The sequence below is a fragment of the Staurois parvus genome, unplaced genomic scaffold (assembly GCF_062004578.1).
Source record: "Staurois parvus isolate SC_StPar_1 unplaced genomic scaffold, SC_StPar_1.0 ptg000019l, whole genome shotgun sequence".
In the NCBI taxonomy this organism is placed as follows: domain Eukaryota; kingdom Metazoa; phylum Chordata; class Amphibia; order Anura; family Ranidae; genus Staurois; species Staurois parvus.
The window spans coordinates 16,034,038-16,135,697 of record NW_028317815.1 but is presented as its reverse complement, the minus strand read 5'-3'; the positions used below and the strand labels follow the sequence as shown (position 1 = coordinate 16,135,697).

The window sequence follows — 101,660 nt, the reverse complement described above, 5'->3', positions numbered from 1 at the left end:
CAGTGAAATCATTGATGTGTTAAAGAAAATTGTATTTTGATTTGCATTGCTTGTCTTTCAAAGGCTGATATATTCTTACTGTTATCTATACATTTCTACAGCCATATTTCCTTGTTAGGCAGCCTTATAGATGTATATATAATTACATAGGAATTCAAGGAAATGAGTTATGACCATTCATCCATTGATACCATATGAATAATTGCTTTTGCTTCAGTCATGAGCAGGGATAAAAATGTGAGCAAACAATATCCAATACAATGTAGAATCAACTGATATCCTAATACAAAGGTGTTCCTAAGCAACCAGCAAATCCATGCAAACAGTACTTCTGCAGTACTACTAGACTTCTGTAGTAACAACCTGTTTGTGTTAATTGAATATACTTGCCCTACAGTGGATCTACCCCCCCTTCCTGACCAGGCCATTTTTTGTGTTACGGCACTGCGTTACTTTAACTGACAATTGCACGGTCATGCAACACTGAACCCAAATTAAATTTATGTCCCTTTTTCCCACAAATAGAGCTTTCTTTTGGTGGTATTTGATCGCCTGTGCGGTGTTTATTTTTTGCCCTATAAATGAAAAAAGTCCTACAATTTTGAGAAAAAAATTGTATTTTTGACTTTGTGCTATTAAACATGTCAAATAATAAAAAAAATCAAATTTCATCATTAATTTAGGGCACAATGTATTCAGCTACATGTCTTTGCTAAAAAAAAATCCCAATACGTGTAAATTAATTGGTTTATGTGAAAGTTACAGCGTTTACAAATGGAGTATATTTTATTTTATTGTTTACTAGTAATGGCAGCGATGAATGACTTATAGCAGGACTGCAGCAGGCATTCTGACACTGGGGGGGAACTGACTTGGTGTCACTGACATCCCCAGTGACACCAATACAGTGATCAGTGCTAATAAAAAGCGCTGACACTGTAGCAATGGCACTCGGCAGGACGGGTTTAACATATGGGGCGATCAAAGGGTTAACTGTGTGCTGTGTTTTACTATGGTGCTGTGTCTGTGCTTTCCACTGTAAGCACACTGGTTTGTATGGCTCTGCTATGCTATGCAGAGCCATACAAAGCAGTGTGCTGGAGCTGACAGGGGAGAGAACTGTATTGTTTACATACAGTTCTCTCCCCCGTTGGTAATACTCGGCGATTACAGCGTGCCGGCAAGTAATCACCGGTAATTGACAGCCGAGGCCACGTGTGGCCTACTCGGAAATGCAAAATCACGTGTATATATACATGAATTTGCGCACCCCTGTTGTCATTTTTTTATTATTTAAATCTTCTATTAAATTTTTTTTTCCATTACAAAAACACAGCAAAGTATCATTTACATCCAAAATACAAACATTCCCCTAAGTTTTGCAATCCAACCTCCCCCCCTCACCCATACCCCAAATTTACCTCGATCCATATAACTCATGCCTTCTCTTTCCAACTTTCCATTCTATACCTGTGATCTTTCTCCTCAATCCTCACTTCTCACTCTTCCTTTTTTTTTTTTTTTTTTTACTATTTTTTCTTTCCTTCCAACCTTTCTTTTCCTTTCCCCTACTCCTGCTACTGCTTTACAAAGCATTCCCTTTATTCTCCTACCTCAAATCAGATCCCTGGGCCTCCCACTACTTCCATATATTTTCTAGATACCTTGAAATCAGACCATTTTCCCCATTCCTTTCTAAATTTACCCATATTACCTTCATCTATATGGTATAACTCCTCCATCTTATTTATATATTCCACCCTGTCTAACCAGTCCCTCATTGTTGGAGGCTTCCGTACCTTCCACAATTTAGAAATAAGCCCTTTAGCTGCACTAATGAGATGGTATAACACACTGTTTTATACTGCTTCACTGGTACTTCTGTCCTATAAAACAAACACACCCACGGATCCTTCTGTATAGTTGTCCCCAATATCTCTTGTATAAACTGGATTACATCTTGCCAAAACCCCTGTATTTTTGGACAATCCCACCATATATGTGCCATTGTTCCCTTCGATATACCACCTCGTTAAACCTTTATAATTCATTTCAACTGTGTTCATGTTAACCGCCCCATGTGCTAATTTAAACATTTTATTTTTCTGTGATTCATTCATTTTTGTTCCCAGTTCCCTTTCCCATTTCTCTAAGAACAGCGGAGGACCTAACCCCCCCCATTCAACAAGAATCTTATATATCCCAGAAGTAACATGTTTTGGCGCCATACTGGAACCCAACATCTTTTCTAACAGGAGCATGTCCTCCGTATCTCAATTCATCTAATGACACAAATAACTCTTTTTTACTCTTTAAGTCTTGAAATGTACCCAACTTTCCATTGACTACTATATCCCCCAAACGTGCATCTACATCTTTAAACCGTTTCCCCGAAACGTTGTTGTCAGGGGCCGAGTGTTCTGCTGCGATACGCCGGGTGGCGCATGCGCAGAACACTGACATGCTCTAGCCAGCGGGCAGAGGGACCTGGGCAATCACGACGGCTGCGCATTCGCGATCGCGGACACGGGCCTGGCACCAATGACAGCGCAGGGCGCACTATTTAAATGGGGCAGGAGGTATGTCAATTGCCGTTTGGTCTTATTGTCCTGTTCCTGTTATCTGATCCTGTGAAGCTTCCTGTTGCCGACCTCTGCATTGATCCTGACCCTGCTGATTGTCTCCTGCTTGACCCCTGGCTTGACCTGACCATTCTTCTGCCTGATCCCCTGTACCATGCTGCCCGTTAGTTGCTGAACCCGGCTTGTGACCCTGACCATTCTCAGCCTGCTCCTCCGGTATCTCGCTGCCCACACGTTGCGACCTGGCCTGCCTGAGTACTCCTTATGTTACCCTGACGATCCATCCATCCATCCCATACGGATCTGTCCCTGTTACCAGGCCTGCCAGCCTCTTCACGTCAGGCTCCATTTCCCCTGATGGTGCTCTCTACCACTGCCAGACGTACTCAGGGGTCGCGACCTGCTCTCAGTCTGCTCCAAGTCCATCCCCACCATCAGGAGCCCTGGTGAATAAGCAGATTGGGACTTAGACCCCGCGCCCTGAGGAACCCCACGCTGTGGGTTGCTAGAGACTCCGCCAGGCGGTGCTTGACAGTACCAAATGGCCAAATGTCGGAGCCTGGAAGAGGACCATCCCTGTTGGAGGACATATGCCAGCACTTGGCGGCACTGACCCAGGCAGTAAAGACGCTGCAGGAGGGGTATACCCATTTGGAAGGACGGATCCAGACGTTAACTACGTCCACCCCTGCATCCCAGGACTCGGGTCCCTCATCGTCGGCCGGAAGTTCCCCGGGAGCGCCTGCCGGAGCAGTGGCCTCTATGCCTTTACTGGAACCTCGTGTGCCGATACCGGAACGGTTCAATGGGGAACGCACTAAATTCAGGGCCTGCCGCAATGCCTGCCAGCTATATTTCAGTTTGCAGCCATGGACATTTTCCACGGAATAAGTGAAGGTGGGATTCGTTATTTCGCTGCTGCAGGACGAACCCCAGGCCTGGGCCCACCGTTTACTGGAGACCCGCCAACCACAGTTGGAGTCGGTATTGACCTTCTTTGAAGCTATGGCGCTTCTCTATGACGACCCACAACAGACAGCATCGGCTGAATCGGCCCTACAAACACTCCGACAGGGTCGCAGGGCAGCTGAAGAATATGCTGCGAAGTTCAGACGCTGGATGGGGGATACGCAGTGGAACGATGCGGCCCTGGGCCACCAGTTCCGCATAGGTTTCTCCTAGCCATTGAAGGATGAATTAGGCAGAGTGGGCATACCAGCCACATTGGAGGACCTCATCACTCTGGCTATCCAGATTGACCGACGGTTGCGGGAACGCAGGATAGAAAGGTCCGGCCAGGGTCAGAGACCTACGTGGGTGTCACCCCGCGTCCCAGTGCAGGCCACTCTGCCGACTGGGAATCGATACCCGGAGACAGCAGACGTGCCTGAACCCATGCAATTGGGGTTAACTCGTCCCTCATTGACATTCGAGGAATGCCAGAGGCGCCGGCTCAACAATCTTTGCCTGTACTGTGGGGAAGCGGGCCATGTGGTACATTCCTGCCCAGCGAAACTGGGTAAGTGTGCATCTGTGTTTTCTGCCGCATCTTCCACTTACGTTAATAATTCTAACTACTTAGCAGTACCTATCTCTTTCCAGCTTCCCGGAAGGACTGTATCAGAGATGGCAATCGTTGATTCCGGAGCCTGTAGCTGCTTTGTAGACCTAGGTTTTGCAGCACAGCATCAGATCCCCCTACAAACCAAAGAATGTGAATTGGACATCTTTTTGGTCGATGAGTCCCGAATCAAGTCAGGGGTGGTAGACCGGGAGACCCCACCCCTCTGTACTACGGTGGCTGGTCACCATCAAGAGTTACTTTGTTTAGATGCCATCGCATCCCCTCTGTTTCCAATTATTCTGGGGCTTCCTTGGCTATGGGCACACGACCCCCAGATTAATTGGAGAACCGGTACCCTTCAGTTCAGCTCCCCATACTGTCAGGAGCATTGCTGTCCTCAGGCTCCTTTAGCTCCACGCTCTCTGTTATGCTTGGACACTGACGCAAATCATTCCCCCGGCCTACCACAGCTACCTCGACGTGTTCAGTAAACGAGGAGCGGACAACCTTTCCCCACATAGGACCTATGACTGCCCCATTGACCTGCTTCCAGGATCCGAGGTGCCCTTCGGGTGAATTTTTCCCCTATTGGAACGAGAGTAATGGGTACTTAAGGAATATATAGATGAGAGTCTCCAGAAGGGGTTCATTTGCCCTTCTACATCTCCGGCCGAATTTTCTTTGTTGAGAAGAAGGATAAATCCCTAAGGCCCTGTGTGGACTACAGGGAACTAAATAAGATCACGATAAAGAACCGTTACCCACTTCCCTTGGTACCAGAATTATTTCAGAGGCTCAGGACAGCATCCATTTTTACAAAATTAGATCTAAGAGGGGCTTACAATTTGGTCCGTATTCGGGAGGGAGATGAGTGGAAGATAGCCTTCCATACCAGGTTTGGGCATTTCGAGTATTTGGTCATGCTCTTCGGTCTGTGCAATGCCCCAGCCACCTTTCAACACTTCATCAATGTTGTGTTCAGAGATTTTTTGGACGTTTTTGTGGTCATCTATTTAGATGACATCCTGATTTTCTCTGCGTCCCTGGAGGAGCATAGAGGTCATGTTATAAAGCGTGTTAGGACGGCTCCGTCAACATGGGCTGTACGCAAAGCCAGAGAAATGCAGCTTTGAACAATGCAGCATCTCCTTCCTGGGACTAATCATCTCTGCTATGGGAGTAGCCACGGACCCCCAAAAGATCTCTGCTATTTTGAAATGGCCGATGCCGGCTGACAAGAAGGGTGTGCAGCGATTCATTGGCTTCACCAATTTTTATAGAAAGTTTATCAAGAACTTTTCAGGCCTCGTGTCCCCCATCACCCAACTCACCAGACAAGGGGTGCGTTTTAGGTGGACACCTGAGGCACAGATGGCCTACGAGTCCCTGAAGAGGCTGTTCACCGAGGCCCACATACTAAGCCACCCGGATTCCTCGTTACCCTACATTCTGGAAGTAGACGCGTCTGAGAACGCGGTAGGGGCTGTGCTTTCCCAGAGGAAGGGCATCAAGGAACTCATGTTCCTTGATGTTGTGGCCTTCTTCTCCAGAAAACTCTCGTCTGCGGAGAGGAATTATGATATTGAGGACCGGGAACTTCTGGCCATCAAGGCAGCAATAGAAGAGTGGAGGTACCTACTGGAAGGAGCAACATACCCAATCCTGATCTTCACTGACCACAAGAATCTGGAGTATCTGAGGACGGCGAAGCGCTTGAGGCCACATCAGGCTAGATGGGCACTCTTTTTCTCAAGGTTTGTGTTCCATATCACATACAGGCCAGGATCAAAGAACACAAAACCCGACGCACTCTCGCATATGTTTGAAGACTTGGAAGAAACCCACAAACCGGACACCAGCCTGTCTACAGACCGAGCTATGGTCCCAACTACAGGCTGCGTCCGTAGGGATGCCAAGTCTACCCGGGGTTTCTTTACAAAATAAGGAAGGACTTTTGTGGAAGGAGGGACGGATCATGGTGCCCGAAGAAACCCGTCTTGGGCCACTGCTATGATCACCCTCTGGCTGGCCACTTCAGGGTATGGAAGACCTTGGAACTGCTGCAATGTTTGTTCTGGTAGCCAAGCATGACTAAAGATTGTGAAGCATACGTGAAGACCTGTGCGATCTGCCAGAGGAACAAGCCCACCAGGAGCAAGGCCTGGGGTCTGCTACGACCCTTACCAATACCTAACAGGCCATGGGAGATGATTTCCATCGACTTCATCGTGGAGCTTCCACCATCCCAAGATCACACTGCCTTTTTTGTGGTTGTGGACCGCCTGTCCAAGATGGCCCACTTCCTGCTCCTGAGAAACACGCTATCGGTTGCGGAGACAGCACAAGTCTTCGTGAGGGAAGTGGTGAGACTTCATGGGGTCCCAAAGGACATTGTCTCAGATAGAGGTGTCCAGTTCACTTCTAAATTCTGGAGAGCACTGTGCAAGACCCTGGGAATCAAGCTGTCGTTATCATCAGCATATCATCCACAGACCAACGGGCAGACGGAATGCACAAACCAGTCTCTGGAGCAGTATCTCAGGTGCTACATCTCCTTCCTTCAGGATGATTGACTGAATCTCCTGCCACTGGCCGAATTCGCATACAACAATGCGAATCACTCTGCTACCCAACAATCTCCGTTCTTCACCAATTACGGATTCCATCCCACATTTCTACCCGACACGATTCCGGAAAGTCCAGTGCCAGCTACACAGGATATGCTACAGTTTTGTCTCAGCAAACAACAAGGTCTTACAAGAAGCTATCACAAAGGCCCAAGAAGATAATAAAAAGGCCTTCAACAAGAGGAGGAGAGGCGAACTCGTTCTGCACCCTGGGGACCAGGTCTGGCTAGCCACAACAAATCTGAAAATGTCTTGCCCATCAAGAAAATTAGGACCAAAATTCATGAGTCCATTCAGGGTGAAACGAATGATTAACGAGGTGGCATACGAACTCGTACTTCCCGAATCCTTTAGAATACACCCGGTCTTTCACGTATCCTTATTGAAACCCGCAGCACCAGATCCATTCCCGGACCGGAGATCTAGACCTCCGGAGGCCATAAACATTGATGAGGAGGAGGAATTTGAGGTCGAAGCAATTCTAGATTGTAGGAAGAGGAGAGGCCAGACCCAATTCCTCATTAAATGGAAAGGTTACGGCCCGGAGGAAAACTCATGGGAACCAGCACAGAAGATCCATGCCTCTAGACTAATTCGGGAATTTTTCAGTAGTCACCTGTCAGGAATGGATTCACCACTGGTGGTGGGACTCACCTGCCGTGTGGGCTGCAGTACCAGGGCTGGCCAGTGGGTGCTCTCAGCAGCCAGAAGCTCACTCCTGCAATCAAGCCATCACCTGAGGCTGATTGCAGGAGGTGTATTTAAGGAATGGCCAGGCCTGCAGTCAGGGCCTTGGTGTATTATTCCCATGAGCCCCTGTACCTGCATCCTGTCTGCTTCCTGCCTGATCCTGACTTTGCTTTGATCCTGACTCTGCACGAACTCTGCCTGTACCGACCTCGGCTATTCCTGACCACTCTTCCGCCTGCTCCTTGTACCTTGTCTGCCCATTTGCTACCGACCCGGCCCACCTGACTACGTTTGGTGTTGTACATATTGTTATCTGTTGGAGGTTTGGTTTGTTTGCACTGTGTTATGTTTACCTTGCACTGCATTTGTGTTGTTTAGTCTTTAATAAATTGTCTTGTTTACTCTATACCTGAAGCCTGCATTTCCCTGTGTCAGTCCACACACCTCTGGTCATACCCGAAGCCCTGACATCACCCATGCAGGAGAGAACAATTGGGCATCCGGCGGCTGCCCGTAGGGGGGGGGCAATGTCAGGGGCCGAGTGTTCTGCCGCGATACGCCGGGCGGCACATGCGCAGAACACTGACACGCTCTAGCCAGCGGGCAGAAAGACCTGGGCGATCGCGACGGCCGCGCATTCGCGATCACGGACAAGCGCTTGGCACCAATGACAGCGCAGGGCGCACTATTTAAACGGGACAGGAGGTATGTCAATTGCCGCTTGGTCTTATTGTCCTGTTCCTGTATTCTGATCCTGTGAAGCTTCCTGTTGCCGACCTCTGCATTGATCCTGACCCTGCTGATTGTCTCCTGCTTGACCCCTGGCTTGACCTGACCATTCTTCTGCCTGATCCCCTGTGCACGTTAGTTGCTGAACCCGGCTCGTGACCCTGACCATTCTCTGCCTGCTCCTCCGGTACCTCGCTGCCCGCACGTTGCTGACCTGGCCTGCCTGACTACTCCTTACGTTACCCTGACAATCCATTCATCCTGTACGGATCTGTCCCTGTTACCAAGCCTGCCAGCCTCTTCACGTCAGGCTCCATTTCCCGCACACCCCTGACGGTGCTCTCTACCACTGCCGGATGTACTCAGGGGTCGCGACTTGGTCTCAGTCTGCTCCAAGTCCATCCCCACCATCAGGGGCCCTGGTGAACAAGCAGATTGGAACTTAGACCCCGCGCCCTGAGGAACCCCGCCCTGTGTGTTGCTAGAGACTCCGCCAGGCGGTGCTTGACAGTTGTCCTTCCCCGGCGGGAAAAACTCAGTACCCACCAGGGGAATCAACAGTGAATTATACTTCCAATCCACTTGATTGTGCATTCTAGCCCATACTCTTAATACCTCCTGTGTCAATGTACTACTAGTCTCATCTCATCTACGAGCAGGGCCCTCTGTTTCCTCTTGTACCAAATTGTATTGTAACTGTAATGTCTACCTTCATTTTGTAAAGCACTGCACAAACTGTTGGTGCTATATAAATTCTGTATTATAATAATAATAATATTTAAGTATTAGTTTTTTTATTATCCCAAAGAAGGATCATTGGATATGGACTGGGAGCATGTGAAATTTAGATTTTTTGAAGATTTTTGGGACTATCACCAACGTAACCAAATTTATACGACCAATCCAAGAGACCCTTCCCCTTGAGAGTCTTTCTAGCTCATCCTTTATTTCATTTATTAATGGAATGTGGTTTACCCGGTATATATTATTTATAGGAGGAGTCAACTTTACGCCTAGGTAACCTAATTCCTTCTCCCTCCATGAAAATGGGAAGCCTTTTGTAAAGTCTGCATCACATTCTTTGAAACATTGATATTCAAGATCTCTGGTTTTGAAGGGTTTATTTTCAAATTTGAAAGCTCTCCGTACCCTTTTAGTAAACCCATTAGGTTAGGCAAATTAACCTGGGATTCACAATATAAAAAAATATATCTGCATATGCCACTACCTTATGCTCTGTCTCACCTATCTTGATCCCTCTTATATCTACGCTCTTCCTTACCATCGCCAGCAAAGGTTCCAGGGATATTACAAATACTAACGGGGATAAGGGGCATCCCTGCCTTGTACTGTTGTACATCTTAAAAAACCTTGAGAGGGACCCATTTACCTTCACTTCCACAGACGGGCGATTATAGAGCTCCTTTATCCAACTTATCATCTTTGTCCCTATTCCCAAGGCCTCTAGGGTATTTATCATAAACCCCCAGTCTACCCTGTCAAAAGCTTTCTCGGCATCAATTGACAATGAAATTGTTGGTAACTTTTCTCTCTTTGCCTTCTTTAAAAGAAGCAATGTTCTCAAACCATATGAATGTAAACCACACCACCCCAATACAATGCGTATACAATAATAATAGTAGTGCACCCCTGGTCGTCAAGATAACCCTTCCACCCAGGAAGACAAAACGAAAATATGGTCTATAGCGTCCAACAAAGTCTCAATTTATCACCATGCAAACTTATTAATTCTTCATGCTTCTTAATAGCTTTCATCAATCTTCAAAGGAAAAATTTCTCCTCTTCCTCTTTATACCACAAAAAATATAAACTACACATAGTGTATTACCCTTATCACATAACTGACTAAAAACTAAAGTGCACTCTCACAATAGTGTTCAAAACATGCCCAAAAATAACCAAGTGTCATTCCAGTGTCCGTAATTCCTACTCTTACCTTCCGTGAATAGATAGCATGCTTTAAATGAATTCTTGACTCAGTGAAGTCCTCCTTCAGAATTCTTCCCAATATAAAATCAGACCCTCCAAAAGATGTAAATCAAAATATAGTGTAATATTGTCAACACATAATCATCATATCATGCAGATCAGTGCTCTAACATTCCACATCAGTGATCACCAATAAAGTGAAACAGCTGAGTGATCCATCACATGTCAACCCATGCACCTTACCAGAATGACAAGGAACAGAAGCTTTATTCAAATAAACTCCGCTCTAGGCAATGTTGCTCTCAATGCTCCAACCACAATGGTAGTATATGCCAGAAATAGACTAAACAACCATCGCGTAACAACTCCAAAAACTCTGGTTTATTACTGTTAAAAAGCGCTTACATATGCAGAGTAAACATCAGCATTGTGTGTTCCTTAGACCGGACCTCCTCAGCATTGTGTGTTCTTAGACCGGACCTCATCCTTAATGGCCACCGCTACACTTTCGGCAATGTCTGACGTCACTTGCTGACGTGTTTTGCTCATTACAACTTTATCAAAGGATGCGTCCGTCAGACTGCGGCTGGCTTATATACACTGTTCATCCTCCCTCTTAGTGATGCAGTCACCATTATATAAGAGGGAAAACGCCCAACCTAAACTTTCCCACATCCTGTAATCGATCTAAGCTAACCAATGATAAAGGTAAGATGGACTATGGATGAGCTCCTAAATAATGGCATTAAATAAAGGTCATAGATCCACATGTTCCATAATGCTGACATCTAGTGGCGAGATAATAAATCTCACTCAACTGAATGTACAAACGACATACCATTAAAATATAAATTTAAAATAGATAAAATAAAGTAAATAAAATAAAGGAATAATACAAATAAATTAAAATGATAAATATCAAAGGAAAAAAAGACTCAGAAATCGACTAATAGAATATTGCTATTAAATCTTTTCCTACACACACCAGTATTGAAGATACCTTAGACTTAATGCCTAATATGGGGTTAGTGTCTTCCCCCCTTTCCTGTTACACGATAAATGGAGGTTGGGATTTGGTATGGCCACTGAGTAGAATTACACATTTTCTTTGGGTATATTTAGAGGCCCTTTAGTATTTGGCAAATGTTAGTATTATTGGTCGATTTCTTGGTCTTTGTTTTCTTTGATATTTATCATTTTAATTAATTTGTATTATTCCTTTATTTTATTTCCTTTATTTTATCTATTTAAAATTTATATTTTAATGGTATATAGTTTGTACATCAATTGGGTGAGATTTGATATCTTGCCACTAGATGTCAGCATTGTAAAACATGTAGATCTATGACCTTTATGTAGTGCCATTATTTAGGAGCTCATCCATAGTCTATCTTACATTTATCATCGGTTAGCTTAGACCGATTAAAGGATGTGGGAAAGTTAAGGTTGGGCGTTTTCCCTCTTATAAAATGGTGATTGCATGTGTTGACAATATTCCACTATATTTTGATTTGCATTGCTTGGAGGGTCTGATTTTATATTGGGAAGAATTTCCAAAGGAGGAATTCACTGAGTCAAGAATTAATTTAAAGTAAGCTATCTATTCATGGAGGGTAAGAGTAGGAATTACGGACACTGGAATGACACTTGGTTATTTTTGGGCATGTTTTGAACACTATTGTGAGAGTGCACTTTAGTTTTTAGTCAGTTATGTGATAAGGGTAATACACTATGTGTAGTTTATATTTTTTGCGGTATAATGAGGAAGAGGAGAAATTTTACCTTTGAAGACTGATGAAAGCTATTAAGAAGCATTAAAAAGTAATAGTTTTGCATGGCATGATGATAAATTGAGACTTTGTTGGACGCTATAGAACATATTTTGATTTTAATGTTCTCAAACCGTTATCCCTCCCTTCCCTTCCCGGAACAAAACCCACCTGATCCAAATGTATCCATTCCAGCATCAGCTCTTTTAACCTCATAGCTAGAACCTTTGCAAACAGTTTTGTATCTGTATTTAGTAGTGATATAGGTCTATAGCTATCGCATTGTGAACTATCCTTTCCTTCTTTTAGGAGGATCGTTATAAACGCTTGCAGCGATTCTGCTCTTATTCCCATTCCCTCTCCTAAGGCGTTCATATGTGTACAAAATTTAGGGATCAATAAGTCTCCAAATCTCCCCATCAGGTCCTGGACTTTTCCCTCCTGCTGTATTCTTCAGGGCCGTATTAATATCCTCCTGGGAGATCGCTAGTTCTAACGATATCAATTTTTCTTTTGATATTTTTGGCAGGTCTGCTGCCTTTAGAAATTCCTGCCGTTTCCCCCTTTTTTCTTCTTGTGAAGCTTTCGGGTTCCTAGGTTTTACATCATATAACCTACTATAAAAATTTTGGAACGTTTCAGCAATATCAGTGGTGGAGTATACCAGTTCCCCTTTTTCATCTTTAATTTTTTCAAAATAATTTTTAGATTTCTTTTTTTCATCAAATATTTTCCTGGCGTATTCCCCCCCCCCTGATAGCTGTCCTTTGAGACTCTATTGAAGATCTATGATTCCTGGTCTTTCAACTCTTTTCTTTTAAGTATGATCTTCAAATGGACTTCTGTATCCTGTCTCTTTGTATGTGCCTGTTCTAACCTATATAACTCCTCCGTCACCTCCTTTATTTTTCTCTCCCGATCTTTCTTTTTTTAGTTTATTAAAATATCCTGCCAAGACCAGAGTCCCCCTCTTAAACTCAGTAATTTTCCCCAACACTCCATACAGAAAGACTTCTGGATTTTGATTAATATAAATATAAATATAAATATTAACCAAAGTATAGCTTTGTCCCCACATTTTCCCTCTGAAACATAGAAACCGTCCCCCAGCTGTCCTGTAGCAGTATTTCTGCTATACGGCGGCGGTAAAGCTGTTAATGTCTACTTTTGAAATTATTTTATTGCAACATGCATGATTGGATCAAGTCTGTTTTGTTTAAAATATCTTTTCATTCAAAACTAATATTTCCATTGTAGGTATATGCTGGGGGATAAATTCAATTGAAATTGTCTTATAACCTTCAGACCCTCTGAAATTTATAAGCTTGAGTTACTGGGTCTACATATCTGCTGTGGACATTATGAGTAGTTTTCAAACTCCCTGTTGGATTTTCAATTTATGCTGTATTATGGAGAATACAGCAGAAGGTGCAAGAACATGCAGAGGTGGACGGGAACTCCCAAAAGTCCCAAGTGCTCAGGAATAGAGTTGGGAACTACAGCAGACAAATCTCATTGATTGGGCATCCAAAACATATAGGAGCCTCGGGGATGACTCATCTTTCCGGGCTCTACTTGTATCTGAAATATCACTTTGGGATGGACTGGTCTTTTTACTAAGCATCCTAAATTTGAAGACAGAGGTCAATCAGGCAAGATGTCAACTGAAAACTGAAGTTAGAATCAGAAAACAGGGTTGTTAAAGATGGTGGTCAGAATAAATCCAGTGTCAGTCCCTCTTATTATAAAGTGGGCTTCCAGATTCCAATAGGTCCTCCTGCTAAAAAAAACCCACATCCTCTTGGCAACCAGATATGAACACAGGGACAAGGTGCCTTGCAAGATGGCAAAGCTTTGCCCCTACATTTGCAAGGTACCCTCCCTATATTATACCAAGCATGTTGCATGGTATTCTTTAGGAAAGGGAAAGTCACATGATCCCTGCCCTGCTGTTCCCGGTCACACAGGCTGCGTGTCTGGATAAGCGTCTGGTTTTATTTTTAAGGAGGACCTCACACATTTTCTTTTAAGAGACAGTATACATTAAAAAAATGGAAAAAATTGCAATATACATTTTGAAGAAATCATAAGGTTTGAGGTAAATTAACTTAAATCAAACTAAAGATTAGGATTAAACATTTAAAAAATATACCTTTTCATATTAAATAATGTTTTCGCTTTTACTTAAAAGGATTCTGCCAGGATAGGAATATAAAAGAGAGCATTGCTGACTTGTTTCTGAAAGTGCGAGCTTCACAGCACAATTTTGCAGTGATAGTAATGGAAGAACAAAAGTGATAACCATAGAGTATAAATATTCAAAGGCAATTATTTCTTGTAGCAATGTGAAAGGGAATACCAAGTAGTGATGGCCTGGATGTTCAAGTTGACCGTTTGCCTGCCGCACCTCACAATGCACTGCGCTTTCACAGTGCATTTTGGGTGGCCAAAGCAATGCACCTGACCACAGGCCAGGTGCAATGCTTTGGCCAATCACAGCACAATAGGGTGCAGCTAGCGGTGATGTCACCGCTAGCTCCGACCAATTGTTTACATCTGACCGGGAAATGTCAGGTTACAGCAAGTTTTCAGCAGGTGCAAACAGGTCGGCGGGCATCTGGGTTTTTTATTTTGGTGACACCATGATTGACGGTGGATTACAACAATAGAACCTTTTTTTTTTTTTTTTTTTTTTAAATAAAGGATTTTGTGGGTTGTGGGGAAGAGACCCTTGCCACATCGGTATGGGGACGCTGTCCCCCGAGGGCACATGGCCTAGTAAACTACAGGGAGAGGGGGCACTAGTTTCATGACCCCTTTCCTGTCCTGCCAGGCCTGTTATTGTATCAAGAGTCTGGTAGGAATTTAGGGGGACCCCACACTTTCCCCCATTTTTGGGTGGTGGGGTTCCCCTTAAAAGTACTACCAGGCCTAAAGGGTCTGGAATGGCTTTTAGGGGGAACCCCATGTACTTAAAAAAAATGTTTACTGTGGGGTCCCTCCTAACCTTCCTACCAGACCTAAAGGACCTGGTATGGATGGGGGGGACCCCACGCTTTTTTCTTTTTTTAAATGTCAGTCGTGCTGCAGCAGGTTTTGTACAGATGTGCAACTTTGCAGGTAGTTTAAGGAGACCCCCCTAGGCATGATAATTAAAAGATTCTTTTTAATACTTTAAGCAATGAAAAATGACTGCTCCTTTAAAAATGGTACTTTTGAAATGTGTTTTTCATTGATTCATGTTAATCAGGGCAGTACCCGAGTCCCCATACCTCTTTTATGGCCAGTAACTTGCATATATGCCTTCAAAATGGGCACTTTTGGGTTGTGGTCGAACATTCAATACCTATGTATGTTCGGCCCATCACCCATACCAAGTAGTAATAAAACATAGGACAAGATGGCTAGGGATGGGCTAAGCAGTTAAATTCCTATAGCAGTGTGAAATTTTATCATTTTCTGTCACTTTTTGTTTACATGTAACAATCATTATTTTTCGTTAAAAAAATTTCTTAGAACCTCCAAACATTATCTTTTTTTTTTCTAAAGCAGAGGCCCTAGAGAATAAATTTGTGGATTTTGCAATTTTTATCTCACAGGGTATTTGAATAGCATTTTACAATTTTAATGCAAAAAAAAAACACAATACATATCTAAATTTTTTGGTAAAATATATACCAAACATGTCACACTTTACAACGGGAACAAACATAAATTTTACTATCCATAGGAGAGGCTTTAAAACCCTTTACAGTTTTGGTGCTAAAATGACTGCCCATGATCTGATGTTTATGGTGATACCTCACAGGGGTGATCACTGTTTGTGTTTGTTTACAAATGGTAGGCAAATATGCGTCCGCTTGCCGTCAAGGTCCAGCCACCGAAAGCCCACATATGTGCGTATTGTATGCGTGAAGCGGTTAATACAGCTTTTAATCCACACATTTCTGTATTTCATCAGTCCCACCACCATTTGTCAGCAATTTGGTGATCCTGGAACATAATTGCTTCTGATGCTGGAACTTGTTTGTGTTAAAAGTATATTCCTGACATCAGATAGCCATCATCCATATAAGCGGAATTTGTTTTCTAAAGAATCTCTCTAATGAAAAAGTTTGGAAATGGAGAAGGGAGGAGGAGAGCTATAGGCCTCTGCTGTCTATGAGGAAAAATTAGTGATTGGACAGGAAAATCTTTCCCAGACATTTTTTTTTCAAAAGTAGACTAGGTTTAGTTAGAGGATTTTGGTTAGATTTGTATAGGGATCAACAAGCATACAAGCTTTCTCAGATCCAACCATAAATTGCCAGATTGGGTGAATGGTCCTTAGAGCGGAATTCCACTCACCCTGTGAAAAAATAAAAGTCAGCAGCTACAAACACTGTAGGTGCTGACTTTTAAAAAACAGCCACTTACCTGTCCCTCGGTCCCGCGGTGTCCTACCCGCAGCCCGTTTCACCGGCCGTCCTGTATTCCAGGAGGCCAGCATCTTCAGTGTAGGCACCCCCGGCTGTGATAGCTTGTGGCTTCACAGCCGGGTACCCACTGCGCATGCGTGAGTAGCGTTGCGCTTCATGAATGGCCCTGTAGTCTTCTGGAACCTGTCATGTGTCCCAAAAGACTACAGGGAGGGAGGACACCTTCCACTTGCAATCGGACCGGAAGTGGGAGCGGGTACCTGTCAAATTCAGGTACCCGCTCCGCCCCGCCCACCAAAGGTGCCAATCCTTAATGGGGAGCGGGGGAGCAGTCCTTAAAGCGGAACTTCCCCTCTTGGGTGCGCTCCGCTTTAACGCCTGTAGGAACTTCACCCCCGTCTGTGCTTTTTTTTCCTAATCTCCTTTATGTTATGCAGGATTCTCATCAGAAAACATGGCCATCTTTCCTTCCTTAGCCATCAGAAGCTGTCTGTATCTTCAGGGTTCTTACAGCTGACCCTCAAAGGTGAGCTGCCACCTCCACCCTCCAGCTGCTGTGTGTCCCTGCTCCGGTACCCCCAGGGATAAGTGGGATTAGAGTGAAAAAAAAAATTAAACAACAAAAATGCTTTTATATAGTGTGGGGGTTGGGGATTTCAGGGAGAAAAAGTTAAACTTTGTAGTTTGTAGCAGTTTGTTTGTTGTTTGTTTAAGGCAGGGGTGGGCAACCTGTGGCCCTCCAGCTGTTTCAAAACTACAAGTCCCATCATACCTCTGCCTCTGGGAGTCAGTCAGTCTTGCAATGCCTCATGGGACATGTAGAATCATGCTTGTAACTGCCATTCTTGTAATGTCTTATGGGGAATGTAGACTACCTACCTCATGCACCAACAATATACTATTGTGGTTTGGAAAACAAAGAAACAGTTGTTTGCAGGAAGGAAGGAGCTATAAGAAGACTCCATCAAAGGAAGGCCCAAGTTAAGTAGATATTTAGTATACTTATTCTATGCATTGTACATGCTTATTTGTTAGGAATGATGAATAGCTTGTGCATGTTATAGTCAGATTTTAATATATCTGTCGGTCTTGCACTATACTCCTTTACTTGTAATTGATTGTATGTACAACATTTGTTTAGTAAAGGTACATTAATACACTACAGAGGTTTCTAAGCTTCCTTGCATTATTGCAAAGTCACAAGGCATTGAAGTCACAAGCAAGTTGCAATGCAATGTCCCACTGGAAATATAATGAATAAATCAGAATTTTCTGAAATAGCTTCCAAAAATACGAATCAATTTGAACAATGAATTAACTAAATAAATCCGAAAGTAGAAAACAAATTCTGGAAACAAATCATTCTAACCTAACAAATATGACAAAACAAAATGATTGACTTAACAAATAAATTTGAAATGATACAATTTTTTTTCGTTATGCTTCTCTCTAACAAATATAGTTTTTTATAGCCATTTGTGTAATCAATAAACATTAAAATAAAGTAGGTTTGATCATGATGGGTAAAATGATTCAGCGCTGGTCTAATAATAATTCTATTTTAACAATATGATGTATGACTCATTGGTGTAACCATGTACATATGAAGGCCAAAAGGAAGTACAGTTCTCTTTTTGGGTTTACATACACTTTAATGCTGCCACTTATTTTTTTTTTCCAAAAAAAACGTTTATTGAAAAAGTGCACAATAATACAAAAGAAAAGCAAATGATGGTCATATACAACATTTGGCAGTGCATGTCAAGAGAAAGTAGGAATATTCTTACAAAGAACCACATAAGGAGCATGGATGTGCCAATCCACGACGGGGTAAGTCTGTAATACTCAGGCAGTCTAGTAGTGCGCATGGGAATGTTATCGCATCGGACCTTCTTAGTATGTAATTATCATTATAGCGCCGCAGAAGGAGGCAGGGTAGATGCAGCACAACCGTTGAGGATGAAGCTAGTGTTTTACTGGAGTGATGGTACCTGTAAGTAAGCTTAGATTGTCGTGAGGGTCGCTAATGTAAGCAAGGTAAATATGACAATGGCATGCCTAATGTTCTCTAAAGAAGAACCCAGTGGTTAACTGGGCGAGTAACAAGAAGGTAAGAAGAAAGAAAAGGAGAACAAGAAAAGATAGAAGATAAAAAAAAAAAAAAAAAAAAAAAAAAAAACCAACAAAAAAAACAAAAAATACAAAACGGGGGGGGGGGGGGAAGGGGGGGGGAGCTGGGTTTGTATTGTCGTCAACACCAAGGGTCTTTTATGGGTGGATTTGAGCAAAAGTCTATTAACCGGGGCCGGTAGGTGGAGATGGAGCCCTGAAAGTGGGGAAGTCGCCTACCGTATGATCTAGAGTGTGGAGTAACATACAATGGAGATTAGTAATCAATCAGGCGTGTTGGTTGGACAGTTCATAAAGGACCGGTACGTAGAAGTAGTTTTAAAGTGATTCCAGCAGGCCCAAACATGGGAGAATTTAGTGGGGGAATCGAGTGCGGTCGCAATCAGTTCTTCCATTTCCGCAATTTTACCCACACGGATCAGCCAATCGCGTATGGAGGGAGGGCGGGTGGAGCCCCAAAGAGTGGGAAGACAGAGTCTGGCTGCGTTGACCATATGCATTGCTAAAGATTTGAGGTATTGTCCCCTGGGCAGAGAGGAGTGATGGAGAAGAAACTGCTCTGGAGAGAAAGCTAGGGACAAGGTGGTCACAGACACTACAAGCCGGTGGACCTCCTGCCAAAATGGTTGGATATTGGGACAAGACCACCAAATGTGGAGAAAGGATCCATCCGAGGTTCCACATCTCCAACAGCTGTTGGGGACGGAAGGATTAAAACGAGAGATTCTCGACGGAGTTCGGTACCATCTCGAAGCAATTTTATATCCATTTTCCTGCGTCGAGACATTGAGGGAGCATTTATGAGTATGCATAAATATTAGGTCCCAATCGGCGTCCAGAAAGCTGTTTCCCAAGTCTCTGTTCCAAGCACGGCAGGAGGGTAAAGAGTTATAATCCCTACTCTCAACAAGGAGAGGGTAAATCGCCGAAATCAAATGTTTGCGCGGTTCAGCTCTAGAGCATAGGGATTCAAAAGGAGTGAGGGGACGAGTCCAGTTATGGAACAGTTTGTGTGAGAGCAGGAAGTGTCTTATCTGCAGAAAGGCCCAAAAAGGAAAATCTCGACTATCTATGCTATCAAGCAGTTCGCGGAACGATATTACTTTTCCACCGCGGATAAAGTGTTTAACCAAGATCTGGTCATGTGGCCAATGCTCAGATAGGAATGACTTGTGCATGCCTGGGGGGAAGTCAGGATTGAGACGAATGGAGGTTAAGGAATTCGGTGACTCAGAGATAGATACCGTTTTACAGTTCAGGCGGAGAATATTTAAGCTGGGCCCCACTAAAGGGTGGGTGAGGAGCTCTTGAGGTGTATGCTTTGGCAGTAACCATGGAATCGATGTCAGGGGTGAGGGTGAGAAGGCATTTTCTAGGCAGACCCAGTCTTTAGAGGTAGAATGAACATGCCAGTCCACTATGCGTGTAAGGTGGCATGCCCAGTAGTACCGGTGAAGGTCAGGGAGCCCAATTCCACCTCTAAGTTTGGGGAGAGTCAGTTGAGAAAAAGCAATACGTGGACGCTTATGATTCCACAGGAATTGTGTGCAGAATTTTTTACAAGATGTAAAAAAAGCAGCAGGTATGTGGATTGGCAGCGTTTGAAAAAGATAGAGAAGGCGTGGGAGTATGTTCATTTTGATTATAGCTGCCCTTCCAAACCAAGAGAAACAAGGACGATGCCATTTGTGGAGGTCCTCTTGGAGAGAACGTAGAGCGGGAAGGAAGTTTTTTGCATAGAGGTCATCGAGGTTGCGGGTAAGTCGGACGCCGAGATATGGAAGGGAATCCTTTTCCCAACGAAACGGGAAATGAGCTTCACAGAAAGAGACGAGTTCTGGAGGCAGGGATATGTTAAGGGCAAAAGATTTGGAGAAGTTGATTTTAAAGTTTGACAAGAATCGAAAGAGGGCAAATTCCTTTAACAGATTAGGCAAAGTGGTGTGTGGATCAGCAAGAAAGAGAAGGATGTCGTCTGCGTAAGCAGCGAGCTTGTATTCCTTGTCCAATACCCTGATCCCTTTGATGTCAGAGTTCGAGCGGATTTTGCGCAATAGGGGCTCGAGGGATAGGACAAACAAGAGTGGGGAAAGGGGGCAACCCTGACGTGTTCCGTTTCCTAAGTTAAACGAGTCGGACAGATGTCCATTGACCCGGACTCGAGCGGTGGGGCCTGTGTACAGGGTCATGATGAAGTTGAGCATCTTCTCACCCAAACCCAGTGACACCAGAGACGCTTGCAGATAGTCCCATGCAATTCTATCAAAGGCCTTCTCTGCATCCAGGGAAAGGAAAAAACCAGAAGTGTTAGATTTGCACAACCAATGGTGAAGGTTAAGGGCCTTAATGGTATTGTCCCTTGCTTCCCTTCCCGGTATGAATCCAACCTGATCTAAATTGATCAAGGAGGGAAGCAGGGGGAGAAGTCTATTAGCCAGGATCTTCGCAAATAACTTAATGTCTACATTCAGCAGGGAGATGGGTCTGTAGTTGGATACCTGCGTGTTATCTTTATCACCCTTGGGGATAACCGTTATGTGGGCTTCCAAAAGACGATGTTGAGGCAGGGGGGATTTGGAGAAAGTATTAAACGCCAAAAGAAGGGGGGTACCTAAGATATCCAAGAAGGATTTATAATAGGCTGCGGAGAAGCCGTCGGGACCCGGACTCTTACCAGGTTTTGTCTGTTTCAAAGCACACTGCAGCTCATTCAGGGTCAGATCCGCTTCCAGAGAGTTGACCAAGTCTTCCGAGAGAGCCGACGGACCGTGGAGCTGGAGAAATTCAGAAATCAAAGAGGCCCTGGATTCGACAGTAAGCGGCGGTGGGCGTTCAGGAGGAAGGTTATATAAGGATCTATAAAAATGTTCAAAATGGGCAGCAATATCAGGATTAGATGTGGCCATGGTGCCATCGGGACCTCTAATTTTATGTACCGTCATACTGGATCGTTTTTCGCGGAGAGCTCTAGCTAGGAACTTTCCGCTCTTGTTAGCAAATTCATAGTATAGTTTTTGAGAGAGAATGAACCGTTTCTTAACCACCTTCCCCAATTCTGTAAGAAGCTGTGAACGTGTACACGTAAGTTCGGATAGGGTCGACGCAGCCAGAGACCGCTTATGTGCTCTCTCTAATGAATGGATCTTAGCTGTGAGGCGTCTCAAACGCTCTTGTCTATCTTTTTTACGCTTCGAAGCAGCTGCTATGAGGACGCCCCGAATGACACACTTATGAGCCTCCCACTGCGTGAGTGGGGAGGTATCAGGGGAGCAATTGAAGGAAAAGTATTCAACCAGATTGGTGCGGATCTCTCGTTCGATAGCAGTGTCAGCAAGAAGGGAGGCGTCTAGGCGCCAATATTTCGAGCGTGTGTAGGTATCTGGGAACCGTAAAGTCATGGTAATGGGATGGTGGTCGGAAAGAACCATCGGTTCTATAGAAGCGGCATGGAGTAGCGGGAGATCTGATTGTGACAGAAAAAGATAGTCTATCCTGGAGTACTTATTATGTGGTGCGGAATAAAATGTGTAATCTTTTACCGTGGGGTAGAGAGTTCTCCATGAATCGTGCAGTTGTAAGTGTTGTAATTGTATGTTTATTTGTTTGAGGGCCTTAAACGGTAAAAAGGAGCTTCCGGAGGAGGAGTCTAGCAGAGGATATAGTGGGACATTCAAATCACCCCCTAAGATCAGAACACCTGAATGGAAAGCAGATAGGGTGGTAGTTATTGAGCGTGTGAAAGAGACCTGCTTGGTATTAGGGGCGTATACATTAGCAAATGTGACGGGTCTATTGGCGAATGAACCCTTTATGAATAAGTATCTGCCTTCAGGATCAGCAAGGGAGTCTGACATAGTAAAGGGAAGATGTCTAGCGAGTAAAATAGCTACCCCTTTCGACTTGGCCAGAGGGTTAGTGGCATGGTGGACTATGGGAAAGTGAAAATTGAAAAGCTTGGGAATAGAGTCCTGACGAAAGTGCGTCTCTTGAAGGAAGACAACATCCGCCTTTTGTTTATGCAGATAGGAGAGCAACATGGAGCGCTTTTCGGGTGTGTTCAGACCCCTGGTGTTGAGTGAGAGGATTTTCAGGGACCTTGGTCTCGAAACAGAGGTGAGGGACGGCATGTTTACCAATCAGTGTTTCGAGTGTCCAAAGATGCAGCGCCCCGGGGGGGCAGGGTTGAAGGGAAAGAGAGAGAGAGAGAAAACAAAAAAAAACAAAAAAAAAACAAACAAACAAAAACAAAAAAGGAAAAAAAAAAAAAAAAAAAAAAAAAAAAAGGGGGGGGGCGAAAAGATAGTAAGAGTAAACGGCTAGAGGAAGAGACCTGCTATTCCACGTGAGAGAGGACAAAACACCTGAAAGGAAATAGACAGAAAGAGAGAAAGAGAAAAGAGGAGGAGTACGTATAAGAGAAGGAGACGAACAGTATGAGGCAAGTAAAGAGAAAAAAGGGGAAAATCGAGATAGTGAAGATAGCCGTAAAAATATTCAGTAATAGCTCGCAGAGCCTACTGTGTTGGGAACGAGGTAGACGACGAAACGAGAGTAGAACCACCGCCGGTCGGAAACCACCATGAAATGTGTAAAAATTTGTTTAAAGGAGTGGGATTTGAAGAAGGAGGAGTCTACAAAGACCCATATTGCAGAAGAAGCCTGAGGTACGATATGCAGCGCAGGGTCCCAGCCCTCACTGTAAAGTAGCAGGGCACATATCAGGGTTTAGAGGCCATAACCATTTGTGAGCCAACAGGTAATTGTGAGACATTTGGCAGGCAAACAAGGGGGAAAAGGCAATATGCGGAATTGTAGGAGGCCAAATGAGTAATACAAGCATCCCCTTACATAAAACATAATATCAACAGGACAACATATGCAATAACAGTTGAAGCAATGCAAAAACAGAAAAAACAGTGTTGAGTCCCAAGCATCGCGCAAAAATGTCTGGGCTACCCCAGGGTCAACGCCAATCATGTCCCATAGAGTAGAAAGGCTAAGTGTCAAAAATCAAAGCAAGGATAAACCATCTACAGCCTCTACGGTGACAACAAGAACGAGCATCACCTCTCACGCACTAGGGAAATCGGGGGAAGTCGCAGTGGTATGGGGGAAGCAGGTCCCGTGGAAGCATTGACAGTGCGGGCAACCCCTGAATCGTACCCTCTTCCGGATCAAGAGACGGGGACCGGCCAGTAAGCAGAGGCACGTCCAGATGGGACAGATGGGACAGCTTAGTAGGAGGCGAGGAGAGGTGATGTTCGCTCGCGAAGACAAAAAAACAAAAGAAAAAAAAAAAACAAAAAACAACACAAAAAAAAAAAAAAAAAAAAAAAAAAAACAACATCTGTGGAAACCCCTATAAGTCCCACCCTCCTCCCCGCAACCAGCCCCCCCTCCCTCCCATGCCCCCAACACACCTCCAATTGAATCATATACTGTACTAAGTCTGTCAGGGTCTTCTTTGAGGACACCGATTAAGCAGAGTGTGACGGGACGGGCAGCAGAGAAGCAGAGGTCATCTGGATACTTCCACGGAGAAATAGATCTTCTTACAGTATAGCAAGAGGAGGCTCTGGGGGAACAAAAAGGGCAGGGACAAAGGAATACAGACGACTCAGAGGTCCACATGAGATCGGAGTACGTGTGGGTCTAGCTCAGAGGGCAAGTCAGTGCGAGGTCTGTTGACTGAAACCGGGATGCTGAATGTCGAAAGAGAGGAGAGAGCTGAAGAATAGGTCATCTGTCCAGGAGGAGGAGCCATTCGTATCATGTATAGATCTCTTCTGACCATGGCGTAGAGATGATCAATAGGGGGCTCACAGAAGTCCACCATTCGTTAGTTGCGGAGCAGACCTCTGGGGCATTGCGTTCCCTTTAGGATGTCAGATATTGAAATGGAAGTAATGAAGGTCCACTAATCAGTGCGTGAGAGATCGAAGAATCGCCGGGACTCGTGAAGAAATGGTATAGAAACATGAGGATAACAGTAAAACTGCAGGCACCTGTGAGAAAATGCGCTTGAGTGGCAGGAGTAGATGAGGATTAGGTAGGATTAAGTCTCGTGCCGTGACTTTCTATGCGCAGGCGAAGCCGTAGGGCTAGGGGCCGCAGCAGTGCCCCCTGTGGGGTGTCTTGGAGGAGTCGACGGGACTGTCCGACGTCTCCGATGGGAATGTCCTTGCCAATCCATTGCGTTTTCTGTAGATCCTGCATCCAGGACCGGCTGCAGTCCCAAGAGTCCGCACCATTCTGGCAGGGCTATCGGTGGGATGTTCAAGGAGGAACAGAAAGACGGTAGATCTTCGGGGTTTCTCAAGTTAAAGGTGTGACCACCATCCTGTACTGAAAGGCAGAAGGGAAATCTCCACCTATAGGACAGATTTCGGGAGCGAAGCGCGTCTAGTAATGGACGTAAGGCTCGTCTTTGGCGTAAGGTCATGCTGGATAGGTCCTGGTACAATTGTATTTCCGCCCCTTTGTACATTAGCTGTCTTCTGTCCCTAGCACATCTGAGAACATCCTCCTTGAGCGGGAAGCTGACAATGCAGCATACCACATCCCTGGGTGGGTCTGTGTCACCCCCCCTAGGCCGGATGGCCCTATGTACACGCTCAATGTCAATTGGGGTGGCTGGCGGGCGGCCTAAGAGGTCATTAAAGATGGTAGTTACTGCCTTAGGAATGTCAGTGGCTTCCACGGATTCCGGCATGCCACGGATTCTGATATTGTGTCTACGGCCACGGTTGTCTAAATCCTCAATATGCTTGTAAAAATCCCGGATAGTCGAGGTGTGCGACTCTGACTGTCGCTGTAAATATACTATGGCAGTCTTATTTTGTCTAGCGGCCATCTCTACTTGATCCACTCTGGACCCCATAGCGCGGATATCCTCGCGCAGGTCGTTAAGGGCAGTGGTCAGTGTAGTGGTTAATGTGACTTTAATGTCAGCAGCCACAGCTTGTAAGTCCCTTAATGAGAGGGACTGTGTGGCAGAGGAGATATCATGATGTGGCACTGTGTCCTGGCCAGCGTGTGTCTCAGTGCAGGGAGAGCAGCCTGTGTCCTTGGCTGCAGAGGGAGGGGGAGAGGGGGACTGAGAGAGAGAGGGAGAAGGCTGCGGCCCTGCTCTCTGCTGGTGGGAGCTGAACAGCTCCTTTATGTGCCTCCCAGTGGTGCTAGGGCCCCTCGGGGACCGGGACCGCGCGCCGGAGGACACCCTGTCGGGTTTCCCCATAGTGAAGGGGCACTGTCTCACCCGACTCCTCTGTGCGGCGTGGTGGATCGATCCGGCCGGCGGGAGCTCCGGATTCAAGCGGCCATGCTCGTTGGCGTCAAGCCACGCCCCGCTGCCACTTATGTGCAATATCACAACTATGTCTTTGAGGTTATCTACCTTTATTTGAGCATAATTAGGCCACTGTTCATCTTTTCATTTTAAAGGTTGAATCCCATATAAGTTATACCAGTTGGCTGGGTGGATATCAGTGAGCTGATTTTTTTCACAATGTCTTAGGTGCCTCTAGAACTATAATAAAAAGAGTTCTTTACAATTGTCTGTTTGCCCCCTCCCATGATGCTACAACAGAGATGTCACCGCTTGAATATATTTAATTATATGTGTATTATACATTATGGAGAAACCATCAGGGAGGAGAGACAACATCATTCATCTGGAATTCAAGTACAGACATTTAACCAAGAGATACAGTTGATACAAATTGCCAAAACAGGTAGTTTGTGTGGAACTGAATTATAAAGTATACCTATCATGATAGAAATATAGAGATTGCTGATCTCCTTTTGGAAATGCTAGTTCTCTGACTTCAATATATCTGAATCACTGACCTAGTGAGCAACAAATGAAAGTTGCTGAATAACTTAAATTCCTTAACTCTTGTCCCTTTGTATCTTTTTGTTCTGATATGATCTTTTGACTATTGGTTCTGGGTCAGGGGCTCAGATGTGAAAGCATCAGCATGACAGACAGGCAACCAATATTTTCAGTAGTAGTGGTCAACAATGGAAGAAGATAAACAATTAACATAGACATAATGGCCTTTTTCAAAATAACCTATGTTTTTAAAATCTGCAACAAAGAAAAACCACCATTAATCAATCAAAATGCAGAGGTCTAAAAAAAAATAAAAGCTTGGTAAATTTTACCCTAGATACAGCCCTTTGCAAATATGTTTGGGTATCCAAAGATACTCTTTGGCCTTGTTTACATTTAAAATGGTGGTGGCATGCCTAACTTCCAGCATGTGAGCAGCTCTTTCTTTCAGCTCTGTGCCTGCTAAGGATCCTGAACCTGATCCTGCTCAGCCATCGATACATCAGCTGCCTATTGCTCCTCTGTTACCGCCTGTGACCCCTGCTATCCCACCGGACATGGTGAAGATTGGCAGAGAATGCTTTAAAACCCCAGGGGAAAGACTGGCATGCTTTGATCATGAGGTGGACAGGGCACTTTGGCCAGTGGCCTCTATCAAGGAGAAGAGGATCCAGTCTGGGCAGAGGGTGGATTGGAGTGGTCAAACCTGGCTGCAGCAGACTCTACACCATTGATTCTGCTGAATGGACAGCCGAGCGCTTCGAGAGGCCAGGTAAAAGAGCAAATTATGGCCACCATTAAGCAATGTCATGCCTCACTCACAACTCAGGTGGAAAAACTTAAAGTAGACTACTCACTGCTTAAAGATGATGTTCACAAAATAAGACACGGGGTTTCCAATGCTGAACAGCGCATTAGCACCTTAGAAGATGATTTACACCCATTATCTGTGTCCTTCAGAGATATCTCTGCTGAGCATAATTCTCAGGTAGCAAAACTCGGGTACTGAGAGGACTGACTATACCATAATAATTTGAGATTTCTGGACTTCCTGGAGGTTCAGAGGGTAAAAAATCCTGAGAACTTTCTGCTAGAGTGGTTGCAACAATTGCTGAGAGCATAGTAACCCTTCTGGGAGCGCCACCTAGACCTCTGCTTGCCCAAATCCTCTATTTCAAAGATAAAGAAGATGTTCTCAAGAAAGCCAGGACTATGCAAGATCTTAAGTGCAACAATAACACCATTAATGTCTTCCCTGATTTCTCTACTAGTATACAGAACCAGAGAGCAGACTTTCAGAAGACACACTTGAGGGATAGAAATCTTCTCTATAGCATGCTTTATCCTGCCAGGCTGCGAGTTGTGAATAATGGCAAGATGGCAATGGTTAGCTCGATTATTTTGGCAGATCAAGGAACTTCTGATTTGCCCTGCTACATGCCCTATCCACCAAGGACTTAGTGGTATGTGACAGTATTAGAACATCTCCGCCCCTTTTTTTGTTTTCTGTGACATGACTGTCTCCTAACAAGATTCTCTACTTTCACTAAGAAACAATATTTTCTGTATCCTTCTGTTTTATGGGATGTGCTGACCTTTCTCTTTGCTAATGTGTTGGATGCAGTTATCTGCAGAGTGTAACTTTAGCTATCCTTACATAAGTTTCTTCTCGTCCAGGTGGGTGTAGAAGAATGTTACTGCATTTAGGGATAAAGCTTGCAGTGTGTTTGAGCCTCCAAGCCAGTGGGATGGATGTTGTTGTTTTATGTTCTCAGTTCTTATTGATGGTTCATTCTCATTTTCTCACCTATTACCAATATGGTAATCTGCTACGATTCACTTTTAATACTGGCAATGGTATATGGTATGGAGGCATTCATCTTGCCCTGCATTGGGTCAGTTCTCATTATCTCCCTCCCCCCTTTAAATATCAGGTCTGTCTGTTATTATGCAAATGTTAAACGTTATTTCCTAGAATGTCAGGAGACTGAACACCAAAATTAAGAGATATCCAGTGTCTGAATTCCTCCAGAAATACAGTTGCAAGAAAAAGTATGTGAACCCCTTGGGATTACGTGGAGTTTTGCATGAATTGGGCATAAAATGTGCTCTGAACGTCATCTAAGTCACAACAATAGAAGAACACAGTCTGCTGAACATAATACTACACAAACATTAGATGTTGCCATGGTTTAATTGCACATAACACGTAAACATTCACAGTGCAGGGAGGAAAAACTATGTGAACCTTTGGACTTAATAACTGGTTGACCCTCCTTTGGCAGCAATAACCTCAACCAAACGTTTCCTGTAGTTGCAGGTCAGACCTGCACAACGATCTGGAGTAATTTTGGACCACTCCTCTTCACAAAACTGTTTCAGTGTTGCAATATTCTTGGGATGTCTGGTGTGAATCGCTCTCTTAAGGTCATGCCACAGCATTTCAATCGGGTTGAGGTCAGGACTCTGACTAGGCCACTCCAGAAGGCGTATTCTTTGCTTTTGCAGACATTGTTTTGTTGAATTACTTGTATGGTTGGGTCATTGTCCTGTTGCATCACCCATCCTCTGCGAAGCTTCAGTTGGCGGACAGATGGTCATACGTTTTCCTGCAAAATGTCTTGATAAACTCTGGAATTCATTTTCCCATCAATGACAACAATCCGTCCAGGCCCTGAGGCAGCAAAGCAGCCCCAAACCATGATACTCCCTACACAGTACGTGCCACATGAGATCCAGTTAGAGAATGTTACTAAATATTGTACATGTCTTGAGGATTTCTCATGTTCATCTGTATTGAGTATAAGCTTTTGTATTTGTGTTTTTCTTGCCTAATACAATTGGAAATGGTAATAAAAAAAGTGTTTGTAAACCCTTACATATTCCCAGTCAAGTGACTAGCTTCAAGTGACACACAAAGATGAAAAAAATCCTTCTACATAAACTGTATTCATTTATTTGCAGCCATTTCTTCTGTAGATTGTTCTAAAACAACACAGATCAAATCATTTTTCAGGGGCAGGGATCTGATGTCACACACTGCAGAGCTAGAGCACAGAGTTCCCTGATATCTGATGGCCTAATGGAGGGAAGAGACACACCCCACTCTATACAGGATTACAGATTCATAGAAAAACATACAGAGCTGAGACTATGACTCATATGACTCACCTACAGTGTGCTGGAGGGGGCGGCCATCGTCCTCAAGGCTGTTGTATTGCCTTAGAGATAGAGGGATCAGAAATTAGAGAGGAACCACACTGGGTGTATTGGAGTCAGGCTAACACACACTATAGAGGGATGTGCTTTGTTTATTTTTCACATCTGAACTTTATAACCACTTTAAAGCAACGGGGGTGGGGGGGTGAGTACATATGTTGTGGATGTGCCCCACGCACTCCCCAACTGCCCTGCAATCACATGCAATGCATGTGATTGCGGCATGATGGAGTAGGATTCAAAGAGTTAAAAATGGCAGTGAGGAGGCAATACAATGTCTACCCACTGACTGTCAAATGTACTCTGAAGAGCAATACAATGCAAATTGCTCTTCAGAGAGTATTGCATGTGTAAACAAGCCCATTGACTTAAACAGTGGTTCAGCTATCTCTTCAGTTTCATAAAGTATATTACAACAAGCCATGGAGGTCAAATACAAGGGACCAACAAAAAGCACATTGTGCAAATGTATTTGCTTATGAAAACTGTTTCATGAAAATGACTGTTCTTCCTTTTTCCTGAACCTTGTACAGTTAACAAATATCGTTACACATTTCCCAACGTCATTCAGAATTACTATATACTGATAAGCAATTAATCTAATAAAACAACTTTTAAACTTTACAGCTTGTTTTGTATACAGTTGTGACCAAAATTATTCAACCCCCAATGCTGTAAAGGGGTTTAGGGACTATAGTGTACATTTGGAATTGTATTCAGAATCAAATCCTACAAGGACGTTGTAACTACCCAAATGCAACTAAAATGACATCAATTGTTTATGTAATACAGTAGTAAATGGTTCTTATGTGGTTTCTTCATTGCCACAATTATTCAACCCCTTAAAGACTACCACTCTGAAGAACAGAGGTTCATACAGGTGCTTTCCATCAGGTATTGAAAACACCTGTGGATGTCACCGAGCAGCAATCAAGCATAATAAGCACCAATTAGGCAGCTTTAAAATGACTGTGATACTCAGCTCCTTCTAGACATTTACTGGTGTGGTTACAAACATGGTGAAGGCAAGAGAATGGTCCAGGAAGACAAGAGAAGAGGTGATTTCTCTTCACAGGAAGGGCAATGGCTATAAGAAGATTGCAAAGATGTTAAACATACCAAGAGACACCTTAGGAAGCATCATTCGCAAATTCAAGGCAAAGGGCACTGTTGAAACGCTACCTGGTCGTGGCAGAAAGAAGATGCTGACTTCGACTGCTGTGCGCTACCTGAAGCGTAGAGTGGAGAGAAGTCCCCGTGTGACTGCTGAGGAACTGAGAAAAGATTTGTCAGATGTGGGTACAGAAGTTTCAGCCCAGACAATAAGACGCACACTGCGTAATGAAGGCCTCCGTGCCAGAACTCCCAGGCGTACCCCCTTGCTGTCTCCAAAGAATAAGAAGAGTCGACTGCAGTATGCCAAAAGCCATGTGGACAAACCACAAAAGTTGTGGGATAGTGTTCTGTGGACTGATGAAACAAAATTAGAACTGTTTGGGCCCATGGATCAACGCTATGTTTGGAGGAGGAAGAACAAGGCCTATGATGAAAAGAACACCTTGCCTACTGTGAAGCATGGTGGAGGGTCAATCATGCTTTGGGGCTGTTTTGCTTCTGCAGGTACAGGGAAGCTTCAGCGTGTGCAAGGTACCATGAATTCTCTTCAGTACCAGGAGATATTGGATGGAAACGTGATGCAGTCCGTCACACACCTGAGGCTTGGGAGACGTTGGACCTTTCAACAGGACAATGATCCCAAGCATACCTCCAAGTCCACTAGAGCATGGTTGCAGAGGAAAGGCTGGAACATTTTGGAGTGGCCATCGCAGTCACCAGACTTAAATCCGATTGAGAACCTCTGGTGGGACTTAAAGAAAGCAGTTGCAGTGCGCAAGCCTAAGAATGTGACTGAACTGGAGGCCTTTGCCCATGAAGAATGGGCGAAGATACCCGTAGATCGCTGCAAGACACTTGTGTCAAGCTATGCTTCACGTTTAAAAGCTGTTATAACTGTAAAAGGATGCTGTACTAAGTACTAAGATTGAATGTCACTTGGGGGTTGAATAAAACTGATAATGCTGTGAGCACAGAAAAGACATTTGTGGTTATTTCATTATAACTGTTATGTTATATTTGTCTGACCTACAAGTGCCTCTTTAATGTAAATGTAAGCAAGATGACTGAATGATCAAAAGCAATGTCAAACTGGCCAAAACACTCAATTTCAGTGGGGGTTGAATAATTTTGGTCACAACTGTATATCATCTGCAATTGATTTTTTGCTGAAAATAACCTTTCGTACCTTTGGTTTCCAATCATAAAGCCCTGTGTTATATAAGTGTTATGCAGCTAGTATGGCTCAGCTATTGCTGTTTTGTAAAAACATATCAGGATTGGTTTACTAAAGGCAGTGCACTTTGCAGAAAATAATTTTCCCCAGAGCTTAGTGAAAGAGTTGAAGCTCTGCTGACTTCTTCCATCCAATCACGTGCAAAATGCAGTTTGTTTGTTTTTTTTAACCATTTTTGCTTTAGTAGTGGAAGTGAAAAACTGATGTAAAAACTGATTAAAACTTATGAATAACTGAATGCATTAAGGTAAAAAAAAAAGCTTTCACCTTTACAACCACTTTAGAATTGTGTACAGATTAATACACCTTGGAGGGTTTAAGCCCTCTAAATAATAATAAGATTATAATCTATTGCTGGTTAATATCATGGTGTGTGTGCAAAATATCAGTGGCCTATTAAATCAAGAAATTTGGATATCAACTCTGGAGCGTGAGCCTTCAAGAACAAGTCAGCACTGACAACTCCATACAGTAATTCTAACCTGAAAGGTTCTCTATAAAGACAAGTAAAACTGACATATATTCTGGTGCCAGAAAATGCAATACATTATTACTTAGCTGCTATGTATATTTTTTTGAAGATACCTTAAGTGAAACATTATTGCTATACTTAAATACACTATAACTAAACAATGATTAATAGAAAACATTTTTGCTAAAATTTAAAAATGTAGAAAACCTTGTGATATCATTGGTGTGTGCACATTTTGTTTTGTTTCCAATTACAAAATCAGTTAATCCTGTGATGAAACTCCCAGTATAATGTATAAATTAGAGATTTATAAAGACAAATACTGTATGTGACATTGGAGAATTGCCTTCAGATATCCAGCTGTGACACTCAAACAGAGTTAAATGATTTTTTGCTTTATTTTTATGGTAACATATATATATATATATATATATATATATATATATATATATATATATATATATATATATATACAGCGGGGATCGAAAGTTTGGGCACCCCAGCTAAAAATTTGTATTAATGTGCATAAAGAAGCCAAGGAAAGATGGAAAAATCTCCAAAAGGCATCAAATTACAGATTAGACATCCTTATAATATGTCAACAAAAGTTAGATTTTATTTCCATCATTTACACTTTCAAAATAACAGAAAACAAAAAATGGCGTCTGCAAAAGTTTGGGCACCCTGCAGAATTTATTGCATGCACTGCTCCCTTTGCAAAGCTGAGACCTGCCAGTGTCATGGATTGTTCTCAATCATCATCTGGGAAGACCAGGTGATGTCAATCTCAAAGGTTTTAAATGCCCAGACTCATCTGACCTTGCCCCAACAATCAGCACCATGGGTTCTTCTAAGCAGTTGTCTAGAAAACTGAAACTGAAAATAGTTGACGCTCACAAAGCTGGAGAAGGCTATAAGAAGATAGCAAAGCATTTTCAGATGTCAATATACAGATTAGACATCCTTATAATATGTCAACAAAAGTTAGATTTTATTTCCATCATTTACACTTTCAAAATAACAGAAAACAAAAAAATGGCGTCTGCAAAAGTTTGGGCACCCTGCAGAATTTATTGCATGCACTGCGCCCTTTGCAAAGCTGAGACCTGCCAGTGTCATGGATTGTTCTCAATCATCATCTGGGAAGACCAGGTGATGTCAATCTCAAAGGTTTTAAATGCCCAGACTCATCTGACCTTGCCCCAACAATCAGCACCATGGGTTCTTCTAAGCAGTTGTCTAGAAAACTGAAACTGAAAATAGTTGACGCTCACAAAGCTGGAGAAGGCTATAAGAAGATAGCAAAGCATTTTCAGATGTCAATATCCTCTGTTCGGAATGTAATTAAGAAATGGCAGTCATCAGGAAAAGTGAAAGTTAAAGCAAGATCTGGAAGACCAAGAAAAATATCAGACAGAACAGCTCGCAGGATTGTGAGAAAAACAATTCAAAACCCACGTTTGACTGCACGATCCCTCCAGAAAGATCTGGCAGACACTGGAGTTGTGGTACACTATTCCACTATAAAGAGATACTTGTACAAATATGGTCTTCATGGAAGAGTCATCAGAAGAAAACCTCTTCTACGTCCTCACCACAAAAATCATTGCCTGAACTTTGCAAATGAACATATAGACAAGCCTGATGCATTTTGGAAACAAGTTCTGTGGACCGATGAGGTTAAAACTGAACTTTTTGGCCGGAATGAGCAAAGGTACGTTTGGAGAAGAAGGGGCACAGAATTTAATGAAAGGAACCTCTGTCCAACTGTTAAGCATGAGGTTGGATCAATCATGCTTTGGGGTTGTGTTGCAGCCAGTGGCACAGGGAACATCTCACGAGTAGAAGGAAAAATGGATTCAATAAAATTTCAGCAAATTTTGGATGGTAACTTGATGCCATCTGTGAAAAAGCTGAAGTTAAAGAGAGGATGGCTTCTACAAATGGATAATGATCCTAAACACACCTCAAAATCCACGGGGGATTACATCAAGAGGCGTAAACTGAAGGTTTTGCCATGGCCTTCACAATCTCCTGTCCTCAACATAATTGAAAATCTATGGATAGACCTTAAAAGAGCAGTGCGTGACAGACAGCCCAGAAATCTCAAAGAACTGGAAGACTTTTGTAAGGAAGAATGGGCAAAGATACCTCAAACAAGAACTGAAAGACTCTTGGCTGGCTACAAAAAGCGTTTACAAGCTGTGATACTTGCCAAAGGGGGCAGTACAAGATATTAACTCAGCAGGGTGCCCAAACTTTTGCAGACGCCATTTTTTTGTTTCCTGTTATTTTGAAAGTGTAAATGATGGAAATAAAATCTAACTTTTGTTGACATATTATAAGAATGTCTAATCTGTAATTTGATGCCTTTTGGAGATTTTTCCATCTTTCCTTGGCTTCTTTATGCACATTAATACAAATTTTTAGCTGGGGTGCCCAAACTTTTGATCCCCGCGGAATATTTAGTAGCAAGGAAATTTCACAGATGGACTTATTGCACAGGTGGCAACCTATCACGGTACCACACTTGAATTCACTGAGCTCCTGAGAGTGACCCATTCTTCCACAAATGTTTGTAGAAGCAGTCTGCATGCCTAGGTGCTTGATTTTATACACCTATGGCCATGGAGGTGATTTCAACATCTGAATGCAATGATTTGGAGGGGTATATATATATATATATATATATACTGTATATATATATATATATATATATATATATATATATATTTGTAACACTGTACTATTTCTTCCTGGAAAATATTTAGCTAGGGTGAAGTTATGTTATTATAACATAGTATTTAAAACATGTTTATGATAGTCTGCAATTTGTTTTACAATGGGTTACAGAAAGGTAAACAGCTCCACAAGAGCTGATAAATAAGTTACTAAATTCAAAACAAGCCAAATAAAGTAAATGTCAAAGAAATATTTGCATTGGGAGGTACAAGACATAAAATGCACAGGTTTATTTTCTAGAATTAATTAAAAGTAAACTCCTGGCAAATATATAAAGTCATTTACTATTTTTATGTATTTATCAAATATAAATAACATTTTCTGTAATGCTGATACTCGGCACTAAAATTGAGAAAAGGATAGCCAGCAATGTGATTCAGCCAACACTTTGCTGCATAGTACTGTTGGTCTAACACTGAAGGCTTGCTTACATGGGAAGATAGCAAAAGAGTTTTGTTATTGTTTTTCCTTTTTTTTTTCAAGCCCTAGGTTATGCAGTATATGAATCAGAAGAGAAAATGGACTCTTGGCAGGTAAAATAGTTCATATACATTGTATGTATTTCAGCTGTGTAATGAGCTCTTTTTCCAGAGTCCAGATTTGGGTCAAAGGATAAGTTCACCTTTGAGAACATGTTACAGGTTCCACCCATTTTTAATGGGGAACATGTAACATGGTCCCATAGCCGCAGCTGTTGCCCTCTCCCTCTGACAGACAGTATGGGAAGAAGTCTCCGCGTACTTTCAAATTTGGAAACAGCGCGGCCGTGCAGGGGTCTGCCCACATGGCTGCATCATTTATTCAAGGACTTCCATGAATTAATGAACTGTAAGTCCCGGCAGCCTTAGCGGCTGTCAACTTGTAGTTTTCAATGAACTACCATGGGGCTGTGAAGCCCCGTAGTAGTTCATTAAAGCTTCCTGTCAGAATATCTGCTTGCTCGTACATCCCATACGGCAAGCAGATATTCTGACAGATCTGCAGGAAACCTGAATGGCATCAGCAATCTACTGATCACTGGTGCAATGCTTTCCAGGATTGTGTAGACAAAAATAATAAATGCACATTTTTTTTACCTGCAAAAAAATGTGCATTTATTATTTTTGTCTTAAAGGTGAACTTATCTTTTAAGGTAGGCCTATCCAGGAAAAGGGCTATTCATTGCTTAAAGCCCCCTGCACATGTATGTATAAAACTAACTTACTGTTACCTCGCTGCACTTTAGCATAGTACCCCATAAATGATAATAGACGTGAAAAAATCAAGTAAAGCTGAAAAGTGTCAGAAATACATTCCTTCACTTGAATGCTTGACTTTTTGTTCTTGCTTGAGGCAATAATTTGATTTGATCAAATGCAGAAGGACTGGTCACATGGTCTGAGGGTTTTTTTGTAGAATGGCATCTAGGCAGAGTATAGTGGTGTTTACTGTATACCAGAAAAAGCACAAAACTTGTTATTAGTATTTGGTTTATATAAGTGTATTGAGTTACAACAACAAGTTTTCGCTATTATCACCTTCAAGGAATTAGACACTTTTAGACACTTCTAGTATCAGTTAACAGTACACTGTAAGAAGTTCCAACTAGATACTGTTCATTGCCTTGCTCTGCAATGCCACGCTGCCATGCCCTGCCACTCGACTCTACCTCCTTTCCTACCACTCCACACTGCTCTATGTACTGCCACCCTATACTACCCATTGCCCTGTCACCCCATACTGCTCTGGCCTGCCACTCCATACTGCTGTGCCCTGTGCCTCCACACTACCTCCTGCCCTACTACTCCCCACTGCCCTGCACTGCCCCACCACACTGCCTCTTGCCCTGCCACACCCCACTGCCATGCCCTGCCACTCCATACTGCTTTGTCACTCCATGTTGCCCTGCCACTCCATGCTCCCTTCTGCCCTGCCACTCCACACTGCTCTGCCACTCCACACTGATCATTACCCTTCCCTGCTACTATATGCTGTTCTGTGTTATGCTACTGCATGCTAAGTGACACTCATTTCTCCAATGTGGAAATAGAAGAAGGAATAATTGAAGCATCTCTTTTACGAGTTCAGTTTGCAAGTTCTCCTAGATGCCAGATGTCAACTAACCTTTTTGTTCTTCACAGATGTGCTCTTTAACATTTTCCTTTCCAACACACCCAAATAATGGTGTGTTGGAAAGGAAGATGGTGTGTTGGCAAGAATTCAAATTATTTAGGCCTTTTAGAGATTATAGATGATTTTGTACTCCTGATCAGTTCATAATTGTCATTTTCTGCTCCAGGCCATGATGTTCAAACTAGCATCTAGGGCAAATGTAAGGAAGTGTTCTGACTGGTAAAATATGTTTTAATTTCCATATATTTTTTGCTTCAGGTCAGGGTATTCATCTTAGTATCTGGTGCAAAGCCAGAGATGTGTTCAGTGGTTAATCTGGGCTAATGTGTCTTCTGATGAATTGATAGTTAGATACATACAGATAGACAGGGGAGGCCTGGGAATCTGTGGTCTGGTAGGGGGAAGGGGGCACAAAAAATAGCCCTTCCATGGTAGTGATCAGATCTTTGTGAAATAAAGAAAGTGTAACTCACAATATGTGCCACATCGTTGCTTTAATAGGTGGTCATGGTGAAAGGTGAGTGCTACTAAAGGACAAGGTTTATTGTGAAACTCCATTCCTGCCTTGATGGTCCAAAGATGTCTGGTGTCAGGGGGAGGAGGGGGAGATAAAAATGCCCAATATTTGTTGGTCAGGGAAAAGAAATATCCAATATTTTTTACCATGTCATGGGCAGATCATTTGTGTTGTAGAAAAAGACCTCTGATCCAAGTGGCAACAGACAATCTGAATGTTCTGTACAAACAGATGGGCAGCACATACCCTTTTCTTCTGTATCAGAAAAAAGATTCATAATGCTTTTATGTATCTTCACATGGGCTGCACATTGCCCATGGAATCAGAAGATGTGAAGACAACTCTTTCTAACTTCTGTATCCTTCTTCCCAAGTACTGCTTTAACCCTAAAACTTAACCAAAACCCTTAAAGTAGAAGTTCTATATATCCTCCTACTCCCCCTCCCCCTTTATTTGGGGCTTTTTTTCTGGGAGTGGTACTTTTTTCTGATAGGTACCTGCTCCCGCTACTGCAATCCTCTCTTATTCACTACTTTATAAATGTAGGGGATCTTTGGACAGGCATTTGTAGGTGAGAAAGCAAGGACTTATTGATAGATCAATTATTCCCTACTTTATAATCATGCCACATTGTCTGTTAAATTAAGTTGGATAAAAAAATGAACCATCAATGCAATAAATATTTGTCTGTTTTAAAACATTTTCTTTATTAATACAAAATAATTAAAGCATATCGTTTTCCTAAAACAGAGCAAATGGAGGAAGGGGAAGAGGGGTAAAAACAGTGAACAATGACCAACGTTTTTTTTATAACATAGTGATACTCCATATGGCCAAAAGTATGCCAACACCTTCTATATTATTGGGTTCAGGTGTTTCCAGTAAACGGCAATGTTAATGCTAGCACAAACAACAAAATCTTTGACAATTTGTGGGCTTTCAACCTTGTGGCAACAGTTTGGGGAAGCATACCTGTGCCCCTGTGCACAAAGTCAGGTCTATAAAGACATGGAGTTTGATTTGGAAGAACACATTGCTTGCACAAAGCACTGACCACAACCCTACTGACCATCTTTAGGATAAATTTAAACTCTGACTGTAAGCTGGGTTTTCTCATTTAACATCAGTGTCTAACCTCACAAGTGCTCTACTGGTAAAATGAGCCCAATTTCCCACAAACAAAAAATGTAATGTTCAATACACTCATATAGATGTCTTTGTTGGGCATCACAGACTTTTGGCCACATATGATCAAATCCACTGACACAGACCAGTTTTCAGAGATACAAGAGAGTTTGTTACTTTAAAAAACAGGAAAATCTTCATTACAAAAAGTGTGGTGCTTTTTGAATTTTCAGGATTGATTCTTCATTTCAATTCCATCTCAGTATAGTTTGATCATTATATGTTTGTCTTGTCTGAAACGAAGTCTGGAATGAATATACTCAATAAAGAGTGACAAGATGTTATACTAATCCAGGAGTGAAAAAAGACATAGAATCCTGAATTTTGTTGTTTTTTTTGTATATGTGGCCTTTATTCAAAATTAAAATTGTGTTTCATGTAGCATCTGAAAACAATAGAAATTATATATTAACAAAAGTACCTTCATAATCTTTCAATAAATATAACATCCATGCAGAATAAAGTTGATTTACTAAATGAGCTGAGAATCTTCACTCACACTGTGTGACGATTAACTTCAATTATCCAATCATGAGAACTGCTAATTCTTGGATATTTCTTTTATCTGCACTTGACTGGGGATTCAAACTGAACAGGAATTAGCTTTTCTCATGACTGGATAACTGAACTGAATATTCACTCAACTTATAGTAAATCAGTATCTTTATTTTCTTGCTCAGTGTACTTATTCACACATAGCTAAAGGTGGAGTTCTATGCATATGCTAATAATCTAACATTCCCTAGTTGTGTGTTTCCCTTTTTTGGTCAAATTGCAGCCATAATTTTTGTTATGTTAAAGTGATTGTAAATTCATTTTTTTTAAATGATGAAACAGGTTTATACTTACCTGCTCTGTGCTCCTCTTCTCGAGTCCCCCTCCGGCACTCCTAGCTCCTTCTCTCCGGCAAGTACCCCCATAGAAAGCCACTTTCTTTGAGGGAACTTGTGCAGGCTCGCTGCTTAGCAATGCAGCATGTGTCTATAGACTCTTCATTAGCTTTGATTGACAGCAGCAGGAGCCAATGTGAGACCAGAAATTGAAGGGAGAAAAGAGCTACAGATGGGCACAGTTCAGAATCGAATGAGGGTTCCGGGAAGTAAAAGGGGGATGAGGGAACGATAGTGATGCCTAAACATTTTTTACTTTAACGCAACAAATGCATTAAAGGTAAAAAATGTTTACGCATTTTAACCACTTTAAATACAGTGTTGAAGGTCTGCTACCACTGTCAGGGATTTACTTCAGTATCTCCACAGGGGAGACTTTTCCTCACTTTCTGCCCTAATGACCATGCTAGTACTGAAGAGAATTCTTCATATAGGACACAAGCAACTATAAAAGCTGAAAGGGGTTTTATCTTATCCTCAGTCTGCTAATAAACTGTCCACTGGTCCAATAGCCAAGTGGAAAATTGTTGGACAGAAAGTGCCTGCATCCACTCATGTTTTATGTGTCTTACACTGGCATCAGTCTTTTTCTTATACTTACTCTTCCATTATTTAGACAGCTGATGGGGCTGGGTGTTAAAAATGCAATAGCAATATCAGGAGATTCATTCAGCCACGCTGTGTAGATTGGATGAAGGAATCTGTATGGCAGGGGCGGACTGACCATTTGGGAACTCGGGCACTGCCCGAGGACCGGGGGTCAATAGGGGGCCCCCTGAGATGTCCCTGGTACCTTTTTCATAGGCTTTATTGAGTTTGGGCAAGGGCACAGGGGCCCCATGATCCCCTATTGCCCGGGGGCCCCATGAATTGTCAGTCCGCCCCTTCTGTATGGCCAGCTTAATTGTAACCCTTCCGTACTTTACCTGAACTAAGAAAAGAGTTATGGCTAGATGTACTTTAAGTACCCTCCTTGTTTTATTTATATCATATGTTATATCATATATTTATTTTATTTATATAATTTTTAGATTATTTTCAAATATTTAACATTTTTTCCTTCTGAAGATGCCTTAGTAAAACTTTGTAAAAAAGAGAGCTTCCTAGTTATTGAACATGAAAATCATGATCAGATTGAGAACCCTTCCTCTAAGGCCAACCTCAATTTCAGACTAAATGTTAAGTTGTAAGCTAGTTACTTTCTTCTGTACAGTGTGGTATAGAGTTAACCAGTCTGGGTGAGAGAATAGATGACTTAGCTCCATGGGCAGAAAGTTAACAGCTTTGTGCGTTTCTTAAGCAAAAAAGATTTTTTACAAATGTAAACATCATTTACATGACAAAATCTTGTTATATATATTTTACTTACAGAATGGTCTCTACTGTGTATGTTTCCATGTAAGTATCCATTTTCACAATTGCCGAATCCTTTCTCCTGTTACCAGAGAATCGTTGGGTTTTACATTTCATTTTTTATACATACCTCAGGCACAATGAACCCAGAAATTACAGCATAGTAATTACCTGTACAGTTTTCTGATCATTGGAATAAGCCATGCCTCTTTTGGATAGTGCATACAGCACAGCATCATGGATTGTGGGGAACAATATAGCAGTCTGGACACTATCATCAAAGAAACTACAGTGGTTCAGTTTATCCAAGACCGTACCTGCAATAGAGTGAGAAAATTAAATATATATATATATATATATATATATATATATATATATATATATAATGTGTGTATTGCTATTGCAGTGGTGAATGAAAGTGTATGTTGTGACCATAGAACTCCTTTAAACCTCTGCCTCCCCAGCCTATTCCTCAGCCCACTAGTGTGAATGCTTTTAACCAACATGAATTGTAATGTCACTCACGAATTTGCCCTGTTCTGTGTATTCAAAGGAACTCTTCCAATTCAGTACTCTGGGTTTGTCTAAAATTGAATGCGTTTAATGCATTACCATATACACAATATTGAAGTCAAAGTAAAGAGCTACAGGGTTTGATTTACTAAAGGCAAAAAACTGTGCACTTTGCAAAGTGCAGTTGCACTCTGTAAGAGCAGTTGCTCCAGAGCTTAGTAAATGAACAGATGCTTTGCTGACTTCCATCATCCAATCATGTGCAAGCAAAAATGCTGTGATTTCTATTTTCCTTTCACGTCATTGGGTATTCTTTACAAAGTGAATCTTTACCTCATTTACTAAGCTCATTTACTAAGCTCTGGAGCTACTGCACTTGCCGGGTGCAGCTACACTTAGCAAAGTGCACAGTCTATTTGCCTTTTAATAAATCAACCCCACAGTATAATGAACTACAAACTTACTATCAATATTAGCAATGTATACATCCACTTCAATTGTCAAATAGTCCTTCAGAATCTGAAAACAGAAAAATAAGTATTGTCTTATATCCATCATCTGAAATTAATTTCCGAAATAAATACATATCTAGATTAATACATCAATCTTTACCATGACTGATCTCCCAGACTGCTTGAATCTGGATTTATATACATCACTCATTACAAAGGCTTGCTTCCAATTACTAGCATCTGGGTCAGATTCAAGAGATCTCTTGAGATTTCTGAACTGAACAATTTATCTCGAGTTTTCATCAAAATGTACAGTTGTGACCAAAATTATTCAACCCCCACTGAAATTGAGTGTTTTGGCCAGTTTGACATTGCTTTTGATCATTCAGTCATCTTGCTTACATTTACATTAAAGAGGCACTTGTAGGTCAGACAAATATAACATAACAGTTATAATGAAATAACCACAAATGTCTTTTCTGTGCTCACAGCATTATCAGTTTTATTCAACCCCCAAGTGACATTCAATCTTAGTACTTAGTACAGCATCCTTTTACAGTTATAACAGCTTTTAAACGTGAAGCATAGCTTGACACAAGTGTCTTGCAGCGATCTACGGGTATCTTCGCCCATTCTTCATGGGCAAAGGCCTCCAGTTCAGTCACATTCTTAGGCTTGCGCACTGCAACTGCTTTCTTTAAGTCCCACCAGAGGTTCTCAATCGGATTTAAGTCTGGTGACTGCGATGGCCACTCCAAAATGTTCCAGCCTTTCCTCTGCAACCATGCTCTAGTGGACTTGGAGGTATGCTTGGGATCATTGTCCTGTTGAAAGGTCCAACGTCTCCCAAGCCTCAGGTGTGTGACGGACTGCATCACGTTTCCATCCAATATCTCCTGGTACTGAAGAGAATTCATGGTACCTTGCACACGCTGAAGCTTCCCTGTACCTGCAGAAGCAAAACAGCCCCAAAGCATGATTGACCCTCCACCATGCTTCACAGTAGGCAAGGTGTTCTTTTCATCATAGGCCTTGTTCTTCCTCCTCCAAACATAGCGTTGATCCATGGGCCCAAACAGTTCTAATTTTGTTTCATCAGTCCACAGAACACTATCCCACAACTTTTGTGGTTTGTCCACATGGCTTTTGGCATACTGCAGTCGACTCTTCTTATTCTTTGGAGACAGCAAGGGGGTACGCCTGGGAGTTCTGGCACGGAGGCCTTCATTACGCAGTGTGCGTCTTATTGTCTGGGCTGAAACTTCTGTACCCACATCTGACAAATCTTTTCTCAGTTCCTCAGCAGTCACACGGGGACTTCTCTCCACTCTACGCTTCAGGTAGCGCACAGCAGTCGAAGTCAGCATCTTCTTTCTGCCACGACCAGGTAGCGTTTCAACAGTGCCCTTTGCCTTGAATTTGCGAATGATGCTTCCTAAGGTGTCTCTTGGTATGTTTAACATCTTTGCAATCTTCTTATAGCCATTGCCCTTCCTGTGAAGAGAAATCACCTCTTCTCTTGTCTTCCTGGACCATTCTCTTGCCTTCACCATGTTTGTAACCACACCAGTAAATGTCTAGAAGGAGCTGAGTATCACAGTCATTTTAAAGCTGCCTAATTGGTGCTTATTATGCTTGATTGCTGCTCGGTGACATCCACAGGTGTTTTCAATACCTGATGGAAAGCACCTGTATGAACCTCTGTTCTTCAGAGTGGTAGTCTTTAAGGGGTTGAATAATTGTGGCAATGAAGAAACCACATAAGAACCATTTACTACTGTATTACATAAACAATTGATGTCATTTTAGTTGCATTTGGGTAGTTACAACGTCCTTGTAGGATTTGATTCTGAATACAATTCCAAATGTACACTATAGTCCCTAAACCCCTTTACAGCATTGGGGGTTGAATAATTTTGGTCACAACTGTAACTCATATGCAATGTATGATCAGACATAAAAAAAGAAAAAAGGAATATGCAGCCAAAAATAGATAAGAACAAAATGTTCCAAACCTTAGTTTCTTTTTATATTAGGAAGCATGTTTTTGTCAAGGTTTCCAAAAAGCACCAAAGATGCAGCATGCTGGTGTTCTTTCAGAAAATGCACAGCCTGTTAAAAAGTCTATGGGAGCTGTGGGTAAAGCTCACAAAAATTGCAGATGCATGCATGCTGCAGCCAAACCTCACCGCATCAGTGTGAACCCGGCCTGAAGCAGAATTTAACTGTATCTGAGCACCACAAACTGAAAATGCTGTTTATTCATTTTTAATATTCAAAGCAAATTCACTCATTTATCCATGTCTTCATGCTTTAGTTTGTTAGGAAACCACATTGAAAAACACCACCCCCTTAGAATTTCTAGCCATGGCCATCTTGAGTAATGACAGATGATTAATGTAGCATTTGCTTATGCCTTTAGTTCAGACATGCAGGCAGGAGGGTGTACGTAAATGAGAAATCCCCCCTCCCCTTCTCCAGATGAAAGAAAAAAATGCCATGAAGACTCTTGGGAGGTATGACATAATTTTGGACTTGGCCAGAAAAGAGGAAGCAACTGGAGATATGTAAAAACAAAATTAAATAAGTAAATATAATACACCTTTCAATCCATTTACTAATGCTAGCAACATGAGGATTCAAATAATTAATGTGGATTGAAAGAGTTTATGTCTGCTTTAGACTACAGTATATCCTAAACCAGGGGTCCTCAAACTTTTTAAACAGGGGGCCAGTTCACTGTCCCTCAGACCATTGGAGGGCCGGACTATAGTTTAAAAAAAAAAAAACTATGAACAAATGCGGACACAGTACAGGAGATGACCAGAGACTGCAGACACAGTACAGGAGATGACCAGAGACTGCGGACACAGTACAGGAGATGACCAGAGACTGCGGACACAGTACAGGGGATGACCAGAGACTGCGGACACAGTACAGGAGATGACCAGAGACTGCAGACACAGTACAGGAGATGACCAGAGACTGCAGACACAGTACAGGAGATGACCAGAGACTGCGGACACAGTACAGGGGATGACCGGAGACTGCGGACACAGTACAGGGGATGACCAGAGACTGCGGACACAGTACAGGAGATGGCCAGAGACTGCAGACACAGTACAGGAGATGACCAGAGACTGCAGACATAGCACATGAAATGACCAGAGAATGCGGACATACAGCGACGGCGGGAATACTGGGCCGGCCGCTCCATAAGACGCACAGACATTTCCCCTCATGTGTGTCCCATCATTGGTGTCAGTGGGAGGAATAGTGCCCCATCATTGGTGTCAGTGGGAAGAATCGTGCCCCTTCATTAGTGTCAGTGGGAGGAATAGTGCCCCATCATTGGTGTCAGTGGGAAGAAACGTGCCCCATCATTGGTGTCAGTGGGAAGAAACGTGCCCCATCATTGGTGTCAGTGGGGGAAACGTGCCCCATCATTGGTGTCAGTGGGAAGAAATGTGCCCCATCATTGGTGTCAGTGGGAGGAATAGTGCCCCATCATTGGTGTCAGTGGGAGGAATAGTGCCCCATTATTGGTGTCAGTGGGAGGAATAGTGTCCCATCATTGGTGTCAGTGGGAGGAATAGTGCCCCATCATTGGTGTCAGTGGGAGGAATAGTGCCCCATCATTAGTGTCAGTGGGAGGAATAGTGCCCCAGCATTGGTGTCAGTGGGAGGATTAGGGCCCTATCATTAGTGTCAGTGGGGGGAGGAATAGTGCCCCATTATTGGTGTCAGTGGGAGGAGGAATAGTGCCCCATCCTTGGTGTCAGTGGGGGGGGGGGGAAATAGTGCCCCATCATTGGTGTCAGTGGGGGAAGGGGATAGTGTTCCAACATTGCTGTCAGTGGGGGAAGGGGATAGTGTTCCAACATTGGTGTCAGTGGGAAGAATAGTGCCCCATCTTTGATGTCAGTAGGAAGAATAGTGCCCCATCTTTGGTGTCAGTGGGAGGAATAGTACGTCATTGGTGTCAGTGGGGGGGAATAGTGCTCCGTCACTGGTGTCAGTGGGGGGAATAGTACGTCATTGGTGTCAGTGGGGGGGGGAATAGTGCCCCATCATTGGTGTCAGTGGGAAGAATAGTTCCCCATCTTTGGTGTCAGTGGGAGGAATAGTACGTCATTGGTGTCAGTGGAGGGGAATAGTGCCCCATCATTGGTGTCAGTGGGGGGAATAGTGTCCCAACATTGGTGTCAGTGGGAGGAATAGTGTTCCATCGTTGGTGTCAGTGGGGGGGATAGTGTCCCATCATTGGTGTCAGTGGGGGGGATAGTGCCTCATCATTGGTGTCAGTGGGGGAAGGAATAGTGTTCCATCGTTGGTGTCAGTGGGGGGAGGAATAGTGCCCCATCGTTGGTGTCAGTGGGGGGGAGGAATAGTGCCCCATCGTTGATGTCAGTGGGGGGAGGAATAGTGCCCCATCGTTGGTGTCAGTGGGGGGAGGAATAGTGCCCCATCGTTGGTGTCAGTGGAGGAATAATGGCCCATCATTAGTATCAGTGACACCAATGATGGGGCACTATTCCTCCCACTAACACCAATGACACGTAACTTGCTGACCCCTGCTCCAGCCTAGGTGCTACTGCAGCCAGCATACCTGGTTGCAGCAGCACCATCAGCACGGCACACTTACATGTCAGCTGTCCTTCTTCACTCTGGCCTCTCTCTCACTCGATGTTCGCGGGGCCGCTCGGCTCCGCCTCCTCGCAGGTGATTGGCCGCCTGTGTGCCTTTTCTGAGCTACAGTTCTGGTGCCCAATCACCAGTGAGGAGGCGGAGCCAAGCGGCAGGAGTGAGGGAGTGGCGAGTGAATGAAGGAGCAGCGCTTCCTGGACTGGATCGTCGTGGGACTGGGACCGGAGCCAGGTAAGGTACAGCAGCCCCCTGCCCGCCCCTGTACTTAGTGTCCTTTCCTGTCCCGTCTCTGCTGGCGGGCCGGATAAATGGCCTCGGTGGGCTGCATGTATCCCGTGGGCTGTAGTTTGAGGACCCCTGTCCTAAACCATCGTTTTTTTTTGTTTTTTTTTTGCCATGGGTGTCCCTGAGATTCCCCTTCACTTCCTGTCCCAAATACACAGCAGGAAGTAGGAAGAAATCTCTTCAAAGTTCAAGGGTAATCCTTTCTCTGACAGTTGTCACTAGAGCAAGTTTCCCCTTTGGATCATTTCCCCTATAAGCAGTATTAAACTCAAAAGCAAACATTCATTATATTGCAGCTTACCAATTCTTAGAAGTGATCGCTTGATTAGTTTCTTTTTTTTGGGCTTTCTTCTACTTTCATCTGGTGATCCAGCCTGCAACTCTGCTGTGAAGTTCAAGCTCTCCAGCATAATTTAGCAGCTTACATGGATGAAACCCTCTATTTAGCACTGGCAGGGATGATTACAATTGTCATCTTTTATTTATTTATGTAAAACCTTATCCCAAAAGTATAAAAAACTGTTTGCTGTGTAGCACTTTGGTCCTAAAGTGGGGCTACTATGCAAATCTAGTTTTTGGCTGGGATGTAGTTAGCTCAGACTGATTGTATAGTTTCTTATTAGGCTTTCCCCTAATCTTGGTTGGGCTGTGCACTTCTCACTGCTGCCAATAGGTGTACTTGGTACCCCAGGTCATAGTATGAGAGTGCAGTCATAAGCTGAGTTATGAATATTTATACTTCTTTCCAGACAGCCCAGTAGGAGGTTCTATGGCCACTGGTGCATTCTGGGAGAGAAGATATATTTGGGGTGGGCCATGTGTTTGCTTTCTTGCCTTAGGCTGAGGTCTGAGGAGGTGCTGCTGGAGAGAGCTCTATGTTAGGCCCAGCAGCCTGTCGGGCCTACCTGCTTTGAATTAGTCCTGAGTGTGTCCTACTAGGGATGGAGGAAGCCGGGCCAAGGTGAGAAGATCCAGGGGAGGCCCCTTGCTGGAGAGAGCCAGAATGAAGACTGGTCTCTCAGAAGGGCCTGGTGACTCACTTGGAGGACGCACTAAACTCTGAAAATGTGCTTGTAGTGCTGCCGAGTCAGCTTAAAGGTTTTGACACTGTGAAGCTGGACTTTGTTCTGGAATCCAAGGAGTCTGTAAGTGATCTGCGTGACATCTGAAACTCCTAACTCTCTCCTTCCACTTCCTTTCACGTTCAACATTAAAGCTTTGAAAAAGACCTAAAGTGACTGGCGACCAATTTCTGTTCAAATCTCCCCTTTCTAGCCAGGGACTCAGCCCTGGGGTGAATGCTAGCTTGCTCCCTGCCCTTTGGAGGTACTATCCTGTCACCAAGGGAGTCAGCTATAATTGATTATAAAATGTGAGCTGGAGTTTGGCTTCAATTTGTTATTGTATTCAGATCTGCTATTACATTTAACACTCCACCCCCAACCAGACTTAAAATGCTGTTGTCTGCTGTGTTCTCTGCTAATTCCTGCAGAGTTGGGTTTCACTAATACAGGAGATGTGTCACTGGCCAGATCACCAGGTAAAAACCGAAGGAAAATGCCAAAGAAAAGAAGACTGATGAAGCCACAAACTCTAAAGATTGGTAAGCTGCAATATAATCCATTTTTGGTTTTGTGTTTTACACCGCTTTTATTTCTGTTCCAAAGAAAATAAAAATGTTGGAATTTCCATCACTTTAAGTCTGGTGACAATAGTCACTAGGGCAAATAAAGAGGGCGAATCTTTGTACTGGGGATACAGAAAAACTTCTCTACTAATTTTTTTTAGGTCCTCTCTAAATGGACAAAAACCTCGTACTTAGATGAAATGAAGCTCAACTCCAGGTTAAGTGGGTTAGATGCAGGGGCGGACTGACCATTTGGAAACTCGGGCACTGCCCGAGGGCCCGGGGTTAGTAGGGGGCCCCATGAGATGCCCCTGGTACCTTTTTCATAGGCTTTTTTGAGTTTGGGCAAGGACACAGGGGCCCCATGATCCCCTATTGCCCGGGGGCCCCATGAGTTGTCAGTCCGCCCCTGGTTAGATGTTTTTTTTTTCCTATGGGGAAGAGGAGAGAGCAGCAATACTTACCTTATTCCTCACATCCCTAGCTCTTCTCTACTTCCTGATGCTAAATCCGTTGACGTGGGAGGATCTCAGCATCCTCACATACAATACAAATGCCTGCATTGAGCAAACAGCTTTAGGGGATGGATTGTACTGGATGGAAGAAGCCAGATCGAGCTTGGAAGTGCAGCTTATTCGTCCACCATAGACGAAACAAATATTTAACCCTTGCAGTGATAGGGACCCAATGCAAGGGTCATGTTTTCAGTTAACCCAGAGTTCTGCTTTAACTGCTTTCCCGTTGCCCTATAGCAGATATACTGCTACAGATGGTGATGTTGCATTTCCGGGTAGGAGGTGGCCACGCCCTACCCGTGCCACTATTCATGACCTCGGCTGTCAATCACCAGGTCCCGCCTGGTGATTACTCTTTGGCACTCAGTGATCATGGAGCATTACCGACAGAGGGAGAGAACTGTATGTAAACAATACAGATCTCTCTCCTGCCAGCTCCTGCACACTGCTTTGCATGGCTTTGGATAGCAGAGCCATGCAAAGCAGTGTGCTTAAAGTGAAGCACAAACACACAGCTTACAGTAAAACAGCACACAGTTAACCTTTTGATCGCCCCAGATGTTAACCCCTTCCTACCCAGTGCCATTAGTACAGTGTCAGTGTTTTTTATTAGCACTGATCACTGTATTGGTGTCACTTGGGATGTCAGTGACACCAAGTCAGTTCCCCCCAGTGTCAGAATGCCCACCGCAGTCCTGCTATAAGTCGCTGATCATCGTCATTACTAGTAAAAATTTTAAAAAATCCCAGTATATATACCATTTGTAAACGCTATAACTTTCACATAAGCCGATTCATTTACACGTATAGGGATATTTTTTTTAGCAAAGACATGTAGCAGAATACATTTTGGCCTAAATTTAAGATGAAATTTGATTTTTAACATTTTTGTACTGGATATGTTTTATAGCAAACAGTGAAAAATATTGTTGTTTTTTTTTTCAAAATTGTCGGATTTTTTGGTTTATAGCTCGAAAAATAAAAATGCAGAGGCAATCAAATACCACCAAAAGAAACCTCCATTTATAGGAAAAAAAGGACATATATTTAATTTGGGTGCTGCGTTGCATGACCTCACAATTGTCAATTAAAATAATGCAGTGCTGTATCGCAAAAAATGGCCTAGTCAGGAAGGGGGGTAAATCCTCTGAAGGGCAAGTGGTTAAGGCATCCTTAAATACACAGAAGAGTGTCAGTGTTTTATGGTTACTATTAATTTGTACCTCTTATAAGGTACCCCTGTAAGAGAGTGAATATTTAGGAGGGATTGAACTCATTATTTGGGTATTTTTTATGGTTTCAGTAATACAGATAATACAATAGGAGTAAGAGAAAGCACACCCTATTTATAATAGAAGAGAAACAATGCGAAGGAACTGTGTAATAGAGAATGCTTTATAGATGTCATATAGATATGTTGTAATAATTACTAACACAAGGAAGGAGCTTCTTACTGTTTTTAGACTTTTCATGCCAGACACGTCAATGAATGAAACTGCTCCAAAGTCAAGAATTAGGGTATGGAGATCAACTCTGGGAACTTCAATGTTGTGTGGAAGCTCAGAATTCCAGTCTATGGTAAATGGAAGGTCATCAGTGTTGATGGGATTGTTCAGTTCCTCCACCTTGATATTGTCCAGGTCATCATAAGAATCCATGTACTCATAAGACGTGCATAATACACCGTTCTGTAATGTCATGACATAAGCAAAACAACACAAAGCCAAATGTATTTTACATGCACATGAAATATGAGATATTATGCAGTCAGATTTATGTGTTCAAAATGCATTAAAAAGGAACTTCATCCATTTTTAACAACTTGCCTTCATTAGGCCATATATATACAGCCTAGGGAACAAGTGGTTATACCAGTTGCAGCTGCAGCCCTGAGCCTAGTATTGTTTTCTTCAGCTGGTGATCGGCTTTCAGGTAAAAGTGATCTGAGCAGCTCTACAGCATTGCCTACAGATAATATCTAGGTACTTTGGTAGTTTGTTGCCATTTCACAGGTGTCTGCAATTTAAATCTTGACATATTTAGTATCTATTTACTAGGTGCAACAAAATTTTTTATGGTTTACCAAAAAAGTGAGTATTATATTTAGAGATGAGCGAATCGAAGTATCCGAAGTGGAATTCGAGTCGAATATCGGAAAAATTTTGATTCGTGCCGAATCCGAAAAATAGCCTAATTCGGACGCGCGAATCGAAATTTTTCAGAAAATGGCGGCTGACATGTGCGGCGACGGAGCGGGGATGTCTGGGAAGGCGCGCAGACAAGGCGCGCTGACCCATAATGCATTCCTCAACTACATGTGATCGCATCAGCCTATCAGCAGCCAGCCAGCCAGCACTGTGTAATGGTCGAGCTATAAATAGCGGCCATTTTGGAATTCTTCATTTGCCTGCAGTTATTGAACAGAGGCAGACCGCTCTGTACTAGGGACAGGGACAGAGTTAGGGCCACAGAAACGATAATTGGGGACAGAGAAAAGTTACTTAGGGACAGAGAACCATTACTCAGGGACACAGACTTGTTAATGAGGGCCACAGAATCGTTATTTAGGGACAAAGAAACGCTAGTTAGGGCCACAGAATTCATAATCAGGGACAGACAGAATTGTTACTCAGTGCCAGAGAATTGTTACTTAGGGCCACAGAAACGTTATTAGGGCCACAGAATTGTTACTCAGGGACAGACAGAATTGTTACTGAGTGCCAGAGAATTGTTACTCAGGGACAGACAGAATTGTTACTGAGTGCTAGAGAATTGTTACTTAGGGCCACAGAAACTTTAATTAGGGCCACAGAATTTTTACTCAGGGACAGACAGAATTGTTACTGAGTGCCAGAGAATTGTTACTCAGGGACAGACAGAATTGTTACTGAGTGCCAGAGAATTGTTACTTAGGGCCACAGAAACTTTACTTAGGGCCACAGAATTTTTACTCAGGGACAGACAGAATTGTTACTCAGTGCCAGAGAATTGTTACTCAGGGACAGACAGAATTGTTACTGAGTGCCAGAGAATTGTTACTCAGGGCCCCAGAAACTTTACTTAGGGCCACAGAATTTTTACTCAGGGACAGACAGAATTGTTACTGAGTGCCAGAGAATTGTTACTCAGGGACAGACAGAATTGTTACTGAGTGCCAGAGAATTGTTACTTAGGGCCACAGAAACTTTACTTAGGGCCACAGAATTGTTACTCGCACAGACACAGAATTGTTACTCGCACAGACACAGAACTGTTACTGAGGGCCACAGAAACTTTACTTAGGGACAAAGAAACGCTAGTTAGGGCCACGGAATTCATACTCAGGGACAGACAGAATTGTTACGGAGTGCCAGAGAATTGTTACTCAGGGCCACAGAAACTTTACTTAGGGCCACAGAATTTTTACTCAGGGACAGACAGAATTGTTACGGAGTGCCAGAGAATTGTTACTCAGGGACAGACAGAATTGTTACTGAGTGCCAGAGAATTGTTACTTAGGGCCACAGAAACTTTACTTAGGGCCACAGAATTGTTACTCGCACAGACACAGAATTGTTACTCGCACAGACACAGAACTGTTACTGAGGGCCACAGAAACTTTACTTAGGGACAAAGAAACGCTAGTTAGGGCCACGGAATTCATACTCAGGGACAGACAGAATTGTTACGGAGTGCCAGAGAATTGTTACTCAGGGCCACAGAAACTTTACTTAGGGCCACAGAATTTTTACTCAGGGACAGACAGAATTGTTACTGAGTGCCAGAGAATTGTTACTCAGGGACAGACAGAATTGTTACGGAGTGTCAGAGAATTGTTACTCAGGGACAGACAGAATTGTTACTGAGTGCCAGAGAATTGTTACTTAGGGCCACAGAAACTTTAATTAGGGCCACAGAATTTTTACTCAGGGACAGACAGAATTGTTACTGAGTGCCAGAGAATTGTTACTCAGGGACAGACAGAATTGTTACTGAGTGCCAGAGAATTGTTACTTAGGGCCACAGAAACTTTACTTAGGGCCACAGAATTTTTACTCAGGGACAGACAGAATTGTTACTCAGTGCCAGAGAATTGTTACTCAGGGACAGACAGAATTGTTACTGAGTGCCAGAGAATTGTTACTCAGGGCCCCAGAAACTTTACTTAGGGCCACAGAATTTTTACTCAGGGACAGACAGAATTGTTACTGAGTGCCAGAGAATTGTTACTCAGGGACAGACAGAATTGTTACTGAGTGCCAGAGAATTGTTACTTAGGGCCACAGAAACTTTACTTAGGGCCACAGAATTGTTACTCGCACAGACACAGAATTGTTACTCGCACAGACACAGAACTGTTACTGAGGGCCACAGAAACTTTACTTAGGGACAAAGAAACGCTAGTTAGGGCCACGGAATTCATACTCAGGGACAGACAGAATTGTTACGGAGTGCCAGAGAATTGTTACTCAGGGCCACAGAAACTTTACTTAGGGCCACAGAATTTTTACTCAGGGACAGACAGAATTGTTACTGAGTGCCAGAGAATTGTTACTCAGGGACAGACAGAATTGTTACGGAGTGTCAGAGAATTGTTACTCAGGGACAGACAGAATTGTTACTGAGTGCCAGAGAATTGTTACTTAGGGCCACAGAAACTTTAATTAGGGCCACAGAATTTTTACTCAGGGACAGACAGAATTGTTACTGAGTGCCAGAGAATTGTTACTCAGGGACAGACAGAATTGTTACTGAGTGCCAGAGAATTGTTACTTAGGGCCACAGAAACTTTACTTAGGGCCACAGAATTTTTACTCAGGGACAGACAGAATTGTTACTCAGTGCCAGAGAATTGTTACTCAGGGACAGACAGAATTGTTACTGAGTGCCAGAGAATTGTTACTCAGGGCCCCAGAAACTTTACTTAGGGCCACAGAATTTTTACTCAGGGACAGACAGAATTGTTACTGAGTGCCAGAGAATTGTTACTCAGGGACAGACAGAATTGTTACTGAGTGCCAGAGAATTGTTACTTAGGGCCACAGAAACTTTACTTAGGGCCACAGAATTGTTACTCGCACAGACACAGAATTGTTACTCGCACAGACACAGAACTGTTACTGAGGGCCACAGAAACTTTACTTAGGGACAAAGAAACGCTAGTTAGGGCCACGGAATTCATACTCAGGGACAGACAGAATTGTTACGGAGTGCCAGAGAATTGTTACTCAGGGCCACAGAAACTTTACTTAGGGCCACAGAATTTTTACTCAGGGACAGACAGAATTGTTACGGAGTGCCAGAGAATTGTTACTCAGGGACAGACAGAATTGTTACTGAGTGCCAGAGAATTGTTACTTAGGGCCACAGAAACTTTAATTAGGGCCACAGAATTTTTACTCAGGGACAGACAGAATTGTTACTGAGTGCCAGAGAATTGTTACTCAGGGACAGACAGAATTGTTACCGAGTGCCAGAGAATTGTTACTCAGGGACAGACAGAATTGTTACTGAGTGCCAGAGAATTGTTACTTAGGGCCACAGAAACTTTAATTAGGGCCACAGAATTTTTACTCAGGGACAGACAGAATTGTTACTGAGTGCCAGAGAATTGTTACTCAGGGACAGACAGAATTGTTACTGAGTGCCAGAGAATTGTTACTCAGGGCCACAGAAACTTTACTTAGGGCCAGAGAATTTTTACTCAGGGACAGACAGAATTGTTACTGAGTGCCAGAGAATTGTTACTCAGGGACAGACAGAATTGTTACTGAGTGCCAGATAATTGTTACTCAGGGCCCCAGAAACTTTACTTAGGGCCACAGAATTTTTACTCAGGGACAGACAGAATTGTTACTGAGTGCCAGAGAATTGTTACTCAGGGACAGACAGAATTGTTACTGAGTGCCAGAGAATTGTTACTTAGGGCCACAGAAACTTTACTTAGGGCCACAGAATTGTTACTCGCACAGACACAGAATTGTTACTGAGGGCCACAGAACTGTTACTTGGGGCCACAGAAACGTTAATCAGGGACACAGAATTGTTACTGAGGGCCACAGAACTGTTACTTAGGGCCACAGAATTGTTACTCGCACAGACACAGAATTGTTACTCAGGGACACAGAATTGTTACTCAGGGACACATAATCGTTTAATTAAAGAGTATGTCAGACAACATGCAGAGGAGTGGCAGAGGAGGCAATGTTTTAGGAGCGAGCAGACGTGGCAGCAGAGGAAGGGGTCGAGGCAGCACTATTCGCAGCCAGAGGCCAGTGCTCCCGGTGTCATCCAGCGGTCGTGTCTCCACCGACAACCCTGCCGTCGTCGATTGGTTGGCTCGGTCGTCTTCCTCTTCCCAGGTCACCTCTGACACCTACAGCCAACGGTCGGTGGGTACGTCAGACACAACCGTTAGTTGGCATGGCCCGGGACCTAGCCCACTGAAATCACGTGTCCTCTACCTGCCCCTGTCCTTTGGTGTTCCCTCACCAAGCGAAGTATCGCATGCTGTGGGCTCAGCCCCACTGTACAGTGAGGAAGAGCTAACAGAGGGCGGTCAGGAACGGGGGGAGACATCCGCCTTTTCAGCAGCTAGGCGAAGAAGTAGTGGCGAGGAGAGTGGCCCGGTAGCCGGTCTAGAGACAGGTCTGTCTCCTGACCCAGACGCAGCCGAGGGGGCTAGTAGTGAGGCGGAGACCCTACTTGATGATGAGGAGGTTGATCGCACTTGGCAGCCTCGTCGTCATCAGGCAATTTCTTCCGCATCATCAGGAGAAGAGGGTGGCAGCTTGGCAGTGAGCGAAACAGTCGGTGGGTTGCCCAGGAGACAGCAGGAGGGTCGCAGCAGTGTCAGTGGAAGCAGTGTCAGTGGAGCCAAACGGCCACGGAGTAGAGCACCAGCTCCACTGCAGCCTACCACCACGGCCAGTAGTGGTGCCGGTGTGCACGGAGGAAGCAGCAGTCAGCCAGTGAGGAGTATCGGGGGCAAAGTTTCCTACTCGGCGGTGTGGCAATTTTTCGTCAAGCCGCCCGAGGAAGTAAACGTAGCCGTATGTCGACTATGTGGCCAGAAAGTCAAGCGTGGCCAGGGGGCCCATGTTGGGACTATTTGGGCCATGTTGGGACAATGGGAGACCTCCCATTGCTGCTGTCTCCATCGCCACACTCTGCCATGTGCCACTTTCAGGTCTCCTCACACACTGCTGGTGTGTTCAGTTTTTTGACATAGGGTGCTGGCAGATTACGGGCCTCCCATAGCTGCTGCCAGGCCCCTAATCTGCCATAGGCCCCTATATACCGCCTCCTCATGCTGCTGCCAGGTCCAGAGTCTGTCATGGGTCCCTGTACGGCCTCCCATTGCTGCTGTCTCCATCGCCACACTCTGCCATGTGCCACTTTCAGGTCTCCTCACACACTGCTGGTGTGTAGAATTTTTTGACATAGGGTGCTGGCAGATTACGGGCCTCCCATTGCTGCTGCCAGGCCCCTAATCTGCCATGGGCCCCTATATACCGCCTCCTCATGCTGCTGCCAGGTCCAGAGTCTGTCATGGGTCCCTGTACGGCCTCCCATTGCTGCTGTCTCCATCGCCACACTCTGCCATGTGCCACTTTCAGGTCTCCTCACACACTGCTGGTGTGTAGAATTTTTTGACATAGGGTGCTGACAGATTACGGGCCTCCCATAGCTGCTGCCAGGCCCCTAATCTGCCATAGGGCCCTATATACCGCCTCCTCATGCTGCTGCCAGGTCCAGAGTCTCTCATGGGTCCCTGTACGGCCTCCCATTGCTGCTGTCTCCATCGCCACACTCTGCCATGTGCCACTTTCAGGTCTCCTCACACTGCTGGTGTGTAGAATTTTTTGACATAGGGTGCTGGCAGATTAAGGGCCTCCCATAGCTGCTGCCAGGCCCCTAATCTGCCATAGGCCCCTATATACCGCCTCCTCATGCTGCTGCCAGGTCCAGAGTCTGTCATGGGTCCCTGTACGGCCTCCCATTGCTGCTGTCTCCATCGCCACACTCTGCCATGTGCCACTTTCAGGTCTCCTCACACACTGCTGGTGTGTAGAATTTTTTGACATAGGGTGCTGGCAGATTACGGGCCTCCCATAGCTGCTGCCAGGCCCCTAATCTGCCATAGGCCCCTATATACCGCCTCCTCATGCTGCTGCCAGGTCCAGAGTCTGTCATGGGTCCCTGTACGGCCTCCCATTGCTGCTGTCTCCATCGCCACACTCTGCCATGTGCCACTTTCAGGTCTCCTCACACACTGCTGGTGTGTAGAATTTTTTGACATAGGGTGCTGGCAGATTAAGGGCCTCCCATAGCTGCTGCCAGGCCCCTAATCTGCCATAGGCCCCTATATACCGCCTCCTCATGCTGCTGCCAGGTCCAGAGTCTGTCATGGGTCCCTGTACGGCCTCCCATTGCTGCTGTCTCCATCGCCACACTCTGCCATGTGCCACTTTCAGGTCTCCTCACACTGCTGGTGTGTTGAATTTTTTGACATAGGGTGCTGGCAGATTATGGGCCTCCTATAGCTGCTGCCAGGCCCCTAATCTGCCATAGGCCCCTATATACCGCTTCCTCATGCTGCTGCCAGGTCCAGAGTCTCTCATGCCATGTGCCACTTTCAGGTCTCCTCACACTGCTGGTGTGTTGAATTTTTTGACATAGGGTGCTGGCAGATTATGGGCCTCCCATAGCTGCTGCCAGGCCCCTAATCTGCCATAGGCCCCTATATACCGCCTCCTCATGCTGCTGCCAGGTCCAGAGTCTGTCATGGGTCCCTGTACGGCCTCCCATTGCTGCTGTCTCCATCGCCACACTCTGCCATGTGCCACTTTCAGGTCTCCTCACACTGCTGGTGTGTAGAATTTTTTGACATAGGGTGCTGGCAGATTACGGGCCTCCCATTGCTGCTGCCAGGCCCCTAATCTGCCATGGGCCCCTATATACCGCCTCCTCATGCTGCTGCCAGGTCCAGAGTCTGTCATGGGTCCCTGTACGGCCTCCCATTGCTGCTGTCTCCATCGCCACACTCTGCCATGTGCCACTTTCAGGTCTCCTCACACACTGCTGGTGTGTAGAATTTTTTGACATAGGGTGCTGGCAGATTACGGGCCTCCCATAGCTGCTGCCAGGCCCCTAATCTGCCATAGGCCCCTATATACCGCCTCCTCATGCTGCTGCCAGGTCCAGAGTCTCTCATGGGTCCCTGTACGGCCTCCCATTGCTGCTGTCTCCATCGCCACACTCTGCCATGTGCCACTTTCAGGTCTCCTCACACTGCTGGTGTGTAGAATTTTTTGACATAGGGTGCTGGCAGATTAAGGGCCTCCCATAGCTGCTGCCAGGCCCCTAATCTGCCATAGGCCCCTATATACCGCCTCCTCATGCTGCTGCCAGGTCCAGAGTCTGTCATGGGTCCCTGTACGGCCTCCCATTGCTGCTGTCTCCATCGCCACACTCTGCCATGTGCCACTTTCAGGTCTCCTCACACACTGCTGGTGTGTAGAATTTTTTGACATAGGGTGCTGGCAGATTACGGGCCTCCCATAGCTGCTGCCAGGCCCCTAATCTGCCATGGGCCCCTATACCGACTCCTCATGCTGTGACGTTGCAACAAGGTGGAATTCAACCCTACATATGTTAGACCGCCTTTACGAACAGCAAAAGGCCATCACAGATTTCCTGATGTTAAAAGCGGATAAAGGTATTCCCTGTGTAACTTAGATGTCAGCCATTGGCAGCTCATGCGTGACACCTGCGCTTGCTCAGGCCCTTTGAGGAGGCCACGCTATTCGTGAGTCGGCAGGACTATGGGATGAACGACGTCATTCCTCTGTTGCACGTCCTGGAACAAATGCTGTTAACAATGGCTGGTCAGGGTGCGGTAGACGTGGCGCACAGATCTCAACGCCACATGACCCCTGTGGGGGCAGGACAGGAAGAAGAGGAGGAGGTAGAGGAGGACATTGGTGCTCAGGAATTATTGAGTGAAATGGGTGGTTTTTCCACTCAGCGGACAGGAGTGGAGGAGCAGGAGCATCTGGTAGAGGAGGAGGAGGAGGAGGAGACAGAGGACCCAGACGCACCGTGGCAGTATGCTGTGGAGATGGAGGCAGGGAGTCCCTCGCATTCCTTGGCACAAATGGCCCATAGCATGCTCGCTTGCTTGCGTAGCGACAGCCGAATAATAACCATCAGACAGAGGGATGACTTTTGGCTGTCCACTTTGTTGGACCCTCGCTACCGTTCAAAAATGGTGGCCTTTTTCACACCTGCTGAGAGGGAGGCCAAAATAACGTACTATAAAAACCACCTATGTAGTCAGCTGGTCTCTGCCTGTCTGCGCCAACGTCCATCCTCAGACACTGTGGGCCCTGTGCGCTCGCGTTCCGCTGCCATGGCAGCAGGGGAGGGGTGGGGTGGTAGGAGCAGTGGCAGCTCCACCAGCAGCGGCTGCCTCAGTCTGCAGTCGATGATGAGTAGCTTTCTTCACCAGCGCAGTGAGGAAACTACTAACCAGCCACAGCAGCAGCAGCAGCAGCAGCATCAGGTGGACCTGGAGCAGGACCTCAAACAACAGGCTTAGGCCTACTTGGACAGCACCCTGCCAACCGAGGTAGACAATCCCCTTGACTACTGGGCAACGAAACTTGACTTTTGGCCCCAACTAGCTGAATTTGCCCTTGAAAGGCTGTCATGCCCGGCCAGTAGCGTGGCATCGGAGCGCGTGTTTAGTGCGGCAGGAGGTATTGCAACTCCGCGGAGGACACGACTGTCCACCCAAAGTGTGGAGAGACTGACGTTTGTGAAAATGAATCAGGCGTGGATTAGTCTGGATTTCAAACCACCAGTTCCTGACACAACTGACTAAATCCGCCATGAATCATGCCCCAAACATGTGCCACTTTCAGGTCTCCTCACACTGCTGGTGTGTTCCATTTTTTGTCATAGGGTGCTGGCAGATTACGGGCCTCCCATAGCTGCTGCCAGGCCCCTAATCTGCCATGGGCCCCTATACCGCCTCCTCATGCTGCTGCCAAGTCCAGAGTCTCTCATGGGTCCCTGTACGGCCTCCCATTGCTGCTGTCTCCATCGCCACACTCTGCCATGTGCCACTTTCAGGTCTCACACACTGCTGGTGTGTAGAATTTTTTGACATAGGGTGCTGGCAGATTACGGGCCTCCCATAGCTGCTGCCAGGCCCCTAATCTGCCATAGGCCCCTATATACCGCCTCCTCATGCTGCTGCCAGGTCCAGAGTGTGTCATGGGTCCCTGTACGGCCTCCCATTGCTGCTGTCTCCATCGCCACACTCTGCCATGTGCCACTTTCAGGTCTCCTCACACTGCTGGTGGGTTCCATTTTTTGTCATAGGGTGCTGGCAGATTACGGGCCTCCCATAGCTGCTGCCAGGCCCCTAATCTGCCATGGGCCCCTGTTGTCGCTTGTTGGCATATTCCGCTCGTTCAGATGCTCCTTCTCCTGCTACTCCTCTTCACGGATTCCGTCAGCAGTCTTTCTTGGAATCCGTTTCCAAGAGACAACAGTTTGCGAGCACGCACCAGACGGTGCAGAAACTGAACGTCCTCCTGTCCAAGTTGCTGCTGCCAGGCTCGTAATCTGTCATGCGCCCCTGTACCGCCTCCTCATGCTGCTGCCAGGTCCAGAGTGTGTCATGGGCCCCCGTACCGACTCCAAATGCTGCTGCCAGGCCCGTAATCTGTCATGGGCCCCTGTACCGCCTCCCCATGCTGCTGCCACGTCCAGATTGTGTCATGGGTCCCTGTACGGCCTCCCATTGCTGCTGCCAGGCCTGTAATCTGCCATGGGCCCCCGTACCGACTCCTCATGCTGCTGCCAGGCCCGTAATCTGCCATGGGCCCCTGTACCGCCTCCTCATGCTGCTGCCAGGTCCAGAGTGTGTCATGGGTCCCTGTACGGCCTCCCATTGCTGCTGTCTCTATCGCCACACTCTGCCATGTGCCACTTTCAGGTCTCCTCACACTGCTGGTGGTTTCCATTTTTGTCATAGGGTGCTGTATGGCCTCCCATTGCTGCTGCCTCCACCGCCACACTGTGGCTCCACACTCTGGTTTTGGCCCCGTGACTGGCCAAATGAGTGAAGTGTGCGGTGATTCTAAGATCGACGGCACTCATCTGCATGTCATACTGCCTGACAGTATTATTTCTCTTCCCCAGCAGACTCCAAGGGCATTTAAATTAAAGGTACAGTGTTCAGCACTAATATTAAGTCTCTCTGAAGCCTAGAAACACCCTTTTTTAAGTTAAATTCACAGCGAATATATTCGACTCGAATCGAAATTTTTCTACGAATTCGCCGAATCAGTCGAATCGAATTTTTGAATACTTCGCTCATCTCTAATTATATTGTGTTTGCGTGAACAAAATTTCATTTTCACATCTATGTTTTCCTGAAAGTTTGCATTTTATAAACTGCTGTACATATATTGCGTTACAAAACAAATTACAACCACCATTTTATTCCCCAGGGCCTTTGTTTTCAGACAGTATATAATGTCCAAGGGTTCTAAGTAACTTTATAGCAAAACATGCTGATTTTAAAATGTATGTGAGAAATGTCAAAATTGCCCAGGACTGCAAATGATTAAAAAAATTAATGCAGCTGCAAATATTGTAGCTGCTGGCTAGTGTAGCTGATTCTTCTCACCTCTGTAGGTCCCTGGTGCTGTCATCTTGGATTTGGGTGTCAAGTGGGATTTCCTGATTAATCAATAATTAATAATAATTAATTAATAGGCGGCTTCCTGCTTTGCATGTGTGAGATCATGAGGTGTGATACCAATCCTGTAGCCTCCTGCATAAATGGGTTGGGGGCAAGGGTGGGGAGGTTGAGCAGTGCTTTCACTTTTGAGTGAAAGTCCACTTTAAATCAATTTAAATGACCACTAAAATCATAGACGGTTTGAATCTCGGCTGGTTCAGCACAAACCGACTGAGACTCAAACCATGTATGGGCAGGCTGAATATACCCAAGTTGATTGATCGATCAACTTGGGTACAACCAGCCTGCTGGATTTTAAATGTGATTATTTTTAGAGGCTATACAATGGCTCCATGGGAAGGATCCCCCATCAACACTAACTGAGGTTGCAGGAAAGAAAATTGCTCCACCTATGGCTTAATGCTTTGCAAATGATAGGTACATCCAGCCAAGTGGAAATGTGCACAATCTCATATTTGCCAGACTTGTTAATTATATTGGACACTTAAGGGCATATTTATATAGTTGTGAATGTGCCATTCAACAAACATTCACATCTAGTGAATCAATCACTGTAATTTGATACACATGTACCTGCAGAAAATGTTTCATGTCACATTCACTTCTTTATAAAAAGACCTCATAGTATTAGCTTCAGAGCTATTATTGTCTCCCAGTTTTTGTAAAATCAAGTTTTTTAGAAATGCTGCTTTATAGTTATTGCCACTTATTTTCAATTAAACAGACATAGCCTGGAATAGATAGTAGACAGACTTACTGGTGAAAACTGAAGGATTCCTTTATTAAGTAACTTTCTAATTTTTCTCAAAGCCTTATTCCGTTTGTGCAGAACTCTCACCGGATTAAATCCAACCTGTGCAGTCCAAGTATATCATCAGCATAAATCAGAGAAAAAAAAACGTTCAATATAAATTCAGTATATATTGACATTTGTGAAAAACCAAGGCAAACTTACTGCAGAGGTGAGCTTGTCTTTAAAGAATCCTGAGTTAGCAAAAAAGATAGGTGATGGACATCTAAAGATTTTCATTCCTTCTGGCTCAAAGATCTGCCAAGAAATGTAGATACTTGAGTTTCACCCCCTTGGTACATGCTAAATACATAGACAGACATACTGGTAGAGGCAGATTGAAAAATGTGTTGTATGTATATAGTAACACTTACATCCAAGTAGTCCTTTCTGTTTCTATAAATGTTGCTTTTGCCAACTCTAGCCATGATTGTACATTTTGGGCTTGAAAGAAAAGAAAAATATAAACATAATAAATTACATTAAAATTTTTTTATTTAAATATATTATGTATGTATGTACAGTAGCTGTATAAAACAAAAAAATCTTACACGCTTTTCACAAGTGTTTTTCATATATACAAAAACACATTTTTAGAATAGATTCTCAGCAATGAGCCATGAGCGCCCATTTCTCAGACTTGTTTTTTTTGGCCCTTTCAGATTTCTATTTCCTTAAACAATTAGTAGAAAAGATTAGTGTTGTTGAACTATAGTTTAACATGTTATGTTGCTTGGAAATATACAATTTTATACTTTTAATTTTTTAACCTATTACTTTTTAAAAATGGTAGGTAGAGGGATTTTTATTGAATATATTCTTAAAATGTAAATTTTTCACTTTTTATTTAATTCTCTGTTATGCTTTATGTAAATGTTTACTTTAAATTTTTAAATAATCACCAACATTAGGCTGCATTTTAGAAATTTTCTTGTGAGCCTAAGTTAGCCAATGTGATTTTACATCTGTATGTGCAGGGATGCAGCAGCGATCAAGTGTTTTACATAAATAACGTTAGTTATTGTACATTTTCACTGCCTGTGCCATCTGGCTTTCATAAACAAAGTTATTATAGTAAATGTGCTGTGCCTAATAACTTTGTCATATGTGATCCAATTCAAAACATTATAGTAATAAATCAAATAAAACATAACATACATCAATGTGATTAAGGTATTAAGCGCAGCACATTTATTATACTATTATTAAGTGCTTTTTTTCACTAAGTGTGAGCAGCTAAAAAAATTGTTGTGTGCGTTTTTGTTTATATTTCAGTATTTTAAGGTTACCATTCATCCCTGTTTCCCTGTTATGAGGAATCTATCACCAGGAAATGGATGCCCCTGACATTGTTTATAATTTGAATGTCTTCCTCTTGTTTCAGAAGTCTATGGCTGATTGTTTCAGGGCATGGTAAAAATGGGGTTGTTGTATTTTGGATGTGGCTTAAAAAAATGGGGGTATAGTTTTTCAAAAGTGTTCAAAAGTTTTTCAATAGGGTTCAAAAGTGGGCATGATCAATAGGATGTTCCCAGAATAAATGTAAAAAATCTGGGTAACCTTACCCTATATTAGTCAAGTTGAACAGTAGGCATACAAAAGAAGAAAAGGATCATGAATCCGCTGCATTTCTTCAACCTTTTTTAGGAGGTTATGAGTAAGTGCTAGCTTTAAGCGCAAAACGAGTTAACTCTTTATTCTTGTCCCTGACTCTGTTCCTGTACTGTTCCTGACTGTCTGTGATGATTTTATGGATGTATAATAAAAGTTGAAAAAGTGCAGTGGATTCTGGATCTTTTCTTCTTTTGTAGTCTCACAGAAGAGCTGTGCGGGCACCTTCATTCATAGTGCTCAGTGGATAATTTGCACTACTCACCTGGAGCAGCTTTGCTTGATGTTGAACAGTAGGCATGTGTAGGGTGTTGGGGTGGGTAGTAACTTAAGCACCTGCCCTTTTCCTCTACTTCCTCATAAATGCCCCTCTGATAGCCAGGGATTCCTTATAAAGTGTAAACTTGACAGTACCTGGGACCCTTCTTTCCTACCTCAGTACTGGGTGAACGACGCAGTGTGTATTGGGCTGTAATGCGCAATGTGGTAAGTATAAAATTTATGATTAAAACATAAGGCCTAGTAGACATGGATGGCCAGTTGAGCACCCATTGCTGAAGAGTTCTGCATATCCATGTGGATAGAAAATATTGTTTTTCATAGTATATTTTGAATAAAAGGCAAAGGAAAGTTTGTTGTACTTACAACTGTGTTCTAAAAACTACAGTCAGTAGCTCAAATCCAACTCCTGCTGCCAGCCCAAGGTCAAGGCCAAGAATGACCGAAGCTGTGAAAGTCATCACCCATACTAACTGTGAAATATGGAAGAAGGGTTGTTACTGAAATGTAATCACACTAGAACATATTTATGTTACATCACACTGAGAACAATAATTTAAAATATATAAACTGGAACAGGAAAGGCTAGTAAAGGATAGATAGACCTATCAGGTCTATCAAAAAAAGGCAGCCCAATGGTCAACTGAAGTAGCTCACATGGCACAGTGAGAATTTTGCTGCTAATTGAAAAGCAGCATTTTAGCTAAGTCATTCTGTTCAGGAATAGATGGGCTCTTCAGGTAGGAAACTCTATAGTAATAATGGTGTGAACCTCCTGCGCTCAGAAATATCCCACACTAACTAACTAAGAGAAGCTGCTAACGTTAAATCATATACCAATGATCTTAATAGGACATGTACATAGAGAAATGTAGCGCTACTCACACTAAACACCATATATAAGTGCATAATCCACAAACATAAAAAGTGACAAATAGTGTATCAATAAATCAAAATCTCAAATTGACTAGTTCCGTGCCAACTTAAGTGAAATCATGCAAAAAACCGTCATCTAATACACTAATAAATATGACCAAAGCTAAAAGTGATGGTGACAATTAATAATAAATAATTCCAACTGCTAAAAATGCATAATATATACAACACTCCAAATAATAGTGCCTATAAAAGTGTACATATAAATATAAATGAAAAAACGTGTACTTATACACACTCATAAATCTATATAAACCCCAATTCAGTGAAAAACAATGTATAGGACCAATGTGCATACACGTGAACAAATTCAGTGCACTGCACACAGAAAACGATGAAAAACTAAAAAGTAAATTCAGTGCTCATAAAGTCCAATATATATGGATGACAACACTCAGATGAGAAACGATAACACTTGTGCTGATATTTGTGTGAAAGTGGATTTGGTTGTTGACAGAAGACCATCTGACCACCGGCTAGATGAGCCTCTCACCTTAAAACTTCGACCCTTCGACCCGAAACTTGTGGGTCAAAGCGCTTATAAGGATCCCTCTCACAGATCCTCCAAGTCTGCTGCCACTCCAAAGAACTGCTCCTACGGTACACAAAACTCCCTCAAGGGGTCAGTACTCCAATATTGGCTCCTCTCGAGGAAAGATCAAATGCAGCGCCAACATCTCCCACCCCACAGCTCTCTTGATTAGTGAAGATTAGGCTCAGCTGCTGCAATTGATAGCTGACAGCACTCAATGTTCTAAATCTATACAAACTGAGCTATTCCGCCAGAAACACTCACTGCACAAAGCCAATCATAAGGGCCACTGGAAGGATTACCAAGTTTCTATTGCTCTCACACAAAATATGTCACTATAGAATACCCTATTAGCAACAGCAGAAAAAATACTGAATGTATCCTTTAAAAAAACCTTATTAAAATATCTAGTAGCAGTTAGTTACAATGTAGTGAAAAAGTATTTGCCCCCTTCCTAATTTTTTGTTTTTGCATATTTCTCACACTTAAATGAATTCAGATCATCAAACAAATTTTAATATTACACAAAGATAACCTGAGTAACTACAAAATGCAGTTTTTAAATTATTATTTCATTTATAAAGGGAAAAAACTGTCCAAACCTGCCTGGCCCTATGTGAAAAAGTAATTGCCCTCCTCCAGCTAAACCATGAATGAAAGCTGAGTTAAATGTCACTTGCTACTCCCACCCAGGCCTGATTACTGCCAGACCTGTTGAATCAAGGAATCACTTAAATAGAAGCTGTCTGACAAAGTCGAGCATGCTAAAAGATCTCAAAAAGCAACACATCATGCTGCGATCTAAAGAATCTAAACTTAGAACAGTGGTGAACCTTCCCAGGAGTGGCCGGCCTACCAAAATTACTCAAAGAGCACAACAACGACTCATCCAGGAGGTCATAAAAGAACACAAAAAACATCTAAAAAACTGCAGGCCTCACTTGCCTCAGTTAAGGTCAGTGTTCATGATTCAACAGTAAGAAAGAGACTGGGCAAAAATGGCATCTATGGGAGAGTTTCAAGATGAAAGCTACTGCAGACCAAAAAGAATACAAAGGCTCATCTCACATTTGCCTAAAAGCATCTTGATTAGCCCAAGACTTTTGGGCAAATATTTTGTGGACTGAGGAAACAAAAGTTGAACTGTTTGAAATGTGTGTCCCGTTACATCTGGCACAAAACTAACACAGCATTTCATAAAAATAACATCATACCAGGGGCGGACTGACCATTTGGAAACTCGGGCATTGCCCGAGGGCCCGGGGTCAGATGCCCCTGGTAACTGTTGCATAGGTTTTTTTGAGTTTGGGCAAGGACACATTATCCCCTATTGCCCGGGGGCCCCATGAGTTGTCAGTCCGCCCCTGCATCATACCAACAGTATGGTGGTGGGAGTGTTATGGTCTGGGGCTGCTTTTCAGCTTCAGGATTTGGACAACTTGCCATAATTGATAGAACCATAAATTGTGCTCTCTACCAGAAAATGCTGAAGGAGAATGTCCAGTCATCAGTTTGTGACCTCAAGCTCAAGCACACTTGGGTTATGCAGCAGGGCAATGATCTGAAACCACACTAGCATGTCTATCTCAATATTAAGGTTTTGGAGTGGCCTAGTCAAAGTCCAGACTTAAATCTGATTGAGATGCTGTGGCATGACCTTACACAGGCCATTCATGCTTGAAAATCCTCTAAAGTGGCTGAATTAAAACAATTCTGCAAAGAAGAGTGTGTCTCAATTCCTCCAGAGCGATGTGAAAGACACATTGACAGTTATCGCAAATGCAGTTGTTGCCGCTAAGGGTGGCACCAGGTGCGGACTGACCACCACGGACTGGCACTGCCCGATGGCCCGGGGTCAGTAGGGGACCCCATGAGATGCCCCTGGTACCTTTTTCATAGGCTTTTTTGAGTTTGGGCAAGGACACAGGGGCCCCATGATCCCCTATTGCCCGGGGGCCCCATGAGTTGTCAGTCCGCCCCTGGGTGGCACAACTAGTTGTTAGGTTAAGGGGCAATTACTTTTTCACATAGAGCCAAGCAGGTTAGTATAGCTTTTTGACAGCTCATCATTTTTAAAACTGCATTTTGTATTTACTTGGGTTATCATTGTGTAATATTACAATTTGTTTGATGATCGGAATCATTTAAGTGTGAGCAAACACTTAACAGCACTGTACAGGTGACCCTAAATATTCTTTTATGTAAACTATAATGTCAGATCGTTCCATCTCAGGATTTGTCTTTGATTATGAGGCAAGATGAGGGCTTTTTCAGTGGAAACACGGGAGAACCTCCAGCACTGATGTATGTAATGGCAAAGGGTACTGTAGGGTCTACTGTTGCTAGCTGCTGGGGGAACTATTATTTCTAAGGGGGGTCTATTATTATTGTGGAGGTCTGTTGTTGTTGGTGGGGGATCTGCTGTTCTCGGGTTGGGGGAGGTATACTGGGAGGATGTCTATTGTTACTGACTGCTGGGAGAACTATTGCTGCAGGCAGGAGTCTATTGTTGCTGGGGTGGATCTATTGTTGCTGTCCGGGATTATTTATTTGTGTGTGTGGGTCTGTTGTTGATGGAGGGGGATCTATTGATGCTGGGAGGATTTATTGTTGCTGAGGAGATCTGTTGTTACCAGGGGGATTGTTGTGGACCTTTTGAATTATGTCTCAAAAACATGACTTTATCAAGACATAACATTATATGACAAGCAGATCAGTATAGCCGGATGCTAAGAGTTAATTTTGTCTTGGTTGAACCCTCGAAGGATCCTAGTTAAGAAATGGATAGAATGGGGGAAGTGAGACTTTTCCAAGACAATAAGACTGTTTGGACTGTCAACAAGTACTATTTGTATATTGAGGTTGAGAAGAATGCATATACAAAAGAGTCAAACAGATAGCCAGATAGGACTTCGACTTTCAAACATTTTAACAATAATGAGACGGGAACTCAACTGGTTGAAAGCTTACCCAAACCTTGCAGAGTGTGATAAACCAACAGACCTCTGAAACTATCACAATATACTATTGTCCACCAAGGGTGAAAGCATTAACAGTTGTTTACCATGATTCCAATACAAGAGCCAGGCAAACAGAGAATTTTTCCCTACACATAGAAAATGTTGATTCTAAAACAAAGAAGTGAAATTCAGGACATTTAAGTCTAAAAATTGACTGTATATAATTACAAAGATATACTACAAAAACATATTATAAATAAGATGTTATAGATTTTACACACCACTAAATATTCAGCAATGGGAACTATATATCACTAACTTGAGTATTGAGATGATGGAAAGTAAGATGTATTATAAACTAGCATTAGTTACATGTCTTATCAGGAAACAAACAGGATGGTATTTCAAGAAGGAATAACTGAATATACACCTATATTCCATGGTCCCTATTTAGAATATTATAGGTATGATCACTTATATCTGGAAAAAGACGTATATTTGATCCCTGAAATTACCTTAAGATTCCACCCGAGGTATGAGTCATCTCAAATACTCAAATTGTTCTATGATACATGACCGCCACCTGGCGGGCAGGTGAGAAATAGCTTATGTACACACATTTCTCAACTAGCCAATCAAGAAGCCTGGTGGGAAGGTATCTTAGAACAATGGATTAGTGGATATAAAAGCCCTTGTACCTTTAAGAAAAAAAACCTCATCAAGAAAGAAAGCTCATCAAGAAAAGACCTCATCAAAAGAAGACCCTGACATCTGAAGAAGATCTCTGCTGAATAACTACTCTTCCATCCTTTCAAACTTCCTAAAACTTTACTAAATTTCTAAACCTCTATCCTTATAACTTCCTACATTCTCCCATACTGAATATCTATCACTTGCCCTATAATATCATTTCTAAAGGCGTTCCACTGCCAGCTAAATCCACGGGAGAGTTGCCTAGTCTGAATGCCGGGTGCGGTGAGATTGTTTATTTGATTTTGTATTACCTATTTTCTCTGTTGTGTGGAATCATAAAATTACCTTAGTGTATCACAACAAATTTGGGTAGTTAGATATATGTAGAGAGATCCTGTTTTACTGTTAAAAAATTGTTTGTTGCCATATTATAATTTTTTTTCCATATTTCATAATTTATTGAATATTAATAATCAGAGTATAATATATCAAGGGCCAGCTTCTTGCAATCCTATGGCCACGGCTTGTGAGAATATAACCTTTGAGATACTCGAAATTATTAATTATTAATAAATTTAATAAATAATCAGATCATTTAAAAAGTGTGATATTGATGTAATTAGTTAGAAACCTTATTATTGTGTTTTACATTGGTAGGATATATTTTTGATTGTGTGTACCAATATTCATTTATCACCAGTCTTTTGCGTTTTGTGTTAATATATATATAATTTTTGTACATAAATAAATTTTTATATTTATCTATTATAAGGCAAATTTTGTGTGTATGGTACGAAATCATATTGGCTAAAAGAATTCAAGGTATAATAATAAGTGGTGATCAAATTATCAAGGTGTCCAAATTATTGGTTTACTAAATATTTGCCGTATTTTAACGGCTGGAAGCACTGTAATATTTCATCTAAGGGAAAGGGACACGCCCTTTATAAATAATATATATCCTTACATAAACCACGACAGGATGTAATGATACTGGGGGGGTCTATTGTTACTGGGTGTGGGGTCTATTGTTGCTAGTTGAAGGAAATCTATTTTACTGCTTTTCTTTTTATCATGACCAAGTTCCATACAAATTATACTGTTTATATATTGGTTTTGTATTCTATAAAAGGGGCTGTACTGACTTGAGGTGTAACCAAGGGATGATGCTCGGAGGTGGGTAGGGGGCGGAAACAAGGAGTGGCTCAGAAAGGGGGAGTACCTTCATCTATTATCTGAGAAAAAAAGCCCTGGGCAAGATGTAATGTAACACCAGACAATAATGGCTGTGTCCAAGATTCTTCTGTTTGTCTCACTGTGGCAACTGTAATATACATGCAATTTAGAATGACCAACACTGAAGACTTGACATGTAAAGAGTCACTAAAAACAAATCCTGGCAGATGGAATTCATACAGTATGTCTGTAACTCTTTTCTGCCAAAAATGCAGATAATTCATAGTATGTCCGTCAATATACATAGCTCCCCAGATAAAAACAGAATCAACAGAATCCATCCAACCGAAACTGATGTCAATCTTCATGAATAACTTTGTATGTAGGAAAGTAAGTATGCTGTAAAGTGGGATATCAATAGATAAGATAATGGACTATCTTCTCAATAGTATCAGACAATCAATGATATAGTAACTTCAAGCATCATGTACAGCAGTATGATTTTCATAGCAGCTAGAATGAGCGATGTGCTTGTGAACTTTGCAAAGGTAAACCATAACTATCATATGACTTTATTAACCTGAATATCACTTACTTTGCAGTGTGCCTATATTATGCCATCTGAAGTGTACCGTAGCAATGATGATTGCAGAAGCTGTTTCTTATTATAGCTTTAGATGGCCATTATATGACTATAGTGATGTTAATATATAATATTTTATGACAACCTATTGCAGTATTTGCCCTTATCAGTCTCTCCAGTAGTGCTGTGAAGACAATTCAGCATGTTATCTATTGATTCCTCACTTTACAGCATACTTACTTGTCAATATGCAAACTATTGGAGCAGATTTACAGTGGTTCAAGTTTGAAGGCATATAGTTTTTGATTTTGGCTATGGTTGTAGAGCTATGTACAGACATGCTGCTTGGATCCCATCTGCCAGGATTTGCTTTATTAGTGGTTCTCTACATGTGAAGTGTTCAGGGCTGTTCATTCTACACTACAGTATATGTATTATATATTACGGTTTTCACAATGAGACAAGCAGAAGAGTCTTGGACATGTCCAGTATTGTCTGGTGTTACATTGCATATCATCTTGCCTTGTAATTGCTGTTTTTAGGATTCTTGATAGGTCTTCAAACTATGGCCTGTGGGACAGATGTGCCTCTTTGCCTTTTTTATCTGCCCATTGGGGCATTATTTCTTTCATTGTTAAAAGCACATTTCCTCACATGTACACCAATGATGGGACACTCTTCTTCCCACTGACACCAACAATATAGCATTATTCCTCCCACTGATACCAACGATGAGGCACTATTCCTCCCACTAATACAAATGATGGGGCAGTGTTTACTGTCACTGATGTCAGGGCATTTTCTACTCCACTGAGTAGAAAATACTGGGCAATAAACAGGTCCTTTGTTTAGAAAGATTGGAGACAAATCCTTGGATGGAAAGTTCTGACATCATACTTAACTTTGATGAATATTTTAGGATACCTCTACAGTAGTGGTGCACCGAAATCAAAATTCTGTTACCAAAACCAAAAATTCAAAATGCACTTGGCAGAAAACCGAAAGCGAAATGCAGTTTTTAAAAATGAATATATATTTTTTGGAAAAAAAATACATTTTGATTAAAAACAGCAAAAAAAAAAAAGCCCAATGCATACCCCAATTTTTTTGTAAAATATGAAAGAGGATGTTACGGCGAGTAAATAGATAACCAACATGTCTCGCTAAATGTCATGTTAAAATTGGGTGCGCTCGTGGAATGGCGTGAAACTGCAGTACTTACAAATCTCCATGGGTGATGCTTTAAAAATTTCTACAGGTTAGCAGTGTAAAGTTCCAGAGGAGGTCTAGTGCGAGAATTATTGCTCTTGCTCTGACGTTCGTGGCGATACCTCACGTGTGTTATTTGAACACTATTTACATATATGGGCATGGCCTACATATGCGTTCACCACTACATGCGACCACAGGGGGACAGGGGGCACTTTAAACTTATTTTTTAAAATGTATTTAATTTTTTTTTTTGCACTATCCCTTTAAAAAAAATTGTAATCACTTTTATTCTTATCACAAGACATGCATACATCCCTTGTGATAGAAATAATTAGTGACAGGTAAAGGATTGAATAAAAAAAAAGCATTGATCTAGTGCTTTAAAAAAAAGAAATGGCTGGAACTGGAAGTGACATCGCTCCAGTCCTCCAAGGGCATAGAGATGAGTGGAGGCTATCTTTCCTTCACTCATCTCTGTGCCCAGCGCTGGGATCATTCAATGGTTTCTCAGGTAAGGCTGAGAAATACCGAGCGGCAGCCAGTGGCGGTGAGGGGCAGCAGCGGGAGGAGAGTTTTTGCGGCACCTGTATCGGTGCTTTTTACCATTTTGTCCGACGACCATCTATCAGTGCCGCTTATCAGTGCCATCAGTTAGCTCCACCAGTCAGTGCCCTTCAGTGCTGCCTTTTAGTGCTCATCAGTGCCGCATATCACTGCCCATCTGTGCCCCATATGAGTGCAGCCTCTTCAGTGCCTCCTCATCAATGCCCACCAGTGCTGCCTATCTCTGCCACCTCATCAGCGCCCATCAGTGCAGTCTATCAGTGCCCATTAGTGCAGCTTCATCAACGCACATCAGTGAAGAAGAAAATTACCTATTTGCAAAATTTTATAATAGACACTAAGAAAAACTTTTTTTTCCCCAAATTTTTTTCGTTTGTACTACCAAATAAAAGCCATATTTCTGTGAAAAATGGTGGTAAAAATGTCATACGGGTACCGCGTTGTATGACTGTGCAATTGTCATTGTAAGTGCTACAGCACTGAAAGCTGAAAATTGGCCTGGGCAGGAAGGGGGTAAAAGTACCCGGTAGGCAAGTGTTGAAAATTAGCTGAATGCATAAGTAAATAATGGCATATACTGTGATACCTGAGATGCTCCCAGCAATTTTGTTTTCCATACTGAACAAGTGTTTATTACGCTCATGGACATTGGATGATGTTATTACGGCTCGTAAAGTTACTGATAGGCCCTGTTTAATCATCTGTAAGTTAATTCCTTTTTTCTTTATAGTAAGTCCATAACCTTGAGGGTTGTTCCATGCGGAATGCTATGATAAAACAGTCAGATAACTTATATTATGAAAACCTGATGAGGGAGCTATTCATATGTGGACCGTCTTTGGATGTGTCATGTAGATGACAGTTAATAAAGATTTATATCACTTACACAATCAAATTTATCCTTCATCCACAGTACAGGCACTTCTCTAAACTGCATCAGCATTCCCTTTAAATTAATGAGACATACAGCTCCAAGTACAGACTATAAAAGAAAAAAAAATATTTTTTTTTGCATAGTTCATTTATTAACACAAGCACATTTCTATAGCAGTTTAAATATTACTCTTGCATATTTCCTTTAGACAATGTTTAGTTTTATACAAACACATGGGTGAACAATTCTATTTTATGTTTCCACTCTTTCCACCCAATCTTAGATAACAATTACATTCACCCTTTTCCCCTTTTTTCTCTGTGAACAGCCACACCGCAGGTTGAACACTTACTTTGCTAAGTAAACTTGCTATTCCATCAGTAATTAAACTTGTAAAAAGTATGGGCCCTCAGCGGTTGACAAAAGTCATGCCATGTAGTATGTTTGATTGTCACATTATATAAGACAAATGCTTATATTTAATGGTGGCCATACATGCTTCAATAAATAATTGATTTCTTTTCCTATTGAACTCAAAAATTAATCGGCCTATAGAGGACAACGTATTTGGTTGACATGCCACACACAGGGAAGTGGATTTTGATCGATATGATGGTAATGATTATGAGTTATAGATTGCATCTCTGTTTCCATCATGTAAACTCATTATTTGATTGATATACATAAAAACACGGACCTCATTCTGTTAACTGATGCAAACCAAGCAACAATATTCTACCCTGGCAGAATCGATTTTATCTTGAGCGGAAATTAGAATTAATCTTGTCCACTTAATTGGACATCACTGGTTATTTTTCAGCTACAATTCATACTATCGTTTAGACTTTGCTTTTATTGGAAATAATACAGCTGTAGTACCTTTTTTGTCTGTAAATCAATGTATTTATGCTATTGGAATGTAATTTGCAGTTTTTGTAATAAAAACATCATTTTTTTCAGATAGGTTCCATTATGTGAGTAAGATATCATGCACACTGGATGTTTTTAGGCGAGTTTAGGCTCATCAAGTGTTTGGTCGTTAATTCATTTATTCTGGTCACTGAAATGATTGACTCTCAAACGCTAAACACACCTAGTGTCAACGGGTGTCTACACGCATATACAAGCTTCAATCGTTTTTTGTGCTGTAATGCGGCTGCTCTAGGATGTGCTGGCAATGGGTATTTTCCTACTGCTAATCTCTAGGGGCAAGGTTCAAAAAGTCCAATGTGCATGAGGCCTAATATCTAATGTCTTTATATTTTGTAGAGCTTGAGTGCAGAGTGTGATAGAAAGGCCTAATGAATATTGGAGCAAATATCATCTAAATGTTTCTTCAGTTAAAATCGCAAACTTCTGTGGTCCACCTGAGCGGAATCTCCTTGGAAAATGAATTACCAAAAAAATACAGTTACAATTTTTCTTTTTATGCCTAAAGAGTCATAAATAAATTAAACATAACAAAAATCCTGACTGTGACTTTCATAACCCATGCATGAAATGATTAAGAGGTTCTCAGTGCCATGAGGCGGAGGCAGGCATTCGGATCATGTGATTGCTGTGATTGTCAGACACAGCAGTTCACATGATCAAAAAGCACCTGACCGCAAGTATGCATTGGAGCTTTCTGGTAGAGCGGGCAGGGCAAGTTCTCTCAGCACAGAGATGTTTACATTTGGGATGCATATAGTATATGCAACCTCTTGGCATTAAAGCATACCCACCGAGAGACTGCATACAGTAGACGAGAAGAGGTTAAAGAAGTAGAAAATGAGAAAAAAAATCAACGACACACAACTTAATTTGGAAAAAGTTAGATTAATTCTAATTTGGAAAAGTGAAACTTGTCCATTGAAGGGACACCTTTATCATAATCAGTGGAAATCAAGCTCAGTGTTCTCCCTACTTGGAAAAAGTTTTTGAGCTGATACTTTGGAGTTCCCAATTTTGCATAATTTATAAAAAGATCAGGGCTCAGAACCAGATCACATTTACAGCCATGTATTTTCATGTTCTTTACCTTTCTTTCAAGAGCCCATGGCAAGCTGGCTCCATCTGACTCTGAATTATGTAGAATTAGGACAGAGGGTAGTGCAGTTGAATTTAGATGCTTGGATTAAAAAGCACACAAAAATACCTGTAAGATGTTGCTCACACTGCTGTTTATGTGACTCAATACAGTGCACCCTCAAAGAGCACCTGTCAGTTCGGCAACTAGTTTCTTTGGGCCAGCTTGGTCCAAACAAACATTTTAAAGGGACATTAAACATGGCATTAGGCTTTAATACAATCAAAGGTTTGCACGTTTTCTCGATTTTCAGACCCTAGAATAAATTTCAGTACAGAGATGTTTACATTTGGAATGCATATATGTAACCTCTTGGCATTAAAGTGCACCTGCTAAGAGACTGCATCTATGGATACGGTAGACAGGAAAAGGTTAAAGAAATAGAAAATGAGAAAAAAATCAATGGCATACAACCTGATTTAGAAAAGTGAAACCTGTTCATTAAAGTGACAATTTCATAATCAGTGGAAATCAAGATCAATTTTCTCCTTATTTGGACCAGGTTTTTGAGCTAATACTTTGGAGTTCACAATTTTGTATAATTTTAAAAAATATCAGGGCTCAGAACCAGATCAGATTTAGAGCACGTTTTCTCGATTGTAAGACCCTTCTATTAGCTAAAGCTTGACCCCCTCTGTGTGAGTGTAGTATCCCCCCCCCTCCCCCCCTCGCTTTTGATGTATCTGATCTGTAGACCTTTTTTTTTTTCTCTCAATCCCTTCTAACATTCTGCTTAAACTTTGTGATTTGTAATAGTACTGCTAGACCTTGAAGAAGGGGACATACCCCGAAAGCTTGTCCTCAAAATTGTATGTTAGTGCAAATAAAAAAAGTATCACGGACAAGATCCTTGAATAAATTTCAGCAGAGAGATGCTTACATTTGGGCTGCATATATGCAACCTCTAAGCGTTAAAGCGCACCCGCCAAGAGACTGCATATATGCGTACAGTAGACGGGAAGAGGTTAAAGAAGTAGAAAATGAGAAAAAAATCAATGGTATACAGCCTGATTTAGAAAAGCGAAATTTGTCCATCAAAGTGGCAATTTCATAATCAGTGGAAATCAAGCTCAAGTTTCAAATTTTGGTTTTATTACTATGATAGGCAGAGCCCCACTTTACTGGGGTCCTGGAAAATGTTTACAACAAGGGAGTGTTGAGTGAAACAGTGGCAGACCCCCCCCCATCCCTTTCCCTGCCATCATTATCTTTTAACATTGTGCAGTATTAAAAAGATGTAAATACCTTTGGTAAAGCTTCCAGAAGGAATCCAATAGATAAAGTGACTACCATAACAATCAGCGCAGATAAAAGACCAGCAATCTGCAATGATAAAATCAGTCAATCTTACTTCGGGTGCTGCTTTGAAGAAAATAAAAAAACTGTTTTTCTGGATACACATTATATATTTTTTAACAAATGTTACTATAATCCGGTATTGTTTAAAACCAGACTTCAGGCAAAAGAAATATTGTCCAAATACAAGAGGCATACATGTTGTTAGTTGAATTGTAATGTCCTTTGTTTATTTCTCCCATATTTGTGCAGTAATCCAGTACTCACACCTCTATACCCCGTACAGACCCTTTTAGTTTGATATCTTTGTCATTACTTAAGAAAAGGAAGTATACAGTATGTACCTGTGAGAAACCCCTTAAAAATGCCACAAAAGAATGGCTCAAAAAGAAGAAATGTAGAATTATGGACCTCCTTAGTCAAAGCTCTGATTTGAGTCACATTGAAAAGTTGTGTGCGACCAATGGAATTTTTCACGGGGAAGTGGTCTAAAATCTCATATAGAAAACTGATGGACAGTTATGCAAAATGCTTATAATAAGTAATTTCTGCTCAAGGGGGCAATACCCGCTTCTGATGTCAGGGGTATACTTACTTTTTCCTCAGAAAGTCATTGCATCCTTTCCAATCTATTGATATTTTCTTAAAAAGGTTGTAAAATCTGAAGGTTTTTTTACCTTCATGCATTCTACTTGCTAAAGTAAAAAAAACCTTCAATGTGCAACTCCTCCCTCAGCCCCCCCAAATACTAACCTGAGCCTGATATCGATCCAGCAATGTGAAAAACCATCGCACTAAGCAGGTAAGTATGACATATTTGTTATTTTTAAAACAAAACATATGAACCTTTAGGATCACTTGAAATGATTGAAAGGGCATTTATCAAAGGGCAAACTTCCCAGTGTTTTTATTCAACTACCTCAGCAAGGAGGTTCTTAAGAAAGGGTGTTCTTATATCCCCAAAAAGTTGTTTTTTTTCTCCACCTCTCTTTTCACCAGGGTCTGGGTGCTGAACTCTTGTATGTATTTCTGTACATCCACTCTTATACGTTTTAAGTGTAGCTCACTGTACCTACAGTATATGCATGTATTTCTTTTTATTGGTGTTATACAACAGTGGAGTGAATATCTTTGTGTAATATGCTTGATGTGATATGACATACTTGGATATTTGGACCTATTGTATGTATCTGTATATGCCTAATACAAATACAAATGTTTAATATTATTGTACTAACAGATTGATACCGTGGAGAGGATTAAGCTTCCTAAAAAATAATTGAGTGTTGGTTGCTAAATGGTGTATTTAATAATGGTGTGCAGGTATTTTAATGTAAGCATCTACCCAGATGCCTGACCGACAGCTTGCTCAGTATCTCAGTGTGCCAATGAGAGCCTAAGCCTGCTGTTCCCATCCCCTCTGCAGCCTGATGCACCAGTGAGTGCTGGAGGGGCAGACCAGAGAGTAGGTGGCTGACAGTCACTGGCTCGCTGCTCAGTGCAGACTGAGTACTGACCAATCAGCAGTCTTTCATTGCTCACTGTGGAGGCGGTGGGGAACAGATGCAGCTGGGGGACAGATGTGGCATCGCATCGATGCTGCATCCACCTAGGTGAGTATGTGTGTCTATTTCTTTCATATCCCACACTTCTCTTTTAAGTTAATATTATCCTCTTCTGTTTTCCTACCTCCCAGAGTAATCTTTTAAGGGAATATTTATTCCAGAAACCAATGAAATAATTGAAAATGTAGGGAAGTGTATGCAATGAGGAAGAGTGTACTGTAATGCTAGAAGAATAAATATTTTGTTGTATTTCAATAAATAGAACATCAAATGAAAATACTGATTTTGCTTATGGCTTTGATTATTATTTTTAGCAACTCTTTTTTTAATTGTTTTTTTCCTTTTAAAAAAAGAGAAAGTCTACACACATTACATGGTCTGTATATTGTTCTATATAGTCAATAAAACCCATGACAACATATGGTACCTGGGATTTTCCTCCTGTACTTTCCTGGACAGCTGACCTTGACAGGGCTGTACTAACAGCAAAACCTTTGAAACAGCCACAAACTATGTTCCCTAATCCAAATGCCACTAACTCCTGAAAGAAATACACACATTTTCTTTAGTAACATTAAAACATTTAAATTTTGTTTTATATTTGATCATATAACATATCCACATTTATTGTGCCATGTAAACATAAACCACATGTTTAATTCATAACTTCAGTTGTGGGTCAGTTTTTATTGCTGCCTGCATTCCTGTTGAGATCTCCATTAATTTAATGTCCCAGGGGCCACAAACTATGGTATATGAAGCATGAAAAAACCTCCTTTATTGGGGTGCAGACCGCAGTAAATACCTGACAGGGTTCTAAACTTTTGCCATTCTAATAAATTGTCCTTTTGCTGCTTGTTTCCACCTTACTTCCTGTCTTGGTGACCACAGACCAGAGTAAAAATACAGAGCAACTTTTAAATTCAGGCAAACACCGGTACACATTTGAAATACTTTTGCTGTATGTTTACTATTTAACCATCAAAAGTATTTGCATTTCTGATCAATCAGTCTATTACACACATCTGCCACACTGCACAGCCAAGAAGACCACCTTACAACTTTTTGGATTGGCTTCCTAGATCAACGCTCTGTTTAGTACACAAAGGTAATGATACTGTTTGACTGTCCAACAAACAGACTGGAGGTGACACTGGAAACTGCTTTGCTGAGATAGGAAATAATTATATCAATTGCCCACCACTGAAGTATGCCAGGGGTGAGCAGATCACAGGATTGGCTTCATGAAATTATGAATTGTACATGTGAAACAGGAAACATATATATTTAAATTGTGGTTTAAGCTGTTTGCCTGGAGTTCAACCCTCAACAGCTTTATATCATTGTCTACTCTAAAAGGAATAAATCTCGAAAAAGAATGACCTGGTTTCCATTTATGGGGTAATCGTGTTTGATTGAGTAGACTCTGGCAACAGAAAATCCAACAGCAAAGGCCACGATAGCAATAGTGAAGCCCTCAACCATACATTCTTGAAAAACCGATATGCTTGGTGTTATGGGAGGCTGATATCTATATTTTTAAAAAAAAAACACAATGGGCATTTAAAAAGCATGTATGTGAACATGTGTGTGTGTATCTATATATATATATATATATATATATATATATATATATACAGTTGTGTTCAAAATAATAGCAGTCAGACATCACTAACCTGATCAATCACTGTTTTTGGCAGAAATTATATTTCTACATGACAAATAATTTACTAGCAGGTGTAGTAGAGTAATAGAAATCCAACAGACCCAACAGTCATGACATGCATGCTGCTGATTCTGTGTAATTGAATCACTAATTGAAAGGGGCATGTTCAAAATAATAGCAGTGTGGAGTTCTATTAGTGAGGTAATTCATTCTTTGAAAAACAGGTGGCAATTATTGCCCTTATTTAAGGAAGGAAGGCAGCAAATGTTGTACATGCTGGTTACAGTGCATTTCTCTCTGAAATTCTGAGGAAAATGGGTCGTTCTAGACATTGTTCAGAAGAACAGCTTACCTTAATTAAAAAGCTGACTGGAGAGGGGAAAACATATAAAGAAGTGCAGAAAATGATAGGCTGCTCAGCTAAAATGCTTTAAAATGCAAACCAAACCTGAAAGACGTGGAAGAAAGCGAAAAACTACCATTTGAATGTATAGAAGAATGGCCAAAATGGCAAGGACTCAGCCAACAATAAGCTCCAGGAAGATCAAAGAAAGTCTAAAGTTACCTGTGAGTACTGTTACAATTAGAAGACGCCTATGTGAAGCCAAGCTATCTGCAAGAAGCCCCCGCAAAGTCCCACTGTTGAAAAAAAGACGTGCTGAAGAGGTTACAATTTGCCAAAGAGCACATTGACTGGCCTAAAGAGAAATGGCGCAACATTTTGTGGACTGATGAAAGTAAGATTGTTCTTTTTGGTTCTAGTGGCCGGAGACAGTTTGTCAGACGACCCCCAAACACTGAATTCAAGCCACAGTACACTGTGAAGACAGTGAAGCATGGTTGAGCAAGCATCATGATATGGAGATGTTTTTCATACTACGGTGTTGGGCCTATTTATCGCATACCAGGGATCATGGATTAGTTTGAATACATCAGAATACTTGAAGAGGTCATGCTGCCTTATGCTGAAGAGGAAATGCCCTTGAAATGAGTGTTCCAACAAGACAACGACCCCAAACACATCTTCCAGACCAACAAGATTGACGTTATGGAGTGGCCAGCCCAATCCCCGGATCTTAATCCAATAGAAATCTTGTGGGGTTACATCAAAAATGCACGGTGTAGGAATTACAACAGTTTGCATATGTGCCTCCCACTTGCTAAGGGACCAAAAGTAATGGGACAGAATAATAATCATAAATCAAACTTTCACTTTTTAATACTTGGTTGCAAATCCTTTGCAGTCAATTACAGCCTGAAGTCTGGAATGCATAGACATCACCAGACGCTGGGTTTCATCCCTGGTGATGCTCTGCCAGGCCTCTACTGCAGCTGTCTTTAGTTCCTGCTTGTTCTTGGGGCATTTTCCCTTCAGTTTTGTCTTCAGCAAGTGAAATGCATGCTCAGTCGGATTCAGGTCAGGTGATTGACTTGGCCATTGCATAACATTCCACTTCTTACCCTCTTTGGTTGCTTTTGCAGTATGTTTTGGGTCATTGTCCATCTGCACTGTGAAGCGGCGTCCAATGAGTTGTGAAGAATTTGGCTGAATATGAGCAGATTATATTGCCCGAAACACTTCAGAATTCATCCTGCTGCTTTTGTCAGCAGTCACATCATCAATAAATACAAGAGAATCAGTTCCATTGGCAGCCATACATGCCCACGCCATGACACTACCACCACCATGCTTCACTGATGAGGTAGTTTGCTTAGGATCATGAGCAGTTCCTTGCCATTTTGTCCATTCTTCTATACATTCAAATGGTAGTTTTTCACTTTCTTCCACGTCTTTCAGGTTTGGTTTGCATTTTAAAGCATTTTAGCTGAGCAGCCTATCATTTTCTGCACTTCTTTATATGTTTTCCCCTCTCCAATCAGCTTTTTAAATTTTGAAGCTGGGTGGATGGAGCCTTATGGGGTTTCACAGACACTCATTCCCCATCAGGTCTGCTCCCCTTGTGATCGACAGCCTGCTATTGGCTATATAATCTGCCTACTGCCTGTTGTCAATCTCAAGGAAAAACTGGACCTGATAGGGAAAGAATGTCAAGCTTTGTCCAATGTCGCATCACTGGTTGTAGGAGGCTGTCAGCTATGAAGCCAACAATGTACTTAACAAACAGTAACAGGTGTGGAGGTAAGCAGAAAGGGTAACGGCCGATAGGAAGCTTTGCAACACAGCATACAAAGACAGGCACTTTGCCTGTCTCTGTACACTGGTTTTAATTATCTCCAGTTACATTATCTACAAACTAGAGGTAATTATTTTTTTAATTTGTTGCATTGATAGTGCATAATTTGTGTGGTGAAGCCATTTATGAGGGTTTTACTTTTAATGGTCCTATCATCCCATAAGCTAAACACTAAACTGGAGAGATCTAAATAAAGCATAATATTAGTTCTCAACCCTTTTGCTGTATAATACAACCCAAGGCAAGTGTGTGTGCATGTCTTTCCCCGGTATACTTTATATATCACTGCAAACGCACTTACCCACTTTCTAATTCTCCAATTATCTGTACATGAAATTTTCTACTGAAGTCAAATGCATATGAAATGCCAGTTGCTAAAATTGTCTGTAACATAAAAATATTACATGGATTATTTAATCTTTATATATTACAAATATTTATGCATGGCCTCTATGTTCGTGGACATGCTAACAAAATGTTTTTATTTTTCATTTAAATTATACATGGAGTTACTGCCTTAAAGGAATTCTGTCATGGGAGAAATATGAGGGCTGGTCATCTGTTAGTTGACTGGTAGTTATGCATATTCTCTGGCATTACTGCTGTCTGATTAACTGACTTTGAACAAGAATTAGGAAAGTCAAAGAAATGTCTTTATCTTGCTCCAGGTTGACGATTCAAAGTCTTGTAGCCAAAGCATCAGCATGACCATCTAACAGCAGGATCGGACTGACCATTTGGAAACTTGGGCACTGCCCGAGGGCCCTGAGTCGGCAGGGGGCCCCATGAGATGCCCCAGGTACCTTTTTATAGGCTTTTTTGAGTTTGGGCAAGGACACAGGGGCCCCATGGTCCCCTATTGCCCAGGGGCCGCATGAGTTGTCAGTCTGCCCCGTCTAACAGTTTAGGAAGGACAAAGGAGCAATAGCAGCCTACACACTGTTCAGTGAGAGAGGGTCATTTACACGAAGGCCTGAGGGCAACATGGAAAATACACAAATCCTTTATCCCTGGTTCAAACATATGCATGCTGAAATTGCTATATTATGAATTGCGATTTAGGAGCGTGGTTCAGTGTGAATACCATTGTTGTATATATGTATATATGTATATACTTTTCTATCCATCTTGTCCTGTGAAAACATGCATCCAATCTTGGTTTTAACCACATAGGTTATACTGGGATGATGTCTGCAGCTACAGGCATCAACCGGATATCTTTGTTTAACCAATTCAATACCGGGCACTTTTACCCCCTTCCTGCCCAGGCTATTTTTCAGGTTTCAGCGCTCTCACACTTTGAATGACAATTGCGCGGTCATACAACACTGTACCCAAACTAAAATTTTATCATTTTATTCACACAACTAGAGCTTTCTTTTGGTGGTATTTAATCATCGCCAGGGTTTTTATTGTTTGCTAAATTAACAAAAAAAGACAAAAAATTTAGAAAAACAAACACGTTTTTCTTTGTTTCTGTTATAAAAGTTTGCAAATAAATAATTGTTCTTCATAAATTTAGGCCGAGATGTATTCTACTACATGTCTTTGGTGAAAATACCCCAAATTAGGATGTATTTTTTAGTTTGTAGGAAAGTTATAGAGTTCACAAACGATGGTATAGATCTGAATATTGATCAATCCTGATGTACTGACAGCCAATCTAATTTGTTGTCACTTCCGGTTTTTCCGGATGTAAGCAAGCCATTACTAGTTTGGGAAAGCATAGGAACAAACCAATCTTGGTTTGATCCAATGCTTTTAAGGGCAGAGGAGAGATCTCTCCACCCAGATCTCTCAGTAAAGACTACCTGTCACTGGCCATGCTATCTATCACAAGGGATGAATAACAATAAAGTTGGTTAAAGTGGTTAACTGGTGTAAGCCCAATTTATTTTGACTATAAAGATGGGGAGGGGGGGAGAGGGGCAGGGGTGAGTGATATAATGTAAGGCTGTCTTTGTGCACATAAAACTGTTGTTTGGGGCCCCAAAACGTTCAAACTGACATTGCCTTGGATCAATGGAGCAGGATTTGTAAGGTCAGCACTAAGTCTTTTATATGTGTAGTGTATAAAGAAAACACTTATAAAATGTTGGTGTTTTGGTACAAGACCCCTGAGGTTCTCCATGCTTGCAATCTGATTGTTTCTCCTGTCTGCTTACAATATTGTGAGGAAACTGACTCCCGTTTCCACATTTTCTGGTCTTGCCAACACATTGCACCTTTCTGGAGAGAGGTCCTTAGCCTGTGGCAGCTACAGGCTCATATTTTATTTGAGCCCATCTACTTTTTACTGGGCCTACCTTTTCCAGGCCTCTCCAAATTTGCCAAGAAGCTATCCTCTCATATTTTAACAACAGCCAGGAGAACCATTCCAATGCATTGGCTATCTACTACACCTCCTATGCTGTCAGAACTGGTGAAGGTTAAAGCAGAAATGAGAAGAATGGAGTACCTCACTGCTATGCATGTGAACTCTGTCCCCATCTTTGAAGCAGTTTGTAAACGGTTGGATCTTTCCATTTCCGATTCGTCCACTCAATTGTCTGTAAATGCTAACTGATTCACTGTTTGCACTGACATTGTATGTACGGTATCTATTTGCCTTTCATTGATGAGCCTATCTCTCTTTGTTCTTTTATTTGATTTGTGATTGTTATTTCGCAATTCTATGCAACTCTGTTTGTTGTAAGCTCTTTAAAATTCTATAAAAAGTAAATTATACTGTTATTGTTTGGAGTTTGCTTCTTGCTAGTGATAAATATTACCTGAATACAAGAAATGTTAAAAATCCATTTTTTATCTACTGCTTCTCTACATATTCATTGTAATGTTTGCCATTAAAGTGCTTACCATTATAAGCTCAACAGGAATGGGAAACGGTATTTTCATCTGATATCGATCATTCATTTCTTTGACAATAAGGACCACGACCATAATGATAATTGATGTAGTAAGGTCAACAATGTTTGTATTATTTATCTTCTGGAAGATGTCCTCTAGTGTCTACAGTAACGGAATGATATTAACATATATCAGCTTGTTTAACGGGGGTATTTTGGACCTTCTATGTGGAAAAATACAAATGAAAGCATAAAGATACTCACAAAAAACAGTGACAAAGGTCCACTGAAGTTTGATATCTTTATTCCAAGTACAAACTTAAGTTGGGACACCAGAACATGTATAGCAGCTGCTGTAGTAAAACCACTTATGAGAGGATCTGACAGGTAGATAACTATAAACCCTGCTTGTAACAATCCAAATGCCAGCTGTAAGAAAACAAGGAAGCAGTAGTCAGCATAATTTCCCTTTTTTTCAATTGTCATATGTTTATATTTTTATATTCTTCCCTTTTGATATTTGTAGCCTCCACCTGATGTCTAAAGGGATTACTCCAGCTACTATTAGTGACATCCAAATTTTCCAGTGATCTCACACATAAGCACCTAATTGTGTAAATTATATTTTAGGGCATGTTTACACTACATGTTTTGGGATGAGTTTGTCAATACAGTCCTAACATATGGACAAGACAAAAGCCTTGTTTTGTATTGTCACTGTTCACATTAAGCTGGAGTGCCCTGCAAAAAAAAATGAGGCAGGCAGCATTTTATCACATTGCAGCCCATGTTAGATAAAAGGAAGGTACTGTGAATAAGAAATAATTACAAATTCACCGCAGCATATGACGAGAACACGCTACATCACACACCCAATATGTACTACAGTGCACATTGGCAGCACATATCAATGTATATACATAGTTACATAGTTAGTCTGGTTGAAAAAAGACACAAGCCCATCTAGTTCAACCAATAAAAAGAAATACATTTTTTTTTAAACAATCCTATATACACAATCCACAGTTGATCCAGATGAAGGCAAAAAACCCAACAAAGCATGATCCAAATTGCTCCAGCAGGGGAAAAAAATTCCTTCCTGATCTCCCAAGAGGCAATCGGATATTCCCTGGATCAACTTTGCCTATAGATGTTAGTATCCAGTTATAACATGTGCATTTAAGAAAGAATTCAGGCCTTTTTTAAAACAATCTACTGAGCTGGCCAGAACCAGCTCTTGGGGGAGTCTTGTCCACATTTTCACAGCTCTTACTGTGAAGAAATTTCCATATTTGGAGATTAAATCTCTTTTCCTCCAGACATAAAAAGTGCCCCCTTGTCCTATGTGATGACCTTAAAGTGGTTGTAAAGGCTGACGTTTTTTTACGTTCATGCATTTTGTTCATGAAGATAAAAAACCTCTGTGCAGCAGCCCCCCTAAGCCCCCTCTCGATCCAGCAATGTGTACTGGAGTCTCAGCTATCCTGACTCCCTTTCCTTATTGGCGGAAACAGCATTGGTTCCCACTGCTATCAATGAGAAGAAAGAGGGGCAGTGTCGAGCCACAGCTCTGTGTGTGAATGGACACACGGAGCAGCGGCATGGACTCGCGCCTGTTCAGGTGCCCTCATAACAAGCAGCTTGCTACAACGGCACCCAACAGGAGGGAGGGGCCCGGCGGGGGAACCAAGAGGAGGGGGATTAGGGCTGCTCTGTGCAAAACCACTGCACAGAGTAGATAAGTATAACGTGTTTGATATTTTAAAAAAAAAGCCTTTAGTACCACTTTAAAGTGAATAACTCTTCAACAACTTCACTATATGGGCCACTTATGTATTTATACGTATTGACCGAATCCGCCCTTAATCTCCTCTTCACAAGAGAGAAAACAATTCAGTTCCTCTAATCTTTCCTCATAGCTGAGCTCCTCCATGCCTCGTATCAGTTTGGTTGCCCTTCTCTGTACTTTCTCCAGTTCCCCAATGTTCTTTTTGTGAATTGGTGCCCAAAACTGAACTGCATATTCCAGATGTATCCAGGCAGATAGATAGATGTCCCCATGATGCCCCATAGTTATGTTACAGTGTATGAGGTGTACTACACTTCAATGTCCAAAATCTAAAGTTATGAAAATGTGGTTCATAGTTCTTTTAAATCCTCCAGCTGTATTATTCAGGCAATAAACAATATTTATTAATATGTCTCCAAATAGGATATTTTAACATAGAACTATACTGTGGTTGTGCTTTGTAGTTGGTATGGCAATTTATTTTTGTTAAGCATTTGTTACAGTACTGATGCTGTAATATTGATCAGTCTGCTATTTCTTATTGTTTTGTAGCTATTTCAGTCAGATATAGAGTATGTTTGAGCTTAGGAGCAAGATGGCTAGATTCAATGAATAATAAGAGCCATAGCTGCCTATGCAGAGCCTTGCGGAAAGAGAGGCCCCTTTACGGAGGCTGTTGAGCCAAACAAAAAACATAGAAACCTTGTGACGTTTCTAGCCTAAAAAGTCAATGGAAGTCAGTCACACAGGAAGAAATTTTAGAATTGTGTTGCTAGCCACAGATCCCCCTTTGCTGGTTATGCAGTAATGAGATTTTGTTTAAGTGTCTTACTAGTATGCATTTATTGCCCTCAGAGCCTTTGGTCATCCTGGCCACTGACATGAACCCTGTATGTCTAACATAGTCTTTCTCGGTCTACCACTGAGGTTTGCCAAAGAAGACAGCATTTTTTGTGTGCTGGAGCATTATCAATTATGTTATAAACGAAACTAAAATAATATAAAATATTATACTTTGTAATTATATAAAATATTAAGATGGTCATTATTACAACTAACGCACGAGCTTGCTGGAATTGGTGGGAAGATTTAAGCAGTCCATAGATGACTCGATTCCCCCATCCACAACCCCGATGTAGATAAGGGAATCCTCCTGCTGACCTATTGTATTCTGAAAGCGGGGAGACTTCCTTGCCCTTAGAATATACTGACTATAGCCTGCAGTGCCGATCAAGTGAGAAAATAATGACAGGGCGGTTGTGCAGATGTTGACCAGTAGATCATCTTTTGTACAACCATATGTCCATGCATGCATCAAAATTCAAAACGTTGATCCATGTATGGCTGACTTTGCAATGTACACTAAGGCCCTAAAATCTGAAATGCTGAAAAAAGTGCTATGTTATTGCTGTCTCAACCCCCATTCCCTGATAACTTCTATCCACAGCACTGATCTGTATAGTGTGCCGACTATGTTGACAGCAATCCTGATACCTGCCTCTGATATTGGCATGCTTTATGATAAAATCAGATGCCACTGAGAAAAGTCACCAGGGATCTCCACCAACATTTTGCTATGGGGTCCCATGATCTGTAGTTACACCTCTGGCCGGATAGATGGGATAAGTGCTTTAGAAAATCTTCTACGTTTTCTTTGTAGCTGTGTGTGTCCACTTCCAACTCCTAAAATGACAGTCCCAATTATCACCTCCTTTCACTTCTCTCTTTTGTAACCCAAAAAGTGTCATAAGAATTCATAGAAATTAAAAAAATGGATTCAATGTGTTTAATGTAGGGTCGGCATGGAGCTTTGCTAACCAGTGAGACATTTGCAACAGATTCCCAAGAAGGGGGTATGGTTGTTTTGTGATTCTCTAGCCAGATTTACTGATGTTTGAACTTAATGGACATGGGTCTTTTTTCAATTGAAATGGACATGGGTTGTTTTTCATCTTTCTTTTTAATTAATTAATAAAGATATGCACCACAGAAAATGTTGTTTCTACTTTGATTTCTTTGTTAAATTAATAATTTAATTTTGTCATATTCACTATGTTAGAATGATTTGTTTTTGTAATTCATTTCATATATTGGGATTCGTTTCATATATTCATTATTTTCAAATCTATTCAAAATTCAAACTTGAATTTCAGAAGATGGCTATATGCATTCTATTCTGTTTTAATCTATTTTTTCTATTCTATTCTTTAATTTTCTATTCTATTATTTTATTTTTTATTTTATTCTATTTTATTCTGAATTATTCTGTACCTTTATTTTTTGTATTATTTTGTTCTATTCTGTTTACTTCTATTTTTTTTTATTCCATTCCTTTCTTTCCTATTCTGTTTTATTTTATTTTATTCTACTTTATTCTATTTTTCATTTTCTATTTTATGCTATTCTTTTAATTTCTATTCTATTATGTTTAATTCTACTCTATTCTATTCCTTTATTTTCTATTCTATTTTATTCTGTGTTATTCTATTCTTTTATATTCTATTTTATTCCATTCTTATCTGTTTTATTCTATTTTATTCTATTATTTTATATTATATAAAGCAGCCTAAGTAAGAATCATCATCTTATTTCACTTTTATACCTTACTGTATTTATTGCATTATGCTTCCATTTCGAATTTGAATTCATTTTCAAATTCAGATCATTTGTTTCAGTATAATTTATTTTGGATCTGTTGAAATACTTTACTAATGTGATTTGGAAATTCTAATACATCTGAATCTCTGAATACTAAAAATGTCATCCGAATTTCAGTTTGTAATGAAACAAATCACACATCTATTAATTAATTTGTGCCAATGTAGCTGTAAAGAATCTGACTGTATGTAAAACCTTTCCCTGAGCTTTTTCCTATTATTTGCTAGCCTGTGCATCATTGTTACTGTCCTCTTCTCAACTGTGTCTAGTTTGAAGTTATATAAGGATGTCTCCACTCAGAAATTACTGCAGCATTGTATGAATTGTATGCCAAGCCATAAGTAAATGTAGCCCAATACACTTGTTACCCATGACAATGGTCTCCATAGTTATAGGTCTTGTGCACTGCATTATGAATGATTCAGCTACCTTGTGTACATAGGTGTATGTTAATTTCCATGGTAGATGTCTGGGGGAAAATATCTCCAGTCTGAAAAGCTGGGATTCCCCTACTGCAGGCAGCGTTGCCATGAAGACATCAGCACTGCCTGGTTAGAACTACCTAAGGAAGTGAGATGACCACTCACCAAACACATGCAAAACCTGGCCTTCAGGAAAAAAATATTGAATCTAGAGTAGAAATCCATGTAGGTGTAATATCTGGACCATATTTTTCTCAGTGGCACTTATTAATAGTAGACTAAATCTGTCTCTCACTCTCTTCAACCTCTTCCCACTCATACTTGGTTTGCTCAATTTCTGAGAAGAACTCCTTCAACTGTTAGGGACTGTTTATGATTTGTGTGGACTTTTAGTTACCTAGCAGATTTTTTTGTGTTCTGAGATCCCACTTTTAAGCATGGTTACCTTCCTGGCTGGTGTAGTAGTTCTGTTGTTGTCTGAACATTAGCTGCCATGGCCTTCTTTTTGTATCACTATTTAACCTAAATACCATCTGCTACAACCTCTACCTCTTTTTGGATAGCTTTTTGCCTGTTGAGTCAGTTCAGTAGAATGCCACCCAGTGTCATGGAGTTTGGAGTCAGGCTTAGTGTTCAGTAGCTATAGCAGTAGAATGGTTCCAACTGACCAGCAGGACAGGCATACAAGCAGGTCACCCTGGCAGATGACGCAGGCTCACCCTTGGTGCAGGGTCTAAGTACTAACTGGTATTCACAAGAGCTCCTGATGGTGATGATGGGTTTTGTTGCATGTTAGTATGATTGTCCCACCAGCAGCTGAGCAGGAAGGGATCCAGTAGAAGCATAGTCAGTAAACAAGCCAGAGGTCGGTAACAAGTGGTTGCAAGTTGGGATCAAGCAGAAGTGTATGTCAAGGAACAAGCCAAAAGTCAGTAACGAGTGGTAGCAAAGGTACAGACAGCAGCAGGAGTGACTGGAGAGAGATATTGGCTGGGGAGAGAGAACAATAATCTGGAAAACAGGAAGTGCAGAGGTATGGCTTCAATCAGGAATTTAATTGGATTAGCAAAGAGTTCAAGGTTCACAAAAAACAAGATGCAAGGCACGGTCAGAAAAGAGCTGTCCAGCACCTCAGGAGGCTCTGCAAGAAGAGTCACTGCCAGACACAGCAGAGGTCCTGAGTTCAGATCCAGACTCTAACATCCAGCTAAGACCAGTAGAGGATGGTGTGATGTGGGATTGTCAAACCCAAAGCAACTGGTCCCTTTAAAGGAAAGACACCCTTTAGACTCTTCACCTCAGGGGTTCCTATGCCTACTACTGATGACACAGGGGAACCAATGCTCTGGCATTCTCTATAGTTTAGGGCCATAAATATACCTAATTTGTTTTAGACAATGGATGGTCTAAAATGGTTTTATTTTAGACATGGTAATGTTTAACAAATATTTCACATCCTTAAAGCGGAGTTCCATCCAAAAGGGAAAGCTCCGCTTTAATGGTTTGTCCCCCGCTCCCCATTAAGGATTGGCAGCTTTTGGGAGCGGGTACCCGAATTTGACAGGTACCTGCTCCCACTTCCGCTGCGATCACCTAGGTGATTGGAAGCGGATGTTGTCCTCCATCCCTCACCGTAGTCTTCTGGGACATGTGAAAGGTCCCACAAGACTACAGGGCCATTCACAAAGCACAGTGCTTCTCGCACATGTGCAGTGGGCACCCAGCTGTGAAGCCGCAAACTGTCACAGCCGGGTGCCCACATTAAAGATGCAGGCGCCAGAGAGAGAAGATGCTGGTGAAACCAGTGGTGGTGAGGACACCGCTGGACTGAGGGAGAGGTAAATGGCTGTATTTTAAAAGTCAGCAGCTACAGACTCACTCAATGACACATTTACTGGTACAATGTCATAAAATACTTTGTGCTACATGAGCAGGATGCTGACCTGGAATATACCAACAAGTACTGTGACAGATGCAGCAACAAGAACTCTTTGTTCAGCAATTGTCAATTCATCTGTGTCATTTAATACGTTATAATTCACTGTTCCATCCTCATCGACAGGATCTGGGACTAACCTCATCACAGCTGACCCAACCATCAAGCTTAACACAGGGAATGGACCTAGAAGAGATAAAAACAATTACATAGTTACATAAATATACAGACTTATGTAATATGTTGTCATGTTATAAACAAAGAATGATCATTTTTATAGAACAATTTTACTTACCAACAGAGATATGTTTAGATGTTCCAAAGAAAATATATATTATTGTGGGATAAAAAGCAGAATAGAGTCCATAAGCTGGGGAAACATTTACTAGAAGAGCGAATGCCAAGCCTAGAAAACAGAAATCAACATATCCCAGTATGTGTTTTCTCTTTTCAACAAACATACATACACTAAACTATGCAAGTTCCTTAAATACTAACTCCACTTTTCTTGAGAAAGCATAATCCCTTTAGGTGATCAATGTACATTGCAGGGATTTTACCAAACTTTGCGTCAGATTTGTACTTTTTGTTGCTCTGAGGAACTCTATTTGTTTCATCATGTCCTAAGCATACTGAATCTAATTGGAAAGGTCTGGTTTATTATAATAAAATGGTGCATTCTCAGTGTTCTAATGAGAAAAGCAGCGGGGTATGCATCCTTTCAAGTATTTAGCCCTTGGGGGGTATTTCACCAAAACTGAAATTCCTATTGCAGAGGATGCCTAAAAATGTGACTTTGACTTGAATTGGATCCTATGTAGACTTCTGGGACAATCAGTGAGCCAATCACACAAGCAGAAATTTATATTTCTGGGGTGGAGTGCGTGTGTTTATGTGTGTTTCTGTACACCAACTGTGTGGACAAGCACTTCTCCTCCCTCTTTACATCCTGGCTTTCAGCATTGCCGCCAAGAGAAATGGAATTTCTCCTTCCTGGGTCTTTGACTGTGCAGCTCTCCCCTCCCAGTGATGCAAACTTTTTACCACACTTCTGTCTAAAATGGTTGCCAAAATCATGTAGAAGTTCGGTGTCTAACTGTGACACAGACATCCCTAAGATGGCACCTGGAGCCCACTGCAGAGGACACATTAAAGGAGAAGTAGGGCCAAAGCTTTTTCAGTCCTACATCTCCAATGGATCGCAGTCTCACTCAGCCAGTCTCGGCTCTAGAATGGTCCCGATCCCCCCAGATTCCTACAGCGGCAGCTGACTATGCCCCTCCAAAGTCACCATTTCTCTGCTCACTAAAGACTGGGAACTGAGCAACCACTGCTATCCCTAACATCCAGGAGGTGAGGGTAGTGCAGGAAGGCCTAGACGGTTGGTGGTAATGGGGAATTCTATAATCAGAAGGACTGATAGCATAATGTGTCCCCAGAATCGCCTCAACCGAATGGTGCCAAAGTTCGGCATGTGGTGGACCGGGTTGATAAATTACTGAAAGGGGCTGGGCATGACCCAACTGTCTTGGTCCATGTTGAAACCAATGACAGAATACATGGAAGGTGGAGACTCCTTAAGAATCAATTTAAAGAACTAGGCTGCAAGTTGAAGGGATGGACCTCCAAGGTGATATTCTCTGAAATATTGCCTGTGCAATGTGCAGCACAGGAACTACAGGGGAAGATTAGGGAACTGAATGCATTGCATTGCATTCAAGGCTTGGTGTAAGAGGGAAGGATTTGGGTTTCTAGAGTTCTAGGCTGACATTTCATTGGAGTAAAACATATATGCTAAAGAAGGTTTGTACCTAAATAGAATGGGGTGTGCTGTGCTGATTGATATGTTTATGGGAAGGTAGGGAGAGTATTTAAATTAGGATTGAGGGGGGAGGGAGAATTAGATTAGAAAGGGGCAGGCAGGTCAAACAGGGGTTAATCCCTGTTGGTGGGTGGAATGGGGAAAGATGGGGGAGGACTATGGCAAGTGATAAGAATGTTCCCATGTTACAAACAACCATTGGAAATGGTACTCTTTGTACTAAAAAAAAGCAAAATGCGTGTGAAAAATTTGAAAATTCACGAAAGTATTTGTTCATCAATGTCAGAAGTCTACCAAGCAAAATAGGTGAGTTAAAAGCTTTGATGCATGAAGAAAACTATGATTTAATTGGTATTGTTGAGTCTTGGCCTCATTCTTCACAAGACCGAGTTATTAATATTCATAGCTATGCTCTCTTTCCGAGAGACAGGGTAAAAAGGAAAGGTGGTGGTGTCTGTCTCTATGTGAGAAGTGATCTTAAAATGTGTGTGAAAGAGGACCTAGCTGATGAATGTGATGAGGCTGAAGCATTATGGGTGGAACTGAACATGTGGGTGTGTACTACAAATGTAATCATTGGGAGTTTGGTATAGGCCAAAAATGAGGAGGTGGAAACTCAGCTCCTTGCACAGATAGAAAGGGCTGCAAGGGCTGACACAGTGAAAATAACGGGGGATTTTAACTACTCGGAAATTGACAGGAGAAATGGTACTGCAGGAACAATTAATGGGCAAAAATGTTATAAGACAATTTTATAGCACAGTTCATAGAGGCCCCAGCTAGGATAGATGCTCTGTTGGACCTGGTAATCTCAAACCATGCAGAGCTTATTACTAATGTACATATAAAAGAACATTTTGGTAGCAGTGACCATAATGTTAGCTGTAAACAACAAGCACATACTGGAAAGATAAAAACACTAAACTTTAGGAGAGCAAATTTTCCAAGGATGAGGGCTGCTCTCCAAGACTTAGACTAAGAAGGAATATTGGCATCAAGGAACACAGAACAGAAATGGGAATTCTTCAAAAAGACTGTATGCAGACACACTGCAAATTAGATTCCCATGAGCAATACGTTTAAAAGGCTAAATATAAAATCTGGCACACGGCCAAAGTTAAAAAAGCTATAGATAATAAGAAAGGAGCTTTTAAATAATATAAAAATTAAGGAACATATCATCATTTAATTGTTACAAGGAACATAACATAGTATGCAAAAAGGAAATAGGGCCTCAAAAATTCAAAATGAGCTACAGGAAGTAGGACAAATCCCCAAACATTCTTCAAATATATTAATAGTAAAAAGGTCCAGTCCGCGCATGTAGGCCCTTTACAAAATAATCTGGAGTGGGTGACTGGGGACAAAGAGATGCCAAATGTATTAAATACCTTATTTATCTCTGTGTATACAAAGGAGCATGGGGGAGCCATGTCCATAATGGTGATGATATGACACAGCTCCAAATGATCCACAATGGTTCAAAATTGATATAGTTCAGACATATTTGGACAGAATAAAACTTAATAAAGCACCTGGACCAGATGGCATGCACCCATTCCTAAAAGGATTGAGCTCTGTCATTTCAAAGCCATTGCCTCTAATTTTAGGGACTCTTTCATTACTGGCATAGTACCACTGAAATGGTGTAAGGCCAATATGGTGCCTATATTTAAAAAAGGATCAAAGTATTTACCAAATAACTATAGACCAGTTAGCTCAACATCTATAGTTGGGAAGATACTGGAGAGTTTAATAAAAGACCACATAGGTGAGTTCTTGCTGGAAAAAAATATTTTAAGCAACAGACAGCATGGATTCATGAAAAACAGAAGTTGTCAAACAAATGTGATTTCTTTTTATGAGGAGGTAATCAAAACCTTAGACAAAGTAGTGACTGTGGATTTTACAAAACCACTTGACACAGTTCCTCACACACAGCTAATGTGTAAGGTAAAGTCTATAGGCTTGGAAAAATCAGTTTGAAAATGTAGAGAAAACTGGCTAAAAGATCGTATTCAGAGAGTAGTGGTTAAGAATTCATACTCTGAATGGTCTAGGGTTGTCAGTGGTGTACCCCAAGGTTCAGTGTTGGGACCCTTACTTTTTAATATATTTATAAATGATATAGGGTCTGGGATTAAAAGTACCATTTCAGCCTTTGCAGATGACACCAAGCTACGCAGGGGAATAACATCCTTACAGGATGTCTCCAATTTACAAGCTGACCTCAATGCACTGTTTAATTGGGCAACTATGTAGCAAATGAAGTTTAATGTAGATAATGCACTTGAGGGCTAAGAATATGCATGCATCAAACATACCAGGGGGAGTACTACTGGGGCAATCTTAGGTGGAGAAGGATCTGGGTGGTCTGGTAGATCATAGGCTTAATGATGGCACACAATGCCAGGTTTCCAAAGCGAGCAAAATCCTTTCTTGTATTAAAGAGGTATAGACTGTAGAGATATAATTTTGTCCCTGTACAAATCATTGGTAATACCTCATCTGGAATATGCAGTTCAGTTTTGGGCACCAATTCACAAAAAGGATATCAGGGAACTGGAGAAAGTGCAGAGAAGGACAACCAAATTGATAAGAGGCATGGAGGAGCTCAGCTATGAGGAAAGGCTAGAGAAACTGAATTTATTCTCTCTTGAGAAGAGGAGATTAAGGGGGATATGATCACCATGTATAAATACATAAGTGGTCCATATGGTGAACTTGGTGTAGAGTTATTCACTTTAAGGTCATCAAAGAGGACAAGGTGGCACTCTTTATGTCTGGAGGAAAAGAGATTTATTCTCCAAATACGGTAAGAGTGGTAAACATTTGTCATAGACTCCCTCAATAGCTGGTTATGGCCAGTTCAGTATATTGCTTTAAAAAAGGTCTGGATTCTTTCCTAAATACACATAATATAACTGGATACTAACATTTATAGGTAAAGTTGATCCAGGAAATATCTGATAGCCTCTTGGGGGATCAGGATAGAATTTTTCCCCCTGCTGGAGAAACTTGGATCATGCTTTGCTGGGGGGGGTTGCCTTCCTCTGGATGTATAGGATTGTGTATATGGGATTGTACATTTTTTTAATTTCCTATTTATTGGTTGAGCTAGATGGTCTTTTTTCAACCAGACTAACAATGTAACTCCTGTATGTGACCAGCAGTGTTTGATTGCTCAAGTCTTGTTTTTTTTTTAATGAAAACCATACTTTTTGGCCAGATCAAATAAATACAGAAATATAGAAAATAAATTATAGAAATTATGTTAACTGTGATAACTACAGCCTTTTCAGCCAGTGAACTGACTGAATTGATCTCACATCTGATGCAATATGCATATACTGTAGGCAATATAAAATAATGGGGAAAATATACATTAATATATAAATATGTGCTTAATGTTACCTTGTAAAACAGACACCATTCCTGTACTGATGCCAGAGATCGTATCACTTAGGAGCCATTCCTTCAGATTATATATGGGTAGCCAAGCAGCAATTGGTATCAATTTAAATATAATTCTCTTTACTGTACCAGTGTGGCACCTGTATGAAAATAAATAAATGCATATATTCATGAATAAAAATGAGCTCACTACTAAAATATTTGCATTATTTTGGTTTCTAATTGCCATTCAACAGCTAAATACACTGTTAAAATGTATACTGTATGTAACACTACACCCTTAGGAGTTGCTGAAGTTTGAGTCCTCCTATAGTCCCGCACAGCCAGGCAACCCGCATTTCCTTCACTCAGACTTGCATCCAGGAGACAGTAACCAGTCCTTGAACTTGTTTTTTGAGGGGGTGATTTCATTGGGGGATTTACCTTGGATGGGGTAAGGGGTGTATGGGATGCCCAAGGGTAATGGCAACAGAGAACAAACTCGTTAGCAACTATGTCCAAGTATTTACAGCAAAAATTCTTCGAAAGAGCTAGCCATCATCTCCTGTTGTACCAGGCCCTAAATTAATCCTCTCCTCATCCAGCTGTACTGGGTGAATCCCTGTGCCTGCCACTCAAGTATGAAACAAACAGTCATGGGTAAGAAAGCTAATCCAGCTTCCCACTAGAGTGCCTCTTTCCCCTTACTGGCCCAGAGGGTGCACGTCTACTCACTCAGTCCTTCTTCTGTGCTGCTGATGGATTGGTGGCTGCTACCAGGCCTTCTAGCTGTGCCACTCCTTCCCTGCTGCACAGGTGGTCCTTGCTCTGGGGGTCTGTGAGGTCCTGAGCTTTCCTCCCTCCAAGGTCCTCTGCCTGTAGGTGAGCCCCTTTCTATCTGGACCCCCTCCCAGGCTCTTGCTTTCCAGCCTTACTTCCTTTCCATCTTCTACCCGAACGCTCCTGCTGCTGAGCAGATTTGTCACTTTTAAGGGCTGTCCTGGTCCCATGCTAAGCCTCCTGTTGGGGATTGGCCAGGACCCCCCAAAAGTAAAGCTCAGCCACTCCTCACCTCCGCCCACTACTTCTAGAACTTTCTCCAAAGATCCAGAACAGGGGGAATTCTCAGAAAGCTGGTCTGCATAGTCTCTCTGCCCTGACCTGAATGTGACCTCCCTCTGACTATTACATAGGCTGCTACTCAGCCTCTGTCTAACAATTGAAGGTTTATCTACCCATATCTACCTAGGAGGGTGCTACATGTATATGGGAGCTGTTTTATCTGCCAAGTGATTTGCATCTCTGTCCATTCAGTCTTGAGATTTACACAGCCCTGTCAGACAGCACAGCCAGATTGGTAACCTCACTTTTCTCAGTTGCAGATAAGTATTACCTACTCCTAGCCTGTGACTGGAAAGAGAAGCAGCAGTCTGATGAATTCAACCATCTGGTCTCTATGACATAATACGTCATTTTTTTAAACATAATTACATAACTGAATTAATTTGCCTACAGTACAGACTTAACTTTACCCCTACACCAAAAATAACAGCAACTAGAAAGTAAACAGCACAAACCATCAAAATTCCTTCCATGCATATAATTACCAAAAAAAAATGTATACATACCTTGGACATTCAGACACATCTATGGTTTTGTGACATCTGGACTGCAGATATTGTGCACTGGGGCTGTGCAGCTGCTTTGTCTGCATCTACTTCTATAGTCTGCTTGCACACAACTCGGGGTGGATGCAGACACCAAAACAAAGGCAGTTTGCACAGAGTATGGTGCCCCTCTGAATGAGGCCTTATTTATTTATTGCAGGTACTTATATAGTGCTGTCAATTTACGCAGCTCTTTACATATGTATTGTACATTTACATCAGTCCCTAACCCTCAAGGGGTGTACAATCTAAGGTCCTTAACTTACATTCATACATACACATACTAGGGCCAATTTAGACAGGATCCAATTAACCTAACAGCACATCTTTGGAGTGTGGGAGGAAACCGGAGTACCTGGAGGAAACCCGCACAGGGAGAAGATACAAACTCCAGGCAGGTGGTGCCATGGTTGGGATTCGAACCAACGACCCTAGTACTGCCAGGCAGAAGTGCTAACCTTAATATTTAAGTATGACTAAGCTCAAGAGCTTTTGCAAGTGCTGCACATGTTATAGGAAATTTCTCCAAAGCCCAACTCCAGGTATTAGAGAAGAAACCTTTTTTATTTACCTTACCCCTGTTCAGAGTGGCTCCAGCACTCCTCTTCTCCCCTTTGCGATCTGGGCTATGGGTGTTCCTTCAGCGTCATCACATACAATGCAGGGCTATTAACCCTGTATTGTATGTAGAGACAGGAGTGTGGCTGTGGGCAGGAGAGCCATAGAGAGGAGGCTTCATGGAACTGGTCTCATTGCTTGAGGGACCCTACTGGTGCCAGGAATAAGAAAGTATTAGGGCCACGGTCCTGTGCAATTCACATGCCGTTCAGTGCGATGCAATTTGAGCAAGCTCAAATCTCACTGCACTGCACCAAAAGTAATGCATGCACTACTTTTGGAAACACGCTGAACCTGGATCGTATGGTGAACATTCTCTTTGCCTTTAGTAAATGAATCCCAAAGTATTCACTATACTTCAGCTATTCCACATCAGCTGTGACAATACTGACATTTAAATAGGAATACACTTGTGCCTTGGTACAGTTATCAGCAGATATAAGTACAGATTTACGCTAAGGAAGATACAGCAATATAATAGTAACACTATGATTGTCCACAACATGGTTTAGTCAAACATCAATTACATCATTACAGACTGAAAAATGTAGATTTCTCACTTCAGTCTCTAGTTAGGTGGATTTTTCTTGTCCTAATGTAATACTATCATGATTAAGGCAGACTACTTCTCAGTCTGTCATTTGGTTTTACCAGGAAACCTGCCATGACAAAGATGCCCAGGCTGTCATTGCTGACATTACTAATATCTTAAGTAATTAACCCAAAGCAAGTAAACTAGAAAACGATAAGAGGGTACATGCTTATGCCTAATGAACCAGAAATGATGAACATTAAAGGATCAGCATAACAACTACATCATCATAAGGAGGTCAGCAATGGCAGGTTACAAAGTTTTCTGAAGATGGGGGTCCTTTAATTGTTTCCACTGTTATCAATCACAGTAATGAAAAAAAAAATCAAATGGAAATTTCACATTTAATTTAGAATCTAATTCCAGAATCATCACTTACCGAAAGCACTCCTTGAGGTGGTCCAGAAGAGTTTTATGATACCTGAAGACTTTTTTATGTTTTGCAGAGAAAGCATTTTCAGAGTATATGGGCCTGGTCACCATGTAGTGACTTCCAATGTTCTCAGTCATCGCTTCCAAATATTTCCTGCTGTGTGGAATCTTTATCATGGTTCATTTCTAGGTAGCAGATGGCTGAATGGAAAGGAGGGCTCATTACGTCCAGAAAGTATCAAATGTCACTCGCTACTGATGCAGAGTAATAAAAATTCCTTTTTCAGGTAGTCACTCAATCATGCTGATTTTGTAGGTGTTCTATAAATATTTAATAACCAATTCATATTACAAGGTAGAAAAAAGAATTTTACTAAATATAAGGGCTTCATAATACTGATATTTAAGGTTCTGGCATATTAAAGCAACTCGTGAAAGTCCATCTTTCATTATTAAGACTACAGAACATTCAGTGCCAGTATTCCAAGTAGGCAAAGTAGGCACCAGATAATGGACTACAAGCCATTTAAGGGCCCTGCAACAACAGATCAAAATAATATTGATTTGATCTTGAATGAAAATTACAATGATGCTTTCTTAAAGTGTTTGTAAA

General features: G+C 42.1%; 1 protein-coding gene across 1 annotated transcript; it reads right to left on the bottom strand.

The window, feature by feature from the left end:
* Window positions 1-24,514: 24,514 nt before the first annotated feature.
* On the bottom strand, window positions 24,515-101,185 carry LOC149472906 (chloride anion exchanger-like). Its single transcript, XM_089686689.1, has 20 exons — window positions 101,055-101,185; window positions 97,820-97,959; window positions 92,879-92,989; window positions 92,591-92,769; window positions 86,043-86,207; window positions 85,789-85,941; window positions 83,234-83,316; window positions 80,455-80,602; window positions 79,499-79,612; window positions 77,456-77,533; window positions 74,155-74,250; window positions 64,979-65,085; window positions 63,097-63,166; window positions 62,888-62,980; window positions 62,690-62,785; window positions 50,627-50,860; window positions 42,111-42,165; window positions 41,305-41,450; window positions 25,718-25,855; window positions 24,515-25,444 (listed from the first exon to the last, which is right to left on the bottom strand). The coding sequence occupies exons 1-20, from the start codon at window positions 101,183-101,185 to the stop codon at window positions 24,515-24,517; spliced, it is 3,267 nt and encodes a 1,088-aa protein (XP_089542815.1).
* Between the last annotated feature and the right edge of the window lie 475 nt (window positions 101,186-101,660).

Excerpts from the sequence above, each read along its gene's own strand:
- LOC149472906 (XM_089686689.1), bottom strand. The coding sequence starts at position 101,185 with ATGACTGAGAACATTGGAAGTCACTACATGGTGACCAGGCCCATATAC. Across the intron at positions 92,770-92,878 it reads ATCTAAACATATCTCTGTTG|GTCCATTCCCTGTGTTAAGC; the intron begins GTAAGTAAAATT and ends TATCTCTTCTAG. Across the intron at positions 65,086-74,154 it reads TGAAGGATAAATTTGATTGT|TTAGTATGGGTGATGACTTT; the intron begins GTAAGTGATATA and ends CATATTTCACAG.